The 144,179-nt window shown below is 39.7% G+C and overlaps 1 protein-coding gene and 1 pseudogene across 1 annotated transcript; both read left to right on the top strand.

The window, feature by feature from the left end:
* Positions 1 to 46,770: 46,770 nt before the first annotated feature.
* LOC118652165 lies at positions 46,771 to 47,176 on the top strand (annotated as a pseudogene).
* Positions 47,177 to 73,484: 26,308 nt separating this feature from the next.
* Positions 73,485 to 142,064, top strand: LCP1 (lymphocyte cytosolic protein 1). Its single transcript, XM_036298244.1, has 16 exons — positions 73,485 to 73,600; positions 95,520 to 95,607; positions 96,906 to 97,069; positions 97,954 to 98,083; positions 102,404 to 102,536; positions 105,326 to 105,407; positions 107,551 to 107,716; positions 109,108 to 109,250; positions 111,095 to 111,190; positions 122,154 to 122,349; positions 124,360 to 124,438; positions 125,009 to 125,123; positions 125,935 to 126,068; positions 133,114 to 133,237; positions 136,122 to 136,246; positions 140,205 to 142,064. The coding sequence occupies exons 2-16, from the start codon at positions 95,544 to 95,546 to the stop codon at positions 140,335 to 140,337; spliced, it is 1,884 nt and encodes a 627-aa protein (XP_036154137.1). The 5' UTR covers positions 73,485 to 73,600; positions 95,520 to 95,543; the 3' UTR covers positions 140,338 to 142,064.
* Positions 142,065 to 144,179: the final 2,115 nt, after the last annotated feature.

The following is a 144,179-nucleotide window of genomic DNA, read 5'->3' as shown; positions in this document are numbered from 1 at the left end:
TGATAGAGGGCGGTGCCCCAACCCCTTGATCCGCCCTGCTCTGTGTGTGACAGTGGCAGTGCCCCAACTCCCCTATTGGCCCTACTCTGTGAGTGACAGGGGGGAGCTCCTCAACCCCCTGATGGGCCCTGCTCTGTGCGTGACAGGGGACAGCACCCAACTCCCCAATCGGCCCTGCTTTGAGCCCAACCAGGGGCTGCACCTAGGTATTGGGCCTGCCTTCTGCCACCCGGGAGCAGGCCTAAGCCAGCAGGTCGTTATCTCCCGAGGGGTCCCAGACTGTGAGAGGGCACAGGCCGGGCTGAGGAACCCCCCCTCCCCCCTGAGTGCACAAACTTTTGTGCACCGGGCCTCTAGTGTGGAATAAAAAAAATCCACATCAATCCTGAGAAAGAAGAACAAAGCTGGAGGGATCACAATACCAGATGTCAAGATATATTACAAAGCCACTGTTCTCAAAACTGCCTGGTGCTGGCACAAGAACAGACATATAGACCAATGGGACAGAAGAGACAACACAGAAATTGATCCAAGCCATTATGCTCAATTAATATTTGACAAAGGAGGCAAGAGTATACAATGGAGTCAAGATAGTCTCTTCAATAAATGGTGTTGGGAAAATTGGACAGATACATGCAAAATATGAAACTAGACTACTAACTTACACAATACACAAAAATAAACTCAAAATGGATAAAGGACTTAAATGTAAGACGGAGACCATAAAAATCTTAGAAGGCTCCATAGGCAGCAAAATATCAGACAAATGTCATAGCAATATATTTACTGATACAGCTCTTAGGGAAATTGAAACTAAGGAGAAAATAAACAAAATAAACAACAAAACTAAAAGCTTCTGCACAACAGAAGAAACCATTACAAAACAACAAGAAAGTTCATTGCTTGGGAGAACATATTTGCTAAACAATGTTATCTCCAATAAGGGTTTAATCTCCAAAATGTTCAGGGAACTCATACAACTTAACAAAAGGAAGATAAACAATCCAATCAAAAAAAATAGGCAAAGTACTTAAATGGACACTTTTCAAAAGAGGACATATAGAAGGCCCAGAGACATATGAAAACATGCTCAAAATCACTAAGCATCTGAGAGATACAAATCAAAATGACATTGAGGTACCACCTCACTCCTGTCAGAATGGTTATCATCAACAAATCAACAAACAAATGCTGGAGAGGATGCAGAGAAAAAGGAACCCTCTTGGACTGCTGGTAGGAATGCAGACTGGTGCAACACTGTGGAAGACAGTATGGAGTTTCCTCAAAAAATTAAAAATGGAATACTCATTTGACCCAGTCATCCCACTTCTAGGAATATATCCCAAGAAATCAGAAACACCAATCAAAAAGGACATATTCACCCCTTTTTTTCATAGCAGCACAATTTACAATAGCTAAGATCTGGAAACAGCCTAAGTGCCCATCAGCAGATGAGTGGATAAAAAAACGGTGGTACATCTACACAATGGAATACTATGCTATGGTAAAAAAGAAGGAACTCTTGCCTTTTGCAACAGCATGGATAGAACTGGAGAGCATTATGCTAAGTGAAATAAGCCAGTCAGAGAAAGATAAATACCACATGATCTCACTCATTTGTGGAATATAATAGACAACATAAACTGATAAACAAAATTAGAGCCAGAGAACAAAATATTTTTGAATATAATAGAAGTAACCTGTTATTTGAAGATTTTTAATATTTTCTACAACTTTTGTGATATACTATGTTAATACAGTATTGGTAATATTATTTTTAAAATCTTTTTTTCTTGAAATATTCATGTTTATGCAGGTAATATTATTATATTTAAAATTGTTTTTCTGTAAATATTAATGTTTATTGCATGAAATAAAAAGAGAGAGATGGCCCAAACAAGTCTAGCTCTCACCTATGTGTTCTCTTTACACAAGAGATAGTTAGAGATTGATCTGTGTTTAGAGAGAAGATTTCTTCTGATTAGTGCTGTTGAAGTGCTATGTGTTTCCCTGATCTTTCTCTCCCCCTGGTGGGTGGAGGAAGACAATTTCCCCACCACCACAATCCAAGTGAGAGGGCATTCTTAAAAAACCATTTATAGAGAACAGGAGTGCATGCCATAGGAGAAAATAAAATCTCACCATTCTCCTACCCACTTCTCCTACCAATATCTACAGAATAGCAAAAAGGTATTGGCTTATCCATGGTTGTGTCCAAACTGGAATAAAGCAAGAGGATCCCTGAAATTATTTGACATATATTTCCTGGCATTTCAGGAGTATGCAGGGATTGATACCTGATTTTCACCTTAACTCTTAGTTCCTTAACTCTTCCTCACTCCTAGCCCCATCTATGAAGGAACCAGAAACCAATACCTGAGGGAGGGGGGGAGTAAAAGAACAAGGTGGAAGAACTTCATGCCTCTCTTTCCCTTGGCTTGTATAATAATTGGTCTGAGCTGAGAGAAAGAGCACACTGGATTGCATACTAGATGAAAGTATTGATTTAGATTGGGCTAGTTGCTTATTATCTGAAAATGAGAAAAGGCAAATAGATGAAAGTGCCTAGAAAAAGCCCTGGGAGAGGGATGTATGCCATGTGAGTTTGAAGGACAGTAGTAGGAGAAGAATATTTGCTTACTGCTTATATGGAACTAATCAAAGCACTTTCATTCAATAAAATGATTGTACCACTATCTTCAAATTTATTTTTTCTCTCTCCCACATCAAAACAAAACATAATATTTAGCAAAAAACCTCAGTAGACTCTAGTACTTCTTCCAACTACCACCATCCCAGCACATTTATCCTTCCCTTCAATAGCAAACTAGTTTATACTCATTAGTTTGACTTTCTCTCCTCTCTTCTCTGCTGTTTGCTATTTCACCTATTTATTATGTAACTTTTTATTAAATTAGTAGGCTTTAATTTAGAACAGTTTTAGATCTATAAAAAGGTTGAGCCCCCTTTATTGCACATGTGTCATCAATTATTAACATCTGGCATTAGTGTGGTACACTTATTAGAATTAATGAATCAATGTCCATGCATGGTTAATTAAAGTCCCTAGTTTACAGAAAGGTTTTATTCTTTGTGTTGTACAGCTCTATAGGTTTTGATAAATACATAATGTTATGCCTCCATCATTACAGTGTAATACAAAATAATTTCACCACTTTAAAAATCCTCTGTGCATTACTGATTCATCCCTGCCCCTCTCCCTGAACCTCTGGCAACCACAGATTTTTTTACTGTCTTCATAGTTTTGCCCTTTCAGAATTCCATATAGTTGGAATCCTACAGGATATAACCTTTTCAACTGTGTTCTTTCACTTAGCAGTATGCAGGTAAAGTCTCTCCATATCATTATGTGGTATGGCAGGTCATTTTCCTCTTATCACTAAATAAAATTACATTGCATGAATGTACCTAGAGATGGCAAAACAAGGCCAAGTCTCATGGATAGTTTGTTTAATCCACTTACCTATTGAATTGCTTCCAGTTTGGAGCTATCTATCTGTATAAAAGGCTAATATGCTAAGTGTCCTTCCCACCTTCTGACTGGTCATTATGATGCACACTGACCACTAGGGGCAGATGCTCACTGCAGGAGCTGCTGTGACATGCACAGAGAAATGGTACTGCAGACATGGTGTCTACAAAGCAATACTTGGCTTCCCCCAAGTGGGACACAGGCCCTGCCACCACCCCAGAGTGGCAGCCCACCAAATCACAACCGATGCTGCTGAGACCCCATAGCGAAAATGCAGCCCACAGCCCAGCCCCACCCAGAAATGGTCACTGTGGGTGCCAGGTAATGACATCATGTAGCAACGCCCAGCTTCCTCTCCCTAGTGACAACTAGCCCCTTTGCAGTTTCTTCAGCCCAGGAACATGACTTGCTTTATAGCCAGGTGCAAACATTTTACACTTTAACCAAATGTCTGTGAAGCACTTTCCCATGCCTCATCTCATTTGATCCTCACAGAAGTTCTGGAGTAGGTAGAAAGGAGACTCAGTAGAATCCTATTTTTTTTTTCATAAGTCAGAAAATGGAGATTTAGAAAGCTTAAAAACTTTACCCAACTGAAAAGAAGAAAGAAATGGTGGACTTTGAAAATGACTTCAGGTTTTCTCACTGTGCAGAATATAGTCAAACACTGCTGCAGTCAAATATTTTACCCTTTGTTCTCCCTGCGTGATCTACAATAATAACCTGTTTCGTGTTGATATTTACTGCTGTGTTGCTGACAATTACCTGAAAGAGAAGTTGAGGTGCTTCACTGGCTGAAAAAAAGTTTAGCTAAATCAGAAAGCAGGTCTAATTAAGCAAGTTTATTCTCTATATATAAAAGGCTAAGTTGACTTGCACATACATATAAAGCTCTCACTGCTGCCAATTGCATGCATGTGTTTCAATCTGTCATTGTCGATTGTGAATTTGGTTGACACTTCTATTACAGAGAAAGGGCGAATAGCAATATTAAAATATTTTTTCTAGTTAATTTCCTTTCAATGTGCACAAATTCGTGCACAGAGCCACTAGTTATGAATAAAGTTGATATAAATATGCATATGCAGATTTTTGTGTGGATATAAGGTTTCATCTTACTTGGGTAAATATCTATGAGTTCAATTGCTGGATTGTATGGTAAAAGTACGTTTAGCTTTGTACAGAACTGCCAAACTCTCTTTAAAAGTGATTGCATCACTTTGCATTCCCAACAGTAATGAATGAAAGTTCTTCTTGCTCCTTTTCAGCATTTGGTGAGGTCAGTGTTTTGGATTTTAGCTATTCTAATTGGTCTGCAGTGATATCTTCCTGCTGTTTTAATTTACAATTCCCTAATAGCACATGATGTTAAACATTTTTTTCATATGCTTATTCAGTCTCTGGATATCTTCTTTGGTAAGGTGTTAGTTCAGATCTTTAGCCCACTTTTAAATTGGGTTGTTTTCTTATTGTTGAGTTTAAGACTTCTTTTTTTAATGCAAGTCCTTTATCAGATATTTATTTTGCAAATAGTTTATCCTAGTGCATGGCTCATCTTATTATTTTAACAATTTCCTTCACAGAAAATTTTTAATTTTAATAAAGTCCAATTCATCAGTTTTTTCTTTCATGGATTTTTCTCTTAGTGTCATATCTATATCTAAAAAGTCATTGACAAACCCAAGGTCACTTAAATTATCTCCTATGTCATATTGTATAACTTTTGTAATTTTGCATTTGTAAATTTAGACCTATTATTCCTTTGTGTTAATTTTTGTAAAAGATGTAAGGTCTGGTCTAGGTCCTTTTAGGGATTGTTTGTTTGTTTTTGTGTGTGTTTTTTGTAGGTGGATGTCAAGTTAACTTGTTTCAGTATCATTTACTGAAGAAACTATACTTTATCCATTTAATTGTCTGTGCTCCATTGTCAAAGTTGACTATATTTCTGTGTGTCTATTTCTTGACTCTGTATTCTCATCCATTGATCAATTTGTCTGTTCTTTTTTCAATATTACACTGTCTTGATTACTGTAGCTGTATTAATACAAAGTCTTGAAATTGGGTAGTGACAATACTCCCACTTCCTTTATTTACTTCAGTGCTGTTTTAGCTATTCTAGGTCTTTTGCCTTTACATATAAATTTTGGAAAAATTTGTCAATGTACACAAAGTAACTTCCTGGTATTTTTACCAGGATTGTATTGAATCTATAGATCAAGTTTAGAAGAACATCTTAAAAATATTGAGTCTTCCTATTCATGAACATGGAATATTTTTCTATTACTATAGATGTTCTTTTCTTTCTTTCATCACAGTTTTATAGTTTTTCTCATATAAATCTTGCAAATATACAGGGTGGGGCAAAAGTAGGTTCACAATTATTAGTATGCAAAACATAGTTTATTCTTGTACTATTATTTATTGATTATGGTATTGTTTTCTCTATGAACAATTGTAAACCTACTTTTTTTCACCCTATACTGTTATATTCATGCCTAAATAAATTGTAGTGTGTTTAATACTAATGTAAATTGTAGTGTTTTAAATTTCAAATTCTAATTGTTCATTGTTGGTATATAGGAAAGCAATTTTTATATATTAATCTTGTATCCTATAACATTCTTTGGGATTTTCTACATAAAATAAAGAACAATGTTTTATTTCTTTCTTCTCAACCTGTACAGCTTTTATTTCATTTTCTTTTTATTGAATTAGGTAGGATTTTATAGTACAATTGTTGAATAGCAGTGGGAGAGAGGACATCCCTTCCTTATTTCAGGGGGAAGGCACCTGGTTTCTGTAGTATTTTGGGTAGATGTTTATTTGCAAGTTGAGAAAGTTCTCCTCTATTCTTAGTTTGCTAAGTTCTTCATGAATGCATGTTGAATTTTAACAAATGCTTTCTCTACATCTATTGATATGATAACATGATTTTTCTTTTTTAGCCTATTTATATGATGAATTACATTAATTGGTGTTTTTTTTACATTAATTGGTTTTTTAATGTAGAACTAGTCTTGCATGTTTAAAATAAATCCCACTTGGTTATAGTGTGTAATTAGTTTTATACCTTGTTGGATTCAATTTTCTAATATTTTGGGGAGGATTTTGCATTCATGTTCATGAGAGATATGGTCCTATAGTGGTTTTTTTAAATGTTTTTGTCTGGTTTTGGTATTAGGATATGCTATCCTCATAGAAGACATTGTAGAGAATTTATATAATTTCCTCATTAAATGTTTGATAGAAGTCAGAGTGATCCTATCTGAGCCTGGTAATTTCTGTTTTGGAAGGTTATTAATTACTGATTCAATTTCTTTAAAAAGATATAGGCCTATCCTATATAATAAAGAGGTAATATGCAAATTAACCCTCACGCCCTCACAAGGCGGCTGCCTATGACCAGACTGGCAGGGAGGTTAGTGAGGGACGACCAAACTACTGAACAGCAGGCTGCATGGGGTGACCAGGCTGGCGGGGGTGGGGGGGGGTGGGCGGCAGTTAGGGGCAAGCAGGAAAGCAGGCAGGTGAGCGATTAGGAGCCAGCGGTCCAGGAATGTGAGAGGGATGTCCAACTGCCGGTTTAGGCTCGATCCCTCGGATTGGGCCTAAACCAGCAGTCAGACATCCCCCAAGGGTTCCCAGATTGGAGGGGGTGTAGGCTTGAGGGGACACCCCCCCCCCAGTGCATGAATTTCATGCACCGGCCCTCTAGTCTATTATAATAGATAAAAATAAAGATTATTTATAATAAATTAGAAGTCTGGTGCACAAAATGCCTGTACTGGGGAGGGGGGGTCCCTCAGCTCAGATTGTGAGAGGGTGCAGGCCAGGCCAAGGGACCCCACTGGTGCTCAATTGGGGCCAGAGAGAGATGCAGGAGGTTGGCAAGCTGGGGAGGAACTGTGGGAGGACTTCAGGGCATGTCCGACCTGTCTGGCTCAGTCCCAATTGGTCAGACCCCAGCAGCAAGCTAACCCACCGGTAAAAGCGTCTGCTACCTGGTGGTCAGTGCACGTCATAGCAAGAGGTTGAGTGGCCTTACCACAGCATTAGCATATTACATTTTGATTGGTCGAATGACCAACCAACGACCTGATACTTAGCATATTAGGCTTTTATTATATAGGACCAGAGGCCTGGAGCACGAAATTCATGCACTCAGCAGGGGTGGGGGGTACCCTCAGCCCAGCCTGTGCCCTCTCACAGTTCAAGAGCCCTTGGGGGATGTCTGACTGACAGCTTAGGCCCACTTCCCATGGAGAGCGGGCCTAAGCTGGCAGTCAGACATCCTTAGTGCTGCCGTGGAGGCGGGAGAGGCTCCTGCCACTGCCACTGCACTTGCCAGCCAAGAGTCCAGCTCAGGGCTTTTGGCTGAGCAGCACTCCCCCTGTGGGAGTGCACTGACCACCAGGGGGCATCTCCTATATTGAGCGTCTGCCCCCTGGGTGGTCAGTGCATGTCATAGAAACTGGTTGTTCCACTGTTCAGTCTATTTGCACATTAGCCTTTTATTATATAGGATTATTTAATTTTCCTTGTGTGAATTTTGGTAGTTTATGTCTTTCAAAGAATTTTTCCATTTTTTTTCTAAGTTGCCAAATGTGTGGACCTAGAATTGTTCATAGTATTCTTTTATTTTCTTTTTAATGTCCATGGAATTGAAGTGATAAACCCATTTCATTTCTGGTATTAGTAATTTTATTCTTCTCTCTTTTTCTTGGTTAGCTTGGTTAAAGTTTTATTATTTTACTAATCTTTTTATAGAACCAGCTTTTGCTTTTACTGATTTTTTTTCAATTGAATTTCTTTTTTTTTCAATTTTTGTTGAACTCTGCTCTAATTTTTATTATTTATTTTCTTCTGCTTGCTTTAGTTTTATATTGTTTTCCTTTTTAAATTATTTTAGATCAATCTTCTTGTCCTAATATATCCATTCAACAGTATACATAACCTCTAAGCTATGCTTTTGCTTCATGCCACAAATTTTGTTGTGTTTTCATTTTCATTCAGTTCAAAACATTGAAAAATATTCTTACTTGTTTGACCCAAGTGCTTTGTAAGTGAATTGTTTAATCTCCAAATATTTTGGGATTTTCAGATATCTTTTGTTATTTTTAGTTTACTCCCATTGTGTTCTCAGAGAAGATATTATTTGATTTATGCTCCTTTATCACTCAGAAAGTGATCTGTCTTGGTGAATGTCCCATGCGAGCTTGAGAAGAATGCATTTTCTGCTGTTAAATGAAGTATTCTATAAATGGCAATTGGATCCAGTTGATTGATGGTTCTATTCAGTTCATCTATATCCTGATTGATTTTCTACCCATTGAATCTGTCAATTACTGACAGAGACGTATGGAAGTCTACAACTATGATAATGGATTTCTCTATTTCTCCTTACAAAACCAGCAGTTTTTGCCAGAAAATTTTCATTATCTCCTTTAGGTGCATATAAGTTAGGAATTATTATGTCTTCTTGGATAATTGATCCCTGTTTATCCCTAATAATTTTTCTTGTTCTCAAGTCTGCTCTGAAATTAATATATCAACTCTAGTTTTATTTTGATAAGTGTTAGTATGGTATATTTTCTCTATCCTTTTACTTTTACTCTATCTATGTTTTTATATTTAAAGAAAGTTTCTTATAGACTACATAGAGGTAGGTCTTGTTTTTGTATCTCTTCTGACAGTTTTTGTATTTTAATAGCTGTATTTAGACCATTCACATTTTAATGAATTATTGACATTAGAGGTTTAATATCTGCCACATTTGTAAAGTTTTTATTCATTGTAGTTGTTTTGCATTCTCTCTTTAAAAAAACCTTTCCTTATTTTTCTACCTCTTCGGGTTTTAATCCTTCTACCTCTTCTGGTTTTAATTTATGATTCAGCTTCTCTCCTTCAGTTCCTCAGTTTCTCTCTTGGCATATCAATTATATTTCTTTTAAAATATTCAAAATTGTGCTATATTTCAGAACATATTCTATGAATCAACAAATTCAGTGATACTTTTGAAAACCTCTAAAATACTAAACAGAATTATCATGGGCTGGTGACCATCCTGTCTTCTCTTCTCTTTTCTCTCTCTTCTCTCTTCTCTTCTCTTCTCTTCTCTTCTCTTCTCTTCTCTTCTCTTCTCTTCTCTTCTCTTCTCTTCTCTTCTCTTCTCTTCTCTTCTCTTCTCTTCTCTCTCTCTCTCTCTCTCTCTCTCTCTCTCTCTCTCTCTCTCCTTTTAAAATTTTTATGTATTTATTTTTTCTTTTTAAATTCATATTTCTTGTTGAAAGTATTACAGATATCCCTCTTTTTCCCCCATTGACCCCTTCTAGCCCACACTTGAGTCTGCCCCAGGCCTTCACCACATTATTGTCTGTGTCCATGGGTTATGCATATATGCATTTAAGTTCCTTGTTTAATCACTTCCCACCCAAACACTCACCTCTGCCTTCCCTCTTAGATTTGACAGTCTCTTCCATGCTTCTATGTCGCTGGGTCTATTTTGTTCTTTAGATTCCACATATGAGTGAGATCATGTGATACCTGTCTTTTTCTGATTGGCTTATTTCACTTAGCATAATACTCTCCAGGTCCCTCCATGCTGTCTCAAAAGGTAATAGATCCTTCTGTTAACTGCTGCATAATATTCCACAGTGTAAATGAATCACAGCTTTTTTTAACCATTCATCTACTGAAGGACATTTGGGCTGTTTCCAGATTTTAGTTATTGTGAATTGTGCAGCTATGAACATAGGGGTGCATATATTCTTTCTGATTGGTGTTTCAGGTTTCTTAGGATATATATTCCTGGAAGTGGAATCACTGGGTCAAATGGCAGCTCCATATTTAATTTTTTGAGGAAACTCCATACTGTTTTTCATAGTGGCTACACCAGTCTGCATTCCCCCCAGCAGTGTACTAGGGTTCCCTTTTCTCCACATCCTCACCAGCACTTGTCATGTGTGGATTTGCGATGGAAACTATTCTGACAGTTGTGAGGTGATACCTCACTGTCATTTTAATTTGTGTCTCTCTGATAATTAGTGACTTTGAGCATTTTTCCATATGTCTCTTGGGCTTCTGTATGTCCACTTTGGAGAAGTTTCTATTTAGGTCCTTTGCCCATTTTTTAATTGGATTGTTAGTTTTTTGTTAGGTTGTATGAGTTCCTTATGTACTTTGAATATTACCCACTAATCAGATGTATCATTGGCAAATATATTCTTCCATAAAATGGACTCCCTTTTCATTTTGTTGATGGTTTCTTTTGTTGTGCAGAAGCTTTTTATTTTGAAGTAGTCCCATCTATTTACTTTCTCCTTTGTTTCCCTTGTCCTAGGAGATATATCTGCAAATATTGCTACAGGCAATGTCTAAGATTTTCCTGCCTATGCTTTCTTCTAAGAAGTTTATGGTTTCCTAACTTACACTTAAGTCTTTTATCCATTTTGAGTTTATTCTTGTGTATGGTGTAAATTGGTGGCCTAGTTTCTTTTCTTTTTTCTTTCTTTCTTTCATTTTTTTTTTTTGCATGTACCTGTCTAATTTTCCCAACACCATTTACTGAGGAGACTGTCTTACTCCATTACATGATCCTACCTCTTCTATCAAATATTAATTGAGCATGATAGCTTGGGCTTATGTCTGTGTTCTGTATTCTGTTTCATTGATCTATATGCCTGTTCTGTTTTCATTTCAGTGGCTTTGTAGTATAACTTGATATCTGGTATTGCGATCCTTTCAAGCTTGATCTTCTTTCTCAAGATTATTGCAGCTATTGAGGGTCTTTTTTAGGTTCCATATACATTTTTTGGAGTATTTGATCTAGATCTGTGAAATATGCCATTGGTATTTTGATAGAGATTCCATTGAATCTATAGATTGCTTAGGGTAGTATGGACATATTTATGATGTTAAATCCACCAATCCATGAACATGGCATATTCTTCCACTTGTTTATATCTTCCTCTATCTCTTTTTTCAACTTCCTGGAGTTTTCTGAGTACAGGACATTTTCCTACTTGGTTAAGTTTATTTCTAAGTATCTTAAATCTTGCTGAAGTGGTAAATAGGATTTTTTTTTTGTTTCTCTTTCTAAGAATTCATTATTGGTGTGTAAAAATGCAATATCTGGGTGTTAATTTTGGATCCTGCTACCTAGCTCAATTCATTTATTAAATCTAGTAGTTTCTTGGTGGAGTCTTTAGGGTTTTCTATGTACAATATCATGTTATCTGCACATAATGATAGTTTTACATCCTCCTTTCCAATTTGGATGCCTTTTATGTTTTCTTCTTGTTTGATCACTATGGTTAAGACTTCTAATACTATGTTAAATAAGAGTGGTGACAGAAGACATTCCTGTCTTGTTACTGTTCTTAGGAGAAATGGTTTTAGTTTTTGCCCATTGAGTATGATGTTGACTGTAAGTTTTTCATATATGGCCTTTATTATCTTGAGGTATGACCCCTCTACTCCCACTGTGCTGAGAGTTTTTATCAAAAATGGGTGTTGGATTTTGTCAAATGTTTTTTCTTTGTCTATTGATATGATCATGTGATTTTTGTCTTTCAATTTGTTTATGTGATCTGTCACATTTATTGTTTTGCAGATATTGTACTACCCTTGTATCCCCGAAATAAATCCTATCTGGTCATGATGTCTGATTTTTTTAGTATTTTGCTAGGTCCAATTTGCTAACATTTTGTTGAGATTTTTAGCATTTGCAATCATCAGCGATATTGGCCTGTAATTCTCTTTTTTAATAATGTCAGGATTGGGGATTAGGATAATGCTGGCCTCTTTATTAAAAAAAAAATTTTGAAGTATTACTTCCTCTTGGACTTTTTGGAGCAAGTTTGAGGGGAATAGGTGTTAATTCTTCTTTGAATATTTGGTAAAACTTACCTGTGAAGCCATCTGGATCAGGGCTTTTGTTTGTTGGGAGATTTTTTATTATTATTTTTATTACTGCTTCATTTTTATCAATTGTTATTGGCCTATTGAGGTTTTCTGATTCTTCCTGATTCAATTTTGGAAGATTGAATTTTTCCAGGATTTTGTCCATTTCATCCTCTTGTCCAGCTTGTTGGCATATATTTGTTCACAGTACTTCCTTACATTCCTTAGTATTTCTGTGCTATCAGTTCTTCCTTCATCTCTATCATTTCTGTTTTTGTTTATTTGGGTCCTCTTTATTTGTTTCTGATGAGTCTGGCTTAAGGTTCATCGATCTTATTTATCTTTTCAAAGAACCAGTTCTTGTTTTCACTGATCATTTTTATTTTTTAGTCTCTACATCATTTATTTCTGCTCTGATATTCATTATTTCATTCATTCTACTTTGGGCTTTTCTTGTTGTTCTCTTTCTAATTCTTTAAGTTGTAGGGTTAAATTATTTATTTGAGCTTTCTCTTGTTTCTTGATGTAAGCCTGTAGTGCTATGAACTTCCCTCTCAAGACTGCTTTAGCTGTGTCCCATAGATTTTGGGTTGTTGTGTGTTCATTTTCATTTGTTTCCAGGAAGTTTTTAAATTTTTTTTCTTGATCTCATTGTTAACCCATTCATTGTTTAATAATATGCTATTTAGCCTCCATGTATTTGAAAGGTTTTGAGTGTTTCTACTGTAATTGATTTCTTAATTCATGCCATTGTTATCCAAGAAGATGCTTCATAAGGTTTCAATTTTATTGAACTTGTAGACACTTGTTTTGTGTCCTAACATGTGGTCTATCATTGAAAATGACCCCCGGATACTTGAGAAAAAAGTGTATATTCTGCAACTTTGAGGGGAAATATTCTGTAAATGTCAATTAAAATTATCTAATCTAGCCTGTCCTTTAGAATCACTGTTTCCTTATGGATTTTTTTGTCTGGAAGAACTATTTAGTGAAGTTAGTAGGGTGTTAAAGTCCCCTACTATGACTGTATTGATGTCAATCTCTCCCTTAAAGTCCTCTAGAAGTTATTTTTATATATTTAGGTGCTCCTAAATTGGATGCATATATGTTTAACAAGGTTATATCCTCTTGGTGGATTGATGTCTTTACTATTATAGTTACCTTTATTATCTCCTCTTCTGGCCTTCATTTGAAGTCTATTTTGTCAGATATGAGTATTGCTACCCCAGTTTTTTTCACTTCCATTTCCATTGAAATATTTTTTCCATCCCTTCACTCTCATCCTGTGTGAATCTTTTGTTCTGAGGTAGGTCTCTTGTAGACACCATATATTTGGGTCATATTTTCTTATTCATCAGCTATGTCTTTTGATTGGAGAATGTAATCCATTTACATTTAGGGTTATTATTGATAGGTTCTTGTTTACTGCCATTTTAGTAAAAGGTATAGGCTCTGTATTTCCTTGCTCACTTTCTTCACCTTTTGGGACTCTTATGTTGTAAATATTGTTACATTTCATGTTGTCCCCCAGCTCCCTTAAGCTGTCCTTCTGTGCTTTTTCTTGTTTTTGTTTTTCAGTTTTTCATATGCCTTTAATGCTTTTTTAAAAAAATAATTCTTTATTGTTAAAAGTATTAAATATGTTCCCTTTTCCCCCCACTGATCCCCTTCAACCCTCCCCCCCTCCCCACTGCACCAGGCCTTCAGCACCCTATTGTTTGTGTCCATGGATCATGCATATACTAGAGGCCCAGTGCATGAGATTTGTGCACTGGTGGGGGGGGGGTATGGCCTGCAGGTATCAGCCCACTGTGGGAGTGCTGCTCATCCCAGTCAGCCAAGCAGCTGTGGACCAGCCCTCTGAGCAGTTGCTCCCTGGTCTGTAATCTTCCATGGAGCCAAGCACTCACCTCTCCAGGGGACCTGGTTGGGGCCAGGCCCAGGGACAAAGCACTGAGAGGCATCAAAGTAGACCTCAGTCCCACCACGGCCATAAACCTGCCTCCCAGCCTCCAGGGTTAGCACTGCGAGCCCAGCAGCGGCGCTGCATGGCCTGTGGGCATCTGGACGAGGTGTCAGGGAGTGAGGAGAAGGGGCCTAGGGCAAGGAGGTAACAATCGCAGCCCAGATTCCTGCCCGTGAGCCTGGAGTACACAGTGGGAGGAGCCACTCATCCCAGTCAGCTGAGCAGCGCTCCTACTGTGGTAGCGCACTGACCACCAGAGGGAAGCTCCTGTGTTGAGTGTCTTCCCCCTGGTGGCCAGTGCGCATCATAGCGAATGGTCAACTGGTCATTCTGGTTGTTCCACCATTCAGTTGCTGGGCTTTTATTATATAGGATACTTACAAGGTCTTTGGTTGATTACCTCCCAACCACCCACCCTCTACCACCTTCCCTCTGAGATTCTTCACTCGGTTCCATGCTTCTGTGTCTCTGGATCCACTCCATTCATCAGTTTATTTTGTTACTTAGATTACACATATGAGTTCAATCATGTGATTCTTGTCTTTCTCTGACTGACTTGTTTCACTTACCATGACACTCTCTAGGTCCCTCATGCTGAATCAAAGGGTAAGAGAGTCTTCTTTTTTACTACTGTATAATATTCCATGGTACAAATGTACCACAACTTTGTTATACACTCATCTATTGGTGGGCACGTGGGCTGTTTCCAGATTGTAGCTATTGTAAATTGTGATGCTGTGAACATAGGGGTGCATACATTCTTTCTGATTGGAATTTCAGGTTTCTTAGTATATATTCCCAGAAGTGGAATCACTGGGTGAAATGGCAGCTCCATATTTAGTTATTTGAGGAAACTCCATATTGTTTTCCATAATGGTTGCACCAGTCTGCATTACTACCAACAGTGTACTAGGATTCCCTTTTCTCCACACGCTCACTATCACTTGTCATTTGTTGATGGTATCTATTCTGACAGGTGTGAGGTGATAACTCATTGTTGTTTTAATTTGCATCTCTCTGATGACTAGTGACTTTTAACATTTTTTCATATGTCTCTTGGCTATCTGTATGTCCTATTTGGAGAAGTGTCTATTTAGGTCCTTTGCCCATTTTTTAAATTGTATTGCTTGTCTTCCTTTTGAGAAGTTGTATGAGTTCCTTATATATTTTGGATATTAGCCCTTTATCAAATATAGCATTGCCAAATATGTTCTCCCATACAGTGGGATCTCTTTTCATTTTAGTGATGATTTCTTTTGTTGTGCTGAAGCTTTTGATGTGGTCCCATTTGTTTAGTTTCTCCTTAGTTTCCTTTGCCTTAGGAGATGCATCTGTAAACATATTGCTATGAGAGATGTCTGAGATTTTCCTACTTAAGGTTTCTTCCAGGATCTTTATTGTTTCACGACTTACATTTAAGTCCTTTATCCATTTTGAGTTTATTCTTGTGTATGGTGTAAGTTGTTGGTCTAGTTTCATTTTTTTTTTTTTGCAGCTATCTGTCCAATTTTCCCAACACCATTTATTGAAGAGACTATCTTGACTCCATTGTATGCTCTTGCCTCCTTTGTCAAATATTAATTGAACATAATGGCTTGTGTTGATTTCTGGGTTCTCTGTTCTGTTTCATTGATCTCTATGCCTGTTCTTGTGCCAGTACCAGGCTGTTTTGATTGTGGTGGCTTGGTAGTATAACTTGAAATCTGGTATTGTGATTCCTCCAACTTTGTTTTTCTTTCTCAAAATTGCTTCAGCTATTTGGGGTTGTTTTTTATTCCATATAAATTTATGGAGTATTTCTTCTAGTTCTGTGAAACATGCAGTTGGTATTTTGATAGGGATTGCATTGAATATGTAGATTGCCTTGGGTAGTGTGGACATTTTAATGATGTTGATTCTACCAATCCATGAACACAGTAAATACTTCCACTTGTTTATGTCTTCTATTTCTTTTTTCAACATCCTGTAGTTTTTCAAGTACAGGTATTTTGCCTCTTTGGTTAAGTTTATTAATAAGTATATTAATTTTTTTGTTGCAAAGGTAAATGGGATTATTTTTTTAGTTTCTCTTTCTGAGAATTCATTATCCTATATAATAAAAGGCCAGGACCATAAGTGTAACGACCAGAACAACCGCTGGACCAGTCACCATGAGGTGCATTGACCACCTCTCGGTCCCTCCCCACCCCCATCCCCACCCTCCACAGGCTCCAATCACAGCATGGTGAATGGGGAACCATGGCCAATGGGGAGTGGAGTGGCAGCGGGGCAGGACTAGGGACTGTTGAGCAGTGGTGGGTGGTGGGTGGTGGGTGGCAGGTGGCAGGCTGCAAGCAGCAGTGAGCGTCCAGCAGCAAGTGGCGGTGAACATCAGGGTGGCTGTGGCAGCAAGCATCGTGGAGCATTGCAGGGTGGGGAGTGTCAAGGAGTGTCACAGGGCAGTGGCAGGGAGTGTCATGGAGCATCGCGAGGCAGTGGTGGGGAGTGTCAAGGAGCATCATGTGCAGGGAGCTTTGCAGAGCATTGCGGTACGGTTGAGGCAGTGTCACAGAGCTTTGCAGGGCAGGGAGCATCGAGGAGCATTGTGGGGTGGTGGCGGGGAGCGTCACAGAGCATTGTGGGGCAGGGAGCTTAGCAAAGCATCAGGAGGTGGCAGAGGCGAGCATCATGGGGCAGGGAGCATCAAGGAGCATCGTGGGTGGGGAGCATGGAGGAGCATCATGGGGCGGTGGCAGGAAGTGTCGTGGAGCATCGTGGAGCAGCAAGCATCTCGGGGTAGTGCACATGGCCCTGATCACAAGCTAGGCTTAGGGACCCTACTCACGTCCGATTTCATGTGCTAGGCCTCTAGTTGGTGTATAAAAAAGCCATTGTTTTTTGGGTATTGATTTTGTATCCTGCTACATTGCCAAATTAATTTATTAAATCTATTAGTTTTTTGATGGAGTCATTAGGGTTTTCTATGTACAATATCATGTCATCTGCAACTAATGAGTTTTACTTCCTCCTTTCCAATTTGGATGTCTTTTATGTTTTCTTCTTGTCTGATCATTGTGCCTAGGACTTACAGTAGTATATTGAACAAGAGTGGTGAAAGCAGACATCCCTGTCTTGTTCCTGTACTTATGGAAATGGTTTTAATTTTTGCACATTGATGATGATGTTGGCTGTACGTTTGGCATATATGGCCTTTATCATGTTGAGATATGCTACCTCTGAGAGTTTTTATCAAAAATGGGTGTTGGATTTTGTCAAATGCTTTTCTGCATCTATTGATATGATCATGTGATTTTTGTCTTTCAATTTGTTTATGTGATGCATCATGCTTATTGACTTGTGAATATTGTACCAGCCTTGCATCCCTGGAATAAACCCCACTTGGTCATGGTGTATGATATTCTTTTTTAAAAAATATATTTTATTGATTTTCTTACAAAGAGGAAGGGAGAGGGATAGAGAGTTAGAAACATCGATGAGAGAGAAACATCAATCAGCTGCCTCCTGCACACTCCCCACCGGAGATATGCCTGCAACCAAGGTACATGTCCTTGACCGGAAGCAAACCTGGGACCCTTCAGTCCCTAGGCCGACGCTCTATCCACTGAGCCAAACTGGTCAGGGTGATATTCTTAATATAATCCTGGATCTGATTTGCTAATATTTTGTTGAGGATTTTAGCATCTCTGTTCACCAGGGATATTGGCCTGTAATTCTCTTTCTTTGTAGTGTTTTTATCTGGTTTTGGAATTAGGATAAAAATGGCCTCATAAAAAGAGTTTGGAAGTGTTCCTTCCTCTTGGATTTTCTAAAATAGTTTGAGGAGTCTAGGTGTTAGTTCTTCTTTCAATGTTTGGTATAACTCCCCTGTGAAGCCATCTGGACCTGGGCTTTGTTTGGTGGGAGTTTTTGATTACTGCTTCTATTTCATCAGTTGTTATTGGCCTATTCAGGTTTTCTGATTCCTCCAGATTCAGTTTTGGGAGGTTGCATTTTTCTAGGAATTCATCCATTTCATCCGCATTGTCCAGCTTGTTGGCATATAGTTGTTCATCATATTTTCTTACAATCCTTTGTATTTCTGTGGTGTCAGTGGTTACTTCTCCACTTTCATTTCTGATTTTATTTATTTGGGTCTCCTCTTTGTGTCTTGAGGAGTCTGGCTAATGGTTCATCAATTTTATTTATCCTTTCAAAGAACCAGCCCTTGGTTTCATTGATTGTTTTTACTGATTTTTAGTCTATATGTTTATTTATTTCTGCTGTAATCTTTATTATCTCCTTCCTTCTACTTACTTTGTGCTTTTCTTGTTGTTCTCTTTTGAGTTCTTTAAGTTGTAGGGTTAAATATTTTATTACTGATTTTTGTTTTCTGAGGTATGCCTGTAAGTTCATGTAGTGCTGTGAACTTCCCTCTTAGGACTGCTTTTGCTATGTCTCAGGGATTTGGTATTGTTGTGGGTTCATTTTCATTTGTTTCCAGGAAGTTTTTGAAATCTTTCTTGATCTTGTTGGTAATCCATTCATCTCTCTCTCTCTCTCTCTCTCTCTCTCTCTCTCTCTATATATATATATATATATATATATATATATATATATATATGGCTAAGCCACCGGCTGACCAGCCAGTAGCTATGATGCACACTGACCACCAGAGGGCAGACACTCAATGCAGGAGCTGCTGAGTGACAGCAACTTTGCAGAGTGCAACTTTTCTCATGCTGGGACCCCTCTGGGGATGTCAGATTGCTGGTTTTGGCCTGATCCCCACAGGCCAGGCCAAGGGACCCACATGCTAGAGGGACCCCACTCACTCTGCAGATGCCTTTGAGCCCCGGTGCCACTTCAGGTGCAGCTGGCTGGGGAGGGATCATGAGAGGTTGGCTCCAGGGCATGTCCAGCTCATCTAGCCCAGTCCCGTCCCACCGGCCACCTTCTAATTAATTTCCTTTTAATGTGCACAAATCTGTGCACTGGGCCTCTAGTTGTTTAATAACATGCTATTTAGCCTCCATGTTTTTGAATGTTTTGGGGTGTTTTTACTGTAGTTGATTTCTAATTTCATTCCACTGTGATCTGAGAAGATTCAGTAATCCGCAGCTTGTGGCTCCCTCTGCTGGGGCTGGCTGCCTTTAGAAAGGAACAAGATATGTACCAACGTTTGTTTTTCCTAGCACTGTGTCCAGAAGTATATTCGGCAAAGACTCAAAGCCTCCACAGTCCCAGCAATGACAACAACAACAACAACAAAAAATTACAGACATTCCAGAAAACTGGGATCTTAAGCCAGACAAAGGAATGACATTTTAATTTTTCATTTTTATTTTTTTATTATTATCTTGTTAGCTTTTTTTTTTTTTTGCTTTTTGCTTTGTTGTCCTTTTTTTATTTGTTCCTTTATTTCCTACTTCTTTTCACATTATGTTTTCAGCCACGTGAGCAGCAGATACATGAGGGGCATGCTCTTGTCCAGGGAGCATCAGCCCCATGAGCAGCCTGACTTGAGCCTAAGAGCAGCAGCCTCATGTGGCCTGCCCCTGTCCAAGGAGCAGCATCTGTTTGAGTGGCCCGCTTCCCTGTCTGAGGAGGAGAAACCACGCGAGAGTCCAACCTGTCCGAGGAGCAGTAGCCACACGAGCAGTCTTCCTACATCTGAGAAGCAGTAGCCCTGTGCAGCCTGCCCCCATCCAAAGAGCAGCAGCTACACAAGCATCTTTCCCTCATCCAAGCAGCAACAGCCACATGAGCAGCCTGCCGAATCCGAGGAGCGGCAGTTCTGAAAGCGGAATGGCCCCATTCGAGAAGCAGCAGCAGCCCACCCCGGTCCGAGGAGCAGCAGCCACACAAGCAGACCGCGCTCGTCCGAGGAGCAGCAGCCCTGCACAGCACACACCAGTCCGAGGAGCAGAGCCAAAACAGCCTGCACCTGTCCGACGAGCAACAGCCGGATGAGTGGCACGTCCCTGTCTGAGGAGGAACAGCCATGCGTGCAACTCACTCCCATCAAAAGAGCAGCAGCCTCACAAGCAGCCCACCCCCATCCGAGGAGCAACAGACTCACAATGAACCTGTCCAAGTCCTAGGAGCAGTAGCCCCATAAGCAGCCCACAACATCAGAGGAATAACAGCAGCATGCAGCCAGCCCCGATCCAAGGATCAGCAACCATGTGAGCAGTCTGCCCCAGTTCAAGGAGTAGCAGCTGCATGTGTAGCCCGCCACTATCCAAGGAACAGCAGCCTCGTGATCAGCACACCCTCTGTCTGAGGAACAGCAACTGTGTGTGAAGCCTCACCCCACCAGCCACAGGAGCCACCACAGCTGTGAACAGCACCCACCAAAGGAGCTGCTGCCAACTGAGGAGCACCTACTACCACAACTGCCTGAGGAGCAATCACAGTCCAAAAAGCCACTGCCACCCAAAAAGCAGCCCGAGTGACTCAACATCTAGATATGTCGGTGAGATCAAACATGGGTAGACAAAGACACCCCCAACAGAAAGAAAAGGAGGACTCACCAGAAAAGCAGCTAAGTGAAACATAGGCATTCAGCATGACAGAAAAATAATTCAGATTAATGGTCCTAGAATGCATAAACCAGATGGAGGAAAAAATCAACAACTTATGCAAGAAGCAAGAAGAAACGGATGAAAAAATCAGCAACTTATGTAAGAATCAAAAAGAAACGGATGAAAAAATCAACAACTTATGTAAGAATCAAAAAGAAACGGATGAAAAAATCAACAAACTATATAAGAACCAAGAAGAAATGAAGAGTGATATAGCTGCAATAAAAAACACCATGGAAAGTTTCAACAGTAGACTACGAGAAGCGGAGGACCGAATTAGTGAATTAGAAGACGGAAGCAAAACACACCCAAAATGAACTGCAATTGGAGAAAAAAATTAAAAGACAAGAGGAGAGCTAAGGGAGCTATGGGACAACATGAAATGAAACAACACACGAATAATAGGGGTGCCAGAACAACAGAAAGAGGAACAAGGGTTAGAAAACCTATTTGAAGAAATAATATCAGAAAACTTACCTGAGGTGGGGAAGAAAAAAGTCACACAAGCACAGAGAGTCCCAAACAAGGTGAACCCGAAATGACCCACACCAAGAAACATCATAATTACCATGACAAATATTCAGGACAAAGAGAGAATCTTAGAGGATACAAGATAGAGATGGAAAGTTACATACAAGGGATCTCCCATTAGATTATCAAATGATTTCTCAACAGAAACACATCAGGTCAGAAAAGAATGGACAGAAATTTACCAAGTGATGCAAAGCAAAGGAATGAATCCAAGAATACTCTATCCAGCCAGGTTATTATTCAAAATTGAAGGGGAAATAAGAATCTTCACAGACAAAAAAAGGCTAAGGAAGTTTATCACCACCAAGCCAGCAATGCAAGGAATGCTAAAGAGACTGGTGTAAAAAGAAGAAATAAAAAGCTAAGAAAGAAAACAGGAACAAAAAATACAAATGGCTACAAACAAGTACCTTTCAATAAAAACTTTAAACGTAAATGGACTAAATGCTCCAATCAAAAGACATCCAGTGGCTGAATGGATAAAAAACCATGACCCATATATTTGCTGTCTACAAGAGACCCACCTCAGAAAAAGGGACTCACACAGACTGAGAGTGAAGGGATGGAAAAATATCTTTCAGGAAAATGGAAATGAAATAAAAGCTGGGGTAGCAATACTTATATCAGACAGAATAGACCTCAAAGTGAAAGCCATAACAGGAGACAAGGAAGGCAACTTCATAATACTAAAGGGATCAATACAACAAGAAGATATAACCTTGATAAACATATATGCACTCAATGCAGGAGCACGCAAATACATAAAAAAAAAACTCCTAGAAGATATCAAGGGAGACATCGACAACAACACAATCATAGTAGGGAAATTTAATACACCACTGGCATCAATGGATAAATCCTCTAAACAAAAATCGTCGAGAGGAGGAAAAATGGCGGCGGTATAAACGGACGTGTCCTGTGCCTTGTCCTGGAGCAGATAAGGGTGAGCAGCTGAAACGGGTAACATGCAGCCCGAATAGGCAGAGGATTTTCAGCTGAGAGACTGTCTGCAGCTAGGAAAGACCGAGAACCCCCAGGAAAAAAAGGACGGTTGGAGACTGCGGCTGAAGCCTCTCCTGGTGCGCCAGCTAAGCAGTGGAGACTGCGCCATCTTGGGTGGTTGTTGCCGGCATCCAGAGACCAGCTACTACCCTGGAAACAAGGGATCTCAAGCAGCGTCACTGCCTGAACTCAGAGGAGCACTGCTTCTTCTCATGGAAAGGTTGGACATCCCCTAAAGGTGCGGTTTGAAGTTCGGGTTGGAGGGAGGACCGAGCTCGCGCGCGCGCGGGGCGGAATCTGCGCCCCACAGAGTCTGCAGCTCTTGGGACCAGCGTGACCCGCGAGTGGGGAAGGGGCCCCACAGGGCTGCTGGCAGAAGGGAACGCGAAAAATGAGCCCATAGCTGGACTGGATGTAAGGGAGCAGCCTTGGACTTTGCCAATCTGCTGGCTGCTTGGTGCCAGGGGCGAGTGAGCGCGCGGAGACTGCGCGCGGAGACTGTGCGCAGACCTGGAAGGTGGAGGCTTGCGAATTCGCACAACTATCAGGCTCTTGTTACAGTTCCCCTTAGATCCGTGCATTTGATTATTAAACCCAGTGCATGGGATTCCCCAGTTGGGGTCATTCACAGAGCCTGAAGGGGAAAGTTCTTTTTGGGGAGCCTGGGAAACAGCGGGCAGTGGCAAGGAACCAGCTCTGGGCAGTGGTCTTTCCTGAATCAGTTCCCAATACCATAGAGGAAAAAAAAAAAAAAAAAAAAAAACCCTACTGATAGAGAGGACTTACAGCCTCGGAGGTCAATCCAGACACACTGCCACCCAGAGGCAGAGCCACGAACTGTCTCTTCTACGATCACAAATAAAGGCAGTCTGGTAAACAAATACAAGCTGCCTTAAAATCAGGTCTGTGGTTTACCGCACGGAGGGACAGTGTATCGCAGGGAAGTTCAACACTCCCCTGAATGCCTGGCAGGACTGAGGTGTGCCAAAAAGAAGAGTGGAAGATCTGAAGCACCTTCACTTCCGAATATATATATATATATATATATATATATATATATATATATATATTTTTTAAATTCTTTTTTCACCATTTCATTAAGAACCTATTTTATTTTATTTTATTTTATTTTATTTTTTTTATTTTTTTCATCACTTGATTTTACCTTTTTAATTACTACATTGTTTTAACCAGTATTATTGCTATCCTTTTACCATTTTTTCAAGTGTCATTTTATTTTTTATTATTTTTTTAATTTTTCTTTATTTTATTTTGGGATTAGTGTTATACACACTATTTTCATCGTTCCTTTAGCATCATTTCTCTCTAGCTCACATTTACCCTTAAGCCAAAACTCTCTTCCTCACTTTTCCCCTTTTGTTGTCCTGTTTCTCTTACCCTATTCCTGCTTTGGATTTTACCTATTCCTTCTTTCTAACCACTGTCTAAATTTCACTCTACTTATATATCTAATTTCCAATCCCTCGCTCTCCCCATACAAATAGCCTCTTCCCCACCTCTATTTCATTCTCTAACTTTTTTTTTTTTTTGTATTTTTGTTTTTTTTCTTCTCTCCCTTTTCCCAATCTCATTTCGGCACTCCTTTTTGTTTTTTATTTTTCTCTTTAATCTTTTTCTCTTTTTTCTTCTATATCCCCTAATTCTCTTCGCTCGGGGGGTCACCTTTATTTGGGGTTATTAATATCGTGAATGCATTTAGTTTGTTGCCTTGTACGTTGTGCCTTGTTGTGTTGTATTTTGTGCCTTTGAATCAGCGCAGCAGAGAGAGAACTATATAACCAAACACCTTGAGAAGAGAAATCATGGTGAAACAAAGAACCAACCCAAATATGAGAGAAAAACAGGCATCATCAGAAAAGGAAGTAAACGAAATGGAGGCAATGGAGGCAAGCAACCTGTCAGAGAAAGAATTCAGAGTAATGGTCATAAGGTGGATGAAAAAAATGGAAGACCAATTCAACAATATGTGTAGGAACCAAGAGGAAATGAAGAAGAACCAAGAGGAAATGAAGAGAAACCAAGAAGAAATGAAAAACGACATCACTGCCATAAAGAACTCAATAGAAAGCATCAACAGTAGACTAGAAGAAGCAGAGGACCGCATCAGCGAGCTAGAAGACAAGGTAGAAAAAAATACCCAAACAGAACAGCTTCTAGAAAAAAAATTAAAAAGCAGGAGGAGAGCCTAAGAGAACTCTGGGACAATGCTAAACGAAACAACATCCGAATAATAGGGGTGCCAGAAGGAGAGGAAACTGAGCAAGGAATAGAAAACCTGTTTGAAAAAATAGTAACAGAAAATTTCCCGGATATAGGGAGGAAAAAACTCACACAAATCCAAGAAGCTCACAGAGTCCCAAACAAAATGAACCCGAAAAGACCGACACCAAGGCACATAATAATTAAATTGGCAAACACCAACGACAAAGCAAGAATCTTAAAAGCAGCCAGAGAGAGACAGAAAGTTACCTACAAAGGATCCCCCATCAGACTAGCGACCGATTTCTCAACAGAAACACATCAGGCAAGAAGGGAATGGAATGAAATATACAAAGTCATGCAAAGGAAGGGTCTGAATCCAAGAATACTATACCCAGCGAGGCTATCAATCAAAATTGAGGGTCAAATCAGGAGCTTCACAGACAAAAACGGTCTACGGGAGTTTATTACAACCAAACCAGCAATGCAAGAAATGCTACAGGGTCTGCTGTAAATAGAAAAAACAGGAAACAGAGAAGGAACGCAGTGGTAAAGAACAAAAATGGCGACTAACAAGTTTCTATCAATAATAACTTTAAATGTAAATGGATTAAATTCCCCAGTCAAAAGGCATAGGGTAAATGAGTGGATAAGAAAACATGGCCCATATATCTGCTGTCTACAGGAAACCCACCTCACAAAAAAAGACGCACACAGACTGATGGTGAAGGGATGGAAAAAGGTTTTTCAGGCCAATGGAAGTGAAAAAAAAGCCGGGGTAGCAATACTTATATCTGACAAATTAGATCTCAAAGTGAAGGACATAAAAAGAGATCAAGAAGGCCACTTCATAATACTAAAGGGAGCAGTCCAACAAGAAGAAATAACTCTGGTAAATATATATGCACCCAATATAGGAGTACCCAAATACGTAAGAAATCTTCTGGAGAAGATCAAGGGAGAGATTGACAGCAATACAATCATAGTAGGGGATCTTAACACCCCATTATCTCCACTGGACAAATCCTCTAAACAGAAACTCAGCAAAGAAACATCAATCCTAAATGACTCACTAGATCAGATGGAATTAATTGACATCTTCAGAACATTTCACCCCAAAGTCACAGAATATACATTCTCCTCGGGTGCACATTTGTCATCTTCAAAGATAGACCATATATTGGGTCACAGACAAAGTCTCTTCAAATTCAAGAAAATTGAAATCATATCAAGTATCTTCTCAGATCACAAAGGCATAAAACTGGAAATCAACTACAACAAAAACAATCCAAAAAAATCAAACACATGGAGACTAAATAGCATGCTATTAAACAACGACTGGGTCACCAGTGAGATCAAAGAAGAAATAAAAAACATCATGGCAACAAATGACAATGAAAACACAACAATCCAAAACCTATGGGACACAGCAAAAGCAGTCTTGAGAGGGAAGTTCATAGCTCTACAAGCCTACTGCAAGAAACAAGAAACAATGAGAATAAATGACCTAACTCTACAACTCGAAGAATTAGAAAGAGAGCAACAAAAAAAGCCCACTGTAAGCAGAAGGAAGGAAATAACAAAGATCAGAGCGGAGATAAACGACATAGAGACCAAAAAAACAATACAAAAGATCAACTAAACAAAAATCGTCAAAGAAACAGCAATCCTAAATGATTCACTAGATCAGATGGACTTAATTGACATCTTCAGAACATTTCACCCAAAGCCACGGAGTATACATTCTTCTCAAGTACTCATGGGACATTTTCAAAAATACACCACATATAGGTCACAAACAAAGTCTCCCCAAATTCAAGAAGATTGAAATCATACCAAGCATCTCCTCAGACCACAAGGCCATAATATTAGAAATAAACTACAACAAAAACAACTCAAAATACTCAAACACTTGGAAGCTGAATAGCATGTTATTAAATATTGATTGGGTTACCAATGAGATCAAAGAAGAAATTAAACACACCCTGGAAACTAATGACAATGAAAACACAACAATCCAAAACCTTTGGGACGCAATGAAAGCAGTCCTGAGAGGGAAGTTTATAGCTCTACAGGCCTATCTCAACAAACAAGAAAAAAATGGTAGTAAATCATCTAAATCTACAGCTCAAAGAATTAGAAAGAGAGCAACAAGAAAAGCCCAGAGTGAGCAGAAGGAAGGAGATAATAAAGATTAGAGCAGAAATAAATGACATAGAGACCAAAAAAACAATACAGAAAATCAATGAAACCAAGAACTGGTTCTTTGAAAGGATAAACAAGATTGACAAACCTCTAGCCAGGCTCACCAAGAAGCAAAGAGAAAGGACGGAAATCAACAAAATCAGAAATGATAGAGGCGAAATAACAACAGATCCCACAGAAATACAAATGATTGTTAAAAAATACTATGAATAACTCTACTCCAACAAACTAGACAACTTGGAGGAAATGGACATATTCCTAGAAAAATACAACATTCCAAAACTCAATCAGGAAGAATCTAAAAATCTCAATAGGCCAATAACTATGGAAGAAATTGAAGCAGTCATCAAAAAGCTTCCAGCAAACAAAAGCCCAGGACCAGATGGCTTCACAGGGGAGTTTTACCAAACATTCAAGGAAGAACTAAAACATATCCTCCTCAGACTACTACAAAAAATCCAAGAGGAAGGAACACTTCCAAGCTCATTCTATGAAGCCAGCATCACCCTAATACCAAAACCAGGTAAAGACAACACAATGAAAGAGAATTAGAGGCCAGTATCCCTCATGAACATAGATGCCAAAATCCTCAACAAAATCATAGCAAATCGGATCTAGCAGTACATCAGAAAGATCATACACCACGACCAAATAGGATTTATCCCAGGGATGCAAGGATGGTACAATATCCGCAAATCAATAAACGTGATACATCACATAAACAAATTGAAAGAAAAAAACCACATAGTCATAACAACTGATGCAGAAAAAGCATTTGACAAAATTCAACACCCATTTTTGATAAAAACTCTCAGCAAGGTGGGAATTGAAGGATCATACGTCAACATAATAAAAGCCATATATGACAAACCCACAGCCAACATCATACTCAATGGACAAAAACTAACACCATTTCCCCTAAGAACAGGAACAAGACAGGGATGCCCACTCTCAACACTTCTGTTTGACATAGTACTGGAAGTATTAGCCATTGCAATTAGACAAGAAGAAGAAATAAAAGGCATCCAAATTGGAAAAGAAGAAGTAAAACTGTCCTTATTTGCAGATGACATGATATACTTAAAAAACCCTAAAGACTCCATCAATAAACTAGTAGACTTAATAAAAGAATTCGGCAATGTAGCAGGATACAAAATTAACGCCAAGAAATCTATAGCATTTCTATACACCAATAGTGAATGTGCAGAAAGAGAGACTAAAAAAGCACTCCCATTTACCATCGCACCAAAAAAATTAAGCTACCTAGGAATAAACTTAACTAAAGAGCTAAAAGACCTCTTCTCAGAAAACTATAGGACGTTGAAAAAAGAGATAGAGGGAGACATAAAGAGATGGAAGAACATACCATGTTCTTGGATTGGTAGAATCAACATCACTAAAATGTCCATACTGCCCAAAGCAATCTATAAATTCAATGCACTTCCCATTAAAATACCAATGGCATATTTCACAGACCTGGAATGAACTCTCCAAAAATTCATCTGGAATAAAAAAAGACCCCAAATAACTGCAGCGATCCTGAGAAAGAACAAAGTAGGTGGGATCTCAATACCAGATATCAAGCTGTATTACAAAGCCACTGTTCTCAAAACTGCCTGGTACTGGCACAAGAACAGACATATAGATCAATGGAATAGAATAGAGAGCCCAGAAATCAGCCCCAACCAATATGCTCAATTAATATTTGACAAAGGAGGCAAGAACATACAATGGAGTCAAGATAGTCTCTTCAATAAATGGTGTTGGGAAAATTGGACAGATACATGCAAAAAAATGAAACTAGACCACCAACTTACACCATACACAAAAATAAACTCAGAATGGATAAAGGACTTAAATATACGACGGGAAACCATACAAATACTAGAAAAATCCAAAGGCAACAAAATCTCAGACATATGCCGAAGCAATTTCTTCACCGATACAGCTCCTAGGGCATTGGAAACTAAAGAGAAAATAAACAAATGGGACTACATCAAAATAAAAAGCTTCTGCACAGCAAAAGAAACCATCAACAAAACAACAAGAAAGCCCACTGCGTGGGAAAACATATTTGCCAATGTCATATCTGATAAGGGCCTAATCTCCAAAATTTATAGGGAACTCATACAACTTAACAAAAGGAAGATAAACAATCCAATCAAAAAATGGGCAAAGGACCTAAATAGACACCTTTCAAAAGAGGACATTCAGAAAGCCAAGAGACATATGAAAACATGGCCAAAGTCACTAATTATCCGAGAGGTGCAAATCAAAACAACAATGAGGTACCATCTCACACCTGTCAGACTGGCTATCATCAACAAATCAACGAACGACAAGTGCTGGAGAGGATGTGGAGAAAAAGGAACACTTGTGCACTGCTGGTGGGAATGCAGACTGGTGCAGCCACTATGGAAGACAGTATGGAGTTTCCTCAAAAAACTAAAAATGGTACTTCCATTTGACCCCGTGATCCCACTTCTAGGAATATATCCCACGAAACCAGAAACACCTATCAGAAAGGATATATGCACCCCTATGTTCATAGCAGCACAATTCACCATAGCTAAGATCTGGAAACATTCTAAGTGCCCATCAGTAGATGAATGGATTAGAAAACTGTGGTACATCTACACGATGGAATACTATGCTGCTGTAAAAAGGAAGGAATTCTTACCATTTGCAACAGCATGGATGGAACTGGAGAGCATTATGCTAAGTGAAATAAACCAGTCAATGAAGGAAAAATACCACATGATCTCACTCATTTCTGGATAATAAAGACCATTATAATCTTATGAACAAAAATAGATACAGAGGCAGAGCAGTCCCGTACAGACTGTAAAACTACAAGGGGAAGGCCGGAGAGGGTTGGGGGGCAGGAGGGGAGGGTAAGAGATCAACTGAAGGACTTGTATGCATGCATATAAGCATAACCAATGGACATAAGACACCCGGGGGTAGGATAGGCCAGGGGATTGTCAAGGGCAGGGGAAAAAAAGGACACATATGTAATACCCTTTGTAAAACTTTAAGCAATAAAACAATTTAAAAAATAAATAAATAAATAAAAGACTCAAAGCCTCCATATATCTGCCTCTGACTGAAGGGTGATTGTTATTCTCAACCTCTTAATGAGTCTGAGCTTCTGCAGGGTAGTGCAAGAGGTTTTCCAATGGGGTAGGACAATTTCTTCCCCACCCACTCTGGCAAAAATTGCCTGGATGGTAAAGGTCTGCCTGAGAAAGATGTCCTCTGCAGAATTCCGAGTGGCTGTCTTCAGAGCTCTAACCTCAGAGCCCCCAACCCTGTGCTCTCACACAGCTCTAGTCAACTTTGCCCTCCCTCTGCAGTAGCCCAAGGTGAGAGGCTGTACACAAAATTTTGTGTGTTGGCTCTTTAGGAATGTGCCTGCCTTTCCAGCTGTCTCTCTCTGGCAGATCTGTGGCTTTTCAAAACCAGATGGTATGTGGTCACCTTTCTCAGTTCTGGTGCTTTTGGCTGGGGAGCCCAGTTTAAGGTTTAAACCTTAGAGTTCTCAGTGGGAACACCCCACAGCTGAGATATCTCTCCAGAACTTCAGCTGCTGCCTATGAAAGCCTGGCCAACCATCTTGTGCCTCTGCACTTCCTACCAGTCTCTATGAGGTCTCCACTTTACATCCTTGGTTTTAAGGGTTCTCTCCAGCTAGTCTTCAGTTAATTATTCAGGATAATATTTTAGTTGTAATTACAGTTTGGTCCTGGGAGAGTGTCAGTGTAGCTTGCATTTAAATCGCCACCACTTTGGAAATCTCTCTTTCTTTTAATACTCTTAAGTGGTTGCCCTACAGTTTACTGGTGATGAGGTTTTGTTTTGTTCTGTTTTGCAGGACATTTGCAATATACATTTATAACTAATGTAAGTCTACTTTCAAATAACACTATCCTACTTAATGAGTATCGCAGGGTTTTTTTTTTATCCCTTAAATATGATTTTTATTGATTTTGGAGAGAGGAAGGGAGAGGGAGAGATAGAAACATCAATGATGAGAGAGAATCATTGATTGGCTGCCTCTGGTATGCCCCATTCTGGGGATCAAGAAAAAACCCAGGGATGTGCCCTGACTGGGAATTATACCATGACCTCCTGATTCATGGGTTAATGCTCAACCCCTGAGCCACACCAGCTTGGCTGCAGGTAATTTTTTAACAGATTCTTCTCAATTCCTCTCTCCCAATCATTATACTGGTAACATTGCTGTAATTCATCTCATTTATCCGTATGTTAAAATCATCCAATACATTGTTGCTCTTATTGCTTAGAACAAACAGTTAATTATGAGGTCAAGTAAGAATTTTAAAAGTAAAAGTTTTTTTGGGTTTTGATTTTTTATTTTTATTGATTATAGAGAGGAAGGGAGAGGGAGAGAGAGATAGAAACATTAATGATGAGAGTCATTGGTTAGTTGCCTTTTGCACACCCCAAATTGGGTATCAAGCCCAAAACCCAGGCATATGCCCTGACCAGGAATCAAACCCTGACTTCCTGGTTCATAAGTCGACGTTCAACCACTGAGCCACGCTGGCTGGGCAAAAAAGTAAAAGTTTTCATTTTTCCTCATTTACTCCTTCTCTTATATGCTTCCTTTATTTAGGAAGCTGTTTTTGACCTATATTATTTCACGTCATGTGTGTTGGGGGGGGGGGGGGGGAGAGGAGGGGGGGGTGTGCATGCGCTGAATCCTGAGACTGAACTTACTTTAACATAAAAAAGCTTCTTTTAAACATTTCTTGCAAGGCAGGTCTACTGGCAACAAATTCTCACAGCATTTGTTTGAGAAGGTCTATATTTCTCCTTCATTTTTCAAGGATTATTTCACTGTTTATAGATTCTAGTTTGGTGGAGTTTTTTCTTTCAACACTTTAAATATTTCACTACTCTTTTTCTGTTTGCATGGTTTCTGACAAGAAATCCAATATAATTCTTATCTTTTTTTTTCTCTGTAGGTAGATATTCACCCCCCATACCCAGCTTCTTTCAAGATTTTTTCTTTGTCTTCAGTTCTCTGCAGCTTGAGTGTAGTATGTCTATGTGTTTTTATTTTGTTTTGTTATTTATCCTGGTAGGTGTTTCATGAGTTTTCTGGATCTATAGCTTGTCTGTCATTAATTTTAGAAAATTTTCAGCCATTATTACTTCAAATATTTCTTCTGCTCTCTTCACTTTTTTTTTTATCTCCTCTGGTATTGCCATTATACATATGTTATACCTTTTTTAATTTTCCCATAAGCCTTGAGTATTCTTCCATTTTTTGTTTGTTTTTATTCTTTTTATTTTTTGCATTTCAAAACAGTTGAGAATTTTTAATTGGTCTATCTTCAAGCTCACAGATTCTTTTCTCAGTCATGTTGAAGCTGCAGATGAGCCCATCAAAGGTATGCCCTCTCTCCTTTTCCACCATGAGAATCACTGAAGAAGTAAACTATCGTTCTTATGGATTTGTGTACCATCATAGTTTGGTTTAGAGTTGATACAAGGATTAAAAATCAGTGATCTAATTAAGTTTTGCTGTTTCAGAATATAAAGATGAATAGGCGGTCACCAACCTTTCAGACCTCACGAACCACCGGTTGGTGACCACTGGACTAAAATGACTTACTAAAGCCATATATCACAATGGGGGTGGAGCTAAGACCAAAATTCATATCCCTAGACATCCATTCTAGGGCATTTTATATAATTTCAGGTTGCTGCAAGTCAGTAAATAATTGTGGGCCAAATGAGAAATATTACAAGTATTATGACATTTAGAGCTATAGAGTGGTTTTACAGTTTATCAAGTACTCTCACACAGGCTATTGCATTTTAACCTTCTCTCATAGTTAAGTGCTCAAAAACCCCCAGATTTTCCCTTCTGATATTCACTGCCATCATCCTAGTCTACATTAACTTAAATTTCCCCTTGATTTTTCTGACATAGCTTTATAGTGTTTTCATCAAATTATCTGCATCTTATAAATGACAATTCAGATATATATATATATATATATATATATATATATATATATATATATATTAACTGGATCCATTTCTCCTAACCTTGTTGTGTGATGACTTGTTAAGTTCCAATGAAAACCCTTAGGTACTCCAAATATTACTGACAATCACAAAGGGCACGCTGCTCATTTATAACTTTATTTCTCATGTTGATAAAACTGTGTGGAATATTTTCTCTTACTAACCAAATTGAAAAATTTTCTTCTTTTGAAATTTACCTTAAACCTTATTCAATCCATCTTTTTGATTAATACGACCCACACTTACTGTTCTTGTTAGCTCAACAATCAATTAACACCTACCATGTGCCAAGTGTACACATAGTGCTGAGGGTGCAATCACACAGAACTATCCTACAATCAAAGATCTTACAATTTAGTATAGAAACTAGGCAGGTAAACAATTATACTAGCAAATGATAATTGCTCAATAGGGGTAAAGGATGGGATACTATGAAAGCATAACTGAAAGCACTCTGACTAGGTGAAGAGGAAAGGGGTATTTAGGAAAATCTTCCTAATGAAAATGATATGTCGTCTCAATTCCATACTTCTTTATTTTTGACACATTTCCCCATGACTGCTTTTTTCTGATATATTAAATGTCTACTTTTCCAATGGACTGTCCTTGGCCACCAAAAACTACACAGGTGTCCTCTATAAACACATTTCATTCCACTTTTACTAATCACTCCAGACTTAGTTCAAGCAGAATTCTTACTCAGGTACTTTCTCACATGCCGGAAGCCGGTCCATCCTTGCTGCTTGACACAGTCGCTATAGGAAAGAAATTCCCCGATGTACAGGCATTGGAACCCTGATCTAACTAAACCTAAAGCCCTCGTCAAATGGAGAGACTTGCTTACAGGAGCCTGGAAGGGACCTGATGTACTTTTAACCCAGGGGAGAGGATATGCTTGTATATTTCCACAGGACGCAGACTCACCTGTGTGGATTCCAGACCGTCTACTCCGACCTTATGTCTCACCGCCCGCCATCTCTGCCTCATCATAGCACACCTGACCAGTGCCCGTCTGCAGCAGATGTGCAGCCCTGAGCTGGAACAATCTGTCCATTGGGAGGATCACATGTGCCTCCGTTTTGTCTTTCCACGTGTCCCAGCTTTGCCCCACATCTCCTTTCCTTTTTCCTTTTTTTAAAATCTAACTACTTGTTTGCTGGTTCTTTGGCCTTTCTCCTTCTTTCCTGAACACAGCCTTTTCTAGAATCTCCCTACCCTACTGTTCCAGGAAGGGCATCTCCCTTTTATGCCGTGACTAGGGGTGTTTGGTATATGCCCCATACATGGAGTTGTCTTGGGCCAAGAGCCTGACATCCTGGGCTGAGAAAGCCCTGTTCCAGGACTCTCCTTTGTCCTGTATTGGCCCCTCTTACCCTTGTGTCAAGAGGGACCCTCTTCTTACAATCCAATTGCCCATAGCTGTTGCCTGAGCTCTCTGTTCATGCTGAGGTTGAAGCCTCATGGTGGCTGGTACCATGGATCTGTCTCTGGCCCAATGGCGTAAGCTGGGCCCTCTCTAGAGAAGAAACCTGACTTCCCTATGATCAATGCCAGAGCCCCGCCAGCAGGCAAGGGGATCCCAAGGCAGTTGCTGGGCATGGAGGCCAGAGGGACATAGGCTATCAAGGAGACAAAACTGAACCTCACATCACCCTACTTGGCCCAGAGATGGCTGGTAGTCAACGACGGGTAAGACTCCACAGGGTGGGGCAACCTAAGAGAGGCACAGTCGGGGGCCAGTAGGAGAAAACTTGGGGTGCAACAAAGGTGGGGCACAGACCCCCCTCCCCAATGGTGCAGGGGCTTGAACACTCGGCCCTTCTGAGGAAGGTCTCCTGTCCCCATGGCTGCTTCCTGCTTCCCATGCCCAGCTCAGATCGGGACCCAGGTAAAGACAGAGACTGGCTGACAGCAGCTGCCCTCTCACTGCAACAGGACTTGTTTCCCATTTCTACCTTGGACCACAGGGAAAGGGGCAGCTGAAGGAAAGGGCTGTGTCAGGATGCTGCCTTCTTCCCTTTCTTCTCCCTCTTTTTTCTAAACACTTCCATGCCTTGTAGTTCTTTTGCTTTCTCTTCTTTTTCTACTACCCTCCATTTTCCATATCAGCTGGATCCAGAGGGCACAGCTTACTCCTCCTCGGACATCGACACCACCATCAACCACGGTCCTGATGGACCCTTTGATGCAGCCCTTCAACTTGCTGACGCTTCGGGAAGCCTATCGACAGTGACGCCGCCCGCTAGCCAGACCAACAAAGACAACCAAACCAACAACTTGAGGACAGCTGAAATCCCTTGACTGAAGAGGCTGGCAACCTTCTACAGGAATGGGGCTCCTTCTGCGCTCCATCCACTATGTTTATAGCTATACTCACTATCATTGCTTGCCACTCTTCTTCCGAGACTTAAATGGCCCAATCTGAGAGGTGGCCACTGATTTGCATGCGCTATCATTTAAAAAATAAAAAAGGGGGAATTTGCAGGAAGCCGGTCCACCCTTGCTGCTTGACACAGTCGCTGTAGGAAAGAAACATCTGCACAGCATATGTTTCAAGGGACCTGGCGTATATAGCATACTGTTCTTAATATGTTTGCTCCCCTTAGCGCTGTGTGTTTTAACCAAGGTCACCTCTCCAAGAAAGGTTGTTTCCCCAGGTAGGAATTTTTCCCTGAAGTCAGGGAGGGGATGAAACTCCTTAACTAAGTGCCAGGCGGGTAGTTAATCACTACAAACAATCATGCTTAAGCTACATAATCTTTACTCCCTGGAATGGAGATAAGAAACGCCCTAACCTTTGTAATAGAAATTGACAGGATTAAAATCAACTGGGATAAATACGGATGTAACAAGACAATAAACAGCAGAACTTCGCTGGAGATCCAGACCAGAACTTGGCTGGAGATCCTGGCTGGAGATCCTGGCTAGGCTGCTGATCAACTGAACACTGTCTCCGTGTCTTTCCTTCTTCTCTGACTCCGTCTACACCTTTGGGGACCCCTGGACCTGCTGGGGTTGGACCCCGGCATCCACATCTATTAACTTATACTGTCTCTACTATTAATTTGACATTAATTCTATGCCGCTTTGTATGGTTACTTAAGGTTCTTTTTGTGTGTATTTCATCTTTAAAGCTTAATTAATGGTCTTGAAAGGTCCTGAAATGCTAGATCAATCATGTCATTAGTCCCCTATGGCATTTAGAACTGCATGCAAATTGTAGATATTTATTTCAAAATTTTATTTGTGTTTGAGTATTCATTTTTAAAAATTACATTTCAGTTATTTTAAATATTAATTCACCCATTCAACAAATATTTGGAACCCTTACTGTGTGCAAAGCACTCTGCCAAGAGCCTTTGAAGAATAGTATTAATAATAGTCAAGGTCATAGAATTTCCAAGGTGCCAAAAGCAGAAGAGCCACCTCCTACTGAAAAAAATTATTCTGCCCCCAAATATCAATAATGAGAAACTTTATACTGGAGCATAAATTTCAATCAAAAGATGAATGGAAAAACTACAACAAAAGATCTGGTAGTAAGCAGTGAATCTACATAACTGTGGGTATTACTATTACAGAACATTTTGTAAAAGTAGAAAATTATAAAAATGTAGAAATGATCATGTAGAAATGATATAATAAAAGTTGGTAGGGCAAGTGAAAAAGGAAATTGGTGGTAGTATAGGTGTGTTGATTTAAACATCTTTAATAGCCATGGGTCAAAAGGTAATAATTTAACACTGTAAATCAAGTTATAGACTAAGCACATTTTAAAAGTATAAATTGACACTAAAATAATTAATACAATCAGCCAAAATCAGGTGGTAGAGGAAACCAAAATATGGGAAAGAAGAGGGACATGCAAATTTTATCAAGTCAATAGATAGATACTATATAGGGAAAAAGAAGATTAAGGGTATTATATAAAGTTATAGTTATAAAAGTGGCTCATATTTACTTCGCAGCATTAATCACAGGGCAATTTTACATTTACATATGTAATTATTTGATCTCACCAGAGAGTAACTAATGGAGAGGATTCACAGGGCCTATTCTACTCACTATATCCCCAGCTCCTAGTCCTGTGCTTATAAATAGTTAATTCATGTTATTTATGACCAAACTGTTCTATAATGTGTCAGTGAACACTGAATTATCCAACAGAGCCATAGCTTCTAGGGAAAATAGGATTAGATTCCTGCAAGCCTCTCAACATTAGCAACAACTAATCAATGCATAATATTGTTTTATATGTTTTTCTATTTTAAAGACACTTTATTTAACATATATTATTGATTCATTAACATTGAACTCATAGGCAACAACACTGTAACTCATGCCTAAAGGAAGCTCATCTAACATATTTTTATCTATAAAGCACATCACAGCCTTCTTATGCTTAAGAAGACTAGACAGCACTTTAGCATTGTGCCTGGGGGATATTTTAGGCAGCAAAATCGCCAACAAGAGGCACAAATATTCAGAAAACATGGCACTAAAGAGACTGGGGAAAGTACAGTTGTTTACAATATGAGAGCTGAAACAAAATGTCAGAATATCTCAGCTGGGAACATATGTGTTTTCACTGCCCTGAGCATATTCAGAATGACTGAGAGTTACCATATATACACTATACATACGCCCCTCCTGCACACAGCTTCACAAGGAGTGAGAAGCAGCTCTGTATGCTGCTCTGCAGTGTTCTTCATGATATAGTGTTAAGTTAAAAAGAGAAAACACAGAACAATACTGATTTGAAGGTTACAAATAAATTTTAGCAGTTAGGTAAATTCATCCCTTCAATATCCACAAATAATGAGAATCAACTATACTTGTAGAATTAAATTGAATGCTATCATCATACAACAAACAATTGTCAGTTACTGGTTATTAATGTCTTTTAACTATTGTGATTCTGAGCTGTGCAAATTGAGAACTTTCTATGAAAAATAGTTAATAACATATCTGATGAATATACATACCTCTATGGATTTTAGTCTTACGTAACAGCAGCTTAGGGAGCTTTGGAGGTAAAGGTCTTCGGAGAAGTTGTGGGTGGTTTTGCATTTTAATTAATAATAAGCACTATTTTTCACAGCTATTAGTTGAGAATTGAAAAGCTTTGGAACATGTTTGAATTATTGTTGAAAAATAATTCATTTGAATCTAAATTACATCTTAATGAAAATCATTCTATGTGAACACTATACTGAATCCAAGCAGAATACCTATAAAAGAAAAATAAGATAAGAAAATAATTCTTCAAAACTTCTATAGAGAATCTAGGTAAAATTTAGCTTTATAATTAATGCAGAATTTTAAAATACATATGCTATGCCAATCATTCTAAAATTTCCCATGTTAGCAAAAAGTTCGATCTGCCAGTGCTCTTTCAGCTAGTAAATACAGAACAGTAAAAATGATCTTCTGTTTTTCTTCTACCTCCAAAATGTTATCACTATAAATTTGGAAAAAGTTTTTGGTCAAAAGATGAAAAAGTCACCACTTCCTGATAGCCTCTGAAGACCCACAGTATCTAAGTTGTTTTCTTTCTGTAACAATGACTTATTTTACATTTCAAACACTATAGTTGGGCCATAACTATTTAATCCAAAATAAGATGGTCTTCGGTGTAATGAGATTTTCCAGGATTTCTGTCTCAATTAGTAGTTTAGAAATGATGCCAGTAGACCCCCAAAATGTGCACTCAGTTATCAGGGCAACATCAAAGTGCCTAGAACATCTCTATTCTGTTGACAGTCTAAAAGGAAACGCTTTGGAGCTACAAAAGTGGGCGGTTTTATCCCCAAAAGATTACTGTGAACATAAGCGTTAAAGGTATGCTCCCTGGCAGTACCTCCCTCTTGATGACGGTTATTTTCCCTCCGTGTTATCTGAAGAGGTGCTTGGAAACATTGGACTTCTGCTATCCTTTAGGGCAATCAGCTGCTTCTCAAAACAACCGAATTTTCCTCTTATTTCTTTTTCCTCGGAATTTAGGCAGCGAGATATTGGCCAAGGGAGGCGATGGGTCTGCTGGCCAGACGCAGTCGATAAAGAAAGAACCCAGGCCACCCTCACGGCACGTGCAGTCAAAAGTCAAGGAGACAGGCCCTAGCAACTGGAACGCTGAGAGCAGGATGGTGCTGGAGGGAGGGCCAGGCAGGGCGTGTGTCCGCAGCTTCCTGAGGGCCGGCTCGCCCCAAAGTGCGTGCGCGTGGAGCTGGGTTGCCTTTTTCAGCCTCGGTGTGGGGCTGCCTGGGAGGCTGTGGGCAATGAGGGCTGGAGGAGAAGCCCGCTCCACGTGCAGCTACTGCACGGAACCCCGTGAAGACAAGCCATTTTACTATTTTATTCTTAATTACAGTGATTTACTTTTCTCGATTACACTCGGTGTCTAAGATCTGAGCCTGCATTCTTTAATGCTGCGCTTACCCGTAGTTGTCCCTTGCTGATTTTGCTGTGCCCCCGAAGAGCCAACATTGTTTTCTTTCTGTTCATTTGATGCAAATGGTTTTGTCTTTCTGATCCTTTAAAGGTCCTGGATAAAAGGGAATTGTGTAGGAATAAGGGAATATTGAATAAAGAAATAGTGAGATATAAAAACAGTGGACAAATATATAGATATATATGTGTGTGTGTGTGTGTGTGTGTGTGTGTGTGTGCTTTCAGTGGTTTACAGGCTTTTAAAATCTGTTATCTTACCGTTTTTTTTAAAGCAGCTATAGACTTTGTACCACTTTCCAGGTCAACTTCAGGCAGAAAACTGAAGTTTTTATTATAGACTAGAATCCTGCTGCATGAATATTCATGCACTCGGGGTCCCTTAGCCCGGCCTGCACCCTCTCGCAGTCCGGGACTTTTAGAGGGATCTCCACCTGCTGGCTTAGGCCTACCCCCAGGGGGATCAGGCCTAAGCTGGCAGTTAGATATCCCTCTGGCTGCCCAGGAGTCCTTTGGGGATGTCCACCTGCCAGCTTAGGCCTGTCCTCCCACAGTAGGACATCCTTAGCACAGCAGAGGAGGCAGGAGAGGCTCCCACCACCTCCACTGGGCTCATAGCCATCAGCCCAGCTTGTGGCTGCCCAGAGCTCCCCCCTGTGGGAGTGCACTGACCACCAGGGGGGAAGCTCCTGCATTGAGTATCTGCCCCCTGGTGGTCAGTGTGCATCATAGCAACTAGTTGTTCTGGTGGCTTTACGGTCAATTTGCATATTACCCTTCTATTATATAGGATGATAGTGTGTAACATCTCATCATGTCTCATTCATTCTGAAAGAATATGACAGCTGAAATTCATCTTTTTGTTTCATAAAAAATGTAAAAGTTGCATATATATACTTGGCACTCCTTTTAACTATGGATTATATTCCAAGCCTGAAAAATCTTAGTTTTCTTTAGTCTGGAAATTTGCCTCCATTCTGCAGACTTCTTTTTTCCCCTTGGGAGGGAGGGAAGGAAACTTATGATGCTCTGGAGTAAATAAGTCAAATAACATCCCTGAGATCTTAAAACAGATCACTCCAGCACCCAAGATTTAAATATCTGTTTATAAATGACTAAGAATTTTACATTAATAATGTGTATTAACAAATGAATAAGAACATTACCTTTTAAAAGTTTCCTAAATACCAGCAGGGTTCTTAAGCAAATCTGCAAAGGTTTTTGAACCATTCTACAGTATGTAAAACTGAAATGTCATTAAGGAGTTCAAGTCATCAAAAATTAAATGGCCCTTTATTTCATGCTCTATTATTTAAGACAGGGGTCTTCAAACTTTTTAAACAGGGCGCCAGTTCACTGTCCCTCAGACCGTTGGAGGACCGGACTATAGTTTAAAAAAAAACTATGAACAAATTCCTATGCACACTGCACATATCTTATTTTGAAGTAAAAAAACAAAACGGGAACAAATACAATATTTGTATTTGGATGTGGCCTGCGGACCGTAGTTTGAGGACCCCTGATTTAAGATATACTGATTGGGTTATCTGGTCAGATGTCATAATTAGCAAAGTTGTTTTTTTCTTCTTAAATCCAAAATTAATAGATGAACACAAATAATGATTTACTTAATGGTAGTAAAGAATGTGTTTCCTGCTATTTGAAAGAAATTGTCTCATTGCTAGTTTATATTTCTGATTTAACTTCTATAGCCAAAGGCACTGCTGTGCTTTTTACCTGAATTTCTAAATATAGACTTTAGTTTATTGTAAACACACACACACACACACACACACACACACACTAAAAATAAAAAATAAAAGAGTAACTAAAAATGAATAGTTCTTTTTGAGTATACACTGGTTAAACTGAGTTGCCATGGTAACCCAGGACACAAAAATGCTTTTGAGAAAGAGGTATTTTTTTGGTTTGAATTTATCTGATTATTTAATTGCTAGAGGCCTGGTGCATGAAATTCATGCATGGGTGGGGTCCCTAGGCCTGGCCGGTGATCAGGGCCGATCAAGTTCCCCACCTTCCCGCCTCCTCCTTCCCTCGCTGCCTGCATCCACTGCCACTCAGCCCCGCCCTGGCCAGGCGATTGGGTCCTGCTGGCCAGGGAGAAGGCCAAATGCCACCAAAGCAGGTGGGTGGTGGGCCAATTGGGGCCTGCCGGCCAGGGGGAGAAACACAGGAGGGTGGCCACTGGCCCCAAGTAGGGAGCCAGCCCTCAGCCCCCTGGGAAAGGGACCCCGTCCGCCGCCACCCCCAGTTCCCCAGCCCAGCCCAAGGGCCTGGCCAAGATCAGGCAATCGAGACCTGCTGGTCACGGGGGAGGAGCTGGGAGGTTGGCTAGCAGGCCCCATCGGTGACCCGGGCAAGGGGCTGGGGGCAGCTCCTGCATTGAGCATCTGCCCTCTGGTGGTCAGTGCATGTCATAGCAACCAGTCATTCTGGTCATTCCAGTTGTTCCTTCATAAGTGTCACTTAGGTTTTTATATATATAGATGTATACTGGGAAATGTCTTTACTTTTCACCAGCATAAAGGCTGAAATGTATAGAGTTATTTTGTGTGTTTTCATTCTGCTGCATAGAGAAGGGTTTTATATTTTCTTAAAAGTTAATAAACTCCTTTTCTTTTTACCGCTTATATAGGGTGTCCCAAAATTCACGCAAGATTGCAATTCAATTCAATTGCAAATCTTGCGTGAATTTTGCGACACCCTATATCTTACTGCAAACACAAAAACTTTGTTTCTGTTCTTAATTAAATTTTGGCCAGGTATTTAGTCATTTCTTTTTGTCTTTCATGATGAGAGTTATTTCCTTTCTTTTATTTAAACTGGAGAGATATCCTTGGATTCCTTAAAAACATATACACACACATTACTAATAAGAAAATGTCATGCAAGCTATATCATAGATTAAAACAGGAAAACAAACCTTCCAAACATAATAAAAGGAAAAATGTCTATTTTTCAAAAGCATACTCATGAATTCAGTCACTCATTCCAGAATAATTTCATAGGAAACCTACTATGCATAAAGTATTTTGATAGGTGCTAGACTTTAAACTCTATTAAAACAATTTATAAAGACTCATTTGAGGTTCTATAATTTTAGATATTGAGTGACATTTTAATTGACTTTCAAAGGCTTTTTTATCTATAACAAACTGAAGGTTTTCTGTTTTATTTTGTTTTGTTTATTGTTGACAGTATTACAGGTGACTCCCATTTCTCCCTTTTTGCCCCCCTCCACTAAACCCCAGCCCCAACCGAGACCTTGCCCATACTATTTTCTGTGTCCCTAGGTTACTAATATATGCATATATGTAATTTGTTAATCTCTTCCTGTCCCCTCCTACTCCTCTATAATCTGTTATTCTATTCCATGCATCCCTATCTCTGGACCTATTGTGTCCATTAGTTCATTTTGTTCATTATATTTCACATATAAGTGAGATCATGTGATATTTGTCTTTCTCTAACTAGCTTATTTTGCTTAGCATAATAGTCTCCAGATCCCTCCATACTATCTCAAAGGGTAAGAGCTTCTTCTTTCTTATAGCCTCATTAGAGGCCCGGTGCACGAATTCATGCACCAGTGGGGTCCTTAGGCCTGGCCTGCAGGATCAGGCTGAAATTGGTTCTCTTACATCCCCTGAGGGGTCCTGGATTGCGAGAGGGCACAGGCCAGGCTGAGGGATCCCACCAGTGCATGATCGGGGTGGGGGAGGGATGGGAGAGGTTGGCCAGTAAGGGAGGAACCGTGGGAGAGCTCCAGGGCTTGTTGGGCCTGTCTTGCCCAGTCCTGATTGGCTGGACCCCAGCAGCAAGCTAACATAACAGTCGGAGCATCTGCCCCCTGGTGGTCAGTGCACATCATAGCGACTGGTTGGTTGACTGACTTTTGAGAACTTTTTCATATGTATATTGGCCCTCTGTATGTCCTCTTTGTAGTAGTGTCTATTCAGGTCCTCTGCTCACTTTTTAAATTGGATTGTTTGTCTTTTTGGTGTTGAGTTTAGTGAGTTCTTTGTATATTTTGGAAATTAAACCCTTATCAAATGTATCATTGGAAAATATAGTTTTCCATATAGTAGGATCCTTTTTCATTTTGTTGATGGTTTCTTTTGCTGTGCAGGTTTTTATTTTGATGTAGTCCTATTTGTTTATTTTCCCCCTTTGTTTCCCTCGCCCTAGTTAGTGGTCATCAAACTGCGGCTTGAGAGCCACATGCGGCTCTTTGGCCCCTTGAGTGTGGCTCTTCCACAAAATACCTACTTCTGCGCATGGGCCACAAAGTTTCAATTGCACTGTACATGTGCGCCCGCACGTGGTATTTTGTGGAAGAACCACATTCAAGAGGCCAAAGAGCTGTATGTGGCTCATGAGCCGCAGTTTGCTGACCAGGGCCCTAAGTCATGTATCCATAAACATATTGCTAGAAGAGATGTCTGAGATTTTACTTCCTATGTTTTCTTCCAGAATTTTTTATAGTTTCCTGACATATTTAAGTCTTTTATCCATTTTTAGTTTAGTTTATTCTTGTGTATGGTGTAAATTGGTGGTCTAGTTTCTTTTTTCTTTTCCATGTACCTGTCTAATTTCCCCAACACCATGTATAGAGGAGACTATATTTACTCTATTGTATGCTGTTACCTCCTTTGTCAAGTATTAATTGAGCATAATGGCTTGGGCCAATTTCTGGGATCTCTGTTCTGTTCCATTGGTTTATATTCTTGTTGTTGTGCCAGTATCGGGCTGTTTTGATTACAATGGCTTTGTAGTATAGTTTGTTATCCAGTATTGTGTTCCATCTAATATGGTTATTCTTTCTCAAGATTGCTACAGCCATTTGGGATCTTTTTTGGTTCCATAAAATTTTTGGAGTATTTGTTCTAGATCTGTGAAATAAGCTATTGGTAATTTAATAGGAATTGCATTGAATCTATAGATTGCTTTGGGTAGTGTGGATATTTTAATGATGTTGATTTGCCCAACCCATAAATACATTCTTCCATTTATTTGTATCTTCATCTATTCCTTTTTAAAATGTCGTATAGTTTTCCAAGTACAGTTCTTTTACCTTCTTTGTTAAGTTTATTCCCAGGTATCTTTTGTTGTTGTTATTGCAATACTAAATGGGATTGTTTTTTCAGTTTCCCTTTCTGAAAGTTCATTATTAGTATGTAACAATGCCATTGAGTTCTGGGTATTAATTTTGTATTTTACTACATTGCTGAATTTATTTACTAAATATAGTAGGGTTTTTTATAGTAGTATTTTGATGGACTCTTTAGGGTTTCCTATGTACAATATCATGTCATCAGTGAATAATGACAGTGAGGTGTTAAACTCCCCTACTATTGCCATGACTGGGTTGGATCAGTGATTATAGAGTTGGACTACATACCAGGGGATCATGGGTTTGATTCCCAGTCAAGGGCATGTACCTCAGTTGCAGGTTCCCCAGCCACAGTTAAGGGCACATGTGGGAGGCAACCAATCAATGTATTTCTCTCCTCTCTCTCTCTCTCTCTCTCTCTCTCTCTCTCTCTCTCTTTCTCTCTCTCTCTCTCTCCTCCCTTCCTTCTACTCTCTCTAGAAATCAATGGGAAAAATATCCTTGGGTGAGGATAAAAAAATAAAATAAAATAGTAAATAAAGTCCCCTGCTATGACTGCATTGCTATTGATATCTCCCTAAAGGTCTTCCTAGAATTTCTTATATATATTTAGATATTCTTATATTGTGTACATATAAATTTACCAGGGTTGTATCCTCTATTTGGAACTATCCTGAGGATATTTTTTCATTGATTTCCAAAGATGTGATGGGAGGGGAGAGACAGAGAGAGAGGAGAAATGTCCATGTGAGAGAGACACATTGATTGGCCACCCTCTGCGTGCACCCAGGGCTGGGGCTCAAACCTGAAACCAAGGTCCATGCTCTTGACCAGAATTGGACCCAGGACCCTTCAGTCTGTGGGCTGATGCTCTATCCACTAAGTCTTTAATTACTATTAATTTCTTTGTCATTTTAATTACTATGTGTCTTGGGGTGTGTGTCTTAGTGTTCATCTTGACTGGAACTCTCTGTGCTTCCTGAAGTTGTGTGACTTTTACCTTCACCAGGTTAGGAAATTTTCGTCATTATTTCTTTAAATAGATCCTCTATTCCTTGCACACTTTCCTCTCCTTCTTGTACCCTTATGATGTGAATATTGTTACATTTCATGTTGTCCCAAAGTTTCCTTAAATTATCCTCCTGCTTTTTTTTCCCTTTCTGCTTTTTAATTCATTTTTCTTTTTGCTGCGCCAATTGGATGTTTTTCTATCTTGTGTTCCAAGTCATTTATTCAATCTTCTGCCTCATTCACTCAACCTTTGATTCCTTCCAGTGCATTCTTGATGTCAGACATGTTATTTTTCATTTCTGAGTGGTTCCTGTTCATGGTTTCTATTTCTTTTTTCATGCTATTGTAGTTTCCACTATGTTTCTTGTAATTCTCACTAACTTCCTTGAGTATCCTTATAACCATTACTTTGAAATTTATATCTGATAAATTGCCTCCATTTTGTTTAGCTCCTTTTCTGAAGTTTCCTCATTTTCTCTCATTTGGGAACTATTTCTTTGTCTCCCTATTTTTGCTGTCCCTTTGTATTTGTTTCTATGTATTAGATCAAACTGCTATACCTTGCATTTTTCATAGGGTGGCCTTATTAAGTAAGTGTTTTATGGGACACAGTGGTGCCATCTCTTTGATCTCCTGAGCTGGATGCTCTAAAAGTATTCTTTGTGTGGGTTCTTTGGGATCTCCTGTTGTAATTGTGTCTTAATTATTGTTGTCCCATTCATGGGTGGAATCTCTTGTCAGGCAGGCTGACTGGTAGGCTCAACCTGACCACTTTGCATAAGCTGCTGTGCAGATGCTAACAGAAAAAAAACAACAAAAAACAATAAACAAAACAAAACCATAGAAAAGACTACCTATAATAACAACAAAAGCAACCACAGAAGAAAAGAGAATTAGGAGGAAGAAAATAGGACAAGATTACTAAAGGAAAAGAAATAATATGAGAAGGAAAAGAAAAGGGAAGAAACAGGAATATGAAAGGGCAGAAGGAAAGAAAACAAGTAAGAATAAAAACTAGGAGAAAGTAAATGATATGGAAGAAAACAGGAAGAAAAAACTTATGATAAGGAACGACAAGAAAGAAGAAAGACATAAAAACAGGAAAAGTGAAAAAGACAAGAAAGCAGGAGAAAGAAGAAAAACAGAATGAGAAAAGTTAGAGATAGGAAAGAAAAGAGGCCGCACTCCCATCATCGCACTCCGCTCCGCTCAGGTCTCGCATGACTCCGTGCCCACCATGGCCTCCATCCAGCAGCTGGTAGGGAGATAGCACTTAGTGGAGAGCAAAGGCTTCGACGAGTACATGAAGGAATTAGGCGTGGGAATGGCTCTGTGGATAATGGGCGCCATGGCCAAGCCAGATTGTGTCATCTCTTCCGACAGCAAACCTCACTGTCAAAACTGAGAGCACGCTGAAGACCATCCAGTTCTCATGCAATCTGGGAGAGAAGTTTGAAGAGATCACAGCAGATGGCAGGAAAACTCAGACCGTCTGCCACTTCGTCAATGGCGCGCTGGTCCAGCACCAGAAGTGGGACGGGAAGGAGAGCACCATCATGCGGCGGCTGGAGGGCGGGAGGCTAGTGGTGGAATGTGTCATGTACAATGTCAACTGTACTCGGATCTATGAGAAAGTGGAGTAAAAATTCCATCATCCTTCCAGATGGGAATTAGCCATGAGGATAAATAAGCTCAGTGCAATGAGCAAATTTCTCCACACTTTTTTCCCATTACTGTGTTCAGTTATCACAACCATGTTACATGCAACTATTTCTGAATTGGTTTAATTAAGAGCGACCATTTCGTTAGTAAATAAATGTTTATGCAAAAAAAAAAAAGAAAGAAAAAAGAGAGACTAAATTAATAAAGCAACAGAGAAGAGACAGTGAAACCTCAGTTTTTGAACTTAATTTGTTCTGGAAGGCTGTTCAGAAGCAATTTGTTAAAAAAAATAATAATAATTACTTTTTCCCATTATAAATAATGTAAATTGAATTAATTTGCTCCAGACCACCAAATAATTCCTTGTTTTAATCTGTCTTATATACAGTACATGTCTAATGTACTGTTTAATCTATAAACAAACACTTCTTAAATTTATTGAACCACCCCCTACGAGCCTTAAATTAATAATTTTCAGTACTCATTCCAGGGGTGATTTTTAGGAAGGCAGTATGCAGTATTTTCACATATCACTGCCTCCAAAATGCTGTCACTGCTAACTGCTTTTTCTTTATCCAAATCAATAACAGTTTTTCTACCTCTTCAATTGCCTGTGATCATTTTTTCTTTCACACCCTTAGCAGCATTATCACTCTTGTTGGCTTCTTCATGTTTTAAAATTGTGTTAATCATCCATTTTGCCAGTAACAAAAGCAAAGAAGAAAAAAAAACACAAAAATATTCACAATACAATCTCCTGAGATGTTATCTATGTGAGGTTTAGTGGTAAAATGATTCACATTCTCTCCTTTGTTTGTGCTGTGAGAGACACCTTTTGTCATGCTGATATATCAGCATGAAAGAGTGACCAGGTTGAAGACCAAAGTTTTGTTCAAGACTGAGACATTTTTCCATGAGTAACTTGGTCAAGAACCTAATTGTTTGAGATGGGATATATTCAATAACTGAGGTTTGACTAATGCAAAAAAAATGCACACCAAAAAATAGTGAAGTGACATTTGTCTTAGCAGAGTATAGTGCCTCTTGGGAGCTCCCCTTTAATCTTGTTCTTCTGTTGACTGAGTGTGACTATTTGTCTGCCAATTCTGGGCTTCCTGGGAGGTACTTTGGTGCTAGCCACTGTCAGAAGCTCTCCATGTTTGGCTCTCAGCAACCTGTTATAAGCTTCAAGCCATCCAGTTTGTGTCTGTCTCCACAGGATATGACTGCACGCAGGAAAGGCCAACCTTCACTCTAAGGCCTGTTTGTTAGCAGCATAAGACTCATGGACAGGTCAGCAAACTTCCCCAGGTTCCCCAGGCTCTGCCTCTGCTCGCCTTCACCTTCTGGCCAGTTGTCAATCTTAATCACTGAAAATGCTGTTTCTGAGAGAGTTTTGGTGGAATTGAGAATATAAAACCTACGGGTCTCCTGTGAGGGGGAGGTGCCTTTCAGATTTCAAGGGAAATGGTGGGTGTGTTTCATCATCTCAGAGCACTCCTCTGAGAGTGTCCCAATATTTTCCTGTCCTCAGCTGGGTGGAGATCCTCCTATGCTGTTCAGTGGGACAGTTGGAAACCAGGAGTTTCTATCAGCTCTCCTGTACTGGGGGAGTACTTGTCAGGTTTCCAGGACAAGGGGCAGATGGCCCTATCCTGAAGCCAGTCACTGACACTCTCTGAGGCTGTTTAAACCTGTAGGCTTGGCCTCTGTTGCTATCTCCTCTTCAGGGGTCGAGATGCAATGTGTGGACACCAGTTTTCTGAGGGTAGGGCAAGCTATATACCCTAGGGTGGGGTACTTGACGTTTCCTGAGCTCTCAGATTGTTAAACAAGTGCCATGCTCTCGTTCCTAATTCTGTCACTGGTCTTTATACCCGCTGGGCCACAGAGGACCTATGAGACAGCATGTGCCTAAAGGCGTCCAAGTACTGTGATGTTAAGTAAGGGAACCTTGACTTGTCTTTCACATGAGTTGAGTTTGTGAGCTCCTGTTAGCATTGACTGAGCTAGACTGAATCCATGATGCATTTCAGCCATTGACCCAAGGATAAAAGCTGCCTTGTTCTCAGCATTCTTGAGGCAGCTAAGCCTAACAAAGGTGGAAGAGGTTAAAGGGTTGCAAGTGACCCTCCTTTGAGTGGCTAGAGGGAAAGGTATTCCACAAACACGTAATCTTTCTCAGTTTTTTTCTAATGTGCACACCAGACTTCGGAATATGTCAATATCACAAAGTGAGGTTAGTATGCTTTAGACACTCCTTCAAGATATACAGCAACACCAATCCCCACCTTTATGTTTTGATGTCAGAGATTTTATCAAGGTTGAAATTAATAAATTCCAGGCCATTACTTCTCTCTTCAACCTGTCCCAGGTAGTCATCTGCCTTGATAGGAGAAAGCTCCTTTAGTTGCTCTGCCAGTTATTCTAGGTGAAGTAATATTCTCCAAGGGAAGAGGATATGGTGTCCAGCTCTATTCAGGAGCCATGGGGAAGACAGATTATAGAGCTTTATTCTTTCCTCCACTGCAATTCCAAGAAGAGAAGCTACACTTTTATCTGTTTGACATACTCACATGGTTCTGCTTAAGACTTGCAGAAGGAAGGGTGAATGAGGAAAACAGGGAATGAATTTGCATGTTATGATCATTCTAGGATTTTGTGATCATTCCAATTTGCTGGTAGAAACTATCTTATACATTGGTGTTTATGATTCCATTATTAATATTGCCTATTTGGTTCAAGGAATTCATTTTTAGCCATAACTTCCTTTCCCTGAAAGATTCTTTTAAAAATGGACAGAATTTGAAGTGCACATGTCTTCTCCTTTATTGATATTTAAATTTTATTTGGCATAGAAAAATGAGAGTAAAGTATACTCCTTTATTGTCTAATATAATATAATCTAAAATTTAACATATTACCTAAATATATTCTATTTTAATAGGTATCAAAGTTTTATTTAATTTAATTAAACTGGCCTTTGTTTTTTATTTCCCCTCTTAATTTTAGATGTCAGTCCTTGAATTTCTGCTCATTTGCTTCTACTAGTAAGTGCTTTCTTCTAGAGTTGACTATCCAATAGCTTGATTGGTTAGTCAATCAAGTTTACTATCCAATAGCTTGATTGGATAGTCAATGCTGCTGCAGCTCAAGCCCATGTCTTCTGCCTTGACTCAGCCCACAGCTACAGTCACACAGTTTGCATTGTGCACAGGCCAGCTCTCCTGAGTCTTTTCAGTGCTACCTCAATCTCATTGTGGGCCAGTGGATTTCATCCTTGTCTTCCCTAAATGCCATGTTTCAATCCAGGACATCACTCTTCCCTGCATTCCTTAAGTGATTAACCTCAGTCATCCTTGACTCACCTTTCTCATTTATTCTCTATAAAGTCAACATCTGGAGCACCTCTTATGTTTCTCTTTCTCCTATTGCCTGGTGCTCATCCCAGATCTGGCAATTATTGCCTTACACCTCATCAACAGCCATAGCTTCCTAACCTTGCTTGTTTTCAGTCACTTCCAATTCCATACCATTTCTCTGCCAACAGACTAATCTAAAAATAATCTATTTCATTGTTATACTCTCTACTGCATAAGGTCTGTATGATTCTCTTTACCTGTGTTTGTTTTGTGTCTTCCTTGCCACTTCATTATATACATTAAATACTTGCTTGATAAATTAGTGCTTGAAATGAGGAAGCTGTGTCATATGAATTCACCAAAGCTGTCCTTTAGCCTAATATGCAGAGAATTGGCAGCTGATTCATATCTCTATTTTAAAAATGGAGAACTTGACCAGAAATATTTCCTTATTGCAGCTGCAGATAAACAGTAAAAACAAAAACTTTTCATCTGGGCTTCAGTTTTCTTAGAATAAATGCCACCTACATCATGGGCTTGCTGCAAATATTAAATGTGATGTTTTAAGGCACCCAGCACAGAACATGAGGGGATGCAAATAAATTCTAGTTGAATCTTAATAAAGAGGTTGATGGAATGAGTGAATTTGAACTGACATAATGGAATATTTAGGTATTTTATGTAAATCACAATTTACTAATTCAGATTCAATAAAATTTTGGCATTATTACTGCTGTGTTACATGTGTTAGTATATATTATCTCATTTATTCTTCAAAGTAACCCTGTGATACAAGTGGCATTTTCTCCAATTACATATTAGTTCAGCTAGGGAAAGTAAAAATGCCTTGCACAAGATCCATTCACATATGTTAGAATCAAGATTTGTCTGTAAGAGTTCCAATATCAGATCTTTTGCTTTTCCCATGTACCATCCTCCTTAAATATTTTTCTGGTTAGTTTTTTATATTTATTTAGGTTTGCATTCTTAAAAGGCATTCATCAATCTATTTCCTTTCCTTTGCTGGGTCCCACTTTTTGAGGCTCACTATACATCTGCTAAGATGCCTTCTTCTCTACAGCCCCACTCCGAAGTCATTAATACCTTGAAAATCTGTTCATCACAGAGTATTATAATTGTTAATATGTTTGGTAACTTCCCAGATTATGAAATCCTTGTGTGCATAAGTCTGTTAGTTTTGTTTTCTGAAAGCCTGCACATGAACTATCTAGGTATATTACCAAAAAGGTGCTACAATCACATGCAGTTATATGGTCATAGAGATTAATTGACAAAGAAAAGTGGCATGGACTAAATTTCAAGAATGGATTATAAACAAGTACTGTAGGTTTTAAGGGAAGAAAAATTGGATTGGTGGTCAAGGAAAAATTTTGTTCTTTTTTTATTACTATAATTTAAATATGTTTTTACTAGAGGCTCGGTGCATGAAATTCATGCACGGGGGGAGGAGGAGTAGTCCCTCAGCTTGGCCTGAGCCCTCTCACAATTGGACATCTCTCTCGCAATCTGGGACTGCTGGTTCATAACCACTCACCTGCCTGCCTGACTGCCCCTAACAGCTCTGATCGCCTACCTGCCTTCCTGATCATCCCTAACCCCTCGCCTGCAGTCACTTAGGAACAGCACCCACCAGAGGAGCTGCTGCCAACTGAGGAGCAGCAGCTACCACAACCACCCGAGGAGCAACCACAGCCCGAGGAGCCACTGCCACCCAAGGAGCAGCCCCTGAACGACTCAACATCTAGATATGTCGGTGAGATCAAACATGGATAGACAAAGAAACCCCCAAAGGAAAGAAAAGGAGGACTCACCAGAAAAGCAGCTAAGTGAAATAGAGGCATGCAACATGACAGAAAAAGAATTCAGATTAAGGGTCCTAGAGTGCATAAACCGGATGGAGGAAAAAATCAACAACTTATGCAAGAAGCAAGAAGAAACAGATGAAAAAACCAATAACTTATGTAAGAATCAAGAGAAATGGATGAAAAAATCAATAACTTAGGTAAGAACCAGGAAGAAATGAAGAGTGATATAGCTGCAATAAAAAACACCATGGAAAGTTTCAACAGTAGACTACGAGAAGCGGAGGACCGAATTAGTGAATTAGAAGACGGAAGCAAAACACACCCAAAATGAACTGCAATTGGAGAAAAAAATTAAAAGACAAGAGGAGAGCTAAGTGAGCTATGGGACAACATGAAATGAAACAACACACGAATAATAGGGGTGCCAGAACAACAGAAAGAGGAACAAGGGTTAGAAAAACTATTTGAAGAAATAATATCAGAAAACTTCCCTGAAGAGGGGGGGAAAAAAGTCACACAAGCACAGAGTCCAAAACAAGGTGAACCCGAAAAGACCGACACCAAGAAACATCATAATTACCATGGCAAATGTTCAGGACAAAGAGAGAATCTTACAGGCTGCAAGAGAGAGACGGAAAGTTACATACAAGGGATCTCCCATTAGATTATCAAATGGTTTCTCAATAGAAATACATCAGGCCAGAAAAGAATGGAAGGAAATTTACCAAGTGATGCAAAGCAAAGGAATGGATCCAAGAATACTTTATTCAGCAAGGCTATCCTTCAAAACTGAAGGGGAAATAAGAAGTCTCACAGACAAAAAAGGGCAAATGGAGTTTATCACCACCAAGCCAGCAATGCAAGAAATGCTAAAGAGACTGGTGTAAAAAGAAAAAAGAAAAAGCTAAGAGAGAAAACAGGCACAAAAAATACAAATGGCTACAAACAAGTACCTTTCAATAAAAACTTTAAACGTAAATGGACTAAATGCTCCAACCAAAAGACATCAAGTGACTGAATGGATAAAAAAAACATGACCCATATATTTGCTGTCTAAAAGAGACCCACCTCAGGAGAAAGGACTCACACAGACTGAGAGTGAAGGGATGGAAAAATATCTTTCAGGCAAATGGAAATGAAAAAAGAGCTCGGGTAGCAATACTTATATCTGACAAAATAGAACTCAAAGTGAAGGTCATAACAAGAGATAAGGAAGGCAACTTCATAATACTAAAGGGATCGATACAACAAGAAGATCTAACCCTGATAAACATATATGCACCCAATGCAGGAGCACCCAAATACATAAAAAAAACTCCTAGAAGATATCAAGGGAGAGATCGACAACAACACAATCATAATAGGGGACTTTAAAACACCACTGGCATCAATGGATAAATCCTCTAAAAAAAAATCGTCAAAGAAACAGCAATCCTAAATTACTCACTAGATCAGAAGGACTTAATTGACATCTTCAGAACATTTCACCCCAAAGCCATGGAATATACGTTCTTCTTAAGTGCTCATGGGACAATTTCAAAAATAGACCACATATTGGGTCACAAACAAAGTCTCCCCAAATTTAAGAAGATTGAAATAATACCAAGAATCTTCTCAGACCACAATGGCATAATACTAGGAATAAACTACAATAAAAACTACCCAAAATACTCAAACACTTGGAAGCTGAATAGCATGTTATTAAATATTGATTGGGTTACCAATGAGATCAAAGAAGAAATTAAACACATCTTGGAAACTAATGACAATGAAAACACAACAATTCAAAACCTATGGGACACAATGAAAGCAGTCTTGAGAGGGAAGTTTATAGCTCTACAGGCCTATTTCAAAAAAAAACAAGAAAAAATGGTAGTAAATCATCTAACTCTACATCTCAAAGAATTAGAAAGAGAGCAACAAGAAAAGCCCAGAGTGAGCAGAAGGAAGGAGATAATAAAGTTTAGAGCAGAAATAAATGACATAGAGACCAAAAAAACAATACATAAAATCAATGAAACCAAGAGCTTGTTCTTTGAAAGAATAAACAAGATGGATGAACCTCTGGCCAGGCTCACCAAGAAGCAAAGAGAGAGGACCCAAATAAACAAAATCAGAAATGATAGAGGCGAAATAACAACAGACCCCACAGAAATACAAATGATTGTTAAAAAATGCTATGAACAACTCTATTCCAACAAACTAGACAACCTGGAGGAAATGGACATATTCCTAGAAAAATACAACATTCCAAAACTCAATCAGGAAAAATCTAAAAATCTCAATAGGCCAATAACTATGGAAGAAATTGAAGCAGTCATCAAAAAGCTTCCAGCAAACAAAAGCCCAGGACCAGACAGCTTCACAGTGGAGTTTTACCAAACATTCAAGGAAGAACTAAAACCTATCCTCTCAGACTACTACAAAAAATTCAAGAGGAAGGAACACTTCCAAGCTCATTCTATGAAGCCAGCATCACCCTAATACCAAAACCAGATAAAGGCAACACAATGAAAGAGAATTACAGGCCAATATCCCTCATGAACATAGATGCCAAAATCCTCAACAAAATCTTAGCAAATCAGATCCAGCAGTACATCAGAAAGATCATACACCATGACCAGGTAAGATTTATCCCAGGGATGCAAGGATGGTACAATATCTGCAAATCAATAAACGTAATACATCACGTAAACCAGGGGTCCTCAAACCTTTTAAACAGGGGGCCAGTTCACTGTCCATCAGACCGTTGGAGGGCCGGACTACAGTTTAAAAAAAAAAAACTATGAACAAATTCCTATGCTCATTGCACATATCTTATTTTGAAGTAAAAAAACAAAACGGGAACAAATACAATATTTGTATTTGGTTGTGGCCCACGGGCCGTAGTTTCAGGACCTCTGACATAAACAAATTGAGTGGGGAAAAAACACAGTCATATCAATTGATGCAGAAAAAGCATTTGACAAAATCCAACACCCTTTCTTGATAAAAACTCTCAGCAAGGTGGGAATAGAAGGATCATACCTCAACATAATAAAAGCCATATATGACAAACCCACAGCCAACATCATTTACAGTGGACAAAAACTAACACCATTTCCCTTAATAACAGGAACAAGACAGGGATGCCAACTCTCACCACTCCTGTTCGACATAGTACTGGAAGTATTAGCCATTGCAATTAGAAAAGAAGAAGAAATAAAAGGCATCCAAATTGGAAAAGAAGAAGTAAAACTGTCCTTATTGTCAGATGACATGATATTGTTCATAAAACACCCTAAAGACTCCATCAAAAACTATTAGACTTGATAAATGAATTCGACAATGTAGCAGGATACAAAATTAATGCCAAGAAATCTGTGGCATTTCTATACACCAATAGTGAACTTACAGAAAGAGAGACTAAAAAAGCAATCCCATTTACCATCACACCAAAAGAATTAAGATACCTAGGAATAAACTTAACTAAAGAGGTAAAAGACCTCTCCTCAGAAAACTACAGGACATTGAAAAAAGAGATAGAGGAAGACAGAAACAGATGGAAGAACATGCCATGTCCATGGATTGGTAAAATCAACATCATTAAAATGTCCATTCTACCCAAAGCAATCTATAAATTCAACACACTTCCCATTAAAATACCAGCGGCATATTTCACAGACCTAGAACGAACACTCTAAAAATTCATCTGGAATAAAAAAAGACCCCGAATAGCTGCAGCGATCCTGAGAAAGAACAAAGTAGGTGGGATCTCAATACCAGATATCAAGCTGCATTACAAAGCCACTGTTCTCAAAACTGCCTGGTACTGGCACAAGAACAGACATATAGATCAATGGAATAGAATAGAGAGCCCAAAAATTGACCCAAACCAATATGCTCAATTAATATTTGACAAAGGAGGCAAGAACATACAATGGAGTCAAGACAGTCTCTTCAATAAATGGGAAAATTGGACAGATACATGCAAAACAATGAAACTAGACCACCAACTTACACCATACACAAAAATAAACTCAAAATGGATAAAGGACTTAAATGTACAATGGGAAGCCATAAAAATACTAGAGGAATCCAAAGGCAACTAAATCTCACACATATGCTGAAGCAATTTCTTCACTGATACAGTTCCTACGGCATTGGAAACTAAAGAGAAAATAAACAAATGGGACTACATCAAAATAAAAAGCTTCTGCACAGCAAAAGAAACCATCAACAAAACAACAAGAAAGCCCACTGCATGGGAGAACATATTTGCCAATGTTATCACCGATAAGGGTTTAATCTCCAACATTTACAGGGAACTCATACAACTTAACAAAAGGAAGATAAACAATCCAATCAAAAAATGGGCAAAAGACCTAAATAGACACTTTTCAAAAGAGGACATTCAGAAAGCCAAGAGACATATGAAAACATGCTCAAAGTCACTAATCATCCGAGAGATGCAAATCAAAACAGCAATGAGGTACCATCTCACACCTGTCAGAATGGCTATCATCATCAAATCCACAAACGACAAGTGCTGGTGAGGATGTGGAGAAAAAGGAACACTTGTGCACTGCTGGTGGGAATGCAGCCTGCTGCAGCCACTGTAGAAGACAGTATGGAGTTTCCTTAAAAAGTTAAAAATGGAACTCCCATTTGACCCCGCGATCCCACTTCTAAGAATATATCCCAAGAAAACAGAAACACCAATCAGAAAGGATATATGCACCCCTATGTTCATAGCAGCACAATTCCCCATAGCTAAGATCTGGAAATATTCTAAGTGCCCATGAGCAGAAGAATGGATTAGAAAACTGTGGTACATCTACATGATGGAATACTATGCTGCTGTAAAAAGGAAGGAATTCTTACCATTTGCAACAGCATGGATGGAACTGGAGAGCATTATGCTAAGTGAAATAATCCAGTCAATTAAGGAAAAATACCACATGATGTCACTCATTTCTGGATAATAAAGACCATTATAAACTTATGAACAAAATAGATACAGAGGCAGAGCAGCCTTGAACAGACTGTCAAACTACAGCGGGAAGGCCAGGGAGGGTTAGGGGGCGGGAGGGGTCGTGAGTAAGAGATCAACCAAAGGACTTGTATGCATGCATATAAGCATAACTAATGGACATAAGACACTGGGGGTAGGGGAGGCCAGGGGTTTCTTAAGGGCGGAGAAAAAAAGGAGACATATGTAATACTCTTTGTAATACTTTAAGCAATAAAACAATTAAAAAAAACAGTCACTTAGGTTTTTATTATATTGATTAATTCCAGAGAGAGGAAGAGAGAGGGAAAGAGGGATAGAAACACCAATGATGAGAGAGAATCATCTATCAGCTGCCTTCTGCATGCCTCCTACTGGGGATCGGGCCCACAATCCAGGCATGTTCCCTCACCAGGAATTGAACCATGACCTCCTGTTTCATGAGTTAATGCTCAACCACTAAGCCACACCAGCTGGGCTGTTCTTTATTGTTATTGAATTTATTGAGGTAACATTGGTTAATAGGAATATATAAATTTCAAGTATGCAACATTATAATTTGATATCTATATACTCTATTGCGTACTTACTACCCAAAGTCTAGTTTCCTTTTGTTATCATATTTTTGACTCCCTTTACCCAGTTTGCCCTCCCCCCATCACTTTCCTTTTTTGTAACCGCCATTTTGTTATCTGTATCTATGAATTTGTTTTGAGTTGTTAGTTTGTTTTTTACTTCTTTTTTTTTTTGTATTTCCCATATAAGTGAAAGCATTCAGTTTTTATTCTTTTCGGTCTCACTTATTTCACTTAGCACTATACTTCAAGATTCATCCAAAAAAGATGAAATATTGCCATCATATATATATATATATATATATATATATATATATATATATATATATATATATTACATCTTCTTTATTCATTCATCTATTGATGAACACTTAGATTGTTTCCATGTTTTGGCTATCTATATATAAATATAAAAACCTAAGAAACCGTTATGACAAAATGACTAAACAACCAAATGATCAGTCGCTATGATTCACACTGACCACCAGGGAGCAGGCACTCAATGCAGGAGCTTCCCCATGGTGGTCAGTGCACTCCCACAGCCAACCTCCTGTGGCCAGCCAACCTCCCACGGTCCCCCCAACCTGGCTGGCCAGCCCTGATCAGCCCAGATAACCAGCCAGGCTGAGGGACCCAACCAGTGCATGAATTTGTACACCGGGCCACTAGTTGTAAATAATGCTGCAAGGAACATAGAAGTACATATATCTTTATAAATTATTTTCATAAATTTTGGGTAAATATCCAGAAGAGCAATTGCTTGATCATATGATAGTTCTAGTATTAATTTTTTTCTTTTTCTAAAAAATTTTCTTTTATTGCTTAAAGTATTACAAAGAGTATTACATATGTCTCCTTTCCCCCCACCCTTGACATTCCCCAAACCTCCACTACCCCCCAGTGTCTTATGTCCATTGGTTATGCTTATATGCATGCATACAAGTCCTTTGATTGATCTCTTACCGCCCTCCCCCCAACCCTCCCCGGCCTTCCTGCTCTAGTTTGACAGTCTGTTTGATGCTGCTCTGCCTCTGTGTCTATTTTTGTTCATAGTTTATAATGGTCTTTATTATCCATAAATGAGTGAAGTCATGTGGTATTTTTCTTTCATTGACTGGCTTATTTCACTTAGCATAATGCTCTCCAGTTCCATCCATGCTGTTGCAAATGGTAAGAATTCCTTCTTTTTTACAGCAGCATAGTATTCCATCATGTAGATGTACCACAGTTTTCTAATCCATTCATCTGCTGATGGGCACTTAGGCTGTTTCCAGATCTTCGCTATGGTAAATTGTGCTGCTATGAACATAGGGATGGATATATCCTTTCTGATTGGTGTTTCTGGTTCCTTTGGATATATTCCTAGAAGTGGGATCACTGGGTTAAATGGAAGTTCCATTTTTAACTTTTTAAGGAAACTCCATACTGTCTTCCATAGTGGCTGCACCAGTCTGCGTTCCCACCAGCACTGCATGAGTGTTCCCTTTTCTCCAGATCCTCTCCAGCACTTGTCATTTGTTGATTTGTTGATGATAGCCATTCTGACAGGGGTGAGTTGATACCTCATTGCTGTTTTGATTTGCATCTCTCAGATGATTAGTGACTTGAGTCTTACATGTAAGTCTTTAATTAATTTTTAGTTCATTCTTGTGTGTGGTGTAAAAGTGTTGTCTAGTTTCATTTTTTTGCATTTATCTGTCCAATTTTTAATTGCATTTATTGAATACATTGTCTTTACCTCATTTTATGTTCTTGTCCCTTTTGTCATATATTAATTGATCATATGGGCATGGGTTTATTTCTGGGCTCTTTATTATGTTCCATTAAACTATGTGTCTATTTTTATGCCAGTACCATATTGTATAGATTATGGCTATCCAGTTTTCCCAGTATCATTTATTGAAGAGAGTTTTTTTAATCCATTATATATCCTTGGCTTCTTTCTCATAAATTAGTTGTCTCTCTCTCTCTCTCTCTCTCTCTCTCTCTCTCTCTCTCTCTCTCTCTCTATATATATATATATATATATATATATATATATATATATATAGGTTTATTTCTGGGCTCTTATTTTGCTTCTGTTGGTCTGTATCTCTTGTTTTTCTGCCAATACCATACTGTTTTGATTACTATAATTTTGCAATATAGTTTGAAGTGAGGGTGTGTGATTCTTCCAGAATTATTCTTTTTTCTCATTAATTAAGGAAGGATTCTTGGTCAGGGCCAGCTTCAAGGGTGTATAGCCCATGCAGTTTCACAGGGTTCTATACTCAGAGGAGCTCTACACTTGGCTAAAGCTCTGTTGTCACCACCTAAAAATTCTCAATCATTTATGAACAAAGGAACCTTCATTTTAGTTTGGCACTGGGATATACAAGTTAAGTAACTAGTCTTGTTCTTGGTTCTAAGATAATTATTCAGCTTTATAGAAATGGGGAGTGGGGAGAACAGGCAACAAGAGAGAGTGTAAGAATCTGATAGGCACAATGCGAAATGCGTAGGCATGTTAGAGGGTTAACAGACCAGCTCAAGAACACCAAAGGACTTACCTTGTTAGAATGAAGCTTGAAAGATAAATTAAGGCAGAGTTTGGATACTATCTTTGAAGTGATGAGTAATTTCAGATGATTAGTAAGCAGGAGATTGGTGGGAAGTGTAGCTTTATGAAGATTTGTGTGGTGACAGTATGCAAGATGGATTAAGGAGAAGTGAGGCAGGAAATGAAATCAGGAAGCTGATTCAAAGCCTAGGGTATGATAATAGAGCTTAAATAAGGTAGAAGAGGCACAGAAAAGCAAAAATTTGGGGAAAAAGAGATGCAACTTTGATCACATGTAGGAATTGAGAAAAGACTGGGAGTCAAGGAGTAGTAGGAATTGAGAAAAGACTGGGAGTCAAGGAATACTCTGAATAATCATGGGCCAGCTGAACTAAGGAAGTAAGGGATAAGGTGTAGTAGCTTATTTGTCAGAGGAATGGTGAGTTCAATTTTAGATATTTAATATGATAGCAGGATTTCAAAATAAAATTGTTCATTTGCAATTAAATAAAAATAATTGTTCATGGAGAAGAGAGTTTGAAAAAAGAAAGAATGGTTAACGGTGTCAAATGTTGCACAAAAGCAAAAACATTGAAGACTGAGTAAAGTTTTTAGATAACAATTTTAGAAGAACAATGAGAAGAGCCACCCAAAAAAGACTGTGTGGGAATTGAGGAAATAAGGTAGCATTTCCTAAATTCATAATTTCTCTTCTGCAAACTCACTTCTGCATTCCCTGTCTCATTGAATGGTACCATCCCGTTTCCATCCAGAAATGGGGTCATCTTTGACTCCTCCTTCTTTATTCAATCTTTTTCTTGCTCTGTATTCAATCTGTTCTTTCTGCCATCAAGTTACCCTTGAATCTATTTACCTCTCTTTATCTCACCACCACTTATCACCTTATAAGGCACTAAAGGCAAAGGCCTCTGGAATATCTGATCTTCATCTTCCCTAGTCCATTCCAACCCTTGCCATTTCAATCCTTTTATTAAAAGTAAAGAGATTTTTCTAAAAGACAGTTCTGATTATGTCACTTTCTGTTTTGGGCCCTATTATGAATTGCGTTCCCCTCAAAAGATATTGAAGTTCTAACTCCCAGTGACTATGAATATTACCTTACTTAGAAATGGATATTTGCAGATGATCACACCAAGATGAGCTCATTTGGGGTGGACCCTAATTCAATATGACTATTTCCTTATAAATAGGGTGAAATTGGATTAAGCCAAGGATACCAGAGATTGCAGCAAGCCACCAGAAGCTAGGAGAAAGTCATGAAAGGGATTCTCCCTCTCAGCCCTCAGAAGGAATCAACCCCGCTAATGTCTTGATTTTGAATCCATTACGTGGTCTGCAGAACCATGAGATACTAAATTTAGGTTTACTAAACTTACTTACTCAACAACCCAATTTGTGGTATTTTGTTACAGTGGCCTTAGGTAATTAATACAGACCCTAAAATAACCCCCCTCTCCCCTCCATTGCTTTTAGGCTAAAATCCAAACTCCTTAACCCAGCTAAAAGGACCACCATGATCCAGTCTCTGCTAGTCTGCAGCCTTTCTCTTTCTTTGCACCCCTCCCCCCACCCTCACTTCCATCCTCCCTTGCACTCTTAACTGCAGGAATACTCAGCTCTTATCAGGTTCTTTATGTTTATTGCTTTCGCTCACCTATAATCTTTTGCACATGCCATTTCCTAATGATTAGAGTATATTTCTGCCTTTCCTTTTCATCTCATCCTTCAAAAGTCTCAGCTCAGTCCTCTTTATTCACTTATTTAACATACTAGTGGCCTGGTGAATGAAATTCATGCACGGGGGGAGGAGGTTGTCCCTCAGCCCTGTCTGCACCCTCTCCAATCTGGGACCCCTTGGGGGATATCCGACGACTGGCAGTCGGACATTCCTCTCACAATCTGGGACCGCTGGCTCTTAACCGCTCACCTGCCTGCCTGCTGATCACCTTAACCACTCTTCCTGCCAGCCTGCTTGCCTCCAACTGTCCCCACCCCTTGCTGCCTTCTCGCCCCCAACTGCCCCCCACTTGCTGACCTGATCACCTCCAACTGTTTCCCCCCCGCCTGTCTGCTTGCCCCCAACTGCCCCCCTCTGCCAGCCTGGTCACCCCCAACTGCCACCCCTTGCCAGCCTGCTTACCACTGACTGCCCCCCCTTGCTGGCCTGCTTGCCCCCAACTGCCCCCCCCTGCAGGCCTGATCACCCCCAAATGCCCTCCCCTCCTGGCCTGATTGCCCCTAACCACCTCTGCTTTGGCCCTGCCATCATGGCTTAATCCAGAAGGATATCCAGAAGATCTCCTGGTCTAATTAGCATATTACTCTTTTATTAGTATAGATATTTGGCATTCAATAGTATATTAGTTCAGGTGTATAACATAGTGATTGGACATTTATATAAATTGCAAAGTGATACCCCTTATAAGTCTAGTACCCACCTGGCACCATACATAGTTATTAAAATACTAGGGGACCAATGCACCAAATTCATGCAAGAGTAGGCCTTCCCTCCCCTGGCTGCCAGCACCGGCTTCCCTATGGCACCCGGGACCCGGGCTTCCCTTGCAGCCCCAGCTTCATCTGGAAAATCGTCCGGAAGGATGTCTGGTCTAATTAGCATATTAAGCTTTTATTATTATAGACTAGAGGCCCGATGCACAAAAACTTGTGCACTCAGGGGGCTCCCTCAGCCCAGTCTGTGCCCTCTCGCAGTCTGGGACCCCTCGGTGGATGTCCACCTGCTGGCTTAGGTCTGCTCCCCAGGGGATTGGGCCTAAGCTGGCAGTCAGACATCACTCTGGCAGCCCGGGAGTCCTTGGGGGATGTCCACTTACCAGCGGGGAGCAGGCCTAAGCTGCAGTCGGACATCCTTAGCGCTGCTGAGGAGGTGGGAGAGGCTCCCACCACCACCACTGTACTGGCAGCCATCAGCCTGGCATGTGGCTGAGCAGAGCTCCCCCTGTGGGAGTGCACTGACCACCAGGGGGCAGCTCCTGCATTGAGCATCTGCCCCCTGGTGGTCAGTGTGTGTCATAGTGACCAGTCATTCCCAGTCGTTCTGCTGTTAGGGTCAATTTGCATATTACTCTTATATTATATAGGATAGAGGCCTGGTGCACAGGTGGGGGCCAGCTGGTTTGCCTTGAAGGGTGTCCCAGATCAGGGTTGGGGTCCCGCTGGGGTGCCTGGCCAGCCTGGGTGAGGGGCTGATGGCTGTTTGCAGCTGGTCACATCCCCTTCAGGGTGGGGGTCCCCACTAGGGTGCCTGGCCAGCCTGGGTGAGGGGCTGATGGCTGTTTGCAGGCTGGTCAAGCCCCCCCAGTGGGGACTCTCACCCCATGGAGGTTTGGCCAGCCTGGGTGAGGGACTGATGGCTGTTTTCAGGCTGGCCACACCCCCTTTAGGGTGGGGGGTCCCTACTGGGGTGCCTGGCTGGTCTGGATGAGGGGCTGAGGGCTGTTTTCAGGCTGGCCAAGCCCCCCTGGCAATGGGAGCTCCCAGCCTCTGCTTTTTTTCTTTTTATTTTTTAATTCTGGGATTTATTTACCTTCTATAATTGAAACTTAGTATCCTTAAGAGGAGCTCAGAGCCGGCCAGGGCGGGTAGGAGGAAAACTTGGCTTCCTTCATTGCCAGGGGCAACCCAAGCCTCCTGCTTGCTCCAGCTCCATGGCCATGGCCTGCTGAAAGCAGGTATCTGGGGTTTATTTACCTTCTATAATTGAAACTTTGTTGCTTTGATTGGAGCTCAGAGCCAGCTGCGGCAGACGGGAAGCTTGGCTTCCTCCATCATTGGGGCAACCAAGCCTCCTGCTTGCTCCAGCTCCGTGGCTGATGGCCGCCATCTTAGTTGGGTTAATTTGCATATAGTCGCTCTGATTGGCTGACGGGCATGGCTTAAGGCATAGCAAAGGTAAAGTCAATTTGCATGTTTGTCTTTTATTAGTGTAGATCATTGACTATATTCCCTATGCTTTACTTTACATCCTCATGACTATTTTGTAACTGCCAATTTGTACTTCTTAATTCCATCACCTTTTTCACCAAGCCCCACAAAATTGTCCTCCCTCTGGCAACCATCAGTTTGTTCTCTGTATCTATGAGGTTGTTTCTGTTTTGTTTGTTCATTTATTTTGTTTTCTAGATTCTATATATAAGTGAACTCATATGGCATTTGTCTTTCTCTGACTGACTTATTTAATTTAACGTAATAACCTCTAGGTCCATCCATGTTGTTGCAAGGGTAATATTTCCTTCTTTTTTAATGGCCAACTAATATCCTATTTTATATATGTACCACATCTTCTTTATCTAGTCATCTATCAATGGTTGCTTCCATATCTTGCCTATGGTAAATAATGATGCAATGAATATAGGGCTGCATATATCTTTTTGAATTAGTGTTTTGGATTTCTTTGGATAAATAACCAGCAGTGAGATTATTGGGTCATATGGTAGTTCTTTTTAAAAATTTTTTAGGAATGTCTCTACTGTCACGCTAACTGATATTCAGACTATACTAAAAAGCTATAGTAATTAAAACAGTTTGATATTGGCATAAAAACAGATGTATAGATCAATGAAACAGAACAGAGCACTCAGAATAAACCTATACCTACATGGTCAATTAATCTATGACAAAGGAGGCAAGAATATACAATGTGGTCAAGAAAGTGTCTTTAATAAATGGTGTTGGGAATATTTAACAAATATTTTTGAAATGCCAGGTACAGTGTTTAGAAGTAACAAAACAAACAGCCCATGACCTCAGGGATTCCCAGTCTAGCAGGGGGCCCAATATCCAATGAGGCAACAGGAGACAAATGATGTCAGCAAAATGTTGGAAGCCATAAAATAGATGGATAGAGAAAAGTGCTTAAGGATACACAACAAAGCTGAACCCCAGGCCTGTAATGAGACAAGCCAACAAGAAGCAATTCAAATCACACCACAGACACTCAGCAAAGCTCAGAACTCTGTGGCATGACATGCCTTTGAAAACAGGGGTGCAAAATGGAGCTGAAAAATGGAAGGGTTGGTAGAAGTTTATATAAGGAATAGTGAGACATTTCTTACCCCACCCTATTCCCACCTTGCTATAAAAAAAAAAAAAAGGAAGATTCAGAGAAAAAGGTTTTGGCTATTAAAAATGATAGTAGAAATAAAATGTTCAATATAAGTTTTAAAGAAAAAGTCAAAAAACCTGACAGTAGAACAGGGAGGCGAAAAGGCAGAAAATAGTAGGAAAAAAATTAAAGAAAATTGGAGAATCAGTTTAATAGACCCAACAAATAAATTTAATCCCAAGGAAAGAGAACATAGTAAACAGTGGGAAGGAGATGAGAGAGAGAGAGAGAGAGAGAGAGAGAGAGAGAGAGAGAGAGAGAGAGAGATCCCAGAACTGAAATATTTCACTTTCTATTAAGAGATTAAGAGATCACTGAGTCCCAGCCTCAGTGGATAAAAACAGACCCACTCTAAGACATATAAAATTTCAAAATGCCAGGCATAAAGAGAAAATTCTAAATATTTCTAGAAATTTGAAAAAAAATAACATGGAAAGGACCATAAATCAGAATGGTACCAGACCTCTCAACAGCAACACTGAAACATAGAACAATTCTTTCATAATTTTAAGAGAAAATGATTTTCCAGTATGGACTTCTGAGATTATATATGGTTCCAGTTATAAAATGTCTCAAAAATTTTATGACCCAAGAAATCTTTCCCAGGAATCTAGGATATGCTTATTAAAACAAGGAAGTAGACCAAGAAAGTGGAAGACATGTGGTCCAGAAACAGGAGATCCAACCCAGAGGGGAAAAAAGGGGATTCCCAGGATGATGGTGAAGGGAAGTTTCTGGATGGCTATGGGCAGCAAGGCCAGATAGGAGGATGAAGGACTATAGGGAGGACCCCTCCAAAAGAGAAATGGATTCATTTCTTGATTTTTAATTTTTTTAACATTTATCTTTTTTTTAAGTATTACATGTGTCCCCTTTGTTCCCCCTTGACGCCCCCCCCATCTCTTGATTTTTTAAAAATATTTTATCTCTGTTGGAGTGTTTAGTACGGAATTAGTAATAGGTACATAGAAACCTAACAAATGAAAAAAGCATACCAAAATGAAATATAAACATAGTACTCTACATAACTCAGATGTGAGTATTTACAAGTCATTGTAAAATTGGAATGTTAATTTAATTAAAAAGGTGTTGTAACATATTTTGAAGGATGGTGGGAGGGCTAATGTATGCATGTTAGTGGAGTGAAAGCGCCAAATCTTCATCTCCCAAGTAAGAAGTAAAATAAATAAATAAATAAATAAATAAATAAATACATACATACATACATACATACATACATACATAAATATAAACAAAAAACCTGGTTCTGAACAATCAGGACATAGTATGAGCATAGCATCTAAAAATATGGAGTAGCTGAAGAAATAGCTAAAACTGTTGAAAATAATTGTTTCAGGGGAATAAGAATTGAACATAGAGAGGACGTGTGTAAAGACACTGGTGTTTCACCTAAACTTTGAAGTAATAGTTGACTTCTAAAGCTATATGCATGTATTACTTTGATTAAAAATTAAACATACATCCACACAAAAACATGTACATGAATATTAATAGCAACATTATTTATAATCTAAAAAGTGGAAACAACTCAAATGTCTATCAACTAATGAATGGGTAAATAAAATGTGGTATATACATATGATGGAGTGTTATTCTTCTATAGGAAGGGATTCAGCATTGATATGTGCTACAACATGGATGAGCCTTGAAAATATTCTGTTTAAGTAAAATAAACTAGTCACAAAAGACTACATATTATATGATTTCATTTTCATGAAATGTTCAGAACAGGCACATCTACAGAGACAAAATAGATTAGTAGCTGGGGAGTTGGAATGTGGGGTAAATGAGGAATAACTGCTAATTGATACAAGGTTTCTTTTTGGAAAGATGAAACTATTCTGTAATCATATCGTATCATGGTTGCCCAATTCTGTAAATATACCAAAATCCACTGAATTTCACTTTTGAACAGTGAATTTTATAATATGAGAATCATACTATTATTTAAATATCAAAGAAAAAAACAATCATAGGGTTGTTGTGAGGAATAAATGAAATAATGTGTGTGAAGGGTATAATCTCAATCCTAATATAAATATTAGAAGACAGATGAACAGGTATATAGCCAGACACTCTTCAGAGTTTCCTACATACATCAATTCACTTACCTCTCATAGTAACTGTATAAAATAGACACTATACTTAGCACCATTTTCTAGGTGAGGAAGCTGAGGCCAGTGAAATTAAATACTTTGTCAAGGCTACCATGACTAGTACAATATTAGAGCTGAGCTCTTTACTCTTAACCACTCCATGGTGCTCCCTCTGCATGCCTCCCAGATCCTCCCTCCACCCCTCCCCCCAAGTGTGGGTTAGTTGTGTGTATTCCCACTTTGCTTTACATCTGTCATGGTTCTGAGTACCACCCGCCTTTTCACTTGTCTGTGTCCTTGACTATAGTGGACATTCTACAAAGGCAGGGACTGTCATTCCATGTTTATCAAATGTTGGAGGGCAAGCAGTAGAGTGAATCAGAAGTATTATTTTTATAAATCCCATGAGTAAATGAAGGAGAAGTAGCAGAGTATAACTGACTAAAGATTCTAGAAAAATATGAGATAATTGATGGAACAGGGTATCTAAAGAAGCAGAAGATATAAGATTAAGGTTATAATGAGAAACTATTGACCTTGAGAAGTTGGGAGAACATCTCCTTTAAGACTGAAGGAGAGGAGTACTAGTAAATGATGGATCTTGTGAGAGTAGAGGAGGCTCATACCAGTTGATTTGATCATCTTGATAAGTAAGCGGCAGGAATTTGGGGCCAGGGAAGGATGCAGGAGAGTGAACTAAATTGAGTGTGGCAAGAACTTTTGTCATCTCTGTAATAATCCTATATAATAAAAGCCTAATATGCAAATTGTCCACTTGGGTGGTCGTTCGACCAGGAGTTCAACCAGGAGACCAGGAGTTAGACTGCTGACTATGACGTGTGGTGACCACCAGGGGGTGGCGGCCAACCTTGCGTGGTACCTGGGCAGGGGACTGTGACCTCTCACCAGCTACCTGGGGACAGGGGTGATGGGGACAGAGGTGCAATGAGAATGCAGGGTGTCCACTGGACATGCTCTCCCTCTGCCTGCTACCCTCCCCCAGGACACCAAGACTCACGCATCAGGGAAGCCCTCACGCTCAGGTGCTGGGCACCCGTGAGGAGCCTGCCCTGCACCCATGGGGCCTCTTCCGGGTGAGCCAACAGCCGCCAGGACCACAGGGCCAGTCAGGCTCCCCGTGGGTTCGCACAGGAGCCAGGCTGCAAGGCTGGCCGGGAGAGAGCATGCTTCCTGCCTGGCTTTGGTGTGGCACTGCTGGGCAGCCCAGAGGCCCATGCTGCGCCCCGGCCCACGACATCAGGCTGCACTCAATGCATCTGTGTGGGGACTCAGACGCTGTGACTCAGGTGGAGGGGGTGCATGGGGGCCTGGGGGTTCAGGTGCTTCCCAGGGCCCAGAGGTCAACTGGGACCTGCCCTTCCATGCCAGATGCTCACTCTTAGATCGCCAGCCAGGCCTAGGGACCACACCCATGCACAAGTTTTGTGCACCGGGCCTCTAGTATGATAAATAATATGATGGACCCAGAAAAAATCACATCCACACAAAATTATATATACAATTTAGGGATCTATGGACCCCAGGTTGAGAATGCCTGCTCTCAGTACTTAATGAAATTGAATAACAGTATTTCTGAGGAGTAATTTGGAGGCAAGAAGCTTGAATTGGTAACATTGCAAGTCTGTTTCTGTGAGTGTAATAGCTGATGCAGTTTTAGGGATTGAGGCTCTGGGTTTCAAAGCAGTGGGAGGGTGGGGGGTGAAGTAGGGGAGGGCAGTGGGGGCAGAGGAAAGCAAAGTATCAGCCAGTGAAGAAGTGGCAGAGGCCCTCGCCGGTTTGGCTCAGTGGATAGAGCATTGGCCTGCAGACTGAAGGGTCCCAGGTTCAATTCCAATCAAGGGCAAATGCCTGGGTTTCGGGCTCGGTCCAACGTGCAGGGGGGCAGCCAATCAATGATTACCATCATTGATGTTTCTATCTCTCTCTTCCTCTCCCTTCCTCTCTGAAATCAATAAAAATATATTTAAAAGAAAAAAAAAAGAAGTGACAGAGGGGCAGTAGAGGCACATGGAGGGTGGGGGTAGGAGGTGGGAGAGGTCTACTCTGGGTGCAGGTCATCAGGGATGCACTGACTATAGAGAAGGTAAAAATAATAATGAAACCAAAAGTCAGTCTTCTATTTATTATTATGATGAGCAAGAACTTCTAAATGCTAAAAGTGGTAAAATACTCCTCTTTGAAAAGCCTTGGTCTAAGACAGCCGTGGGCAAACTACGGCCCGCGGGCCGGATCCGGCCCATTTGAAATAAATAAAACTAAAAAAAAAAAAGACCGTACCCTTTTATGTAATGATGTTTACTTTGAATTTATATTAGTTCACACAAACACTCCATCCATGCTTTAGTTCCGGCCCTCCGGTCCAGTTTAAGAACCCATTATGGCCCTCGAGTCAAAAAGTTTGCCCACCCCTGGTCTAAGACCTAAATAGTTGCCTGCCTCTGGGTAGACTTCTGCCACTGAGAGGCAGATAAAGAGATTAGGATGGAGGGAGTGGTCCAGGAAGTGGGTGAGGTGATGGTGGGTAGTTGATGTGCAGCCAAAGTTGAGTTGGTGCTAGAGTATAAAGACTCCTTCAACTGTTGGTGGTGTAAGCAGCACAATTCAATGGCTTTCATCTTCTAGAATCTAGACGTCATCTGAAATCCTAAATCTTGTTTTTACTTGCTTAGCAGTCATAACTAAGCAGGTTTCACTGTCTTCAAAAGTCAGCTTCACTAAGGGAAGGCTGGGGGGGGGGGGGGAGGGTATATTAACCAAAGAATGTACATGCATATATGCATAGCCCATGGACACAGGCAATAGTGTGGTGAAGGCCTGTGGTTGGGGGGAGGGCGGGTTAATGGGGTGGGGGAAGGGTCATCTGTAATACTTTCAACAATAAAGATAAATATTTTAACAAATAAAAAAAGATTTTAAAAATTATAAAAAATAAAAGATTTACTAGTAATTAGTTTTTTTCAAAGTTAGCTTCACTCAAATCTAAACTTTTTTTACACCCCTTTCATAATAGATGGCATTTATTACATGTCTTTTTCTAGATTATATACTCCTTAAGAGCAGGAATTGTGTCTTATTCATTCCTGAATCATCAATGCCTTCAGATAGGCACCCCAACACTTGCTCTATATATTGCTCTTCTTTATAGATTTCTCTGGTGACCAGGCAATAGTATCTACAGAATGCTGCTGCTTTCCTTCTCCCAGGTACATGAACTGAGTCTCTTTCCATTTATGAAGAGTCACTGCTGGACCTTCACTCCATCCTGAAATCACAGGATGCAAAACCAGATTTTTTTAGGGAGGTTCACAGTAACTTCACACTTTTTTTAATCCAAAAGACCATTGAGAGCCCTGTGTAGGGCCCCTTAATGATGACTGTCTCCACCAGCGTGGAAACCACCAGCATTTGGCTGCGTTGTAACGTGATTAGTCCTGTCACAGCAATGCATGGGTATTTCTCTGATGTCCCAAAAGAATTTAGGTGCTTCTTGAAACCCCTCTGCAACTTATTACTGGAGAAAACAGGGTTCGATTCACTTCCTCCAACTTCCCTGGGGAGGCACAGGAGAGCAGATAGTTCTCTGTAAAGTGAACTACTTCTAAAATGGATGAATCTCCACCATCTCTTCCTATTCTTCTGCCTAACCCCAGCGGAACCACTGTGGGGTTCTGGCTAAGAAGTTGCCCACCACTGGCTAATGGACTAGATAAATCAGAACAGCTTGGTTTAACATCTGAGGTCAGAAGTAGGACCTTTCTAAAGAAATCAAAGAAGCAAAAGAAGTATAAAGGCAGTCCCCCAACCAGTGGACCCACTGACAGGGTTCCAGGCCCTTAATAAATACAGAAGCGAATGGAATGATCAAGCATCTTCAACTCAGTCAGATCTGGAGCACAGCCATATATTCTGATTCCTCAATAGCAGTCTGTTCTGTGGAGCCACGCACAGTATCTAGGCAATGTGGAGACTATGCTTAATGCTCAGTCAACATTACTCAGAGCACTACACACCCTTCATGACCCTTCATGAGCCCTTGAGCACTTACATTTGAAGATAGGAATTTGATCTCTAGACAAGCATCAGGGGTTTGGATATAGAATAGAGCTGTTTTATTCTACTGCTAATTTCATTAAATGTGCATTCAAAAAATAAATCTGGTCTGTATGAAGAATTTAGCTGCCCATTTAACCATAACAGCTGCCTAAGTTATCCACTGGTGCTCTACAGGAAATGTCTAAATAATTGAAATCATTAATTGGGTTAAAGAGATCCTTAGCACATTGGGTGTTCTATAAATAGAAGAATGAGTAAATGATATAGTGGTCTAGCTTTTCTAGCCCTTCCCCTTAAAGAGGTTATTTTGTTTTGTTTGCACCAATAACATTGTTCAGGGACTTTTAAGAGGGATTTGGTTGAGGCTGGGGCGGGCTTTCACAAGAAAATCCCTTTTAGTTTGTTTCAGATATACTGCCACTTTCCCCCTTGGCTCTTTAACTAAAAATGAATAATTTGTTTATCTCTGCTGCTGTAGGTAGGAAGTTAGACATGAGCAACTGCGGGGAGGCCTACTCTGGGGTCCTGAACAGGGGTTCTACCAACACTGCCTTCAGACTGCCTCTCTATGGGTGGCCCAGCAGCCAGCAGATCGCCAGAGAGCAGATTCAGAACTAGCCGGTAACCTTTCTTCCCCTATCACTGTTCATGCAGTTTGGACCCCTGATCTTTCATATCACTGGTCAGGTGGTTTAGACACCCCCCTAACCTTTCCCTCCCCAAAGATACCATCTAGGCCTCAGTTGTGTTTCAGCCCCAGGCCCAGAAAAGCAGCAAAACCAGACAAATGACTCCGTGGCTGCCTCAGGACCAGCTACATTGACTAATGGCCCCCTGCCCTGGTGCCGACCAATCAGTGGACACCACGACCCTGAAAGAGCACACCTGGAAAGCTGATGAATATTCTATTAAGACCCTCCTTTGAGACCTCCCCTAAGGTTCCCACCTGCAAGAGAGATAAATACACTCAGGACAAAGGACCCAGGGCGTGCTCTCCCTCCAAGGAACACACCCGTGTCATTCCCCCACAGGCATGTAACCCCCAATCTCTAAATGACCCCATGAGACTTGCAATCAGGGGAGCAATGGGCAGCGGCAGCTCGTCCTGTGCTAACCCCCTGAACCTGTTTTCAGGGCCCCCTTTTCTCTGACTTCCCAGTGAGTTGGCAGCAGGCCGGCCATTGTCTCTTTGACTGGCCCGCTCCTCATTTGGAGTGTATCTTCAATAAACCCCACTTTGCTTTACTTTCATTTTCGTTGACCTTAAAATCTTTTCTGAGTCGATGAGAAGAACTGAGGTCCTAGATGGTAACCCCAATTGGGAACACTGTAAGTAGCAAGAAACCTGGGCTTTGCATTTTCAACTGGGATCAGAGAAAGAAGGCAAGGCAGCAGGCTGACGTTGCTTGTTATCTGAAATCAGACAGGTTTCAGACAGGTTTAAGTAGCCCAGAACCTTACAAACAGATACAGGAGAAAAGAAAAAAAAGGAAGGAAAGAGGAAAATGCTTATAAAGAGGAAGTGGTGAGAGGCTTCTGAATTTCAGTGTGACCTGTTCTGTTAGGTGATTTTTGTGGGGGAGGAGACATGAAGAAAGTTAAGTAAAATGTCCTTATAAAGACAAAATCTATTTCTTTCTTGGCTGATGATTTGTCATTTTAGTCACTTCCTGCCTTGTGACCACACACTCAGGGTTGACAAAGTTCTTCTGCAAATCAGAAAGAAGGGAGTTTCTGGTCACACGCCAGTACCACTGAGGACCGTTTTTCTACAAGGTAAATTTTCTTCATGCCTTTTTGTCATTTCTAAGTGCTTGTGATGCTTTGCTTGTTGGGTGGCTCTGTTTCTGTGGATTTGGATTTTGCTTTCAGAGGACTAGAGATCTGGACACCTGTCAGTTGAGCCCTTTGTGAGCCCTGCCACCATTAAACTGCTCAGCAATGCTGCAGCCACATCAGGTGGCTGTCTAGAGTGGGGCCCCTCAGCCCTCTGGGCGGCTTCTCCAATTATGCACTGTTATAAACCCAAAAAAACTATGATTTTTTTCTCTTTTTAAAACTAAATCATGTTCTGATTTATTTTTATTGCTTTATTTGAGGGAGGCTATTTACTGTGATTTCATCTGCTTTGAAAAAGTTTTTAGGAAAGTGTATATTGATTATTTAGATTGTGCCTAATTGGGGGTGGTTTAATTTTTGCTACTGTGGTCCTGTTTTTTCTAAACAAACAAACAAACAAACAAACAAAAAACTTCTTTACAATACTTTAGCGGATATATTAACATCTTGAATCACATGTTAATATGTTATTGGTTACTCAAGTGATTTTGATGCCAACAGTTTTTAATGGGTGTGCTTAATAACCACATGGAGTTAGAGGCCACCTCTTATCCATTTATTCTCTAACATTAAAAACAATTTGTGTTGCCTAATTGTACTTTTTCACAGATTTGTCTGAACTATTCATTATGCTTATGACCAGACAAATGACTATTAAATTTTGGATGAAATGTTTCTGTCTACAATAGAAATTTCTATAAAGTTGGCATGGAGTATTTATTCTAGAAACTTTGTTGAAACAGACTTTAGATCTTGTAATATCAGCCTTTATTTATTTATCATTATCCAACAATAAGAAGAACCATTGACAGATGATAAACATAAAAGTCATTCAGATTAGAAATGGATTCATTTTTCAGCATACTTAGCAAAACCCAATTTTTCTTAATCAAGTATAGCAACTTGTGTTCTATAATTACTCCACCAGGACCACTTAAAAAAAAACCTTCAAAAAAACATCATTAAACAAAGGTGGTTTATCCACACACATTTTGATTTTAATTTTATACAAATCTATCATAATTGGTTTCTATTAAATAAATTTGTTTAAATAATATCTGCACAGGCAATTTTGAATGAAATTAACTATTGAACTATAAATGTGAATTTCTGAACATTGCAAAATGTGACCATTAGTATTGTTTTACACATGCCACCTGAAAAAAATGTGGAATTAAGAAAGGCAGACTTGAACCTCCCAAAAGAACAAATAAAAAAATATGCTATGTGTTAATTTAAGTAAAAATATTGATGAGAATAAAATAAATTAGGATGTAAAGGTATGTCAGCATTTTCCTTACATTGGAGGCAATAAAATGGAACGTGAAAAAGTTAATTTAAAGTAGCAAAAAGTCTCTTGATTTAAATCAAGTTTAGCTTGTTAAAGCATCAACATGCTATGTTATAAAATATTCATTCCTGCTCATTCTAGCTCACTGCCAGTAACATCAGAGAAGCAACTTCTGGGTCTTGCCCTTTGAGCAAGCACTGCTGTGGTGGGACGGAGTTGTGCTGAGGGAACATTTCATTAGCAATCTCAGGCATGCTTTTCTTTGTCAAATTTTAAATTTTGTCTTTTTCATAAATTATGTCTTGAAATAGTTGGTAATTTGGGAAACAGTTTCAGTGTTTTAGCATCATTTATAATTTGTTTTCTGAATCCTTTGGGGAAGGGGAGGCTAACAAGTAAAGTCTCATTCAAAAGTATCTATTTAAATGAGAGAGGATGGGACAAGTAATAATAACACTTAACATCTATAATTACTTACCATGTGCAGCCACTCTTCATGCATTTCGTCACTTAATCCTCTTTACAGGTGAGGAGTGGGCTGAGATCATAAAGAAACTGGCCCAAGATTACTGGGCAGTTGGAGAGGGCAAGGGGCTGTAAGTAGCCAGGGTTTCCAGCTCCATGCTACCTCTCTATAAGCATGTGTCTATTCCAAATTCTCTCTTCCACACCAGCATATTTTTTTCCACCAGATGTAGATAATTAAAGGCTTTTATCTCTGAAACTGACTGGAGAGATCTGGGCACTCAATTTAAGAGGCAGGGAAGGAATCTGGAAAGGAAGGGAGAGAGAGGGAAACAGAGGGATTGAGAAAGAGAGAAAGGGGGAGAGAGAGAGAGAAAGAGAGAGAGAGAGAGAATTGCTGTAAACCCAGAAACATTTCTATTTTTATAATAAGAGATATCATTGCAGGTTGCATATAATAATAAAATAAAGTATTTTTAATTAATGCATAATTTTACTAAAGAATTGTGTACCTTCACAAACTTGCCTCAACCACTTCCCCAGTCTTATTTCTTGTCACTTCCTTCTGCTCTCTCTGATCCCCCCACCCCCCTCACTTACTCATATTCTGGGTGCACAAGACCACAAGCCTCCAGAAAGTTCTCTGCTATTTCACTTTTTTTTTTTTTTTTTCTCCAACTGTTTCTCCAATTGCTTTTGCCTTTATTTGTAAAACTTTTGGTTATTTTTCAAGGTTCACATCAAGAAGCATGCCCTTTGAATTTTTCCTACTGAACCTCACCCCGTTTCTTTCACAAAGTTTCTTCTGTGTGTGTTTGCTTAATGCTTTGATCATAGAGTACGTATAGCAGCAATGGTATTGTTTCCTGACAACCTGAGCTCCTTTTCTATTTCTCCTAACACACAGTAACTGCTAATGATATTTATTGAATTGCAAATTTGTCACAAGTATTTTTTCTCAACTCATTAGATATTCCTCGGAGCCTTTTCTTTGATTTCACTTATTAACTTAATATTTACTGAGTTTCTCCAGTGATTACTATGAAAGGAGATACAGTAATAATATATTTTGCATTCTACCTTGCTTCCTTCTTGCCAAAACACTATTCTTTATTTTGGCCTCAAAGCACTAAACAGACATTGACTTCAAGGAATCTAAGAAATTGTTCGATGACCATTGAAAACAGGCAAAATTATAATCTCATTATCTTAGTCTAAATATATTCATTGAGCTAAAACTTGGCTACCCTTACCAAACTATGTACTTGATAATGAGCTTCTTTGATGACAAAGAGCAAAAGACTGTATATCATTAACTTTTACTTAGTCACTTTAGATTATTCTCAGAAAATTCTCAAGTCAATTCATCTTTATTTCCTAAAAAGAAGTCAGCCTCTGTGTGTATAGGCAATATACCAAACAAATTTTAAAATCAGGTTAGATAAAATAAATTAATAAATTTTCTTATAAGCTTATAGTTATGAATTAAAAAATTTTTGAAGATTATAAAGGCATTGGAGTTTATGACTAATAGCAGATTTTATAGCAGAGTGACATTTAGATTAATCTAATGGTCTTCCTAGTGTTCTTTTGTGTGCTAGTTTCTCTATCAATAAAATAATGCTATTCCATCTGCATGTTGAACCCTACAGAAATAAAAATTAGAATTAAAGTTCACCAAAATATAAAACTAATTAGTGTTGGCAGATTTCAAGATGTTCAAGTTTCCCCATTTTGGTAGATGACAGTGTACTTCTCAAATAAAAAGTGTTGCAGTTTCACATTGTTTTCATTTTGAAGTTCTACAAGTAACCACCTGATTAGATGTTCATCTTCATGGGCATCTCCATACAGCTGCTATAACTGCTGGCTCCCAGATGGCATCTCCAGATTGCTTCCCTCAGTTTCCTCCTGATTCAACTTCCTTATACTGTGCTATTGACTGTTCCTCTTGTTTTGGTTTGTCAATTTCAGTCATTACATAGTCTTCCCTGTAATTTCATAATCACTCCTTCTTGTAAGATACCACAAACAGCAGAGATGGGAAAAATACTTTCAATTTATCAGCTTAATAGCAGCTAATACTTATGTACTACTACTCACTTTGAATTGAGTATTTTGTGAGCATTTTAACCATCTTAATGCATGTAGTCATCACAACAACCCAAGATTACTTAATTCATTCAAATATGTATTTGATTAATTTTTCTACAGTTGAATCAATTTTGTATTAACTGCAGAATTCTAGGGGAAACCTCCTGGAGTAAACAGGCAACAGACCATGGCACTTTTTACACTTACGCCCTCAAGCTGAACTTAAATAATCATAATTTATCCCAAATAAATACATCTGTATTATAATTGCTTTTATTAAACAGTCCATTCTTTATCATCATCATCACCATTTATTTAGCCCCTCAATGCACTTGACTGAGTATTTGGTTTTTACCAATTTATTGACCTCTGCCTGAGTCACAGAACATAATCTCTACCCTCAAAAACTTTATTATCAGTCTTGGAAGATTAGAATACTTTTAGTAAAGTGGTACATTTTCTAATTGTTGACTGATAGATACAAATAAGTTAAACAATTTATATTTAAACCCAAATACACATGTCTATCTATAATAATAAAAGCATAATATGCTAATTAGACCAGACAGCCGAACAACTTTCAGGAAGAAGCCAGGGCTGCGAGGGTTGAGGCAAGCCACTGCTGCTGTGAGGGCCGAGTCCCTTGCATGAATTTCGAGCACCGGGCCTCTAGTAATTATATAATAATGGCCAAATACAAGTATTCTAAAAACTACAAAGAATGAAAGATTATTTTAATTGTTAGTTGAGGAATAGAGGTAAAAATCCCACTTACTGAGTTAAAATAAGGTTTGCTCAACTTCAGAGTCCTGCCTGCATCATCCCCAGTTGCAAGTAAGTTATAAGGAGGCTTGTTTCTCAAATACGGTTGGTTGTTTTTTCTGGTGGAAAGAAAAGCTAACATGTGGAATTAAGGAACTAGCAAAGCCACCATTCTTATTCTTTGGTTGCAGCATTGATTCTTGTTTCAGTCCAGTTCCAGTTATATGGATGGATGGATGGTCTCTCTCTCTCTCTCTCTCTCTCTCTCTCTCTCTCTCTCTCACTCTCACACACACACACACACACACACACACACATCTTGACTGGCTGAGCTAAAATGAAAAAGAGATTATGTTCTCCACAGGCAGAAAAACCAAAACACCAAATTCAGTAGGCAAATTAATTATGCATGTGAATTGCTAGCTCCCAGATAATTTGTTTTCCCTTTTTCTCTGGTTGCACTTTCCTGAGGGAAGTGAATTAATGGAATAATTACTTTGCACTTAAATAATACCCTACATTTTGATCCCCGTCTTGTAGTTATCACTAAAATTTATCCAAACTGTGTATCCAAATGTATGAAGAGGTGCACAAATGTATTTGTATAAAATTTGCATCTTCTCCCTTTTTGCTCAGGCTAAATTTAAAATTAGAACTACATCTTTGTTAGCCTCAGGTGAAGCATTTTAAAATGTGGATCCTTGGTGCCTCCTTGGCATTATCAGCTCACATTTCCTTCACCAGGGGGGCCAGATTAAAAAGAGTAGAACAGACATTCCTTATGGAAAAAGCTATGTAATAGTGCAAAGTGAAAGTTAAAAAAATGAGAAACAAGTAGGCAGTGTTATATTATTATATTATTCTTTCATTATCTAAAAAATGTGAAATGAACTTTCCCTGTCATTTCCAATGCTTTATAAACATTTAAAAATCTTTCCCTTTGGATAGGTGGGATATTATAGGCAACCTTGGGGAGTGTTTCAGATATTTTTTTCTTCCCTCAGTGTCTTTCAAGTTGAGTTTTTTCATCAAAATATTCCTGATTCTCTGTTTCTTTCTTGTGATCACAGAAAAAGGCAATTGCAACACAATCTATCAGGTGGTCATATACAAAGGTGGACAATAGTAGGTTTACAGTTGTGAGTACTCAAAACACAATTTATTCTTGTATTTTTATTTACTAATTATTGTATTATTTATGTGTATTACAACTATAAACCTACTTTTGCCCAACCCTGTATAATGTATATAATATGTAATGTATGTAATATATGTAGTCAGTTTTTTAAAGTATATTTTTATTGATTTCAGAATGGAAAGGAGAGGGAGAGAGATAGAAATATCAATGATGAAAAAGGATCATCAATCAGCTGCCTCCTACATGCCTCCTACTGGGGATTGAGCCCCCAAACTGGGCATATGCCCTGTCCGGGAACTAAACTGTGACCTCCTGGTTCATAGGTTGACGCTCAACCACTGAGCCACACCAGTCAGGCATAATGTCAGTTTTCTTAAAGCTGTGAGTCTGAGTGTGTGTCTGCAATTTCCGTTCATGAAACAAATAGATATGGTATAAAGAAGAGATCAAATTTGGAGGCAAATTTAGATTCATGTTCTAGCCTTTTACTATATGCGGAGTCTGAGCATATGCCTTAAGCCTTTGGAAGCTCAGTTTCCTCTATAAAATAAGGGAAAGTCCTATCTATTTCCCAGGTCTGTTCTTGGTTTAATTTTCCCCTTGATTTCATTACCCCATTTTATCAATCTATGTGTATATTTCACTCTTCTATACTCGCCATCCCTGCTGACTCATTGAGTCCTTGCTATTTGCTAAGCACTTAATATATGTTAGTCTTATATTTCCATATAAAAGCTGCATAAGGTTGGTGTTATCATCATCTTATAATAGATGACCAAACTAAGGTTTGGGGAGGGTCAAGTCCAATGTAAGTGCCAGAGCAAAGATTTACACCTTGCCTTTTCCCATTATATATTCAGTTTTTTAAAGGTGCAAACACGTGAATTTAAATGACATTGTCTCGTCTAAATTCATCCAGTAACTGCTTTCTAATAAGTCTAAATATTCCTTTCTGTGATTGACTATTGGATAATTATTCCTAATGTCACATTTCCCAACTCTACTTTTGATGGGTTTTCTGATATACCAAACATATTTTTTTTAATATATTTTATTGATTTTTTACAGAGAGTAAGGGAGAGAGATAGAGAGTTAGAAACATCAATGAGAAACATCAATCAGCTGCCTCCTGCGCACCCCCTACTGGGGATGCACCCTCAACCAAGGTACATGCCCTTGACTGGAATTGAATCTGGGACCCTTCAGTCCGCAGGTCGATGCTCTATCCACTGAGCCAAACCGGTTAGGGCTACCAAACATATTTTAAAAACAAGCAAATAAATGTTTGATGATTTTATGGTACAAATGCCTTAAAACTAGGGTTATGAAGGTATTAGACTATTTAGTTATTTAAATTTTTGACCAAAAAATGTTATCGCACATTCCATTGTAAGTTGTTATTGGTAATACTTGCCAATCAAACTGTGGCTTCAAACAAAGTGAAGGTAAGTATAGCCCATCAAATTAAAATTTTCTGCCTCAGTTTATCCATAACTCCTCATTTTGTTGTGTGTGTTTTTTTCTGTGAATGAGCTTATCATTAGAGATTCTCAAAGTACTACTCCAAGGAGCCTATAGAAAATGAGGTCACATTATTAAGAATAAATAGAAGCTTCTGCTGTCATTGCTAATATACAAACATTGCTGCACATTGTTTCAGTGGTTTTCTAGCTCAAACTACAATAGAGAAAATGCCTGGAGAGTTAGGAAGTGAAGAGCAGATAGATGTAGAGCAAAGGCTAACAGAATCAGTCCCTGAGCACTGGTGCACCCAAGAGAGGAGGCCTTATTGCCCCATGGTTCTCATCACAGATATCCAAAGATCTCTTTTCTCTTCATGACTCATAATGGATGTGGTCAGGCTTTTCTTAATGTTGCTGTAATTTCCCCCCTCTGGCCATACTTTCTCAACTTTTAGAAGGTAGTTTCCACCATCAGTATATTAGGTAAGCTTAAGTCCAGAGCCCCTTGACCACTCAACATGAGATCAGCCAATACCAATACTGCTGGCTTCTAGTTGGTATCATCTACCAATTGTTCAATATCTTTTTGAGACTCACTTCTAGGGTTCGTTATGAGAAACTTGGCACCAGAGCCCAAACAAGCCAAGCTAAAAACATTTGAAGATAGAGCACAGATATGAAATCAAAATTTATGTCTCCCACAAACTCATAACACACATGTAATTGCGGATTTTAGATGGTGATGCTACATAATATTTCATACAATTTATAGTGGAAATTGGGTTTGTTCTCTAAGATTATTTTGTAAAAGTTCTAGTTCTTTATGTTTCCCTCCCTCCCTTCCTGTTTCCCTTCCTTCCTTCTTTTGCCAAGCACAGTTTTGTGCAATTTAACACTTTATCTTATCTAATTCTAACAACCCTGTGGACTGAGCACTATAGTTGGATTATTAATGTTCTCCTTTTACCTGTGAAGAAATTAAAGTTCAGAAAATTGAAGTAACATGTAAAAAACACACAGCAAGAAGCAGTTGCACTAGAAAATCCAATTTTTTTACATACCATGTTCTTTCCTAGTTCATTTTATATATGTATATAAGCCTAATTTATAAAGGAAGGTAGGATCATTAGCATTTGGGTGAGGTTTGTGGGATGCCTGAAATGCCTTTCCACTGGCTTAGACTGGGAGGAAGGTCTTGAAACATGAGAAAGAAGAAACTCCTCTTCTTCTCCTGTTCATCCATATATCTAAGATATAAAGTGCATTTCATTGACTGTATATCTCAAGGGGCATTTTAATTCTTAGGTTGTTTAACGCTAATTTACTTCTGTTTTTCCCATACCAAGGCCAAACCAAGATTCAGAGAATCTACTTCTCTTTTCAAACTAGTCACTGACTCACTTTGAGACTTTGAGGAGAAACTTCACTTTTCAGGGCCCACACTTTCTCATTTTATATAATAAAACCTTAATATGCAAATCGACAGAATGACAGAACGACCAGCCGCTATGATGCACACTGACCACCAGGGGTCAGACACTCATTGAGCATCTGCCCCCTGAAAGGGAGGTGACTGGCAGCAGCGATTGGGGGACGGGGCCAGCCAGTGAGTGCCCTGCTGGTTGCCTCCCACAAACCAGCAGTCAGACATCCCCTGAGAACACAGGCTGGGCTGAGGGACACCTCCCCCGACCCCTGCAGGAATTTCATGCACTGGGCCTCTAGTTTTCTAATATGTCCACTTCTCTCCTCATTTTTCAGGTCTGTATTTTCTAAATGGGAAGTGGTAATAAAAGGAGGAAGATATGTACATATGAACAAATAGACATGGCTTTTAGGCAGAATTATTTTGTTGTTTGAGGAAGATAAAGAGTGTTTTAACCAGTCAACTGCTACGCGTCCAAAACGGTATTTCTTCCATATGTGCTGGAATATTTACAAATTTAAGTTACCATTATTGTCTTTACAAACCCAGATATGTCACTAACAAGTCTACTTTTAAAATTGGGCGACCAGACTTGATATGTGAGGTTTGCATCTATAGACATTAATGAATGTAAAAAGCATTGTAACTAAAGATATCAAGGAGAGGCTAAATCACCACGGTTTCCCTTCTGGAAGTAAGAGCTAATGAGAAAGGAAACCACAATGCCACTTCTCCAAACTCTTCTGGAGTTTTACCTCCTGCATCCCTGGCCAGTCATGCTAAGCTCTCAAGAGCTCCCTTGGTGTGCTCTAGCCTGTTTCCTTACTTTGCAGGGATATTTTCTCTTACATGGAGAAATGGAGTGCCCTTCACCATTCTGTTTCTTTGGAAAACTCCTACTGGTTCTTTAAGAGGTAGCTTTCCCTTCTCTCCTCAGGCAGAGTTGAGCACTTCCTTCTCTGTGCTCCTAAAGCACCATGGTAAAAATACCTTTAAAGCAGCAGTTTTCAACTGTTTTTATCCCATGGCATGCATAAACTAGTTACTAAAATTAACTAGTTTCTTTTGCGGCACCCAAAAGAAATATTTTTTTGCTGATCTGACCAAAAAAATGTAATTTTTATTCATTCACACTGGTGGCTATTGTTGTGTTGGCTGTTGTCAATTTTTTATTTGACAACTTAAGGGAAAAAGATATCTGTGCCCCTGACTAAGTAGTCAAGTATTGTATGTTTTAAAAAGTCTTGCAGCACACCAGTTGAAAATTACTGCTTTAAAATATTCAGATTGGTGAAATATTTAAGTTGTGTAACCATTTTCATCCACAGGACTGTATGTCCCTCAAAAGCAAGGGTTGATGATTTGGATTACTTAGAGTGAAGATATCTTCATCTTTCTATCTCCACTATCTAGGAAAAGTCCAGCATTTGATTAAATGAGTGGATAAGATATGTAGCAGCTACTAGTGGAGAGGATCTCTTTGTCCACCAGAGGTGGGGAACACAGGCAGGAGTGGTCAAGACCAAGCTCGATGGTGTTCATATTCTTCTTTTTAAAAAAAATATTTTTATTGATTTTTAGAGAGAGAGGAAGGGAAAGAGAGAGAGAGAAACATCAGTACAAGAGCAAAGCATGAATCAGCTGCCTCCTGCTCCTGCCCCTCACTTCCACCAGGGATCAAGCCCGCCACTGGGGCATGTGCCCTGATGGGGAATTAAACCAGCAAACTTTCAGTGGAGTACAGGATGACACACAACCAACTGAGCCACCTGGCCAGGGCCATATTCTTCTTAACTCTTCCCTCAAGGTGTTGAGGAACTGAAGAAAAGAGACATTTAAAATTCTCAAAAGAGCTTAGGAAGAGCCCCAGTTGTAAGTAAAACCTTGCAGAAGTGGGTTTTCTTAACTAACTTGAGGTCAGAGCTCAGTAGCCTGAGTAACCCTAAAGGAGAACAGAGAAATTTGAGATACAGAAATCCAATGGCCATAGGCACTAAGAAAGGTGCCACCAGCCAGGCCCACATCTGTGTTGGCCTGCAGTGGGCAGGCAGTACAGGTGTTGCCACCACTAGGCTCTGGCATAAGCAGGAAGCTTCCCCAGTTCATAGCAATGTGACCCTGGACCACCATTTTAAACCTCAGTTTCCTCATCTATAAAGAGGAAATCCTAATAATGCTCCATAGGATTATGGTGAGAATTAAATATGATCCTATATAATAAAACCCTAATATGCAAATTGACCAAAGATTGGAACCACCTGTGAAAAGACTGGTCGCTATGATGCGCACTGACCACCATGGGGCAGACGCTCAATTCAGGAGCTGCCCCCTGGTGGTCAGTGTGCTCCCACAGGGGGCTTGCTGTCCAGCCAGAAGCCAGGCTCATGGCTGGCGAGCACAGTGGCAGTGGCGGGAGCCTCTCCCACCTCAGCTGCAGGCGGGCGGTAAGGATCGAAGGGTCCAGTACTGCGAGAGGGATGTCTGACTGCTGGCTTAGGGGGACATCCGCCAAGGGGTCCCGCTCTGCAAGAGGTTGCAGGCCAAGCTGAGGAATGACCCCCTCCCCCCCACTCCAGCGCACGAATCTCATGCACCGGGCCTCTAGTAATGTATATAAAACATTTAGCATTGAGTACCATTCAGTAAACATTAGCTGGTCTTCTCATTTGTCCTTTAGCTATTGTTTCCTCTTACTCCAGTATAGATAGCCTTTCTACAGAGAGAATATGGATTAATCATCCTATATGAATAAGGACAAAGACTGATCTTTAAGCAATCTCCTTCTCATCTGTGGAAATCCAAGTCAAACGTCCCTTGTGGACGGCCATGCATGGCTGTCCAGGGAAGAGCTATTTCCCCCCTTTCTGTGGATCTAAAAAGTCCCCCTGTATTCCAGTGACTGGTGTCTCTCTCTCCCCTACTAAATAGTCAGGGTCACATCTTACCTTTGTGTCACCAGCATCTAACATAGGGCCTGGCATATATGGGAAGTATTTGATGGATTTTTCTTAAAAGAAGAAATGTACAATATATGAATTGGCTTATGTTCAATTTAGACATAAGAATTTAGACATTTAGAATTTCCAGGGGATGAATTTCATAGTCCAGATAGTGATTTGTAAATTGCATTCAGATCAACTTGAGCACCCATTCCCAGTGATTACCTGGACACTGAGTTCATGCATCCTGGCTTGGTTTTATCCTCCTTTCAGTCACTGCTCCATCTTCACAGTCCCTTTACTTCCACTTCAGCAGGACTCAGCTCAGAGTCTGACACTATGTCCTTAGAGACCCATTGCCAAGCATCACCGGCAGCCAACAGTGTTTACAGAAACCGCTTGAAGAAGCCCAGTCCCAGGCTGTATCATGCATTCCATGGCTAGTTTAAAGATTGCCTAAGGACACTTGCTGCTCTTTAGTCCCCATAACTATTTATCAGTCATTTCTCCAGCCAAGTGGTTTCATGTAAACTTGAAGCGTTCACTTGCCTTGTCCTAGCAGTTTGTACCTTTCAATGGGAGGGGTGTTATAAGTATGTACAACAAGAATATAATTATTAAACTCCTCAGAGAAGGTGACAATAGACTTGTAGGTCCCTGTATATCATTAGTTTATGGGTTGCTTTGTTCATGTCTACAGCTCATTTCCTGAGCACCTGCTATATGCCAGGTAATGAGGAGACACTGTGCAGTGACTTACAGTTTGTGATCAAATAATGTGCTGGAAGACATGGATATGGGCACAGGTGCCATGCTGCAGAGGTCTGAACCAGAGTTCAAAGGAGGAAGGGCTCACTGACCCCCCCGCCCCCCAACAGCCAGAAGACCAGAATGTCTGAACCCATGCTGATTATTTTTACAAGTCTGTGGGTGTGATTTTAGTATTCGCCTATGAATTTGGCATTGTGTCTTTTGAAGCATTGTGCCTGAGGGTAAGTTATTTTAATGTGGTTTGATTTGGGTTGCTCAGGAAATTCAGAAGGCCATCATGCAAAGTTAAGAATTAATATACAGATGAATACAGGAGACATTAACCTTGCCTTGATCACTGTAAATTAGTGCCAATAGTATGTGCGTATAGATTTGGCATATGCTGTTTGTAGCCTGAACCTAAACAACACCTTCTCAATACCTAGTTTCAGTTTTTCTTCATATACAAGAAACATACATGAAATTATATTCATAAGCTATATGAAATCATGAGAGAATTATACTTATTATATGTTGAGCAGGTCTTAAAGAACAGCACTTCCTATTAGACTTGAAAACTTATTATCAAGGACAGAGAAGAAATGAGGAGACCTGAATTCCAGTCCCAATGAGGTCTGTGACACTAGGCACATCCTTTAGCTTGGTTGTCATTTCACTCTTCTGTGACAGAAGAAAAGTGTCCAGACAGATAATCTCTGAGGTCCCTTCACCTCTACATTCTATGACTCTGTTATTCTTACACTATCACTTAAAGAACGTGGCACAGACCCAGAATATAGCAAAGAAAACTATTACAGATTTGGAAAGTAAGCCTCCAAAACCAGGTTAAAAGAAATTTTTAGAAGCCTTGTGGCAGTCATCAAGGCATGTGACAGAATTTTTATGAATTGAACAGCTTCTATTATTCCCTCTGAGAATAGCCCAAGACAGAGGGAGCTTGAATCGTATCAGAATAGATTTAGGTTACAGAGTAGGGATATGAGACACCAGAGAGGTGTAGAGTTTCTGTATTTGGATATTTTTAAGAAAATAGTGGATAGTTTTCTTTCTGGGACAGTTTGCATACAGTCTTGCTTAGAAACTAGGAGGGAATTGCATCAGCATGCTGTATGTAGCGACATCCCAGAAGCTGCTCCAGTAACCTTACTGAGCTGTGCTGAGCAGCTGAGCAGTGGCCATCTGCTTCGGTCAGTGAGAAGAATGCATGTGAACTGAGCTTTACCTGCTGATGAGGTAAGAGCAGGAGCCAGGCGGGGATGGTAGATGTTGGGTGTATTTCAGAGGAGGCACCTCCCGGAGAAGGACCAAGGCCACAGCTCCTGAAAGCCCCTGCCCCTGTTTCTGGGCTCATTTGAAATACACCGTAGCCAGACTCTAGCTTTGCAAACACTTGCCAAGTAGTGAATAGACTTTTGGAATTTTTTAATTGGAAGGGATTTCATCTCTCAATTTACAGATGAGGAAATGAGGCCCAGAGAGGCAAAATGGAGTCTGATGTTACACAGGTGGTAGCCTTGGTCTCCCAACCCACAAGTCCGTCACTTTCTCCCAGTCCCTGCTGGATATTTCAGTTAAGGTGTCCTTGGAGATGTACAAGTGTATAAGTTCCCTGAATGCCTTCATTGTGTGGACTGATTTAGATGTTTGATACTTTAATTTTTTGATAAGCTTTTGTGCTAATGTCTTACTCTTATCTAATATTTTTCCCTTTAACCTTGTGTTTATCCTTTTTATTTATTCTTTTTTATCTTCATAACTTTTTTCAATAAGTGAGCTGTAATCTCTGTGTCCCATTTGAAACTTTACCTGTAACTGTGGGCTCATGAAGTTCCAGCCTTTATAACTCTTATGCATGTAGCCCAGTAACCAGAGCAGTGCTCATGGGTGGAGTGAAAGAATGAATTTATGAACAAATGAGTGACATCTGGTATTGAAGTAATTGTATAATAGTGGATAATCAACTAGTCCATATTCAAAGTCAGCTTTTTTAAAAGATCCAGGGATATTCTGAGCTTTCAATAGAAGAAAGTCTGGATCTCAAAGTCCTGGTGCAATGAAGGGTAGCTGTGGAGTTTCAAGACATTAACAATAGGAGTATTATCATTTACAGCGAAGGGAAAGAGAGATACCAAGGCAATGAGGGCCTCCCCAACCTGCAGCCTGGAGTATTCCTTTTGCTTGCAAAAGGTTTGTTTTGTATCACATTCTTCATAGAAAACAGAGGTGTTGGGGGTATGTTGGGTGAGAGGAGAGAGGCTGTGGCACTCCTTAGCTGGTGACAGAGCTGGGCTCTGTGTGCTGTGCTATATACAGCTTCAAAAGTCCCTCAATGCAGTGATCAAGCCACAATGGCTCCCAGAGTAACATTAGGCACATCAGGTTTGGAGTAATCTGGATTGTTGGCTTCCCATGACTGTTTATACGGCCCAAGATAATGAGAGAAAAGGGCCACAGAGTCTGTGCTGTGAATAGCCTTCCTTGGCCTTGCTCCTCTCCCTTTGAGACTGAAGAGACAAGAATTCTGTACTCTGAAGCAGTCCCTGGAAGAATCAGTGAATATGCAGGGATAAAAAGATAATATGAAGGAAATTTTGACTTGACAAAATAATTCATAAGAGCCCTTTAAGTGGTTATTTGTATTTGAAACCATTTATAATTATTTGGTTTCTTTTAAAAAGTCATTTTAAAAATACATTTCAGAATCATCTTTTATGGAAAGTTTTGGTATATCTGTTATCTATAGGCAAGTGGCAAGAATATATGGTAAATTACTCATAGTTAGACCCCTCTAAAATGGTCTATGTTGTGAAATGAAGGGAACAGGAATAGGTGGAAGTAAAGCTCCTTTGTTATCTAAGTTTCTAAAAAACTTACAGGTCTTTTATTTTGTGTTGAAGTCCTATGTACTTTATGTTTTACTTCTTTAGTCATCATAGTCTTACTCTAGAGATTCCAATATTGATCATGTTCTAGACTGCATGTTGTTTTGGTTTACTCACTGTTCATTGAGGTGTTCGGAAGTGGTACAATTTCCCCCTGGATACACACTGATATTATTGAGATAAAGGTAGGAATTTAGGTCCTGAGTTTCCAGTTTTACTTTACTCACTGTGTCAAGTTGCAGGAAAAGTAGGGCACATTCAAAAGAGTCCCTTGGCAATGTGATGCCAGGTTACAAGTGCATCCCTGGTCCTGGCAGTTATATAATTGAGCATCCATATATTGAATCAAAGCACTGACCAGCACAGCACTATCACCTTTCAGAAACAATTCCATCACATGAGCATTTCTCTCTGGATAGGTCACCTTCTATAATTCTTTCTGCTTCTTTTCATTATTTGTTTTCTCTTCTCAGAGATAATTCAGCTTACAGTTTTACATTTATTTTACAGAACATATTTCCTCTTGTAAATTCTATAGCACTGCATTCTATAGTAAGAACCTGCAAATAGTTTCTATATTCAGACTTCAGGAATTTGAGTCAGGTGCTTTTATCATAAGACATCATTCTCAGAAATTTGCTTTCATTACCAATTGGAAAATACCAGCCTCCTTTAAGTAGGGACTCAAAACTTACCAACTTAAAGAAATGAATAGGTTTTGTCACTTTTGCCATTTGAGGGGTTATTTGATGTTCTAATGACATCCAATAATCTTATAACAATGAACAACCAGTGCTTTATTTGGCCAAATGTCATGGATTTCTATAACTATTGACTTAATAAATTTAATTGCTCACAGGAAAACTAGCAGCCAGATGTGACTTAGAGAGTGGGTTAAGATTTTTCTTCTTAGATTTTGTGTTGAAGATCCTATTGTATGTTTCACTTCTTTAGTTTTGGGCAGTGATTCAAAAATTCATTTCCAAAATTCACCACTGATTTAAAAGAGACCTTAAAATGGTTCCAGGCCAGGCATAGTCAGATGATGCAGTCATTAAAAAAGGTCACACTTCCTGCAGGAATAGTAGAGCAGTGCTGAAGAAATGGCTCTTGGAAGGCACATGCCTTTCACTTTTTTCAGACTCCAAATGCTTCAGCAAGCCCCATTACTATAATGACCTCGCTAGAGTCTGCTGCCAATATGGTGGCCATAATTTGCAAACTGAAACACTCACCAATTGTCTATGAATTTTACCAACATTATTATAACTCATACCTTCAAATATGTATGCATTAGAATGGGTGTATTTTTTCCAGGCTAACACATTAATAGACTATGTAAAGTACCTAATATTTGATTCTAACCCCAGTAATGTCCTTCTTAGAAATGGTCTGGTCTGCATGTTAAAGACGTTGTCCTCCTGTTTCTCTACTTTGTGAAAATGCTGCTATTTGCACACCCAGTTCAATCATTTCTCAGTTATGTCTGTAATGGCCCTTTTACTAGTAATGGTCCCGCCATCCTTTTGCTGCTCTTTTCACCAGCAACTGCAATGACCTGGCATTGCTTTAAGAACTTGTACATAGACAAAGCATTTTATCTCATTTGGACCTTCAGGCTCCTTATCTATAAAACTAGAGGCCCGGTGCACAAAATTCGTGCACTGGGGGGGGGAGGTGTCCCTCAGCCCAGCCTGCACCCTCTCCAATCTGGGACCCCTTGAGGGATGTCCAACTGCCCGTTTAGGCCCGATCCCTGTGGGAGTCGGACATCCCTCTCACAATCCAGGACTGCTGGCTCCCAACCACTCGCCTGCCTGCCTGCCTGATTGCTCCTAACCGCTTCTGCCTGCCAGCCTGATCATCCCCTAACTACTCCCCTGCCAGCCTGATCGACGCTTAACTGTTCCCCTGCTGGCCAGATCACCCCCAACTGCTCTCCCTGCAGGCCTGGTTGCCCCCACTGCCCTTTCCTGCTGGCCTGATCACCCCTAACTGCCCTCAGCTGCTGGCCTATTTGCCCACAACTTCCCTCCCCTGCAGGCCATCTTGTGGTGGCCATCTTTGACCATATGGGGATGGCTATCTTGTGTGTTGGAGTGATGATCAATTTGCATACTGGTCATGACTAATTAGCATATCCAGTCATGACTGTGAGGGTGTTGTGACCAATTTGCATATTACCCTTTTATTAGTATAGATTATTCCTTAGACTCCTTCTGTCTCTAAAAGTTGGGTTGTGTTTCCAAGACTTTCTGCTCATTCTGATGGTAAAGGCAACTTCTCTATTTGTGTTTGAGCCCAACAAACAACAAACAGTATCATAGTAACTTAGGCTGTTGATTATTCATTCTCTAATTCACCTTTTAAGCTATTTCAATATACTCTCTTTTCCTTTAGTTATTAAATCACTGATGTGTTTTAGATTTTTAAAATTTGCAGGCTGTCTCACTGTATGGCTTCTCTGAGCAGAACCTATTTATAAATCTATTTGTAAAATGTGATTATTCAGATGCTTAGATTTTTCATCTTTACCTACCTGGCATGGCTTAAAAAGCATTATTTTACATGGATTTAAAATAATGCTTTTTTTCTCTTCTTGGGTCTTTTATTTGAATTGGGTGATGAAATTTTTAGGCTAAAATGGTTTTCTACTTTTTCACAATAGCATGATCTTATTTTTTTTTCCACCTCAAAATGTAAGTCTTTTCTTCCTTGGCCCTGCTCTTGACCCTTAAATGTATTCTCATTTCTTGTACTTCTGCCTTTTCTTGTGTTTCTCCCCAGTCTCTTATAGTGGTCTAAAATCTACAACTCTTATGTCAAAGGATAGGGCCAAGTTTCAATTTAGAGATCCCCTTCATTCTCTTTACTTTTCACATTGTTTCATGCTTTCCAGGTAATTAGGTCATTGTAGACATGCCTCACCTGAAATGAAGAACAGCACCTTGCTTATAGTAGGCTTTCATTAAATATTTGTTAAGTGGATGAATTTATTTCATAATCTTATGAACATTCATGAACCAAGAGATGTTAAGACACCTAAAGCCTAGAAATTAGGGCTGGCCAGCTCTAGCACTTTAGGCCAGATTTTACCAAAAACCTTGTTAAAATATGATGGGGGAGAGCCTTCTCTTAATACATACATAGAGTTTTGGTAGAGAGTATAAAAGAGAATCAAGCCAAATTAGTCACCAGAATTTAGTAAAGTGTACAAAGTTATATACTAATTTCTTAAAACAGAAGCCTTGATTTCTGTTTTAATACATGAAAGCAAAAGCTTCCCAAGTTAAAATACTTAGATATGTTTTCTGTATTCCAGTTATTTTTAATCTTCCATGGGTTATACATATTAAAGGTACTTAATGAAAAATTCAGAGTGAATGAATGGATGGATGAAATGAGTGTCTAACAGAAATGTGAAGGCATTGAACCTGAATAGACATCATGGGAGAGGAGAAAAAATTGAGAGTTGGAATCCTGGCTGCTCTTCTACCTACCTGTGTAATCTGGGATAATGTACCTTAATTTCTCTGAGCTTCTGCTTCCTGCCCTAAAAAATGAGAATATATATACTTATGCCACTAGCCTTCATTGATGGAAGTTATAAAAAAAAAAAAAACTAAAAAAAAAACTGTGTTTACTACATCCCCCAAGTGTCTTCATTTTGAGACCTGGATAATGGTATTACTATCAATCTTACTTCTGCAGCCCTAAGAAAATTGGTTTGTCTCGTATAAATAGAGTAAATTATGTAATTGATGATGTTTTCTTTTTTGCATTAATTTCTGAAGAACATGGAACTAGATTTTCAGCCCACTTCTGGCAAAATATGCAGTCCTAACCATGTATTTGAAGTATTAACACTCTTCCCTGCCAACATCATATTTCTCCTCACAGATTACATAATCTTATTGGCTTAGTTCTCAAATTTGGATATATCCTCGTAACTTGGCTCAAATTTTTTTTTGAAACAAGATGGTGAAAAAGAAGGAAGAAAGAAAAAAAATACAGGAGGGAGGTAGATAGAGAGACAGGTAGACAAAAAGGAAGAAAGAGAATTGAAGAGAAGATAAGGCAGTCAGATAGCCAGGCCCTACCTCTGAGGGTTATCATGATGTATAAATGAGATTGTGTTTGCTTATACAGTTAAGGCCTCAACACTTTCTATTATCCCAATGGGCCAAGGCCTTTTTAAATAGATAAGGTAAATAATAAAAAATTAATTTTTATTGATAGTAAAATATATGTTCAAGGAATTTTAAAAATAACTATCTATATATCTATAATAATAAAAGCGTAATATGCTAATTAGACCAGACATCCTTCCAGATGACCTTCCAGATGAAGCCAGGTTTGTAAGGGAAGCCCGGGTCCTGGGTGCCAGAGGGAAGCCAGTGCCGGCAGCCGGGGAAGGAAGGCCTACTCTTGCACGAATTTCGTGCATCTGGCCTCTACTATCCTATATAATAAAGAGGTAATATGCAAATTGACTGTCACACCCTCGCACAAGATGGCCACCACAAGGTGGCTGGCAGAGAAGGGCAGTTGTGGGCGATCAGGTCAGCAGGGGAGAGCAGTTGGGGCTGACCAGGCCTGCAGGGGGGGAGCAGTTGGGGCGACCAGGCCTGCAGGGGAGGGTAGTTGGGGGCAATCGGACCGGCAGGGAAGCACTTAGGCATCAATCAGGCTGGCAGGGTAGTGGTTATGGGGTGATCAGACTGGCAGGCAGAAGTGGTTAGGGGCAATCTGGCAGGCAGACAGGCAAGCGGTTGGGAGTCAGCAGTCCCGGATTATGAGAGGGATGTCTGACTGCCAGTTTAGGCCTGATCTCACAGGGATTGGGCCTAAACCAGCAGTCGGACGTCCCCTGAGGGGTCCCAGATTGGAGAGGATGCAGGCTGGGCTGAAGGATACCCCCTCCCCAGTGCACAAATTTCGTGCACCGGGCCTCTAGAGTGTGTGTGTGTGTGTGTGTGTGTGTGTGTATTTAATTCCACAATTTTTAAATGATTCTCCCTGGAGTTTCCACATATGGTGACAAGGAGGTGGGATAGTGGAGGCAGGAGAACATTTGGGTTTTTTTCAACCAAAGGCTCCTAGAATTGGTCTTATGGTTTTGTTTTCATTTGTTCACTTTTATTTACATGTAAAGTTTCTGTTAACAAAGGATCATATGGGGAAACAAACATTTGAAAGCACTGATATATGTACATGACAGGATAGTAAGTTGGTGAATTATGGATGTGGATTTACAAAATTAAGCATAATGCATTTTTGGCCTGCAGATTTAAGTGTTAAAATTGTCTCCATTTTTGGATGCTTGTTGGTTGCCACTAGGAACAAGTACAGCATTATAGAATAATGTAAAAATGTAGAAAAGGAAATCAATTTAAAACATCCTGTCACAAATTTAAAATATTTTTAAAAATCAGTAGTTTCACTAACATGCCCAAAATATAATTATATAAATATCCCATCCTCCACACTCCCACCCACCCCACCAGGAAATCCAGTAAGATTTAGTGAAAGTCTTATTTGAAACATACTGGTGTGGATTAGCTAAGGGCATTATATTCTCCAATATAATCCATTTTATGTTTCATTCTCTTTCTACCCACCCAAGGCAGCAATAATGCACAGGAAAAGAGAAGTAACTCTAGCACTGGCATTACATTTCTCAGCAAAACTAGCCTTTCTGAGAAGAGAACACCTAAAAGCTCCTCAGATTCCCATATATTGATTATTAGTCAAATTTTCTTTCTTTTTCTCTAAATGTTTATAGAATTTTGATAACATCCTTGTAAGTTATAAAATGTATCTGTTGTGCTGGTCAAATATATTAATTTTAAATATGAACATGACAATGTGTCTAAAAGACATCTAGATAAAAGTTAAGTGGGTTTTTTTTTTTTACTTGTATATTGCTGTGTGGCAAACTACTCCAAAGTTTAGTGATTTAAAACAATCATGTTATCATCTCTTTTGACTCTGTTGGTTTCATGGGCACAACTGGGTGATTCTTCAACTCCATGTGATGTTAACTAGATTATGGACACCTGGGGGCTCAAATGGGCTGAAACATCCAGAATGGCCTAGTCAGGTGGCTGGCAGTTGAAACTGCCTGTCAGCTGGAGGCACAGCAGGAACTGCTAACCAGAGCATCCAGTTCCCCTTCATTGGCTTCTTTGTGTGACTTGGACATCTCACTGCATGGCAGTGAGAGGGAACATCCCAAGAATGAGAATTCCAAAAGGAAGAAAGCAGAAGTTTCTAATTGAGACATAGATTTTCTAGCCTTCTAAATGGTCAAAGCAGTCACAGGATCAGGCCAGGTTCCAGGGGAGGGAAATCAGCTCTGCTCCTAATGTAAGCAGCAGTACATAATAGGGAGAGGAGAGACTGGTGAGACCCATCTTCGGACACCACCATATGGAAGGTTAAAAAACAACAACAAAGAAAAAAAGAAAAACTAGTTCTTACACTTTTGAAAGATAGTTATAAATCATGAGGGATGCAGAGAAATAGTTCTTCACTTAATAAATGGAAATTGCTTTTTAAAGAAATTGGCACACCAAGAATTAACATGCACAACAGTCATTCCTTATGTTCTTCCCCTCTGCAGATCTGTTGCCTAAAGCAATAAAAAATGGCCAGAGGATCAGTGTCTGATGAAGAAATGATGGAGCTCAGAGAAGCTTTTGCCAAAGTTGGTGAGTAGATCTGGTACCTCAAGTGGCACAATTCTCTTCTTTATTGACTTCAGGACAGATTCATTGAAATGACAAAATGAAAAAAAATATAGCAGAAGTAGCACGAATGTAATGGTATTGGTTAAAGGAGTTAGGGAATTTAATTCTGAAAGATATCTTTCAAGAAAATGCTTCTTTCTCTATCAAAACATGAAATATGGGCCCTTCTTTTTTTAAAAAATATATTTTATTGATTTTTCACAGAGAGGAAGGGAGAGGGATAGAGAGCTAGAAACATCAATGAGAGAGAAACATCAATCAGCTGCCTCCTGCACACCCCCTACTGCGGATGTGCCCGCAACCTAGGTACATGCCCTTGACCGGAATCGAACCTGGGACCCTTGAGTCCACAGGCCGACGCTCTATCCATTGAGCCAAACCGGTTAGGGCTATGGGCCCTTTCTTACCTGTAGCTTTTCCTGGTAATGGCTCTTAAGTCTCATCTTTTTATTGCATCTACTTTCTTTGTTGTTATTGTTTTCTATGTGGTTTTTTGTATAATTTATTTATTTCATAATACTTTTTTATCATATCATCTTTATTTATTTTTTTACAAACCAAGCTTGACAATTTGGAAATCCCTTTGTAAAGTTTATAAAATAATGACTTCTAAATAAAGGCCTGGATTCACCAGCAGACCAAGCAATTATGTAAACAATTTCTGTTCACCAATATGGTTCCCTGTCATTGCATTTTCAAGAAAAATTTCTTCCATAAGGTGGGACAGCACTACATACGATGCATATCTTTGAAACGTTAGCTATCAGACATGGTAGGTTGCCAGGCACCTGACGCCCTAATGGCAAGGAAGATATCCTTTGTTATGTTTCTACTTCTGATTTACACTCAGAGGAGAGTCAACTGAAAGACAGAAGTGCTGCAGGGTCAATTGTATCCTTGTATCATTTCTCCTGCGTCCAGTGGTGTTTATTCTCTGAATTCTAATACTTTTTCTTACTCCTTATCTCTAAGCCTATGATTTATTATTATTTTCTCATCTGATTTTATTAGAGACCCTTTAGATTCTGTTGCCAGACTTCTATTTTGAAATTGTGACTCCTGAATGTTGAAAGTGATGTTAAGGAACATATCCAATAGCAACAGGCCTCTTGTGAGAGTCCAACTCTTGCACAGGATCAGGTCATCACCCCTGAATGATTGCCCTGCTGCCTGTTCATTTCTAACCTAGCCCTCGCTCATTTTTCTTCATGGTCTTAGTTGAATTGCTCTGAAACTACACTTGGTCATTTGCCTTACAGATACTGATGGGAATGGGTACATCAGCTGCAATGAGTTGAATGACCTGTTCAAGGCTGCTTGCTTGCCTCTGCCTGGATACAGAGTGAGAGAAATTACAGAAAACTTGATGGCTACAGGTGATCTGGACCAGGATGGGAGGATCAGTTTTGATGAGTTTATGAAGGTATGATGCATAATACAAGGAGATGCATTTGAAACTTGGAACTTTAATTCAAAAAAATATACAGAAATGTATTTCCACTCACCTTGCTTCAACATTACGTATCTTTGTGGTTTTCTTGATCACATATTGGGTTTCTATAGATACACTAGGGGCCCAGTGCACAAATTCCTGCACCTTGAAAGGAACTGTGGGCCACGAGGGGCACAGGGGCAGGTCTTGGCCCGTCCTCCACGCCCCCTCCCAGCTCCTTTCCCCCGTCCCCTGTCTGCTGGCAGCCCCACTCCCTCCACCGCCATTCCCATGCACTGACAGCACCGGCTCCACTCACACCCGCTGACAGTGCAGAGCGATTGAGGCCGGCGCCAGGAGGGGTGCAAGTGGGGCCAGCACTGTCAGTGGGTGCCAGCAGCAGCTGCTGCCCCGATCGCCCCTCAGGTGCATGGGGTGGTGGAGAAGCCCTCAGGGGCAATCATGGCTGGCGGCCACCACTTGCACCCACTGATGGCGCCAAGTTATTGGGACCAGTGCCAGGCACTGGCAGTGAGTGTGAATGATGGCTCCAGTGCCAGCAACAGGTGTGAGCGGAGCCAGCCCAGGTGCGAGCGCCGGGTAGGACTGTGGCGCACCACTGCGCACAGGAGCAAAGAATTTTCAGCAACCACAAGAGGCTCGTCTCAATGACAGCAACCAGTGCCCCGCCTTGGTCTGGCACCCCTGCTCACCTGCTCCACCATCCTGCCATGGCCAATGCCCGCCATGTTCCACACATGCCCCCTGGTTGTCAGGGCACATCATAGCAACCACTTGTTTGGTTGTTCTGGTTGTTCCGCCATTCAGTCTATTTGCATGTTAGCCTTTTATTATATAGGATTATATTTTTGCAGGTTTTTCATGGCCTAAAAAGCACCGACGTTGCCAAGACCTTTAGAAAAGCAATCAATAAGAAGGAAGGGATTTGTGCAATTGGTGGTACTTCAGAGCAGTCTAGTGTTGACACCCAACACTCCTATTCAGGTAAGTTGTACTAATGGGTGTGGGATGGAGGTAGAGAGGGTATTGGGATGAGGCAAGAGCTGAGGGCAGAGGGAGAGGGAACCATGTAGAAAGGGTGTCTTCTGGGATTACAGGCTCTAAACTTAGTATTCAGACTTAAGGGATACAAAGAAAGATAGAAGTTAAGATTAATTTATTGACTATTGCCTATTTTTCATTGCATAAGTGGGCCAGTAGTTCCAGGTCTAGGTAGGGCCCAATACCAAATAATCTTTTTTTAAATCTTTATTGTTCAGATTATTACAGATGTTCCTCTTTTTCCTCCCATAGCTCCCCTCCACCCGGTTACCCCCCCCCCACCCCAGGCTCTCAACCCCCCCCCTCATTGTCCTTGTCATTAGGTGTAAGATCTTTGTCCAATCTCTTCCTGTACCCCCCACACCTCCTTCCCCCGAGAATTGTCAGTCTGCTCCCTTTCCATGCCCCTGATTTTATTATATTCACCAGTGTATTCTGTTCATCAGATTTTTTATTCATTTGATTTTTAGATTACTTGTTGATAGATATGTATTTGTTGTCACTTTGTTGTTCATAATTTTTATCTTTACTTTTTTCTTCTTCCTCCTCTTCTTAAAGAATACCCTTCAGCATTTCATATAATACTGATTTGGTGGTACTGAACTCCTTTAGCTTTTTCTTGTGAAGCTCTTTATCTGAACTTCAATTCTGAATGATAGCTTTGCTGGGTAGAGTAATCTTGGTTGTAAGTTCTTGCTATTCATCACTTTGAATATTTCTTGCCACTCTCTTCTGGCCTGCATAGTTTCTGTTGAGAAATCAGCTGACAGTCGTATGGGTATTCCCTTGTAGGTAACTGACTGTCTTTCTCTTGCTGCTTTCAAGATTCTCTCTTTGTTTTTTGCCCTTGGCATTTTAATTATTATGTGTCTTAGTGTGGTCCTCTTTGGATTCCTCTTGTTTGGGGTTCTCTGTGCTTCCTGGACTTGTAAGTCTATTTCTTTCACCAGGTAGGGGAAGTTTCCAGTCATTATTTCTTCAAATAGGTTTTCAACATCTTGCTCTCTTTCTCCTTATGGCACCCCATAATTCGGATGTTGGTACATTTGAAGTTGTCCCAGAGGATCCTTACACTATCTTCATATTTTTGGATTCTTTTTTCTTTTTGCTCTTCCGGTCAGGTGTTTTTTGCTTCTTCATATTTCAAATCTTTGACTTGACTATTGGGATCGTCTAGTCTACTGTTGAATCTCTGTATATTATTCTTTATTTCAGTCAGTGTATGCTTAATTTCTGACTGGTCCTTTTTCTTTTCTTTCTTTTTTTTTTTTGGCATTCTGACTAAGATCGTTGAAGGTCTTACTAAGTTTCTCAGAGGTTTCTAAAAGATTCTTGAGTAACCTTATAACTGTGGTTTTGAACTCTATACAGTAGATTTTTGGGTTACATCGGAGATCCATTCCTATGGTGTGATGTAATGTGATTTTCGCCATAAGCCGGAACCCACTTACATGAGTACCTACATCACTCACATGGAACACATATACAGCAGTAATGAAGTGAAACAGTAAAAAAAAATTTAAAAGAAAGAACAATTCCTGACCTTTACTTGTGGTAAATAAATAATAAAAAACATAAAGCACATATGTACATACGTCAAAATGATGGAACTTTTTTTCATATAAATACTGTAAATGGGAGATGGCGATGTAACCACAAAATGACGTATATCGAGTCTGACGTAACCCGAGGACTGCCTGTATCCAGTATTTTGCTTCCTTCCATTTCTTTCATTTATGACAGGTTTCTTTGTCTCCACATTTTGGCTGCTTCCCTGTGTTTGTTTCTATGTACTGGGTAGCTGCTAAGTCTCCTTGAGTTGATAGAGTGGCCTTGTGTGGTAGGTGTCCTATGGGGCCCAGAGGCTCAACCTCCTCAATCACCTGAGGTGGACATTCTTGGTGCACACTTTTGTGGGCTGTGTGCACAGTCCTGTTGTAGTTAAGCCTTGATTGATGTTGGTATCACTGGAGGAATTGACCTCCAGGCCAATTGGTTATGAGGACCAGCTGTGTCTACAGTGGGAGAGCTGCTGTGCAGGAGACACCCTTATGGGGCAAGATTTGTTTCAGTGGGGCTTTGGTACTCACTGAATCTGTCCCCTGAGTGTGTCACTTATGAATGTGAAGAGTTGTAACCTGGTATGGTCTCACACTGACCACTGGGTACACTGGCTCTTGGATCTCCAAGGAGGTGCAAAGTCAGCCACTTCCTGGGGCCACTCAGCAGTAGCTACAGAGAGATTTTCAGATTCCTCCTCTTTGTAATGGGTTTAGAAGTGCCCAGACGAGGCCCAGCTGTGAAGCAAGGCAGGCTGCTACTGCCAGCCTTGGACCTTGTTTAGACAGCTTTGGGGCTCCCTGACCCAGCTGCTGCCTGTTTGACAGGTTTTAGGCTGAGAAAGGACAGGCCATTCATATGCAAAAGTCACTATGCACAGCTTGAGTGGGGTTGCAAATTGGGTGGGGCAGGGTCTCAGGGAATTACCAGGGCGGAGCAAACAGCAATGGCTGCCAGTCAACCCTGCACCGGAGAGTTCCCAGCGCAGAAACAATGACCACTGAAAACACCTCCATCTGAAAGAAAGCCGCCCTAGCATTCCTGCCCTGATGCCAGACAGTCCAGTTTCTCCTTATATGTGTCTGGGTTCCCCCATAGTCTTGCCCGGAACTGGAGTTCAGAGCAAGCAGGAGCTTGTATCTCCCTCCCAATTGAAAAAACAACACACCTGGGTGCCAGCCCATTCTGTGCCTCCGCACCTCCTGCCAGCCTCAGTGTGCTTTCTTCTGTACCTCTCTAGTTGTAGTACTTCCACTTAACCAGCTTTCCCGTGGTTCTGGATGATAGTTGTTCTGTCTTTTAGTTGTAATTTTGATGTGGTTGTGAGAGGCAGCAAGTACAGGTGTTTACCTATGCTGTCTTCTTGGTTCTCTCCCCCAAATAATCTTATCAGCATTTAAAAAATAAATTAAAGGCTGCCAAAATTGCTTTGTAAATCTTTTGGACAAAATGAGCTACTCAGGCTTCTACATTTAAATTTCATGTTTATTCTTTTTTTAAAAATATATTTTATTGACTTTTTACAGAGAGGAAGGGAGAGGGATAGAGAGTTGGAAACATCGATGAGAGAGAAGCATTGATCAGCTGCCTCCTGCACACCCCCTACTGGGGATGCACCCACAACCAATGTACATGCCCTTGACCAGAATCGAACCTGGGACCTTTCAGTCCATAGGCCGACGCTCTATCCACTAAGCCAAACTGCTTAGGGCCATGTTTATTATTAATGCCAACTGAATAGTCCAAAAAATTATATTTTCATTGATTTGTAAGAAAGTTGCATATTTATTCTGAAGGTTCTGAAAGCTGTCATCCAACAACCTTGATGGAAACTTATAATAGCTCAAACAGTATAATAATCCAACAATCCCCAAACTGAGTTCTTTAAAGCATTAGTTGTTCTTAAAGATAAGTTCATGGTTAAGTAGCATCTGCAATTCCTAAGACAAAGTTTAGCCATTTATTTTGAAATACAGAAATTTTCATAGCCTTTTGCTATGTAAATGTACATTATGAAACTTCAAGACAGTGATATGCTATACAGTGTTTCTCAAACTTTTGTGACTTAGGATTCTTCTGAGGGATACTGTTGCTTTTAATGACACACAAATTGACAATCATAGTGCTGGGCATAACTTGAAGTTTTATTAAAATTTTTAAAATTGACCTTTGGCAACTTTACTGGTAGGAAAGAAAGATTATATCACAAATTATTTCATTTCATAGTAATTTCATTATAAAAAAATTTAGAGATATTGCAAAGATTGCCTGTGATCATCCCACATTTAAATCAGCATGGATAAAGGCAGAGCTCCCAGTTTTATTCTGTAAGAATTAGATCACATTTATATTTAAATTATATATAAATATAAAGAAAATATACTTTATTATTTATATATATTTACATATATAAAATGTAGCTATATACTTGCTTTTAAGTATAAAATAATTGCATATGTATACATATATATAGCTTCTAAATCTGCTTGCTGAATGTTTTCTGACTTGGAGTGAGCAGAGAGTCTATGCCATATCCCAAGTCATCGAAGATTTTTTAAATGTCAATAAATATGAGAAGATCAGATAATGGGTGAGATGACCTTGCAATGTCTCTATTGAGCATGAGAATCTAAGATCCACAGGTATAATTTTTATATTAGATTTTTACTTTGAAAATAATCCATTTTAATCATTTACTTGCAGAGGAAGAGAAGTATGCCTTTGTTAATTGGATAAACAAAGCCCTGGAAAATGACCCTGACTGTCGGCATGTCATCCCAATGAATCCAAACACGAATGATCTCTTCAATGCTGTTGGGGACGGCATCGTCCTTTGGTAAGTAAGACTTCCTTCTTGGTTTTCGAAGGTTTCGCTAGAATTTTCTGGAATACCAACAATTGTGTTTATCCTAAACCAAATTCTATTGGTGTCAGCTGGACTTGAAATGCTTTTCTGAACTTTTACTTGGCAGGTCCAGGAGAGAAACCTATTGTCAAGAGCAAATTATAACAAGAAATGTGAAACTACTATTTTTTAAGTGCAGAAGAAGGATGCACAGTATAGAGACAAACATAAACATAGAGATACAGTGATACAAGGTCCAGGCAATTATTTGGGGGATATATGCCACTTTGCTTCATTGGAGCATGGCTTACGTGAGAGTAGACAGTGTTAATAATAGCAGCATGATAACAGACTAATACAATGGAAGTCCTATGCTAAGGGAGTTGGAAGTGGTACACAAATACACAACTGAGGGCACCTGAAAAGGAGGAATGTATTCTTCTATGGGAGGTCTCAGAACACAGCTGGTCAATTCACAATGGTGTCTTTCAAAATGCCTCTGCAGCTGCTTTAGCAGCTTCTCTGTCATTATAAAACATGGTATTAGTGAGGAGGCTTGAAATGCCCAATCTCAGGTGAGTCCATGCGTTGAAATGAGGGATAGGTGGGCAAGACTTTAAGCCCCTTTTCTCTGCTCTGACCAGAGCAATTCTGCTTTAGATATTTTATTTATTAGAGTTCATTTTTTAAACATTCAACTGCTAAAAACTCACAAACACAACCTAGCCTATAGGATCAAGTCCTGGTTCCTTTGGTTGGCACCCAACCTCCCCCATCAATCTTCTAGTTTTACCTTCCAATACCCCCTGACTCAGGAACCCAGTCCAGGGTACTGAATACATGGCTTTATAAATGACAGCAAGCATATAGTAACTTGCTTATAATTTGAAACTGTGGCTTTGCCTTTTATTTTTAAGAATGCCCTCCCCGCCGAAGCCGGTTTGGCTCAGTGGATGGAGCGTCGGCCTGCGGACTGAAGGGTCCCGGGTTCGATTCCGGTCAAGGGCATGTACCTGGGTTGAGGGCATATCCCCAGTGGGGGATGTGCAGGAGGCAGCTGATCGATGTTTCTCTCTCATCGATGTTTCTGACTCTCTGTCTCTCTCCCTTCCTCTCTGTAAAAAGTCAATAAAATATATTTAAAAAAAAAAAAAAAAAAGAATGCCCTCCCCATCCTTTCCTTCTATACAGATCCAATATGGTATAAGTTTCTGGTCTATTCCAACCTCCAGTGATTTCTTCCTTAACTGAATTCTTTTTTAAAAACATATATTTTATTGATTTTTTATGATTTTTTATTGATTTTTTTTTATGCTGCCTCCTGCATACCTCCCACTGGGGATGTGCCCGCAACCAAGGTACATGCCTTGACCAGAACTGAACCTGGGACCTTTCAGTCCGCAAGCCAACGATCTATCCATGAGCCAAACCAGCTAGGGCCTTAACTGAATTCTTAAAACACATGTTCTTTGTAATACTTTGGAAGCCATAATAATGTCCTGCTTTGAACTGTTACTATCTTTTTATATCCAGATATTTTGTCTCTGTATTTGGACTACACACTTTTCAATGGCATGGGTATCTTCCACTTTTTAAAGTCACCTCTCTGCAGCACCATCTCCCAGAGCTTCTGGTTCACTCTAATTTCATATTTTTTTAAATTACAATTTAGGAGTTTGTTTTGCCTATATTGTAGTAAAACGTCTTTTAGTTAAATATGTGTATATATACATGAAAAAGTTATAGAAATACATCTTTAAACAACCACCACCAAAAAAAAAGGTAGTTGGGAAAATTGTTAATGTAATTTCTGATCTCATTAAAAAAAGAAATAGTCATAGTCAAATTTAATATTCTTTCCATTTATTATTCTTTGTATTTTTTTTCTAATTCGCTTTTTAAAAATAAGATGGAGGTGAACTAAGGAAATTTATTTTTTATGTCCCGTTGAAGGTTAAATCAATGCTGACTTGGGTAAAATCAGTTTTTCATAAACAATACCTGCTGGCTTTGACTGTCTAATCAATGTATTAGCTACTTGTATGGGTGAAATTTCTAAAGTGTTGATATAATAATGACTACAGGAAGATATAAAACATTTTATCAGGTGACTAATTAAAGGTATAGAGTTTGACCAGGTGTCAAATAGAAATTGAGACATCATATAAGCTCAAAAGTGTATAATACTTTACGTAGTGGAACAATTTTTATGCCTGAGAAAGTGAAGTACTCATGGAGGATTTGCTTTGGCTCTCCTCCCAGAATTTCTTAATATGCTAAGGAAACCAAGAAAATTTTGTAGCTTTTAAGGTAAGTGACTGAAGTGGGGTCCTTATTTTTTGGCTCAATATATTAGTATGAGTTTAGGAATATTAACCCTTCCTACAGATGGTTTGAATCTCATCAAAATTGTATAACTGCCTGGCCAGTGTGGCTCAGTGGTTGAGCGTCGACCCATGAACCAGGAGGTCATGGTTTGATTCCTGGTCAGGGCACATGCCTGGGTTGCGGGCTCAACCCCCAGGGGAGGGGTGTGCAGGAGCTAGCTGATCAATGATTCTCTCGCATTATTGATATTTCTATTTCTCTCTCCCTTTCCCTTCCCCTCTCTGAAATCAATAAAAACATAGAAAAAAATTTAATTGCATAACTGATTTTATATCTAAACACCGGATAGCAACAATTATGTTACCATCTTATGATATTGCTAGAATTTAAATTCAGTGTTACTGGGTCCTGTTATTTAGAAGCCTGATTTCTTTAACTTGTTTCTCTTTCAGTAAAATGATCAACCTATCAGTGCCTGACACAATTGATGAAAGAACAATAAACAAAAAGAAACTCACCCCTTTCACTATTCAGGTATGTCTTCCCTCTGTTACTTTCAAAGAGGGTTGTGCTTGGAGTGAATTCTCACCAGAAGTGCTGAGTCACACTTGTTCAGGGCTCAGACATTATTCCCAAACCCCAGGCTTTGGGCTGGTGATTGTCATGACTAGTGCAGATAGAGGAACACATTTATGTTTGTTCTTTTATGAAAATAACAGGGGTGGGGGATGGGGTATTGGAAGTGGGAGAAGGTTAGCCTGGTGTGAATAGTTTGGGAATTCTTTGTTTTGGCTGCTGATGAATAAAATTCACATTGGTAAAGTTTTAACTTAAACTTACCCCAGCAATTTATCGTTGAGCTGATGCCAGATACATAGCATTTTAGCAGAAAAGGTAAGACTTTCTCAAAGTGAGGGTGTGAAAAACGGCAAGTGTTCTTAGAGCCTACACAGTGCTCTTTGCTGCAGCCACCACAGTGATAAATATAACCTTTTGTATACCTTCAGTGAGTTGATTAACTGGAACAATAACCAACTGGTAGTAAGTAAGCTGTATTTCTATGTTATGTTCCAGTATTTAACATTATTGTAATTCTCTTGCTCAGAAGCCATGTCTCATTTCTTAAATCATGAACAATATATTACATCCTGTTTGAACTTAAGCAACCCTGAAGACTTTTAAAAATTATATTTTTTTATTGATTTCAGAAAGGAAGAGAGAGGGAGAGAGAGACAGAAACATCACTGATGAGAGAGAATCACTGATCAGCTGCCTCCTGCACGCCCCACACTGGGGATAGAGCCCGCAACCTGGGCATGTGGCCTGACTAGGAGTCAAACCGTGATCTCCTGGTTCATAGGTCAATGCTCAACCACTGAGCCATGCTGGCCAGGTAATCCTGTGTACTTTTAAAATGGAATTGTTAACCAAAAAGAACAATGATGTTAAACCTATATGAAGGAACTTAATGTTAAATTTACTCATAATCTTGGTCAGAAGAATTGGTATTTTTCACTCATCATTTGAACTATACACTAGGGTTAAAAAATACTTTTCTTCTTATAGGTACTTTCCCTATTTGACTAGTGGCCAGTATTTTGTTTTGTTAATTTATCATAAAACCAACTTCTATACATCTCTGACTGATAAATTCTCCTTGTTGAACCTAAGAATAGTATATAGATTCTAGACTGAAAATTTCACTGACTCACAGTATTCCAACTGTGAGTTACATTATATACATTGTTGTTAGTGATAACAACATATAATCTATACACATGTGTGCATGTGTGTGTGAACACATGGGTGTGTGTTTGTGTAAATGTGTATGTGCTCAAGGTCCCTAGATATTTCCAATACTCAACAAATTGTCCTAGTAAGAACCACTCTATCTTTTCTACAAATTTGATTTGTACATTTTTTATTCCTTTAATATAAAATCTGAAAGTCAAAAAGCTATTTTCTTACTCTCTTTTGTGACCTTGATAACAATTGTGTTATTAATGATAGACAGTGACAAGGTAATGAGGGTATGTTCTCCCCTCAAAGGTGCCCCCTTTTTTTTCTGGCTGATGGAGATATTGAGTGTGAAGGCACCATCACATAGCAAGATGGAAAAATATATGACTCATTTGTTTCATCCTGACCAGAATGGGTCTTCAACTCAGGGTTCTGGTTTGATTGACTAGGTACTGCATAAGTCCTGTGTGGGTTACTGGATTTCCTTTTCCAGTTATTACTCACTGCTTTTCTCAGTGTCAAAATCTAGTGCCTCTACACCTGTGAAGTTTCCAGAAACAAAATATTGTTATTGCTGCCAATCAGGAATCATCATTTAGTATTTGCAAAATCAAAAGCAAAACTTGCATGGCCTCACTCATTTGTGAAATCTAATGAACAACATAAACTGATGAACAAAAATAGATCTAAAACATAGAAGCGTCGAACAAATTGTCAAACCTCAGATGGAAGGCAGGGGAGGGTGGGTGGTGGGAAGAGATCAACCAATGAACTTGTATACATATATGCATAACCCATGGATACAGGAAATAGGGTGGTGAAGGCCTGGGGTGGAGAGGGCGGGCTGGAAGAGGTCAATGGGGGGAAAAAAGAGGACATATGTAATAGTTTCAACAATAAAGATTTTTAAAAAACTTTCATACTTTTTCTTCCACAGGAGAATTTGAATCTGGCTCTGAACTCTGCCTCAGCCATCGGGTGCCATGTGGTTAACATCGGGGCTGAGGACTTAAAGGAGGGGAAGCCTTACCTGGTCCTGGGACTTTTGTGGCAAGTCATCAAGATTGGGTTGTTTGCCGACATTGAACTCAGCAGAAATGAAGGTACAAGTAAAGCTTCAAATGTTATCAGTGACATGGCTTTTTATTACTGCATGTGTTGGGGGCTGTAGGAGGTGATGTCAGGAATAGTCAAGCTCAGAATCCTCAATTTTTTTAAAACTACAGTTATATTGAATTCATTGTATTAATATAATAGATTTTATCCATGCTGATTAGATTTTTTAAATGATGGAACAAAAGCTTTTTAAGACTACAGACTAATAATAATGCATTTTTAGAACCTATAACTCAGTCTAGCTGTCTGCGACTCCAACCTCAAGAGCTTTTCTGAGTTAATTTTGCTTTTGGACACTTTGTAACAAGTCTACTTTTAACTTGTGTTTTATGAAGCGATTCACATTCATATACTGCAGTGATAACAATAGATTAGGAGAAACTTGGTGTAGTTCTTACCAAGATGATAGAAAATTACATTTAGTGTTTCAAAGTTCTCAGCTAAATATGCAGCTGTGAATCTATTTCTAGTTGCTCTGAGCATCCTATCTGCATTTAAACAATTACAGCCCTGTCCTTTAGACAGAAGTAATAGATCTTGATAAGTATTATGTAAAATATAGTGTTACTTTTTGATTTTCAGGTACAGATCCTACCAATACAAAATCTGTAGCCAAATTCTAATCTTTATAATTTATATATAAAGTGTATATATATATATATATATATATATATATATATATATATATATAAAGTTATTATATACTTTTAAAGTCCAAATCACAATAACCTGTGAAGAATCCTGGGGTAATATAAAACCAATATATTAAGCATAATATAAAGAAGAAGGAAAAACAAATAGAGAACTCAGAGTCCACGAGAAAGACTATCAATTTGCAAATAATGACCTCAGTTAAATTTAAATTTTTTAACTGAGCAAGAAATATGTATTCATCTGGAAAATATAGAAGAAAGAGTTTATTCTACTTTTTGAGCTGCTATAATTATTCAAGAAAGCATTTGAAATATTAAACACAATCTATAGAACATAGTCATTATTACAAAATTGATCACTTAAAAGCAAAAATGTTGTCATCTCATGAAATGTGATCTGACAGACCCCGTGGAGTGTTCTGAGCCAATAGTCTTATTTATTTCCTTGGCTCTACCAACTTACTCTTAGGCATAGCATTGAGATTAATTGGTGCCATTTCTTTCCCATCTGAAAATTAGAGATAATAAATTAACTCACAGTAACCTACACCTTTTTTTAGGGAATAATAATAAAGTATTTACTCCATGGGAAAAGCTGTGAGTATCTTTACCCTAGAGAGATAAAGTTGCTATCTTTGGCTTTCCAGCAGAGCACAATGGAAGTTATAACTAATCCTCCCAAATATCCCTGTATTCATTTTACTTCTGCTTTTGTGCTTCCTCAGTTCTGATTGCTCTTCTGAGAGAAGGGGAGAGTCTGGAGGATTTGATGAAGCTCTCCCCTGAGGAGCTCCTGCTGAGATGGGCTAATTACCACCTGGAAAACTCAGGCTGCAACAAAATCAGCAACTTCAGTACCGACATCAAGGTAGGAGAAGTGTAACTTGAGGCCCACAAAATCGTTTGGTCTGGCCCTGCCAAGGCATTAGGAGTGAGTTCATTAAATGTTTGACCAAATATAGCAGGCTAATTTTTAAGTTGATAATTTTGTCTGGCCTGCGAATTATGTTATAAATATTCAAATGTCCCTTGGCAGAAAGAAGGTTTCCTACCCCTGCACTAGAGTGAATGAAATAGGTTTCTTAGGATCAGATGAAATAAGTTGATTCTTAGCAAAGCTAAACAGATGGAACATGTGGTAGGCAGATTTTATTCATGCCTAACACCTGCATGGAACTTTCACTAGCTTTAAAATAGCTGCAGTGAAAATTAGGAGGGGAGGGCAGAAAGAAAAGAGATGAAATTCAGTTTCCACAGGTGCAACATCAATAGCTGGCATTCTCTTGTTCTCATCTTTCTAATGTCACAGGTGGTGAGCACACATACGCCCGCTCTCCCCAGGCCCTATCCAGTTTCAAAAACAAAACAACAACAAAAATAACAACAGCTATTTTTTCAATCTTTAAGATAAATGAAAATCTCTTTAAATGGCTTAAATAAATTACCTAAAAATCTGCATGCTTTCATTAAATGAGAATCCTATATAACAAAGAGGTAAAATGCAAATTAACCCTCACATCCTCACAAGATGGCTGCCTATGACCAGGCCAGCAGGGGGGTTAGTAAGGAACGACCAAAAGATTGAACAAGCAAGCTGCGTGGGGCGACCGGGCCAGTAGGGGGGGGTTAGTGAGGGACGACCAAATGACTGAACAGCAGGCTGCATGGGGTGACCAGGATGGCAGGGGGGCCCTGAGGGGCGACTAGGCCAGTGGCGGGGGGAAGTTGGGGGTGACCAGGCCAGCAGGGGGGAGCAGTTGGAGGCAACCAGGCTGGCGGGGAGGGTGCAGTTAGGGGTGACCAGGCCAGTAGCAGGGGCAGTTAGGGACAATCAGGCCAGCGGGGGGGGGAGGGGGGGGCAGTTAGGGGTGACCAGGCAGGTGGGCAGGTGAGCAATTAGGAGCCAGCAGTCCAGGATTGTGAGAGGGATGTCTGACTGCCAGTTTAGGCCCAATTCCTGGGATGACCAGCAGTTGGATATCCCCCAAGGGGTCCCAGATTGGAAAGGGTGCAGGCTGGGCTGAAGGGACACCCCTCCCGTGCATGATTTTATGCACCGGGCCTCTAGTACATCTATAATTTTAAGACTACAATTCTGAGAAATATGCTATTTTTCAATAAGCATATTTCCAGAATCTAAGAAAACATAATAGTCCACTATCTACATACAATCTGCTATAACTAAGCTTAACCACTTTTTCTAGCTTCTGGATAAAGATTAAATTAACTTGTCATCTCAATATCTCTCCTTTTACATAAAAACTGCTTGTTTAAAATATTCTTCTTTTGCTTATTATCTATTTAAGTGTATTTTTAAACTCTTTTTTAAACTTCCGCTTCCTTTTCCTGTCACTTTTTAAAAATTAAACTTTAGCTGACTGACTTCAGCAATATAAAGGTATATATATTTTCCTGTATATAATTTAATACATGTTTGTAAATTATTTTTCTCCCTTAAGGTCAAAGGAATAGTATTTACATCTTTGGGTTTCCCTTTGTGTATGTCCTATAGTTTTTAATGTTATACTCATTGTAAAAATAAAAGCAAATATAGTATGTAAACAGAGAAATAGAAAATTCAAATTAGTGAATGTTTCCAGCTTTGTTAATAAAGTTGCATTCTTGAATGATAGTTAAATAAGAAATGAAAAATATTTGCTTTTGGGAAGTCATTGTACAAAGTAAGTAATTTAAAATTGTAATTTCTCACAGGACTCAAAAGCTTATTACCACCTGCTGGAACAGGTTGCTCCAAAAGGAGATGAAGAAGGTATTCCTGCTGTTGTGATCGACATGTCAGGACTAAGGGTAAGGCCATGTTCCAAGCTCTGTTTAGGGAACACAATGCTGCCTTTGCATTGGGGTCCCATTGACCTGTATGACCTGACTCTGAGGTTGCATGAGGGGACATCTCTGTTTAAAACCTTTAAAAACTGTTAACAGTTTTGGGTAATAATTGTGGGAAATTTAACCTGGAAATAAATATTAAGGAAAGAAAGAAACTAATACCAATTAAGTGCCATCCACCATACGAGGCACTTCTGTATATTTCCCATCATTTAATAGGCTCCACAGTACCAAGGGGTATTATTTCCATATTTAGGTTCCTGAGTATTATTTATGGAAATAGATGAAATATTTATACAAATAAATAAATTCTCACTTTAGTGATAAAAACTGATCAGAAGGCTTAATTAAGATCATATGACAGATTTTTGGAAGTAACTTGATCCAAGTCTGGGGCCCTTTTCCTCTAGCAATAATTTAAAAAAAAAGGAATCCCTTCTTGTTGAGTTCCTCCAATGTGCCAGGTCCTGTGCAAGGCATGTTGCGTATACAGCCTCTAATCCTTACAAACATCACTGAGATAAATGTTAAACTGCTTTATTGTTGAGAAAACTGAAGGTCAGAGAAGCTAATAATCATCTCACGGCCACAGAGCCCAGTGCCTGGTACAACAAGAATTTAAACCTAAGAGTGGCTCCAAAATTCACCCAGCCACAGCCCTCCCTCACTACATCACTAAGGGTAATGGGAGGAAAAGACTGGGCAGGATGTGTGAATTCTTAGAAGTGTCTTGTTTGAGCATTCTTAAAAATAGTGGGCATAGCATGAGTCTGAATGTCAAAACTTTAGTTTTGCCACCATTTTAATATTGATCTTGAGAAATCATCTTACCTATTTTTGTGCCTCAATTAATATTATTAGACTTCAACCCAATGAGTTAATATTAAAATCAATTCATTCCTGAATGAGAAGTAAAGCTCATGAACTGTATAATGCATATAGTGTTATCTAGTAAAGCATCATATTAAGAAATAATTCTAGTCTGAAGTTCTGTTTTCTGAAAATTGGTGTTTTCATAGACTTTTCAGAGCTTTAAGGACAGTGGAGCATAATTCAACAAGAGTCTTCTACTAAGAGTCTGCTTGCTTACAAATGACAGGAGATTCTCTAAAACTATATGAATAAACTTTTTAAATATATTTATTGTTTTCAGAGAGGAAAGGAAAGGGAGAGAGAGATAGAAACATAAATGCCTCCTGCATGCCCCGCACTGTGGATTGAGCCCACAACCGTGGCATGTGCCCTTGACTAGAATCGAACCTGGGACCCTTCAGTCTGCAGGCCCATGTTCTATCCACTGAGTCAAACCAAGGAGGGCTGAATTGACTTTTAATATGTTCAGTGAGTGGTTCTCAGTCTAAAGTCTGCAAAAGCCAAATTGATATTATATATTTATTAATGACAATATGTAGCTTAAATAACTTATCATGTTTATTTTGTTTAAGTTGCATGTGTACCATTTCAGTGTGGGAAATGTGGTTATACTAGTCATACATTTTCAATGGCAGATATAAATATCTTTGATGAACTAAAAATAGGAATATAATTTATTACTTAATAAATAAACATTTTTGGTAGAAAAGAAATAATAAAAAGTAAGCTCAATGGTTGAAAATAATTAAATCCACTTAATAAATTGTAGAATCTACTGGATATTTTTTAAAATATATTTTCTTTGTTGATAGTATTACAAATATATCCCATTTCCTCCCACCCCCCCTTTCCTTCCTCCTCCCAGCCCTTACCCCCTCACAAGACTTCACTATCCTATTGCCCATATCCATGGGCTATGCATATCTATACTAATAAAAGCCTAGGTGGCCCTTGCCCATGACATCATCACAAGATGGCCACCATAAGATGGCCACATGAATAGCAGAGGTGGGGCCTGCCAGCCAATCTGTGCAGTGAGGCCTGGGGGTCCCATGGCTCTGCACGGTACGGATGAGATTGGTCCTGGCATCTCCGCCGCCTCGCACAGAGGAGGCAAGTCCCAGCTGAGGAGGAGGAGGGTCTCAGCAGGGAAGGGCAGATATGGGCAATCGAGCTGGCAGAGGAGGGCAGTTGGGGGCGATCGGACTGGCAGGGGAGCGGTTAGGCATCAATCAGGCCAGCAGGGGAGCAGTTAGGGGGTGATCAGGCTGGCAGGCAGGCAAGCGGTTAGGAGCCAGCAGTCCCGCATTGTGAGAGGGACGTCCGACTGCTGGCTTAGGCCCGAAACCAGCAGTCGGACATCCCCTGAGGGGTCCCAGATTGGAGAGGGTGTAGACCAGGCTGAGGGTCACCCCCTTCCCCTGCACAAATTTTGTGCACCGGGCCACTAGTCCTATATAATAAAAGGGTAATATGCAAGTTGATCCTAATGGCTGAACGACCTGGAATGACCAGTTTCTATGACATGCACTGACTTCCAGGGACCAGACACTCAAGGCAGGAGCTGCCCCCTGGTGGTCAGTGGGCTTCCATAGGGGAAGTGCCGCTCGGCCAGAAGCCAGCTCATGACTGGCCAGGGCAGCGGCAGTGGCGGGAGCCTCTCCCGCCTCCATGGCAGCACTAAGGATGTCCAACTAATGCCTTAGGCCCTCTTCCACAGGGGGAGCGGGCCTAAACCATTAGTCGGACATCCCCTGAGGGCTCCCATGCTGCCAGAGGGATGTCTAACTACCTAAACCATTAGTCGGACATCCCCTGAGGGCTCCCATGCTGCCAGAGGGATGTCTAACTGCCAGCTTAGGCCCAATCCCCCAGATAGCGGGCCTGAGTCATCAACTGGACATCCCCCGAGGAGTCCCGGACTGCAAATGGGCACAGGCCAGGCTGAGGGCCCCCCCCCCACCCCTGCCCAAGTGCACGAATTTTCGTGCACCAGGCCTCTAGTAAGTATATAAGTTCTTTGGTTATCTCTTCTCATCCTCTCAACCCCACATTAAGTATATCAGTCTGTTTCATGCTTCGAGTCTTATTTTGTTGTCAATTGATTTTTTTCATTAGATTCCACAAATAAGTGAGATCATGTGATATTTGTCTTTCTCAGCTTGGCTTATTTCACTTAGCATATTTTCCAGGTCCATCCATGCTTTCCCAAAGGGTAAGAGATCCCTCTTTTTTACACCTGAATAGTTCATAGTGTAAATGAACCACAGCTTTTTTATCCTTTCATGGACACTTGGACTGTTTCCAAATCTTAGCTATAGTAAATAATGCTGCTATGAACATAGGTGTGCATGTATTCTTTCTGATTTGTGTTTTGAGGTTTCTTAGGATAGATTTTGAGAAGTAGGATGGCTGGGTCAAATGGAAGTTCCATTTTTAATTTTTTGAGGAAACACCATACTGTTTTTCCATAGTGGCTGCATCAATCTGCATTCCCACCAGCAGTAAACTAGTGTTCCCATTTCTCCACATCCTCACCAGCACTTGTTATTTGTTGATTTCTTTTTATGATAGCCATTCTGACAGGTTTGAGGTGGTATCTCATTGTGGTTTTAATTTGCATTTCTCTGATGATTAGTGACTTTGAGAATTTTTCATACATCTTGGCCATTTGTATGTCCTCTTTGGAAAAATGTCTATTCAAATCTTCTGCCCATTTTTTAATTGGATTGTTTACCTTCCTTTTGTTGATTTATATGAGTACTTTACGTATTTTGGACATTAACCCCTTATAAGATGTATCATTGGCAAATTGTTTTCCCATACTGTGGGCTCCCTTTTCCTTTTGTTGATGGTTTCTTTTGCTGTGCAGAGCTTTTTATTTAGATGTAGTCCCATTTGTTTATTTTCTCCTTCGTTTCCTTTGCCCTAAGAGATGTAGCCATAAACATATTGTTACGTGAGATGTCTGAGATTTTAGTGCCTATGTTCTCCTCTAAGGTTATTATGGTTTCATGCCTTACATTTAAGTATTTTATCCACTTGAGCTTATTCTTGTGTATGGTATAAATTGCTGGTTGAGTTTCATCTTTTTGCATATGTCTGCAGTTTTCCCAGCACCATCTGTTCAAGAGCCTATCTTTACTCCATTGTGTGTTCTTGCCTCCTTTGTCAAATATTAATTGACCATATGGTATGGATGAATTTCTGGGGTCTCTTCTGATCCATTGGACTATATACCGGTTCTTGTGCCAACCCATACCAGGCTGTTTTGGTTGTAATGGCTTTGTAGTATGGTTTGCTATCGGTATTTTGATCCCTCCTATTTGGCTCTTCTTTCTCAAGATTGTTGCATCTCTTCTGGGTCTTTTATGGTTCCATATAAATTTTTGGAGTCTTTCTTCTAGCTCTGTGAAATATGCCATTAGTATTTTAATAAGAATTGCATTGAATCTTTAGATTGCTTTAGGTATAGACATTTTAATGATGTTAATTCTTCCAATTCATGAATATGGTATATGCTTTCTTTTGTTTGTATCTTCCTCCATTTCTTTCTTTAATGTCCTATAGTTTTCCAAGTATAGGTCTTTTACCTCCTTGGTTAAGTTTATTCCTACATACCCTATCTTTTTTGTTGCAAAGGTAAATAGGATTGCTTTTTTAGTTTCTCTTTCAGAGTTCATATTTGGTGTATAGAAATGCAATTGATTTCTGGGTGTTGATTTTATATCCTGCTACCTTGCCTAATTCATTTATTAAGTCTAGTAATTTCCTGGTAGAATCTTTATGGGTTTCTATGTACAACATTATGTAAACTGCAAGTAATAAGAGTTTTTCTTCCTCCCTTCCAATTTGGATGCCTTTTATCTCTTCTTACCTGATTGCTGTGGCTACAACTTCCAGTACTGTTGAATAAGAGTGGTGAAAGCAGACATTCCTGTCTTGATCTTGTTCTTAAGAGAAACACTTTTAGTTTTTGTCCATTGAGTATGATGTTGGTTGTAGGTTTGTCGTATATGGCCTTTATTATGTTGAGGTATGACCCCTCTATTCCCACTATACCGAAAATTTTTATGAAAAATGTGTGCTGAATTTTATCGAATGCCTTTTCTGCATCTATTGATATGATCATGTGGTTTTTATCTTTTAATTTGTTTATGTGATGTATCACATTTGTTGATTTGTGAATATTGTACCAGCCTTGCATCCCTGGAATAAATCCCACTGATTATAATATATGATCTTTTTTAATGTCTTGCTTGATCTGATTTGCTAACATTTTTTTGAGGATTTTAGCATCTGTGTGCATCAGGGATACTGGCCTGTAACTCTCTTTCTTTGTAGTATCCTTATATGGTTTTGGAATTAGGATAATGTTGGATTTTTAAAAGGAGCTTGGGCGTGTTCCTTCCTCTTGGATTTTTTGGGATAGTTTGAGGAAGATAGGTCTTAGTTCTTTGAATGTTTGGTAAAATTCACCTGTAAATCCAACCAGTTCAGGACTTTTGTTTACTGGAAGTTTTTTCATTACTGTTTTAATTTCATTAGTTGTTATTGGCTTACTCAGGTTTTCTGATTCTTTCTGATTTAGTTGTGGAAGAATGTATGTTTCTAGGAATTTGTCCATTTCAACCAGGTTATCTAGTTTGCTGGCATATAGTTGTTCATAGTATTTGCTAACAATCCTTTGTATTTCTCCATCCGGTTTATGCACTCTAGGACCCTTATTCTGAATTCTTTTTCTGTCATGTTGCATGCCTCTGTATTACTTAGCTGCTTTTCTGGAGAGTCCTCCTTCTCTTTCCTTTGGGGGTTTCTTTGTCTACCCATGTTTGATCTCACTGACATATCTAGACGTTGAGTCATTCAGTGGTTGCTCCCTTGGTGGCAGTGACTCCTTGGTCTGTGGTTGCTCTTCGAGTGGTTGCGGTAGCAGCTGCTCTTCAGTTGGCAGCAGCTCCTCTGGTGGGTGCTGTTCACAGCTGTGGTGGCTCTTCTGGCTGGTGAGGCGAGGTTTCACGTACAGCTGCTGTTCCTCAGCAGAGGGTATGGTGCTCAGGAGGTTGCTGTTGCTTGGATCTGCTGCGTTGATTTAAAGGCACAAAATACAACACAACAAGGCACCACGTACCAGGCACTATACACAAATATATTCACGATATTAATAACCCCAAATAAAGGTGACCACCCGAATTAAGAGAATTAGGGGATAAGGAAGAAGGAAGAGAAAAAGATAAAAGAGAAAAAAGAAAAGAAAAGTAGGGACCAAAAAAAAGAGTGCAAAAATGAAATTGGGAAAAAGGAGGGGGGAAAATAAAAGAAAGAAAAGACAAGAAAAGCAAAGAAAAGAAAAGAAAGGAAAAGAAAAGGAAAGAAAAGAAAAGGGAAAAAAAGAGCAAAAAGAGAGAATGAAGTGGAAGAGGGGAAGAGACTTTTTATATGAGGAGAATACTCCTATAGAACAGCCATTAATCCCAACAAATTCCAGCAACAGCTCGCTGGAGATGAATGCAAACTAGAAACAACCAATAATATAACGATGAAAATAGAATGGAGAACACTAATCCCAAAATAAAATAAAGAGAAAATAAAATGGCACTTTAAAAAATGGTAAAATGGTAGCAGTAAAAATACTGGTTAAAAATAAGAAGGTAGTAATTAAAAGGGTAAAATCAGGTGATGGAAAAAGAAGAAAAGGAAAAAAAGAAAAAAAAGAAAAAAAATTGGTTTCTTAGTTAAAAGGTGAAAAAAGAAAAAAAAAATTGCAGTAGTGAAGGTCCTTCGGTTCTTCTATTCTTCAGTGTGGCTCGCCTTAGACCTGCCAGGTATTCAGGAGAGTGTTGAGTTTCCCTGCGATACACTGTTCCTCTGTGTTGTAAACCACAGTCCTTATTTTAAAGCAGGCCGCATTTGTTTCCCAGACTGCCTTATTTTGTGTTTGGCAAAGAGTCAGTTTGTGGGTCAGCCTCTGGGTGGCAGTGTTCTGGGGTTGGCCTCTGAGGCTATAGGGCCTCTCTGTCCAGTGGAAGTTCACTGCCCAGAGCTGGCTGCGTAATAGTTAGTTACCGGTGCTGTGTTGTTGCTGGGATTGAAAATCCCTCTATAGGCCAGACCCTGTTAACTCCCAGGGACTGATCAGGTTATTTTAATCCTTGATCTCGTACAGGGTGGAATCTGGGTGTGGCTGTACTCCTTGCCTGGGGGCTGGGGGGAGGAGTCTCACTCTCTGGAGAGAATGGCTGCCCCGGTCCTGGGCTCAGGGGTGTCTCAGCACTCAATTCGCTGCCACCTCTCCCGGCCCCCCTTCTCTCCTCAGTCTCTCCCCAGATTCCACTCCTCCGCATACTCTCCCTCTCTTCAGCACAGGTGAGTGTCTGTATCCGAAATGTCCCATGAACAGGATTCAATGAAAACAAACAAACAAACGCCGCCGCGGTAACGGGGAAGGCTTGGTTTCTGTAAGCTTCTTCTCTTACCGGGGCTGCATGGTCTGGTCAGCTCTTCAGGCTGCCCCCTTTAGGCTCAGTCCTCTGTGATCACAGAACCCAGCTCTCAATTCCCCCGGCGGCGCCAGGAATCCCGCGGTTCTCCTTTCCCCTATCAGGGGCTGTGCCTGTCCCAAGGGACGCGGCTGTCTGCCACATGGTCTCCCTCCGACTCTCTGGGCTCAGAGGTCTGGCAAACTTTCCTGCCCAAATCCCTGGTTTTTTTTACCATTCCAGGGGAGTACTGCTCTTCCCGGCTGCAAACCGTCTCACCAGCTGAGCAATTTCGCCAATTCGGTGTGAGTGTTATTAGTTTCAGCTGCTCACTCCATTTGCTCTGGGACAGGACCTGGGACGCATCTGCCTATATCGCCGCCATCTTCCCAAAATCCCCAATCCTTTGTATTTCTGTGGTCCATCGTTATATCGCCTCTTTCATTTCTGGTTTTACTTATTTGGGTCCTCTCTCTTTGGTTCTTGAGGAGTCTGGCTAGGAGCTCTTGGATTTATTGATCTTTTGTACTGTCTTTTAAGTCTCTGTATCATTTATTTCTGCTCTGATGTTTATAATTTTCTTCCTTATACTTCCTCTGGGCTTTTCTTTCTGTTCTCTTTATAATTCATTTAGTTGTAAGGTTAGATAGTTTATTAGTCCTTTTTCTTGTTTCTTGAGTTACCTGTAGTACTATGAACTTCCCTCTCAACACTGCTTTCGCCATGTCCCATAGGTTTTGGTTGTATGTTCATTTTCATTTGTCTCCAGGAAGTTTTTAATTTCTTGCTTGATCTCATTGGTAATCCATTCATTGTTTAATAACATGCTATTTAGCCTCCATGTATTTGAGTATTTTTATTGTAGTTGATTTCTAACTTCATGACATTGTTATCTGAGAAGATGCTTGGTATCATATCAATCTTCTTGAATTTGTAGAGACTTGTTTTGTGCCCTAACATGTGGTTTATCTTTGAGAATGTTCCATGTGCACTTGAGAAGAATGTATATTCTGTTGTTTGGGTTGAAATGTTCTGTAAATATCAGTTAGATCCATCTGATCTAGTGTGTCATTGAAGGCCTCTATTTTCTTGTTAGATTTTTGTCTTGGAAGATCTATCCAGTGCAATCTATGGGTGTTAAAGTCTACTATCACACACGCGCGCGCGCGCACACACACACACACACACACACACACACACACACACATCTACTATGAGTGTACTGCTGTTGATTTCTCCCTTAAAGTCCATCAAGAGTTTTTTTATGACCTTGGGTACTCCTATATTGGGTGCATATATGTTTATAATGGTTATATTTTCTTGTTGAGTCATTCCCTTTAGTATTATAAAGTGACCTTCTTTGTCTCTTGTTAAGGCCTTTGTTATGAGGTCTAATTTGTCAGATATGAGTCTTGCTACCCAGCTTTTTTTTTTCCTGCATGGAATATATTTTTCCATCCCTTCATTCTCAGTCTGAGTGTATTTTGTTCTGAGTTGGGTCTCTTGTGAACAGTATATATATATATATGGGTCATGTTTTTTCTTATCCACTCAGTCACCTTATGTCTTTTGACTGGAGCATTTAAGCCATTTACATTTAAGGTTATTATTGAAAGGTATTTACATATTGCCATTTTTATTTGCTTTATGACTATGATCCTCTCTCTCTCTTCTGTTCTTCTTAAAGCAGTCCCTTTAACATTTCATGCATTGCTGGTTTGGTGATAAATGCATTCATTTAACCATTTTTTATCTGGAAAGCTTTTTATTTCACCTTCAATTTTAAAAAATAACCTTGCTGGATAGAGTAGTCTTGGATTTAGGCCCTTGCTTTTCATTACTTTGGGTACTTTATGCCACTCCCTTCTGGCCTGAAGTATTTCTCTTGGGAAGTCAGCTGGCATTCTCATGCAAGCATGCCAAACTTGAGGCTGGCAGGCTGCGAGTTTGACATGCTTGTTCTAATGGGAACTCCTTTTTAGGTAATGTTTTGTCCCTCATTTGCTGCCTTTGAGACTCTTTCTTTGTCTTCAATGTTTGCCATTTTAATTATCATGTGTCTAGATGTGGGTCTCTTTGTGTTAATCTTGATAGGGACTCTCTGTGCCTTCTGAACTTGTGTGAAATTTTCCATTAGTAAGTTGGGAAAGTTTTCTGTCATTATTTCTTTAAACAGGTTCTCTGTTCCTTGCTCTCCCTCTCGCCCTTCTAGTATTCCTGTAATGTGGATGATGTCATGTTTCATGTTGTCCTGGAGCTCTATTAAGCTATCTTCCTGCTTTTTAATTCTTTTTTCTATTTGCTGTTCTAATTGGGTATTTGTTTCTACCTTGTCTTCCAAATCACTGATTCAATCTCCTGCTTTATCCAATCTGCTTTTAATCCCTTCCAGTGTATTCTTGATGACAGATATATCATTCTTCATTTCTGTGTGGTTCTTATTCATGGCCTCTATTTTCCTTTTCATGCTGTTGTAATTTACACTAAGTTCCTTCACCATCTTTATAATCATTGCTTTGAACTCTATGTCTGATAGCTTGCTTGCCTTCTTTTCATTTAGTTCTTCTTCTGGAGATTCCTTCTTTTCTGTCATTGGGGGTTGTTTGTTTGTCTCCCCATTTAGCTGTCTCTTTGTATTTGCTCCTATGTGTTAGAACTGCTATGCCTCCAAGTCTTTGTGGGATGGCTTTATCTAAAAAGTGTCCGGAAGGGGCCAGTAGTGCATTCTCCTTTTTCACCTGAGCTGGATGCTCTAGGAATGCCCCATTGTGCATTATTTGGGCTCTCCTGTTATAATTGGATCTGGATTGTTGCTGTCCCATTCGTGGGAGGGTTCTCCCCTCCAAATTGCTGCCAGTGAGGTTTAACCCCAATGTTGTTGTGCCAGCTATTATATAGCTGCTTTGAGCCCACTATTTCTGGGGCTTGCTGTATTTTGCTCTGATGCTTGGTGTGTCTACTCTGGGCCTCCTGGGAGCTTCTCGGTGCAGGTTAATGTTAATTACTGTACCTTTCTGGCCATGGGCAGCCAAATTGAGGTCCAAGAGGTTGAAGCCCCTAGTAGTCCAGTGGTCAGGAACTCCTTTGACCAGAGGCTGGGTCTGCCTTGAGTCTCTCATCTTGATTGTCCCTGTTCTGAGCTATATACCCTTCCCTACAAAGCTGGTCCCACAGGTGTCAGCTGCAGGCGTTTGGGGTCCTGCTAGCTTTTGCTACACTCAGCAGCCAGAGATGGTGTCTGCGCAGGAAGTCCCGCTGGTGTTAGCCTCCCTGTGCCATATGGGGAGGTGTCTACTGAATATTTTTAAAAACAGGACAGCAAATCATGCATCTGAAATGGTCCTGTATAGAGATGAGAGGACTGGATTACTTAACTCCCAAGATTCCTTTTATTTGTGATTTTTCAGATTTCGGTTCAGGAGAATATAAATAATAATATGCTGTTATTGAGTGTCTATTTGAGGTTAAACACTAAAGGTTTCCTTCAGTAAGATTTCCATTTCTTTTTCTGTTATCCATGTCTACTTTGTGCATGGAGAACCTTCACCCAGCCTTGATTTTTTTCATTGCAGGAGAAGGATGACATCCAGAGGGCAGAATGCATGTTGCAGCAGGCGGAGAGGCTGGGCTGCCGGCAGTTTGTCACAGCCACAGATGTTGTCCGAGGGAACCCCAAGTTGAACTTGGCTTTCATTGCCAACCTCTTTAACAGATATCCTGCCCTGCACAAACCAGAGAACCAGGACATAGACTGGGGGGCTCTTGAAGGTAACTGAAAGCCAGTTGATTGAGAGTTTAAAAAATCATTCACAATTCTAGGCAATTCAAAATCACCTCCTAAGCAAATATAAAATCCAAACAGGTTATGAATTCTCTGATACATAACAAAGGGAATAAAATAGATTAATCCAGTCTATTACAGCAAAGCAAGAAAAATCAAATATTATTACACCACATCCATAATACATAAGCTTTATCCATTATCAGAATTGTTTTAGGCAAAACAATGAACTTAATTATCAGATGAAATAAATCCTAACTTCCAAAAATCTAATTATGTACTTAGGGGACTGAGTGTTAATTCCTAGAGGCAAGAAATTGCAGCCACTTATCATCTAAAAATGTGTTTTAACTATTCTAGGAGGTGTTTACGGAGGTTTTTGTTTTTTTTTTCTTTGCTTTGGGTTATGGGAGGCACACAACCATATTTTGAGGCAGAATCCCTGACAATTATATTTTGGGAGTTGATTCCCTAAGTGTGAACAAAAAAGCGTATAGTGTTACTCAGTTTCTAACAGGTAACAGTGCCAGAGATGGTTATTCTAATTCCCATCATGAGTTAGTCTCAATATTGAGACAGGAAAATCAAAACAAAGTTAATATTAAATGACTATCACCAAAGAAAGGAAGTCCATATTTAACATATTGTTGATCATTTTTCCACAATGCTTTACTCTAGCTAGAAATGCAAAATTAATTTGTATTCCAACACTGCTGCATTTGTATCATTTGATAAATTGTGGTCAGTGGTCCATGCATTTTGCTGACTCCATGTATATATATCAAACCTCTTATCACCCATTTGCAGCTATCTCTACATTCGCCTTTGGATCCTTCACTATCACTTGAGATTCAGCATTTACAAAGAAAAATTGATCATTTCTCCCACACACATACACCACTGTCTTTCTATTCTACCCTCCTCCCATCCTCTCCCTTCAGAAAGTCTCCATTTCCATTAACCTTACCATTTTTTCTTTAATTACCAAATCCCTCAGTTCTACTTTAATATAGTCCTCACTCCTAAATGTATTGAACCAGCAAATACTAATAACTCTTCCTATAGAATGGCTTTTTGATCATTATTTTTCCTTTCTGCTCTTTTAGACTTTTATTAAATCACACAACAACTATTTCAATAGGTCTTGTGGGCCTATTCCTCCATTCATCAAGCTCTTGAATGTGCTAGTGTCAAACACTATCCCCTCTGCAAGTTTAATTTAATTTAAATGTATATTGCCTTCCAGAAATTCTACACACTGCTGTCAGGCACATCACAATACTGCTTTCATTATATCTCAGCCTTGCTCAAGAATTTATTATAGTAATATAAAAAAGAACTATAATGATTGTCCAATATATCAACCCAAATCTGCTACCTCACACAAATATCTCTGATTCTGGTTCCAGCCACTGGACAGCATTATCTCCATGCACTGAACAACACAGATCCCTGAAAAATCAGTTCCTAATGGTTTTAATAAGGCCTTACCTATCACTCCCTTTGGGTTCATATTTACTCTATCTCCTAATCCCACCCCTACCATATCCTTAAATCCTCTTCCCTTTAATCTTCATTAGCCAGATTTTACCAGTTCTAGAAGGTGAAGCTCAAATTCCTCTTCCTCCAAATTTAGCCCATACTATTCTCTTCCCTATCTCAACTCAAATATCAAACGTGTCTACCTCGCACATTAGCTCTCTAGCTTACATGAGCTCTCTTTGATGACCAGAAGTTTTTCCAGAAAGAATGTAAGCCTTTGAGGGCCAACTGACAGTTTCCTCACAAAGGATCTTGCCCACTGCTAATAAACACCAGATAAATACTTGTTAAATTGAAATAGAAAAATTAACACAGAATAGCAACCTCATCCAAATCCATTAGGGTTTATTTAATTTTTAAAATTCTACTTCAGTTTTTATTACAACCTCTTTATTAAACTTTAATAAGGCATATTGTCTAGGGGCCTGAAAGATAACCAGTCTTCATTAATTTAGGTGAGACAAGAGAAGAACGGACATTTAGGAACTGGATGAACTCCTTGGGTGTTAACCCTCGAGTCAATCATTTGTACAGGTAAGAATATTTGGGGACTCTGGAAACCTTGAAAGATCCCCAAGATTTCAAATACTGCTATGATATGCAGTTCTCTTCACAAAATGTGTGCACCTTGATGAAAAGGGGAGAAGTGCCAAACTGACCTATCTGCAGATGTTGGATGTTCAGAAAAAGAGAAACTCACTTTCATACACCAACCTGGCTATGTGTTTCATACAAAATCATAACCTAGCAAAAGGACAAATATACTATATGTTGCCAGCCTATGTATAACCTGCTCACAAGTAGGCAAAACAATAAATGTTAAGTTTGTGATTGTCTCCTATGCCACTTACTAGAGCCTTATTTTTTTCCCTGGAGGCAATGAGTTTTCGTTGAAGGAACATAGGTCTTCCTAGGGAAGACCTCAAATAAGTTCCCTCAATGTCTGAGTCAGTTTCTTTACCTCAAAAGATGGAGCTGTTTACATCAATTTTACCAAATTGTGAATATTCCTTAAGCTAATATATAAGGAAATGCCTAGCTCACTATAGACCCTTCATAAATGTTCGCTATCTGAGAATTCTTTTGTGTTTGCTTTTTGTTCAGTGACTTATCAGATGCCCTGGTCATCTTCCAGCTCTATGAAAAGATTAAAGTCCCTGTCGATTGGAACAGAGTAAACAAACCACCATACCCCAAACTGGGGGGCAATATGAAGAAGGTAAATATAAATGTTTCAGTAGGTGTAGGCCTGCAAAACCATTCTGTGAATACTTTACCAGGAGGCCAAACTTAGAAGATAAGTAATGTTTATCCAGTGTTTAAAATTACAGTTGAGCAATCAGACATCTAGTTGTATTAAAGCGAGTTGTTTGTTTGTTTATAATTCCATGTTGGATGTCTTTAAATATTATGCTGTAAAAATTCTAATTAAGACAATTAGAGCAGGGCAGGGTCTCTTCCCCCAGCAAGATTCTCATTCTAATTTTCCAAAGAATTGGAACTTTGTACTCACAATTTGACTTGTACAAATAGTTTGTCTAATGTCAACACAGTGAGAACACATTGTTATGGAAAAGTAGCCACACGGTTGGCACAAACATTCCTACTATACACGCAGAGCCACAGGAATATCTGTCTCACGTGTCAGTCCACTGTGTGCATGTAGAATAGAGAATCCAGATTTTTCCAGGCCAACCTTTAGAAATTCAGCTATTTTAGGAATATTACGGACAGGTAACTGAGCATGGCCATGAAAATGTCCACAATGATGAATTTATTTTGGTTTTACACTTAGAGTACACTGTGAATATTTTTTGGTAGAAATGAAAGGTTTTATTTAAGAAAAGATGGAACTTTCTGTGTCTAATTTAGAATCCTAGAATTTCAGAAGCAGGCAAGACTTGAGAGATCATTTAATCTAGCCGTGTTTATTTCATTTTGTCTTTATTTTTATTATCATAATTTTTTTTAGTATTTTAGCACCATAGAGATGATTACATTAGATTGTTGTCCTCTTTCTTCATTAACAGCTTGAGAATTGTAACTATGCTGTGGAATTGGGGAAGAATCAAGCTAAGTTTTCCCTGGTTGGCATTGGTGGACAAGATCTCAATGAAGGAAACCGCACACTAACATTGGCCTTGATTTGGCAGTTAATGAGAAGGTAATGCAACTCAGGGAAATAGCTTTTTATTGAGTGTATTATTAACCTAAAAAAGTACTAGAAAATTTTTAGGAATGTGGCTTAATCTAGGAAAACTATATTTTAAGCTAAACTTAAAACCAAAAGTCTTTTAAATTTTTTTCCTTTCAGTTCTATCAGTTTTGTTTCAGGTATTTTGAAACTCTTGTTAGGTTCATAAATATTTTAGATTATTTTGTCCTTTTAATTAATCACCCCCTTTCCATTAGGGAATGACTCTCTTTATGCCTGGTAGTAGTCTTTTCTCTGAAATCTACTTTTTATGATATTAATTTAGTCACTTCAGCTTCCTGTTGATTAGTGTTAGCATGGCATATTTTTCTTCCATCCTTTTGCTTTTAAATTGACTTACTTGTGTTAGTAACAGTCTATTATCTTTAAAAGGGATTTTTTCAAAATATGGGGGAAATATGCTACATTTACCTACATATTTGCCATTTCTGATACTCTTCTTTCCATGGTATAAATACAGATTTTTATTTGATATCATATGCCTTCCAGTGGAAATATTTCTAATAGTACAGAGGAATAATTTCAGCTTCTACATGTCTTAAAAGTTCATTTTCATTTTTGAAAGATATTTTTTTCAAAGATAGTGTTTAGTATCTTTTGGTCTGCATTATTTCCAAAGATAAATCTTTTGTCATTTTTAGCTTTCTTTCTCTGTATATAATATAATATACAGAGAATATATTTTTTTTTCAGGCTTCTTTTAAGATTTTCTCTTTATCACTGGTTTAAAGCAATTTGGTTATAATGTCTTTTGATGTTGCTCATGATTGAGATTTGTCATGAATCTGTGGGTTGATAGTTTTAATCAAATTTGAAATAATTTTGGCCTTTATTGCTTCAAATATGTTTCCTATGCTTACCCACCCTTGTTTCGGGGGAGGACTCCAAATACATATATATTTAGTCATTTGAAAGTGCCCAGAGTTCATTGAAGTTCTATTCATTTTTCTCTCTATTTTTCCTTTTTTCTCTCTCTATGTTGTATTTGGGGTGGTTTCTATTGCTTTGTATTCTAATTCATTACTCTCTTCTGCAACATCTAATCTTCCATTAATCCCATTCAGGGTATACAATGTTTATCCAAGACATTATGGTTTTCAAGTATAAATACTTGATTCAGATCTTTTTGGCATATCCCATAGCTCTTTCCTCTACCTTCTTGAACAAACAGAATATAATTATAATAACTGTTACTTCTAGGTCTGTTTCTATTAATTGATTTTTATCCTCATTATGGGTCATATTTTCCTACTTCCCTGCATGCTTCCTAATTTTTTTATTGTATATGAGACATTTTGAACTTTTCCTTGATATGTACTGGATATTTCTGTTTTCCTCGAAATAAATATTCTAGAATTTAGTCCTGGGATGCAGTTGTTACTTACTTAAAAGCAGGTGATCATTTTAAGGGTTACTTAAAGCCTTAATTAGTCTTGAGTTAATTTTGTATCTCAATACTGAGATCATCTCTTCCGAATACTTTACTTGATGCTCCTTGTATCATATGGTTCTTCCACTTTGACTGATGAGAACCAAATTATTGCCACCCTTGAGTGAGCTCCAAGCATTGTTCTGGCCGTTCATTTCTGACAATTCTTTTCCGAACCTCTGGCAGTTTCTTCACATGCATGCCAAAGACTTGAGGCACACCCTCTGAAGGTCTCTGGAACTTTCTTTCTAAATGACTCTCTTCTTTACAGGCGGCTTTCTCTTCTCTGGTATTCTGTCCTACAAATCCTAGGCATCTTGGCTTCCTCAAGGTTTCAGCCCCCTCTCAACGTCATGCTCTATTTGGGTTCCTCTCCCTACACTGCAGCCTGGAAATGCATCATGCAATAAGCTGGGACAATCTTAGGGCTAACCATGTTTGGTTGCCCTCCTTCAGGGACCACTGTTTTGTGCTTTCAGTTACTCCAAGTCTGAACACATTGTTTCATGTGCTTTTACATTGTGTTTTAGGTATCTAAGGCAGCAGGGTAAATCAGGTCCTGTTAACCTCATCATGGACAGAAGCAGAATTTTCTGCTAGTTCTTTAAAAAAAAAATTTAGCTATCTTTTAAAACTGACTATAAATTTGATTGCTATGAGAGCCAGATGGTGGTATTATTAGTAATAGTGGAATATAATAAGGTATACAAATATAAAATAAATTATGAGAAAAATAAGCAATTTTGGGTACAAAAGTATTTTTACTTTTAGAAAGCAAATCTGTAAGTATAACATTGTTTACTTTTAAATGCTTTGCTTTGTCCCCCTATAATGATAGCTCTGACTGGGCAGAAGTCTTATAACACTTACTTAGAGCCTATGTTAATGTGACTTAATTCATTTTTCTACCTGGAAGGAAGCTCCAGAAACCACATGTCACCTTACCTTACATCTAATAAGGTAATGGCTACCACAAGGTGTGTTGTGTGTCTAGGCCAGTGATGGCGAACCTATGACACGCATGTCAGAGGTGACACACGAACTCATTTTTTTGGTTGATTTTCTTTGTTAAATGGCATTTAAATATATAAAATAAATATCAAAAATATAAATCTTTGTTTGACTATGGTTGCAAATATCAAAAAATTTCTATATGTGACACAGCACCAGAGTTAAGTTAGGGTTTTTCAAAATGCTGACACGCCGAGCTCAAAAGGTTCGTCATCACTGGTCTAGGCATTTCAGCTTCATGCCCAGGCCACCGTCTGCAGGTCTTCATAATAGTCCTCAAATTATGTTAATGTTTCCAGGTGCTTAGAATAATCAGAAGTGATTATAATAGTTTTCACAGTCTGATTCACATTTGTTTTATCAAGTATAGTTCTCTACTACCCATTTCTAACCTGGGGCCTCCTTGAAGCCTGAGGCAGGTGTCATAAAACTTCTCTGGCCCAGAAAACTCCAGAGCTAAAGAAACTTCAACTCTATCTCCTTTTTCACTTCATGTATCTAGACCTGTATGTTTCTAACCAATGCATTTTCACCAGTGCATTTTCAGAAACTATTTTTGAACTTTTCTCTGTTGTCTTTCACATGTGCTTTTAACTCTTAATGAGCTGGCTTTGATACTGATTGTTTTAAAAACCAAAGCAAAAATCTTTTTAGTTGCAAAAGTTAAATTGACCTGTGGGTTTGAATATAAAATAATCTTTGATATTTTCTGTTTTAATTATTTAAAAACTCAGGCCAACTTTATTCTATTTTGGATTTCATAATATCTGAAAATCACCTTGTAATATAATCTTTGTTGTGGAAGTCTTATAAAAATGTGGCCCAAAGTCATACTTTATGTCTGGCATATATATAAAACAAGGTCTAGTCTGCTACTGCCACTGTTGCCACCTGGTTAATGTCACATTTCTCATGAGTGTTTACTATATAAGAATTGTGCATGTAAGAAAGTGGAGAGAGAAATATATTATTGTTGAAGCCGATGAAATGACTAAAAATTATGTAAATGCCACCAGAAGAAATGTAAAGACCTATTAGAGGCAATTTTAGCTGGAATTTATTTCATTGGATTGCACAGATGTGCTCAGGTCATTTATCTGGGCAATGAAGAGCATGCCATTTTTTTCCCTGAGAACAAATAAGAGATGTATGTTTAAACCTTTCCCTTTTAGTAGCCTGGAAATAGTCCTCAGGGTGCAAAGCTGGCAAATAGTGTGTGTATAAATTTGGAGACAAAAGCCTGAAAGAAGTAGGCTGCCGGTTAGACTCCAGCAAATGAATACAGAGTCTGAGTTAGACAAATGGGAGGATTCTCCCCAAATCAAATAGTCTAGGACAATGAATTTGGCATAGGTCCTTGAAAAACAAAACACAAAGGTTTGTCCTTCTGGTTCAAAAGTTAAATAAATAAAGCAAGTATTGGAAGGCAGGAAAGCAAAGAAGTAATGGCTGCAGCTCATGGAGGCCCACACGCACACACCTCTCCAATCCTGTTTGGTTGACTGAGACCCTGGCTGAAGCTGGGGCTCCTGATGCCAGTTCAATTTGACAGAGGAGGACTTTTCAGCACAGCACAGTTTTGCAAACACCTGTGGTACTGGGATCTTGTCTGGAGAGACCTATCAATAATAGCACAGTTGCCCCCAAACATATTTGATGATATGGAGTATTTCACAAGGAAATTCATAGGTAGACATAGGCCAAATTGATTTCTGTTTTAAATTTTTTATCTACATTTAAAGCTTAGAGTTGAGGCTCCAACCTAATTGTATCCTTCCTTCCCTTTGTTTTTACCACTGTCCTCACCAGCAAGTATGGGGCTCCATTTTAAACCTCTGCATCTCCCGTGAGGTGGCAGAAAGCCAACTTTGTGTTCACCAGAGCTCTGTGCCACTGTGAGGGGCCATTCTCAGACACCTGAATGCAGTGAGCTGCCGCCATGGTTTTCTCCATCTTTTTAAACTTCCCTGTTCTTTAGTGGCTTTTTAAAAAATATTTTCATGGATAGACTCTTGTGTAAAGGTGAGCTTCTCCTCTGTGCCATTTGCTTCCCTAGCTCAAGAAGTAGGTCAAAAGCACTGCTTCTATCCATGTGAGAGCGTCAATAAAACAGGCTGGGGCTCTTGACAAAGAGAAGTAAGAATTCATTCCTGAGATGAGTGAAGCTGCTATGTTAAACTTTGTTTTCATCAAACTATACAGAGACATGACCTAAGGAGGCAAACACTAATGTACCATCCTCAATGACTTTACTAGGAAGAAATGCTTAAATGTTATGGTAGATGATAATAACTTAATACACATGGAAACAAGAAGCCAGTGTTGCCATAAAGCATCATCATTATGAACAGATCAAAACTAGGGCCTTTTTCTAAACTAGGGATATTTTAAAAATTTACCTGAGACTTATCCCATTTGTCCTCATTAGTCTTTCTCATTTTGGTCCCCTCTCTGGGTCCACATTAAATATTACCCATCTTGACTTTATTTTTGCTTTCTATGGGAGAAACCATTCTATTTATTTCACCCACCACTTCACTCCTCCATATACTAGATGCTCAGGCACTCTGCTAACCCCTGAAAACAATATGATGAACAAGGTTATGGATTTTGTCTGAGATGACATGGTAGGCAGAGACATGCACATCAACTCCATCAGAAGTTCTGGGAAACAAGTAAGTGCTTCACTGAAAATTGTTCAAAGAATTAGAAATCCCTTCCCAGAGAACAAAGCTGAATCAGAGAATCAGGAGGATGCATGGTTTGGTCGGGGAGCTGCTGATGGTTCTGTGAGATTGAAACGTGAGTGTGCGTTATTTTTTGCGGGGGCAGGGGGGCTTGAGAATAAGACCAAGAAGAGAGGAAGGAATAAGAAATAAGAGGTTCATTGAAAAGAGATACCAAGGCCAAATTATGAAGGACCTCATGTATGTGCCATTCTAAGGAATTTGACCTATATTCTTTGAGCCATGTCACTTTAAATGACATGACCAGAACTGTACTTTAGAAGGGAAATTCTATGAGGAGGAGAAGTAGAATGAAGAAGAGACAGTTGATTTTGGGGTGTTTAAAGAGGTATACTTGAGATGACTTTGATGCCAGATTGGTAAACATAATTACACACACACACACACACACACACACACACACACACACACACGGTGGAGCAAAAGTAGGTTTATAATTATTTGTATGGAAAATAATAATACAAGAATAAACTCTGTATTTCACATACTCTCAAATATAAACCTATTTCTGCCCCGCCTTGTATATAATTGCAGGAACTCTTTTCCTCCCGGCTACAATGGCGAAAAGATGCCGTAACCTGGAGGAAGCAGGGCATCACTCCTATTTCAGAGATTAAACTTGAAAGCCATGTGGGAAATTGTGGGAAAATTGTGTTTTCCATAGAATCAGTAATTGGGAAAGTATACCCGATGGATTGTGTACACAATCCTAGGCAACCAACTGGAGGGTGACCTCATTTGAGTAGGCCCTCCCTCCAGACAATGGCAGGATACTTGAGTTTCAGAGTGAACAGTACACACTGAAACCCTAGCCCTGAAAGTTTTGCATGGGTAATTTGACCCTCTCCTGCAAGCCTGAACCTTTAGGCCAACAAACCTGCTCAAATGCTAGGCTTTCTTCTGTGTATTTCACCTTTCAGAGGGAGTTGCCTTAGGGAATGGTGAGTCTTATCTGTTCCGTGAAATGTTAAGAGCTTTGAAGCTTCCTAATAAGTTTCACAAACAAAACCAATTCTTGCCGAAACTGGTTTGGCTCAGTGGATAGAGCGTCGGCCTGCGGACTGAAAGGTCCCAGGTTCAATTCCGGTCAAGGGCATGTACCTGGGTTGTGGGCACATCCCCAGTAGGAGATGTGCAGGAGGCAGCTGATCGATGTTTCTCTCTCATCGATGTCTCTAACTCTCTATCTCTCTCCCTTCCTCTCTGTAAAAAATCAATAAAATATATATTTTTTTAAAAAAAAAAACCAATTCTTATAACATTCTAAGGTGATTCTTACTCTCAGACTGGAGCTTAACTTTGGTTTCTACTTTAAAATGACCTTCACTGTGAGGTATTCCTAACATTTCTGTTCTATGATATAAGAAGGAAACTCTTTTACATATGTGTATTTAATATGTTGGCTACTTGGGCCTTTCTAATATTGACTTTTTCCTTCTTTGTTTATGGTTCCTTTAAGCAAAGCATTACTGGTTCAGATCTTTTGCATCATTTCCCTTCCCTTGCTTCTCTTCTCATCTGCCTTCTCTTCTGACCCAAGAAGCAATGACAGTGCTTAGGAGGTATTTGCTCTGCATCTCATTCTAACAGTCATAAAGTTATATTTTAAGTTATCTTAAAAAGAACATATATATATATATATATATATATTCCGCCCCCCCCCCATCCCCCACTAATGTAATGATGTCCAGGCTATCTTTTGTGACATACCTAGAAAGAAAAGATATTTTCTACCTTAGCTACTTTCTGTGATATTGAAATATTTAGCAACTTTTTTTCCAAAAAATCATTCTTGATTTTTGTTCAGGTACACACTGAATATTCTGGAAGAAATTGGAGGTGGGCAGAAGGTCAATGATGAGATTATTGTCAACTGGGTAAATGAAACATTGAAGGAAGCAGAGAAACGTTCATCCATCTCTAGTTTCAAGGTAAAATTCTTAGTCTACTGCTCATGACCACCTAAGCTCCATGCTTATCATTATTGTTTTCTATCTGTTTTAAAGTGACTTTAAGTGTGAGGTAGTTCAGGTTCCCCTCCAATTTTGATTTTGCAGAATGACCCATTATCGTTTTGATGTTCATAGCTATTTCATTGACAAACTTCTTGTCACTTTCTCCTGTAATAATTAATTTTAAAAACCAATCATATTTACATACATTTTAGGTTTTGTTCTTATAAAGTAATAACAAATATGATAATATTTTTTAATCTTTATTGTTGAAAGTATTACATATGCCCCCTTTTTTTCTCATTGACCTCTCCCACCTCGCACCCAGCCCATCCCAGGTCTTCACCAGTCTATTGTCTGTGTCCGTGGATTATGCATATATGCATACTAGAGGCCTGGTGCACAAAATTTGAGCACGGGAGGGGGGTCCCTCAGCCCAGCCTGCACCCTCTCCAATCTGGGACCCTTAGGGGGATCAGACCTAAACAGGCAGTCAGACATCCCTCTAACAATCTGGGACCGCTGGCTCCTAACCACTCACCTGCCTGCCTGCCTGCCTGATCACCCCTAGCCCTTCTGCCTGCCTGCTTGATCACCCCTAACTGCCCTCCCCTGCCAGCCTGATAGCCCCGAAATGCTCTCCCCTGCTGGCCTGATCACCCCTAACCACCTCTGCCTCAGCCCTCTGCCACAGTGTCTATGTCCAGAAGGAGGACTGGACAACCGGAAGATGTCTGGTTGGCCTGGTCTGATTAGCATATTACCCTTTTATTAGTATAGATGAGTTCATTGGTTGATCTCTCCCCCACTTTCCTCCCCTGCCTTCTCTCTGAGGTTTAACAGTCTGTCGATGCTTCTATGTCTCTGGGTCTATTTTTGTTCATCAGTTTATGTTCTTCATTAGATTCCACATATGAGTGAGACCATGTTTTGATAATATTCTTAAAATGTGCACAGCTCCATGATTCAGATTGTTAACATTATGATGGTGAAATATAAAATGCTAAAAGATCTCCCATGCAGTATTTTCTGAGAAAAAAGCAGTTGAGTACTTGTATCCAAACCCCATTTTTATTAATAATAATAGCATTATCTTTTATTAAATTTCTTAGCTCATGTTTTATACATTAACAGGATCCTTCCTCAAGGGACCTATACACTTGATCCATATTATAATATCTATGCCATCTTATCTACATTTTTCTGGTTTAAAGGTCAATGTTTGGAGAAAGGACCACTTTGGAGTTGTATTAACAGGTTCAGTGAGGCAGTTGATCATGATACCAATCCTCTGATTCAAAATCAAGAAAAAAAGTAAAATCTCCTCCTACCAAAAAGGGCAGAAAGGTTGGGCTGTACCAGGAGTGCCCAGTCCCAGTGAGTGCATCACACATAGCAGTCCTTTCTGTGCCCCCTCCACCTTACCGTTCAGTCTGAATTGCTGAGTGGAGGTATGGAGGCTGGTGAGAGAAAGATAGTTGGAAAGGTGGTGGAGAAGAGCAAAGGAGAAGGGCTTGCCCCATATGGAATGCTCTCTGAGTACCAGGGCTCCTTGTTTTTAATGTCTCATTTCATCTTCACAGACATTGTGAAGTCAGCTTTATGGTTTTTCTCACATTATAAGTGAGGAACCTGAAGCTCAAGTAACTCCTGAGGTTAGAGCTAGTGATTGCAGGTGAGGGTCCATCAGTGAGGAGAAAGTGTCTTTTATCTGTGGGTGAGGTTGCAAAGCAGTGTATCTGTAGGTCACTTAACCATTACTATGACCATCAAAACGTTTACAAATGCTAAAGAAAGAGACCTGGGTTTTGAGTCAGAATACCTGGGTTCAAATCCCAGCTCCACCACTTATCAGCAACTTACTTAACCTCAGAAACTTCCTTTACTCACTGTAAATTAAATTCAGGTGCCTATATCTGTGGTGACAAGTGAGAAAATTTATTTTAAAAGGTGAAGGGATTAAGCAAAAAAAAATTTTTTAATTTGTAAACACAGACAACATGATGGTGATTACCAGAGGGAAAGTGGGGTAATGGAGATAGAAGAGAGCAAAGGGGGATAAATGATGATGGATGAAGACTTGACTTGGAGTGCTGAACACACAATACAATACAGATGATGTATTGTAGAATTGTACACTTGAAACCTATATAATTTTATTAACCATGTCACCCCAATAAATTCAATAAAAAAGTGAAAAAAATAATTATTGTAAGAAGAGAAGAAAATTCAACCTACAATTATTTTTTTAAAAAAATGCTGAGCAAACTGTGAAACACCAACAAATATTAGTTACTGTCATTTCATTTAATCACATAATTGCCAACACTGTCTCCCTGGACCTATGGACTCTTTTGTTTCCTTGAGGTCTCCAAGAAATGAGCATCTACTGAAACTCCTGTCCAACTGAGCCCTTGTCACTATCCCTGCCCATCACCTCCGGGATATCCCCCAGAATGAAGCAAGGTTTCCCCTAGCATCTTTGGTCTCTCCTTCTTGATGTTTTTTTTTTTTTTTTAATCAAATCTTTCCTTCCTCTGTTCATACCAGTAGTTACATTAAACGTTTCAACCTCTCTGCTTTTCTCTAGTTGTGCTTACTTTCATTCACACGCCGTTTGAGAATGGCTCCCGCGTGTTGGTATACAGTAGGTTTCCTCTGTTTATTGAGCTACTTAGGAAGTCACTAATGCCTCTACTGAAACTGCAATTGATTTGAAACTACAATTAATGTGCAACACGGTTGCATTTTCCAGACCAGCAGTATGTATTTTATATTTAAGAGGAAAGAACCACCCACTTCCCTTGAACGAAATGAAAGTAGCCTGGGAGCGCACTGATAAAGCCCGTCATTCTGTGTGCAGGACCCGAGGATCAGTACCAGTCTGCCTGTCCTGGACCTCATCGATGCCATTCAACCGGGTTCCATTAACTATGATCTTCTGAAGACAGAGAACCTGAACGATGAAGAGAAACTCAACAATGCAAAGTACGTAAATAGACCTGAGGTCAGAGAGGGAAGGATCCAACTGGCCACTGGATACCTATAAAGTCTATTGTTTGTGCCTTTGTGCAAACACTTTAGTTTCACTACTGATGCTTTTTCTTCTTGTGACTTGTTGTGTCCCATCATCATTATTTTAGATACTAGAGGCCCGGTGCACAAAAATTTGTGCACTCGGGGTGGAAGGGGGGGTCCCTCAGCCCGGCCTGTGCCCTCTCGCAGTCTGGGACCCCTTGGGAGATAACGCCCTGCTGGCTTAGGCCTGCTCCCGGGTGGCAGAGGGCAGGCCCAATCCCTAGGTGCAGCCCCTGGTCGGGCTCAAAGCAGGGCCGATTGGGGGGTTGGGGCACCGCCCCCTGTCACACTGAAGGCAGGGTCGATGGGGAGGTTGCGGCACCACCCCCTGTCACGCACAGAGCAGGACCAATCAGGGGGTTGGGGAGCTCCCCCCGTCATGCACAGAGCAGAGCCCATCAGGAGGGTGGGGAGCTCCCCCCTGTCACACACAGAGCAGGGCCGATCAGGGGGTTGGGGCACCACCACTGTCACACTCAGGGCAGGGCCGATGGGGAGGTTATGGCTCTACCCCATCACACACAGAGCAGGGCCCGTGGGGGGGAGGGGGTTGGGGCGCTGCCTTCTATCACCCATAGAGCAGGGCCGATCAGGGGGTTGGGGTGCCGCCACTCTCACACTCAGGGCAGGGCCGATGGGGAGGTTATGGCTCTACCCTGTCACACACAGAGCAGGGCCCGTGGGGGGTGGGAGGGTTGGGGCGCCGCACCTTGTCACACACAGAGTCGCAGGGCGATCAGGGGGTTGGGGCGCCTTCCCCTGTCACAAACAGAGCAGGGCCGATAGGGAGGTTGTGGCCCCACCCCCTGTCACACACAGAGCTGCAGGGCTATCAGGGGGTTGGGGAGCTCCCCCCTGTCACGCTGATCCCAGTGCTGGGAGGCATATTACCCCTTTACTATATAGGATAGAGGCCTGGTGCATGGGTGGGGCTGGCTGGTTTACCATGAAGGGTGTCCTGGATCAGAGTGGGGGTCCCCACTGGGGTGCCTGGCCAGCCTAGGTGAGGGGATGATGACTGTTTGCAGCTGGTCACACACCCTTCAGGGTGGGGGTCCCCACTGGGGTGCCTGGCCAGCCTGGGTGAGGGGATGATGGCTGTTTTCAGGCTGGCGGATGACGGAAGCTCCCAACCGCTCCTTTTTTTCTTTTTTCTTTTATTCTGGGCCAGCTTTAGCTCTGAGGCTCCAGCTCTTAGGCCTCTGCTCCTGAAAGCAGGTATCTGGTTTGTTTTGGTTCTATAATCGAAACTCTGTATCAACTCCAGCTCTGAGATCCCGGCTCGCTGAAAGCAGGTTTCTGGGGTTTTGTTTAGCTTCTATATTCATTACAATGTTTCTTAAACTGCAGGCTCAGAGGCCGGCAAGGCAGGCGGGGAACGTTGGAGTCCTCCGTCACTGAAGCAAGCAAGCCTCATGTTAGTTTCAAGCTACCTGGCTGCCGGCCGCCATCTTGGCTGGCAGTTAATTTGCATATCTCGCTAATTAGCCAATGGGAAGGGTAGCGGTCATATGCCAATTACCATGTTTCTCTTTTATTAGATAGGATTGTGCAATAGTAGTTTTATGTCTCCTGGGATTAGAGAGAGCAAGACAAAAAGCAAGTGTATTCTTCCAATTGATAAGCAGCCTTATATTTTCATAAAACCAATTTTCTAATCATAATTATAGGACACTTTATTTAGTTCGTATATGGCAGGCCCAAATACAAACACCCTTTTTGTGAAAATCCATGTATACATATGGGCAGGGGATGGGATTCAAGATCAGAGCCTTCTCCTGCTTGGAAGCAACTGCCATTTGCTTTACCACATAGAGTGGGGGTCAGCAGACAACTATATAGTCTGGCCTGTCATCTGCTTTTATAAATAAAGTTTTATTGAAACACCTCTGTGCTTATTTATCCATATTTTTATAGCTGCTTCCCTGCTACAGTGGCAGAGTTGACTAGTTGTGGCAAAGCCCACAAAGTCTGAAATATTAACTATCTGGTCCTTTGTGGGAAGTTTGCTGACCTCTACTCTAGAGAAGCACCTTTCTCAGAAAAGCTTGTATTACTTTCTGAGGGCTGCCATAGCAAAATACCTACAAGCAAGGTGACTTCAAAGAAATTTGTTCTCTCGCAGTGTAGAGGGTACATATCTAAGATCAAGTGTCAGCAGTGTTGGTTCCTTCCGAGGGCTATGAGGGAAAGTTGGTTCCATACCCCTCTCCTGCCTTCTGGCCTTGGCCAGCAAGCCTTGGCTTGTAAATGTATCACTCCAATCTCTGCCCCCATCTTCACATGGCCTTCTTCCCTGTGTCTGTGACTTCACATGGTTATCTTCCCTCTGTGTGTGTGTCTGTGTCTCTTCCACTGTTCTTATAAAGACACCAAGTCATATTGTATTAGGGCCCCACATTACTCCCATATGACCTCATCTTAACTAATTACATCTTTAAAAACCTTATTATACCAAATGAGGTCAGAATCGGAGGTCCTAGGGGAGAGGGCTTTTACATACCCTTTTTGAGGGACACAATTCAACCCCAACAGTGTCCTCTCTGATCCCAATTTGGGGAAGTGGGGACCTGTGTTTCTGGTATGCTGATGTTTAGCACAACATAATGAAGAGAAGATAAATAATTAAATGACAATTACAATACAGTGTGATGGGTGGTATGGAAGGGGGAGTACAGGGTGCTATCAAGGAGACAGAAAAGAAATGGGAGGTCTGCAGAGCAAATGACATCAATGCTGAGATGGACTAAAAGGACAAGTAAGAAGGAGCTAGACAGGGAAGGGATATAAGAAAACACTCCAAGTAAAGGGAAGAACACCCAGAATGTATGAAACCCAGAATTTTTTTTTTTTTTTACCTCAAAAAAAGCTTGAGTCTAGATGTTCAAGATGGATATGATTAGGTTTAAGGAACTTGCCCAAAGTTTTACAATTATTAAGTGTTTCTGCTAAGATTCAAAGTCTGACTTCAAGACCCAGGCTCCTAACCACTATCCTACAAGGGCAAGATACAAAATTACTTTTAAAATGGGTAAAAGGAGTTATAAAAAAATCTTAAAAATGTTATGGTTGTGCATGATTTTTGAAGCTCTGTTTTTTCTTTATATTTTATAATGGAAGACACATTTATTTCATTAATAATTAATATAGAGGAATTGGTTGAGAGATGGACAAGAAGAATGGGGACTACCCCAGCCTGGTACTCTAATTTAATTGATCCATAAAGTAAAAATAAAGTTATTTTAGGGGAACAGGAGGAGTGATGGGGCCTTGGGAAGAATGGAGAATCTCTGGAGTAGTCATCGTAAGTTACTAGATAATAAACAAAGTGAATGAAAGAAGTGACAGGTAGTAATGTAGGCACATTTGAAAATAGATTAAGCTAGTTATCTTTCTATAGCTATAAATAGAGCAAAAATGTTCTGATGCATCTATGATCATTTTATGTGGAAAATGTATAATATAAAACTCTGGCTATTCTAATGTTATTGCTACATAAATAAATACATGTATATGTGCACAAGAACTGGAGTGGAACAAGGAATAAAATAATTGATTTGTAAGGTCAAAGTATTGAAATATAGTCTGTAAATTTTGTAGTTGAAATATAGACTGCTAACTTTTCCTAGCACATATTCTTCTCCAGTTTGATGACTTTTTTCTACTGCTATATAGCCCAAGAAAATACTCATGATGAAAGCATCCGAAGTGGCAGAAGCTAGGAAAATATCTAAGGACAAGTAATACATTTGGTTATATATAGCTTGCAGTAGTGTACGGTATAGAATGATTATACCAATATCCTCAGGGTCCCCTTCGTACTTTGTTGCTCTGGCTCTTCTCATTCTTTTTGCTTTCTCCCTTTTAGGTATGCCATCTCTATGGCCCGAAAAATTGGAGCAAGAGTGTATGCCCTTCCAGAAGACCTGGTTGAAGTGAACCCCAAAATGGTCATGACAGTGTTTGCTTGCCTCATGGGGAAAGGAATGAAGAGGGTGTAAGGCCCAGTGGAGTGGGGCTGGAGGTGGCACACCTGACTGCTCAGCGCTAGATGCTCCTAGGAAGCACAGAGATGATTCAAGCCATTCCAAACTTTTCAACTTGGTGACATCATACAAGATTCCAAAAAAGTGTGTATTTTTTCAGCCAGGTAGCCTCTCCTGTATTTAACAAAAAGTGCTTCATTCTTTGCAAAAGATCCAATTTCTTACAAATATTTTTTTACCATTGAATTTATTGCTTCTTTGAAAATCTAGAGAAAAAAAAGAACTTATTTTCCTGGTACCATTCCTGCTTCCTGCCATTAGTCAAGTATAGAAGCTGCAGTGTTATTAATTTTAATATAGTCTTTCAACCAGCTTAATTTGGCTGTATTTTTGTTTAAGGTGAGGATCAGCAGAAAGAATCATCAAACCAGTCCCAAAACCTGTTTCTGGAGGCCAGCCTTTGATCTGTGACAAGCCTCTCTTTCTGTTCCCCTTCTCCTTCACTCTATTTCCCTGTGACTTCGCTATCCACCCTCTCAGAACTGTGCCTTTTCCGTGACCCACCGCTGTAGACCATTCCTGCCTCTGGGCCATTTGGAGCATCTGACAAATCAGTCAAGCTACTGGGGTCCCAATAGTCTCCAGGAACCTGTAGGAAAGTAAGACTCATAATCAGAGCTTTTCCTCAGAACTAGGGTCCCATTTGTTATCAGTTTTTAGTTTTCTTTTCAGCCAGTAGGAACCCTCTGTTTTTAACCCTAAGATTTGTGCTCATACCAGATCTAACATTTTTATTTATTTTTTGTTTTGTTTTGTTTTGTTTCTAACACCTTTAATATGCTCTTGGTTAGATCCAAGCAGGATGTAATTGAACAGCAAACCACCAGGGGCCAGCATGAAGCCACAAAAAAAAAGCATCTATCTATCCTTTGGTGCTGCCTCTCCATGTCCTGAGCGCTGCATATTAGACCTAGTTATCATGGAATGCCTAAATATCTGGGGAGTGGAAACAATCCTGCTCTGCTTTAATTTGCTTTGAGATCTTAATGTATCTGATTGCTGCCAGGCCATATTATCAATGTTTACTTTTTTGGTACTGTAAAAGCTTTTTACAACCCCCAAATTCCCAAGGGACAATATGTGCCAATGAACAGGGATCCCAGCTTACCCCCCAACACCAACACACACACACACACACACACACACACACACACACACACACACACACACCCCTACCCATACCTAGTCATATGTCAAACTGGATAAGAACTGGCTAAGTTGCTTTACAAAGATCTAATTTACTGGGTATTTAAAGAATTTCTAAATAAAACCAAAGGGACAGTGTGAATTTGAGCAAACCTAATAGGTTATACAATTTCATATAAAGCTACTGAAAGCTAAAAAACAACAGGACATTGTGAACCAACGCTAGACTTTCTCTATAGTGCTGAAAGGGCTCATCAGTGAGGTATCTTCTTTAGCGGTGGTATGTCATAGAACTTAGCTATTTCTCAAAGCAATTGGAAATATCACCCCAAATCTGTTCCTTGGCAGTGGGCTCAGGAAGCCAATGTGTGGCTTCTGTGGCATCTGAATGCAAAGTGGTTGGTTTTATCTTACTCTGCACTAATGTAGCCTCCGATGATTCTCTTCCATCTGCTTGCAGGAAGAATGTTACCGCCTTAATTGAAAATGAAGCTAATGTTCAAAATCTCTCCAAATAAAATGTTCCTTATATTGCATGTCCTTTGATGGTTTTATAACTTATTCATTCATTCATTCATTCATTCATTCAACCAGCACTCATTGAGTGGCTAATTGAGTGCCAGACACTATGCAAAGTTTGGGGAATATGCCTATAAATGAGACAGGCATTGCAGTCTATCGATCAGGAAGTGGAGTAAGTGATTAATAAGGGCAGAGTCAGACTTGAGCTTAGAGAAAACAGACTAAGAAATATTTTGGTTAAAAACTGAAGAATAGGTTGGAGGTAGTTTGACAAAGCAAAGGCTAAAATTAGGGTGGAGACACAAATTCTCAGAAACACACTGAACCCAGTCGTGAACAAAAGCCAGCCTTGGATATTGATGCCACACAGCTTTTAGCATAATTTGAGAAGGAATCTTTTTGATTGGCTGTGCCAAGGGTCTCCTCCCTAGCCTGGCTGGGCCTCACTTTGGCAGGCTGAGGACAGGGATGTTGCTGAGGTATTCTGCTGCAGTGGCTCCCTGCCAGGTGGGCTGCTGTGACAGAAAAGCATCTGTGTAGCATGGTCACTTTCTTACCAGGAGGCACCACACACCCACACAGCTTCTAGGAAGCCAGGCTTTTGTGCGTAAGCTGTGTGTCCTGACTGCACTAGCAGCAGCTTTTGGCGATGGCTCATTCCTGGCCAGAACATTCCTGCAGCTCTGCACTTTCCTACAAATAAAGGGGTTACAAATAGTAACTGTTTTTTGTACAAGACTGCACTGATAGGTCTCCTGAACGAGTTCTGGTAGCAGAATAAGTACTCTCAAGAAAGGAAAACCAAGACTCTCCTGAAGAAGAAAAGGACAAAGGAACGCAGCAATCTCAGCATGATCATTTTTCAAATTTAAAGTTTATTGCGACATTTTAAATAGTCAGTCCAAGTATGGCATCAAAAGTTAAAATTGTACCAAAGGGTGGACAATGGAAAGTAGGCCACCTTCCCACCCCCATGTCTAGTGGTGTGCTTTGAAGCCAATTTTATGAGCCTATTGTTAAACCATTGTTCGCTTGAAATTGCCCATGATGGGGGTAGTTACACCACAGATATAATCTAACTCTATAAATGGGAGCTTTTTTAAGATCTCCAGAGAGTTAGTTTATCAACCACCAGTATCTCTGTCCTAGTCCTCCAGTCTCCCTCCTAATCAACAACTACTGTTACCAACTTCTTTCGTATCCTCCTAGAAATATTCTCTGCACATTATACATGCACACCTTTTTAAATTACAAACTATATTTCTAACTTACTTATTACACATCATTCTGCGTCTCACTTTTTTCACTTATCATATCTTGGAGACTGTGCCATATTGGTACATGTCAATCTGCCTCAATCTTTTCAACAGATGCTTAGTAGTCTTAGTGGCTCATAAAGAGATATTTAAGCTTTCCTCGGTGCATAATAGTTTTCAGTAGTTCTCAACCTTCTGCCCCTTTAGTTACAGTTCCTCATGTTGTGACCCAACCATAAATTATTTTCGTTACTAATTCATAACTGTAATGTTGCTACTGTTATGAATCATAATGTAAATATCTGATATGCAGGATAGTCTTAGGCGACCCCTGTGAAAGGGTCGTTCGACCACCAAAGGGGTCGCGACCTACAGGTTGAGAACCACTGGTTTAAATCGTTTGCCTTAGCACATAAGGCCACAATAATATTATACCCACTTCTTGTGCACACAATGTTAATTTTAACTTGATAAGTACTTATCAAGTTCCTACTCTAGTAAAGGTATTGAACATTGGACAGCAAAACATAGAAACATAGATTCTCCTCTTAAGTTTCCTCAAATTATTTGACAAAGAGCCATGAACTGAGATGGCCCCTCAAGCTGATTCCAAATTCTCCATTTTATGTCTAAGGAGACATGTTAATCTAGCAAGGAGATAATGTGCACATGTGCATGCATACACACAAAACATAATAAAAAGCAGAATGTAATAAATGCTATAACAAAGTTGTAAAAGTTTGAGAGCTCGTGGAAAATTAGCTCTGAATGAAGGGTTTGCAGAAGTTTTGTTCTAACCTTTGGCCATGTGGATGAAATGCTAGCAGCGTTCTCTTAGTGAACTTGGCATTGTTTTGCCCAGCACATCCCTGC

Source organism: Myotis myotis, unplaced genomic scaffold, assembly GCF_014108235.1.
Source record: "Myotis myotis isolate mMyoMyo1 unplaced genomic scaffold, mMyoMyo1.p scaffold_m19_p_3, whole genome shotgun sequence".
Classification (NCBI taxonomy): Eukaryota; Metazoa; Chordata; class Mammalia; order Chiroptera; family Vespertilionidae; genus Myotis; species Myotis myotis.
This window is presented reverse-complemented; position numbering and strand designations above follow the sequence as displayed.

Excerpts from the sequence above, each read along its gene's own strand:
- LCP1 (XM_036298244.1), top strand. The coding sequence starts at position 95,544 with ATGGCCAGAGGATCAGTGTCTGATGAAGAAATGATGGAGCTCAGAGAA. Across the intron at positions 109,251-111,094 it reads ACTTCAGTACCGACATCAAG|GACTCAAAAGCTTATTACCA; the intron begins GTAGGAGAAGTG and ends AATTTCTCACAG. Across the intron at positions 124,439-125,008 it reads CGAGTCAATCATTTGTACAG|TGACTTATCAGATGCCCTGG; the intron begins GTAAGAATATTT and ends CTTTTTGTTCAG.